We start from the raw sequence: 144,179 nt of genomic DNA on the forward strand, positions 1-144,179 counted from the left end.
ATGCTGTGAAAGGCACAGGAGGCGTGAGGAGCCGAGTTGCATGCTGGGTGGTGCTGACAGTGTGTGTGCAGCACGAGAGGATGCTGAGAGGAGGGCACAGCCAACACAGCTGCTGAGCGTCACACGCTGCCCTGCTTCACTGGCCCCAGGCAGAGGCCATGGCCTCCCGCCCACCGTGAGCACCTCCCGCCCTGCCAATGCACCACGGGCCCGGGTTCCAGCCCCTCCGCAGTGCTCTGCGACGTTCTTCTCTGTACCCTAAGAGCTTAATAGTGATGTCAGATGTTCACGCACAGTCATGTCTGTAGCTTCGTGTATTGAGCAAACATCAAGCATCCTGGGGTCCCAAATGCTGCTGATTAGAACAGAGAATACGCCAGTGAGTACCGTTAAAATCGGCTCGTTGGAACATGGGTAATGACACTGCTGTCTAGGCAGTTCTGCACATGTGGGGATGCAGGGACTGCACCGTCCACCTGTGCCCACCGAGCCCATCCACCGCACAATGGCAGCGGCACGGCCGGCTCGCTGCAGGGCCGGTGCTCAGAGAGCCAGAACCGCGGCCTGGCTGGGTCAGATCTCCCAGAGCAAGGTCAGCCGCGGGGCACACTGCCACCTCAGCAGCCTCCTGCTGCCGTTGCTGTCATGTTCTCTGAAACACCTGACTTTCCTCAAAAACATTTTGAGGAGGATCCACAAGGCCTCCCCGCTTCACTCTGCTGCTGAATCATTTCCTCTGAACTGTTTCAGATCTTTTATTTAATTGCTTGACGTTGCTCATCTGTCCCAGAACTGCCTCTCGCATAGACTCGGCTCCCTGACCTGTTAAAGGAGCCCCACGGGCTGCTGCTGATTGGCCTGCGGTGGGCGAGACTCAAGTCCAGCCCCTGATCCGCTCGGGGGCGCACAGCAATGCGTCTCTGATGCGGCCTCTGGGGTTGTCCAGGATCAAAGACGTTTCTGGGGCTGATGATTCCCCCTGACCCCGTCACCCTCCTTCGCAGAGTCCTGTGCCGGTGGAGAGAGGAGGGTGATCCTGCAGCCAGAGGTGAGAGACAGGAGCACGTCTGCCCCGTGGCCTGGTTTGGAAGTCCCCGAGTCTGTGCCCTGGTTAGTGCTGGATTTGGTAGACAGAGCCCAGTGAGCTGTCCATGCCCCCCGGGGCAGCAGAGGCTGGGAAGCTAAGACGACTTTGCCCAAACTCCCCTGCAGCTGTATTCTGGGTGTGATCTTATCTCCATCCCATTAGGTGTAGATGCTCATGATTTCAGGGCAGGGAGAAGTGGGCCCTGCTCTGCTCTGTCTGCTCTTCCCACTGGGGCACCCCAGCAGGTGGGGAGGCTTCTGATTTTCTGCTGCAGCTTCAGCAGAGGTCCCGACATCCAGGCAGGGGCTGCACGAGTGTCAAGAGCAGGCCTTGGGGCACCCATTTCCCGGGTAGCAGCTAGCGGGAGCCTGGGCCCTCTTCCGACCCCCAGCTGAGACAAGCTACTCCTGAAGCACGTGGCTGGGGCTGGTGGCTTCCTGGTCTCGGAATTTTAGCTAAGGTGGGCGGTCTAGAGGCAGAGGCGGCCCAGCACCATCCCCGGGGCATCCAACTTCCGGCTGCGGCAGAGGAAACAGACCCCTTGCTAGGCCGTCGGTTCTGTGCCCAGGAGCCCCTCGCAGAGGCCAGGCCAGGGCCTGCCCCTTAGTCCACTCCACCAGTTCGCCAGCGTCTGGTTTCTTCTGTCAACTCCGGTTTGGCTTATCAGCACCTGCACTTGTGTTAACAGCAGACGTCCCGACTGTGCTGTCCATCTGCTGCTCTGCCTCGACGTGTTATAAACCGAGTTACATACCCCAGGTTTGAACAAGTTGAGTTTAAACTTGCGCTGAAAATAGAGAATGGCTACAAATCTTTCCTTCATGCGGCTCTGTGAGCTTGGCACGGAAGGTGAGCGTCTGGCTCTCAGACAACAAGCTCTCCTCCGCTTGCTCAGCACCAGCTCCTCTGGCTCTGGAGGCGTGGGTGCAGGTTCTGTCCACTGCTTGGCCAGCTGGTCCTCATTTCTGTAACAACCGTCCTCCTCGAGAGCATGTCTGCCGGGCGCGGGAGGAACCCTGAAGACACGGGGAAGAGAAGCCCACGGTGAATGCTGGAAAGTTCTCTCCCTGTGGGAGCAGGGAGCTGGGGCGGGCAGCCTGTGCCGCGTGGGAAGGGCAGGGGCTTGCAAACGTGCGCTTGGCCCCCTGCCTCCCGCTTTCCCCTCATTTATTTTGTCTCTTTATCAAGCTCAAATCTTGTGCACAGAAGCAGTTACGTCTGAGCGATCGACTTGCCTCCATAGTCAGGAGAAACAGTCTTGTGTGCCTTGGGCGGGTCTTCCCATCCTGATGGGTCCCTGCGTGGACATCACGTCAGAGAAGGGGTTTCTGTCCCTTCCTCCCCAGTAATGCGTTGGAGGATTCAAGGCATTGAGACTTGAATGTTGTTCTTGGATTCCTCTCACCTGCTGGGTGGTTCTGCCCCATGCTCCGTCCTCCGGTAGCTGCGAGCCCACCTGCTGTTTCAGTCGGTGCTGGGGGTCTTCAGCTCATCAGGGTTAGGAGGAGGGAGCCTCTCCAACCTTCTGTAGCACCACCACCTCTCCTTCCATGTCTGTATTGGCTTGGAAATCAGAAAAAAATAATCAAAACACTTTTTTGAAAAATCAGAAAACGTTCTACCCTCTGTTGCTCATTCGATCCTCCCCCTTGGAGTCAATAGAGAACAGAGACAGGGCTGCAGCCACAGGCACACGGGAGGTCGTGGACAACAAGAGGAGGTTCAGCCGAGGCAGGCACTGGCCGGAGGACATCCAGTAGCCTGCAAGCCCTGGAGCCCCCACCCCAGGGTGAGGCCTGCCTGGGGGCAAGGCTGCCCAGCAGGGTCAGGACTCAGGAGAGCGCCATACCACGGGAGACGCGGGATGCTGCTGTTGGCCCCAGGGTGAGCCATGCCACCAAACAGCTCCAAGAGGAGAGCCGGCCTCCTGCGTGAGAATGGGCACATGCCTGGGCCCTGGAACAGGCGGGACCTGACAGTGGACCTGAGACTATAAGGCAGCTGTCTCAGGGTGGGGTGGGGGAGTGAACTGCATCTCAAAACGCAACCAGATTTCTAGCTGGAATCCAGGTGAATCCAGGAATCATAAACTCCTCTATCATTAAGCAGATTCGTTTACTTTTGTGTTCATTGAATGAATTTACAAATTAGTGCTTTCTTGGGGGAACAAATGCCTGGGAGCCTGCAAATAGCAGATAATACCATGGAGTTAACATGCACTCAACAGAAACAGTAACATCAGGTTATATCAGCACCAGCCAAAGAATACGAACATCCAGACTTTTGAATTCTCCAGTGTCAAAGGCCTCTGTGATTTACTTCCTTTTAGGGCTTCATCTGGGTGGGGAAATTTGATTTCTAGCCAGAAGTTTCTGTGCAGCCCGTCCCTGGACTTCCTTGAATGGCGTGGCGTCTTCTGAGGTTTCTGGCATCCATCCCTGGTTGACTCCAGCCTCCTTGAGTCCAAGGGAACTGTCTGGAGGAGAGCACCAGCGACCTACTCCCATTTTCTTGCTGGCAGGACAAGTCAGAGTGGCCCAACGTGCTTTTCCGACCCTCTAGATTGGAGACCCATCTGTGGAGTCAAGCATGTAGGTTTTTCTGAAAAATGTTCCCTGTGAATGGGGTCATCGCTCCTCCTTGCTCCCCGCTCCTGCCCGCTCGTCCTTCCTTTTCTGGTGAGATCTCTTGGCAGATTGAGTGTTGGGATCGTGAGCAGCTTCCAAGGATCTCCAGCTGCCTCTGTTTCCAGGTCTTCATAAGCTCAGTCAACACTTCCCACCCCAGAGAAAGGGAACGGGCAGCAACCAGGGGATCCAGAAGAGGCTTTTATTCACCCCTCATGCACTCATTGAGTGGGGCAAGGTTTGGGTTGTTTCTTAAATTCTTTAGACAATAGCAGCCATTTCAACCTGAGCATATCCTTGAAAACTCTGGCCCCCATCCCCACACACAAGTGCCCATCAGCAGAGGAATGAACAAATACGCCGAGGTGCATTCCTGCCATGGGGTGGACGCTGGTGTGACAAGGACACGGTGATCCACAAGTGCACGAGATAACACAGATGAGAATCTTGCAAATGCAGTTGGAGCCAGAGAAGTGGGACAGAAAAGTACAAACTGTACGATTCCATGTGTACGAAGGACAGAATGGAGATCAAGCTACACTATTGGAAGTTGGGATAGTGATGACCCGGGGCCCAGCTGTGACCAGGTGGTGACCTTCTGGGTGCCGCTGACTGGGTGCCGCTGAGGCTGGAAACGTGGGATGAGCAGTGCGTGAGACTTCAACAATCCATGCACTGAGGAAATGTGTACATCGTGTTTGTGTCCTAGATTTGAAAATAAACAAGAGCGCGGGCCAGCTCTGTTGTGGGTGAACAGACGGGAAGATCCACACGGGCCTTTGGGAAGGAGAGGCCCTTCTTCAGACCCCACCCAGGGGCACTTCTCTCTGCTCAGTGCTCTGGTCTCTATTTCTTCTCCCTGGGCTGTAAGTGACAAGCTTTGGGACAAGAGGGGACAGCCCGTGCAGGCTGTGGTGGGATCCTGACTGGGAATGTGGCTTTGAGGTCGCTGACAAAAGGGAAAACAAAAATATGTCGTGTGGATGTTTTCAACACCAACTCTCGGGATTATCCAGAACGATGGGAACCCCCAAGAACCTTTCAGCATTTGAAGGAGAGGTTCCAGGGTTCTTCCAGAACGTGTGCTAAAGGACAAGGAGATCAGAGTTCAAGATGAAGCAGAGGCGTGAGGGGCAGCCCTTCGTCCCAGGGTGCAAGGAGGAGAGACCCTGGGGAGGCCGATGAGCCGGACACCTCCAGAGCCGAGGGAAGACCAGTCTCCAGCTGCAGACTTTCTCGAGGTTCTGAACAGGATTTATTATTATTATTATTAATATTGTTGTTGTTACTAGTTTGATTCATGTAAAACTGACCTCTTAAGAGAAATAAATTCAATTTTCCTCCCAGAAACACTTACAAAAAAGAACCATCCTCCCCAAGATGATAAAAGAGGACAAACCAATTCAAAGCTTTCACTTCCTCATTTTTGTGTTGAATCTCAAGTGCCCTTAAGGAAAAACAAAAAACACTGAGCCACATAGACCTATTTTAAGAACAGCAGGTATTTCCACACTGGTGCTTTGACTTGTTTCTAGATCAGAAACTAGACAGCAGGTCCACGGAGCCCCGTCCCACCTGGCGTCTGCTCCGCACGGGCTGAGGAAGAGCAGCCGTGGGGTCTCGCAGCAAAGGCCGTTTTGTCTCGTTTATGATAGACTGCCATGAATTTACTAATTTATAGCATCTACTTTGATATTATCCACAGAGGCCAAGACTGGAGCCCGGCCCAGTCTTTTTTGGAAATGATCCCTTTGAAATCAGGAGGTCCACTTAAAGAAAAGAATGTAATTGTGAGTTTTACAGAACTGACGTCACCACTGTTCTGTGTGGCTTTCTTTGTCGAGACTTTATCTGGAAGCCACTGATGGGAGTTCTGTTCCCATCCAGAGGGTGGTATTGAGCAAGTCGTTGGGAGTCTGTCTGCCAGGGGACCCTTCCATCTCTAGAACCATGCCAAAATGGACATGCAGGGAGGCATTTCACAGAAGTTCCAATCTATGTGCTCCCCACAAGGAATCCCATAATATTGAGCCTGAAATGACCATCTGGATGACCTGGTCCATTAGCTGCTGGGTCAGGCTGTGTGGAAGGGCCCAGGAGCCCCAGGGCCAGGCCTGTCTTGAGTGGGGTCGCAGGAGGGACCTCCAAGGTCACCTGCCGTGATGATTGCTGTACCCCCTCCACTTACACACTGTGCTTTCACAAATAAGTTCTCATTTGACATTTCCCAAAGCTAAAAAGAGTGGAAAGCCGCTGATCTGCTTGAGGCCCTTATTTTACAAATGAGAAAACGGAGCCCAGACAACCATGCTGGCCGAGGATTCCCAAACAGAAAGGAAAGTAGATAGCCAAGCAAGATGAACGGATAGTTGGAGCAAAATGGACGCTATGGGAAAGTGGCAATCAAACTCAACAACTGGAAGAGCCAATGCAGACTAAGATGAAAGTCTTCAAGGTAATTATCATTAATATAGTCCAGGAGATTAGAGAATATAAACCATCCACAAAACAAGATGAGGCTGTTAGAAAAAGAACTATAAAACTTCAAAATTTAAAAAATGATTGAACAGACACATTGAAGGATGAAGTATTGAACTGAAAGATCAAGGGTTTCTTGAAGAATGTTCATAAGGACAAAGAGATCACGATCAGAGGGAGAAGTGGGCACATGAAGGGGAGGGCCAGAAGTCTCGTCATGTATTTACCAGGAGTCCCAGGGAACAGGCAGAATCCAGGGAAGAAGGTACTCAGCTAACCAACAGAAGAGCGCGTATCAGGACTTTCTCAGTTCTGTGCGGGGCCGGCCTCACAGCTGTGTGGCCTTCACCGTCACACGGGCTCTACACTCAAAAGGGCTTCCACCTGACATCATGCTCTGTGGACACCATCTTGGAATTGTTAATAATTTGATTTGGGATTTGTTTTGTCAGTGAAGTCCTATGAGACAATGGAGGGTGTGTGTTAGCAGAGAAGAAGCCACGTGGAGCTGCTGTCTGCCGGTTCTTGCTGTCCCATTTGTGTTCACAATGCCCCATAAACACAGAGTGTGGACCAAAGATGCATGCAGTTTGGCAAGACTGCAAGCGAGTACAGGTAAGCGCGTCCCCTTTACAGCTGAGTAAGTGGGGCACTGACAGCTCTGAGAAGCCAGACGCGCCACTTGAAGCTGAACTCGCTTCAAATGCAAAAGAAGGCAGTGACCTTCTCAGAAACACGAATGGCCCAGGCACTTGTCCTATTCTTTCTCCCCATTGAACGTCCCTGGTCAGACAGCCACTTGTCTGAAAGTGATGACGCAGGATGGAAGGGAAGAGGGGGCCCATAGCGCCTATCCTTCAGTCCTGCCCTTCTCCTCACTAAGCCACGGTGTCAAGACGTGAACTAAAGATGATGGGATGGGTTTTGTGCAGCATTTCCCCTGTTCTGGTAAAAATGAAATACTCATGTGTGTACAAGCTACAAAATACAAACTACGTAATTTCAATGGTTCCTCGTGCGAGTTAAATGCACTCGAATTTGCATTTAAAACTGGCATTGCACAATATAAAGGTGAATGCTAAGACATGCTAATAATTTAAAATTTTCACTTTTCTTTACTTGCAACGACATTAAGTAACAAAAACACCACGGCAAGTCAAGAAAAAATGGAGGAAAGGAGAGCTTTATATTTTGGTATCATTAAGTGCTGTTTTCCTGCCTTTTGAACAAGGGTCCCACATTTTAAAATGCACTGAGTCCTGCAAATGAGGTAGCCGGCCCTATTTACAAGGCAAATTCACAGCAGAATACATTTTAAAAATATTCATTTGGGAACTTCAAATGTAAAGAGGAATGTTTGAGGTCTCCAGGGAAAGAAAGAAGAGATCATCATCATTTGCAAGAAATGAAAGTCGCCACGCCAAGGGATGGCCGAGCAGGTAAAGCTTCCATCGTGGACCGATGTGGTGTGGGCACTGAGGGCCACCCCTCCAGGGCTCCCCACTCGGTGAATTGGTGCGGGCAAGGCCCAGAGCCTCTGAAGAGCTGAGTGGCCCAGGCCCACGTCTGGTCATCATTTGGTCTAGAAAGCAAAGGAGGTGGAGAAGCCAGTGACATGCTGGTTGTGACATTTCTAGAGGCATCTCCCCACAGAACTGGCAGGGCTGGCTCTGGAGCCAGGCCGGGTTCCTGGGACATGCAGAGATGCAACTCGGCTGGGCTGTCCCCTCCAGGCTGCAAGCGGTGGGCTGCAGTTGGAGGACATGTTGAAACTCAGTGTCCTACTGCTCCAGGGTCTGGACACCGTGGTGCAGTGGAAAACCCAGGGGACAGAGGCCGGGAGGATGGGGAAGCTGCGACGACATGGCCATCACTGAGGACACTCAGGATGCCTGCAAGACTCAGGTGTCCTGTGTCAGAGAGTAGGCTGGACCAACTGTGGGTGCCCTGGGTTCACATGAGTGTAGACACCACATCCATGCACACACACATCTACAAACACACACACATATACAGACACACAAAGAAGCCTAGAGACATATACAACATGCATCCATAAACATACATACACAGAGTCATTCAGAGACACACAGACACAGACAGAGACACACATACACAGACATAACAGACACACACAAATATCCAGAGACACACATGGACATGTGCAGACATACGTACACACTTACATAGACATGTACGCAGACACGTATACAGACATAACATAGACATACATACATCTGTAGATATACAGACAGAGACACACATATACACAGACACAGACAGACACACAGACACACACTGGAGAGGAAATTTCTCCTTCGGCTCTTCAAATACAGAAATATACAAACAATTCCCTTTGGCCAAGCAAACCCCTGCACCATGTTAGGAGTTGGCTAATGACACAGGGCGCCAGCTCTGCCTTTCATCCCCCGCCCTTCATCCCTGGTAGAGGCACTAATGAGCAAACCCAGCCAAGCCATCCAGGAGGAGGGACGCCGAGCGACTAAGCATTGGGAAAAGGTCCAGCAGCTGAGGAGTGCTGGCCGGTCTGTGCCTGCTCCGTGCTGGTCCAGGCACAGGGAAGGAACAGAACGTGACTCCCACTTTCAAAGGACTCTTGGCCCAACGTCCATAAAACATGCATCTCAGATCGGATGGTACATCGTGTTACAGGGACCTTGAGAGCTGAGGGAATGTGAGGGAGTGCACGGTCGGCAGTGAAAGGAGGGGAAGATTTATGGGGAAAGAGGCGTGGGCTGACTTTTCAGGCTGGAAGAGCAGGGCCAGAGAGGGAGGCGCGGTGGGCAGAGAGGCACCCTCTTGGGGCAGACGGGCAAGATGGCTCCAGTCCAAAGACCCCCAGGACGTGTGGGGTGACACGAATGTGAACGGGCTTCCGTGCGGCGGGAGTTCTGTGCATTTTGAGTACGCTTTCTGGATCTCTTACAGGGGACTATAATCTCCAGAGGCTTCCATAAGTATTCAACCACGGGACACTCCTTTCTGTGGAGCAGAACACAGTCTGTAAACACTGATGTGAGCAGATCGGGGAGGCCGTGCAGGTCATGGGGCAGGTGACAGGTTACAGCTGGGAGACAGGATTCCACCGCACAGTGCAGTTGACCCACCCTGCGAGCCCAACCGTGGATGGAGCAGGAAAGCCATCGTGGGCTTGAAGGATGGAACCCTGGGGGTGGAGGGAGCCAGTCCCTCAGCGGATTTGCTCACAGCTCTTGGGTGAACCTGCTGCCCACTCTCAGTGAAAAGCAGAGTATAGGGCGTGTCCATGGAGCCCGCCTTCTGGATGGAGGGCAGCGGGACCTCAGGGAGGAGATGGCACGCCGTCCTAACACAACCAAACTTCTGAAGGGTCAACATCCATGCGGAAAGGGGGAAATCGTGGCAGCAGAGTGGTCATTGATCCTGACTTTTCAAATGCCTTTGTATCATCCACATGTGAAGACTGTTGCAAAAAGTGGCTTCCTGAGGTGGCGCTTGGTTGGTTTGCTGTGGACAAGGACTTGCCTTAGATGACCAAAGGCTGACTCCGGGGCTAATGGGCAAGGGAAGGAGTCTTATTCATTCACGGTCGGGATCCATGTGGCTGGAAAGAGAACAGGCACGATAACATCTCCATGGCCAGGCATCCAAGGGCAGAGACAAATGTGTGTTGAGCGCTCACTCCGTGAGGGCTGCTTTGCTCTTGCGCAAGGGGGTGAATGAAGTCTGGTAGCATCTACACTCCAGGCACATCCCCTGCCACCCCCCCACCCCCACCCCGAGCCTCGGGGTCCACCTGGATGGAGAGCCCGGTGACCGCCATCCTGGGAGGCCTGGGCAGCCCGGGCAGAAGAGGACCCACAAGGCAGCAGCCCTGGTTCTTACGTGTCCAGAGCTCATAGAGGCGTCCCCTGGGTGCTGAGGACCACCCGGACTCCTAGAGCAGGGCCTGGTCCAGGGGGAGCACGGGAGATGCCTGGGAGGCAGAGTTTGCGGAGGCTCCACCCTCTGCCTTGAACGTCCACCCCTCCTCCTCCAGCACATTCCTCCGCCCCATACGTGGTGCTGTCTCACCTCGCTCTCTCCTGCTGCAGAAACGCATGGTGAGGCGGGACCCGCGATGCGGACTATAAATACCACGTCCCGTGCCGGGTCCCCACACAGGGACAGGCCAGCTGCCATGAGAGGGCTGGAATGCGGCTCTTGAGTGGGTCGCTTGACACTCCACAGGGATGTGCCCAAGTGCAGGCGAGCTGGAGGAGAGAACACGCTCATTCAGTCCCGACCTCCGTGTGGTCCAAACCTTAGAGTGTCACCAGCTCACTGGAATGAGGGAGAGACTAGGTACAAATATGTATCTTTTCACTGACCTAGAAGGGTCACCATCACTCCTGTTGACATTTCTCAAATATTTCCTTGGGTGTGTCAAGGGGGTGGCTCACCCTAGTCTTTGCGTGCTCTTTGGGAATCTATTAAAGACTCAGCCAGTGGGGTCTCCTCCGCTGGCCGAGGCTCCAAGTCCCGGGGGCAGGGGAGGGGGTGCGGGGCGGGGGTGTGGGGGGGTTGGGGGAGTGGGGGTGTGCGGGGTGGGGGATGGAAGGCTGGGTAGGATGGACTAGGCCCTGAGCAGGTGAGGGTGAAGTCCACGGGCTCCCTCCACACCCGTCCAGTCCCCCTGGGGTTTGGGGACCCAGTAAAACAGGGAGGACCAGACCGAGGTCCTTTATTACCTCTTGAGAACCTACGCTAAGAAAGGGCCAGTCCTCCAGACCACGGTGAGCACGCAGTGAATCCACTGTTTCCCTCCCCTTAATCAACGGCCTGGACTATTCAAGCCCTAGTTAAGGAAACGGGTATTTCTGTGTCCAGGTGACCTTCTCCAGGAACGTGGGACTTGTTCCTCAGTTCCTGAGGACTCTGGGCTGGTGATGAACCGGCCTGGGTGAGGGGCCCTTCCAGCCCAGACCTTGAGCATCCCACCTCAAAACGAGCCACTGCAAGCTCAGCTAGCAGGAAAGATCACGTGCCAGGCACGTCTTTAACAAGAGGACATAAAGAAACCTTTCAAGTCCCTTTTACTGGCCATTTCCTAATGGCACAGATTAGAAATTGCTTCCCCGAATAGCGTAGCCAGCTGCCAACCACTCACTTTGAAAATAAATCACGGACTCCATCTTTTTACACCTGTCAAAATGTGATTTCCAATAGCGCATCCAGTTGGTGGCTTTCCTGCTATTGGGAGAACAGGCAGAGCCCAGGTCCCTGTTGCCAGCACGGGAGAGCCCTTGCCCAGGTGTCAGGCTGCCATCTAGTGGGCACTGGGGAGGGGCTGTGGCTCTGCTGTTCAGGGGCTTGGGGCCCACCAGGCCACACTGGCGGCGGCTGCTGTGCCCGTGAAAGAGGCACAGCCAGCCCCCTGACTTCCTGCCGTCGTCCGGCCAGCCCGCCCTCTATTAGAGACTCGACATTATGACCATGCACCCATCTCCTCCTTCCTTCCTCCCCTCCCACCTCCTAAAAGAGGCTCAAGCCAAGGAAGTGGAGCCCCATGGGAGGCCGTTCCCGCAGCAGAAGGCAAGGATTTGATGGAGAGGATGGCTGCCCACTCTGGGAAATCACCCTGGGGACAGCCCCGGCGCACACAGGCAGACAGCCTCAGACCATCCAGATTCCCGCAGGCAGGCCCCGCCCCTGCGGGTTTCAGGAATAAGGCTCACCTGGGGATGGCGCTTCTGCCCGCCCCTAGTTCCTTAGGCGTGACAACAAGGTGCCTAGGGGCTCAGCACATGGCCTGACCAAGTGCTCAATTGGAGGCTACAGAGGGGCCCACAGCCCGGGCTGGCGGGTGCCTCCCTAAGCGTGGCAATGCAGAGCGCGGCCCCGTGCCCGGACCGCCCAGCGCATGCCTGTGGGCCTTGCTGGGCAGCTTGAGAAGCAGGCTGACACACAGGCTCGTGGGCCCCAGAGTCGGGCGGGCTCTGGGGGCAGGAGCCGAGGGTCCCATGCCTGGTTCCCCGCCTGCTTCGTGCCCTGACCAGTCTTCCAGACAGCGTCTCTTCCCTCCCCCACCAGAGCCCCCACGAGCCCCCCAGGAGCCCCCGGGTGCAATGATGGTTACTGATTTAACAGGAGAGCAGGGCCAGGGAGGGGGCGTTCTTCCGGGGCCCACAGGACGGGCGGTGGGACCTGGTCCACCTCCACAAGCCCCGTGCAGGCTGGGGGAAAGTCACCCCAGCTCTGGGCCCCTGCACCACCTCCGCCCTTCCCTAGGGGGCCGGAATTCACCTTCACTGGAAACAAATGCCACCTGGATGCTTCTTCAGCTGTTAGTTCTGGGCCTTCTCTGGGCAGCAGGAAACTCCCTGCTGGCTTTTTCTTCTCTCTTTTCTAGTTCTTTCTCTCTCTCTCACACACACACACACATACACACTTGGCTCAGTCCCAGAATTTGAAGATCCCCACGCATAACCCTGCCCTCCGAGGGCTGCCCTGTCCCACTGAGTGAGGATGAGGATGGCGGGCAGTGTGACCTTTGCCTGTGGCCTCCAAAGCCCTCCGCTGGTTCACTTGGGAGGGGCGGGACTGGAGAGCAGAGGGGGCTCCATCCATCCCCGGGGCCTGCGTCGTGGGATTAGAACTGAGGACCTCGGGATTTCTGGGGCCCTGCGGGGTCAGAGGACAACGAGAACATGCCAGCTGGACCAAGCATAATTCCCCACAGATCTGGCTGGACACATCCACGTGGAGAGACCCTGATGACAACCAGGGAGCCGCAGCTTCTGGGGACACAGTCCTGGTGGAACTGTCCATCCATCCTGCCATTGTTCTGTTTGTCCAGGTGGGCAGGGACCTCGGGAAACACCTGCCAGTGCCTTTATCTGTCCACTCCCCACTTGGACGGCCTGGCTGGTATGGCAGCTAGACATCCATGCTGGGCGCCTTCTCTGGTTGGGCCCAGCCTCTTGCTCATGCTCTCAGTGGCTCCGTGTGGATGATGCCAGGCCTGCAGTGGGTCTTGTCCCTGAAAAGCCCGTGGGCCAGACCCCGGGGGAGCAGGGGGAGGACTCCTGGATTCTAGCAGAGACCCCTCCCCGTCCAGGTGACACCAGCACCTGCCTCCACTCCGCCCACCATGCCCAGTGTCCCAGCTGGCCAGAGGGAGGTGTCCACCGGGACCAGAAAAAGGGCCATAGCTGTGAAGGGATAATCTAGGTTGTTAGATACAGACGTTGAGAGCTCAAAGCTGGTGCCTTAGACAGCCCCCAACTCTCTGGCTGATAGGGAGCACCTGGGGCCTGCTTAGACTTGGAAGCAGGGGGCCCGGGGGTGTCCTGGAGGGCAGACTGTTTGAGTTGAAAGTCAGCAACCGCCCACAGTAAAAAGCATTTGTTTACACAAATGTAGTCATGTCTGAGGTTGGCTGAATCACAGATTCTCTGAATTCAAGTATTCCTCAAAGATCAGGATTTCTGAGCCCATGGGCCACCGTGGAGGGTGAAAGACACAGAGGGACAGTACACACTGCCACACGGTGCTGGCCCTTTGACTTCTCCGGAGGATGCCACAGTGATGGTCCATGCACACTGTACTCCTGCATGGCTCACAGTGGCCAGGACCCAGGGGGCACGGTGGTCCCCTTCCACCCGTGACCCTGACCCTGAGCCCTGTGGGCTCGTGGGCTCTGTGGGGACAGAGTGACTTCTTCTCCTTCCTCAGGCCTCGAGAAGCACCAGAGTGCAGGAGGGAGCTGGGGTGGGGGCAGGAAGGGCCAGGTGCCCTCAGGGACCAACGGTGGAGTCCTGGGGACTGCTGGGCAGCACCCATCCGTATGCAACTGCACGTGTCCTCGACCCCACCATAGTGGACACTCACCACAACACACGACACACACGAGTGAAGTCTTGTGTGCGCTGGGTCTTTGGAAAGAAGCTCAGGCAGGAGAGGCAGTGTGGGGGCAGGTGTTCATCAGCAAGGCCGAGGGTCCATGTCTGTCGGGCGTGGACAGAAGACGGTGCAAGGTAGCCTCAGGTGGCCCCGGGGGACTCTGGGCTAGCTTGTCTCAGCAGAGCTGTCCCAGGGGCCCAAATGGCCACAACTGCACAGACCAACCCCATCTCGATAGGGCCCCCTCCCAGCGTCCATCAGAAGACCCGTTGTATGCCATAAAGCTGCCAGGCGCTTAAACTCCTCACTGGACGAATTCAGGGTCCTGAAAAGGCTTTGCAAGCTGTAAAATATTCTGCAAATGCAAGTTGTATTCCAGAGTGCCCATGAACACCACTGCACGCATCTAGCCCACCGAAGTAAACTAAACCGTTTGTGTGCGTGAGTGACGCCCTGTGCATTCACATACTGTTCCGGGATTTGTTATAAAGCCCTTTGCTGGCTGGTCTGCCCAGCGGGCAGAGGTGCAGCCAGCAGGCTGCTAGGGGCATCATTTCTCCCCTGGCTAGTTTCCAAAGGCTGAGAATGGGGACAGAGGAAGACTGTGACACCCACGGATTCTGAAGTCATTCTTGGTGATGTGGATAAGTGGTCTACCTTTGCTTTCTCTCCTGTGGAGCCTCCAAGAATCACGGGTGGCCTGAGGCATTGGTTGAGACCCACGAAGCGTCCCACCCTGTGGAGTCTCAGGGACGATCTGGGCTGTGGCTGGCGCCCCTCCTCCAGGCCACTCACCCCTCAGGGGACCACGTGAAAGAGGTAAAGCCTGCTCCGCCGGTTAGGCTGGCTGCTCAGGGGGCAGGAGGACAGGTCCTCACGGCCAAAGTCCAAGTCCCACTGAGAAAGCACCTGCGGGGCTGCAGAGGCGGCCCTCTGCGCTGGCTCGGGAACCTGCCTCCCCCATCCCTGTCCCTGTCCCTGTCCTTGTCTGTCCTGGCATCCACCCACCCTGGCCGCTCCCAGAGGGGCCAGCAGGGGTCAGGCTCTGAGCAGCGCAGGCAAAGAGACCTCTCCCTGTGAACTGGATCGCTCGGCTCTTACAAAGACCTGAGTGGAAGCGGGTCAGGGCCAGGGTCCAGACCCACGGGATGGGGGCCCCGGGGGAGGTCGGAGGCTGGAAAGAGGGGGGACGCCGCTTCTGCACACTGTGGACTGACCAGGGAGATTCCGAGATCAACTCGGTTCATAAGGGAAAGTCATGTTTGTGGCAAGAGGAGTATCAGAAGTACAAGAAGATCTGAGAGAAAAGGCCAATGACACCTGTTTCACAGAGTCTCGCACACACACGCACTCACACGTGGGCACACACACACAGAGTCCTGGGGCAACGTGACAAAAGAACCCAGGCACCCCCCCCAGCCGCTGCCTGTGGACCACGTGCTTGTGGATGATGATGTCCAGAAGCAGGGACTCCAAACAGAAAGCACTCTGGCCGCGCAGCCCAGCCCTAGCCAGTGGGAAAGCCTGTGGGAGACATGCCTTCGTGCACAGGAACAAAGCTCTGGAGGGACACTGAGGAAAACCTCACGGCAGGACATTCTGGAATGGGGATCTTACTGACTCGAAGAACAGAGCGTCCTAGCGTGAGCAAGCGGCTGAATGTTTTGATTGCAGAAAAAGTCGATTAAAATGGCTCTTTGAGCCCTGCTCTGCTTTGACCCCACAATGCTTTTCTGTGAAGTAATCTCCTCTGTCCGTCCTGGGAGGTCAGCCTCACCCCTGAGTCGGGCGGGGCCTGCTCAGATCCTTGGATCCTTGTGTGCTTAGCTCTCTTCCTTCTGGCTGGATTTTCCTGCTGTTGACATGATCGCATGAGGATCAAAGAAGCAAGAAGAGGGAGGGGGGAGGTAGTGGGGAGGGGCTTTACCGGGCAGCTCATGTCCCTAAATTGGGACAGATGCCCGGTGGGACAGCACACTGGCTGCTGTGTCAGTTTGCCCACCTGGGCGCCCTTGATGGGCAGAAATCTCACTGGCATCCCAGGGATGTGTCCAGAAGTCATGCTGCACCAGGTGCCATCAGGACGAGAGGAGACGCAGCTCTTGAGGGTCCCCAAGAATCTCTAGGTGCACGAAATGTGACCACCGCTCCCTGCGCCGTGGGTGCAGGTGATACGCCTCGTCCCATGGAAGTCACTTTCCTGCTGGCACAACCCACTGGGCCAGGACTCAAACTCAGCAGACGCTTTCTCGGTATCTGCTGGCTCCTGTGTTTTCCTTCCTGTTCACTCCCTGAAAGCCTGAGGCCTCTGCTCTGCCTGAGTTGGGGAGGCAGGGACGCAGCCCGGCTACTCACAAGCACTGAGCGCTCACAGCACTGGATTCCAAAGGGCTGTGTCACCCTCGAGGTTTAGAGAAATTCATGATGTCATTTGATTTGCGCTGTGCAGAAAAAAATAGTGCCGAACACTGGCTCTTTATTTTTATGAATGAGGAAGAGTTGTTTATGCACAAGATACATTTTTCACTCATTGTTCCACTGTTTAATGACAGTCATGGAAAACTGAGTCATTCAGGGACCTGAAAGGCTGCACGGGCGTCAAGTCTTGTGACTCATGGCTTTGGTAAAGAACGCTTAGCTAAAAAAATAGCTCCTGGAAACGTCCCCAGCTGGGTGGCACGTGGGCTGAGAGCAGCACTTGGTCAGCCAGTGCACCCCGGGGGGCAGTGGCCGCGGCCCCCAGCCGTGGGACGGTGAATTCAGACATGTGCAGGACGTGCTGAGCCTGAGGTCGGGATGCGCGGGGCCTCCAGCTGGATGCCGCCCGGGGTCTGTGGCCACAGCCCTGGAAAAGCGTTCTTTCTTCTTCTGGGTTAATTTTGTAAAACTACAAAATAATAAGCAAGTGGCCTTCAAAAGAGCGCTTTGTAATGAAACATCAAGTATGAGCCCTGGGCCCTCCTGCTGTATCCAAATGCCATCATTTTTTTTTTCTTTGAAGGGAAGATTGATTATATGCATCCTGGGGTGTGTGGGCGGATGAGAGGGAGAGAGCACATCATGTGTAAACAGCCAACAATTGAGAACACGGCAGGGCTGACTTCAGCTAATGAGAGCACGGGGAGCTGCTTCCTTGGCAGAGTTCCCTTCCCACCAGCGCCCAGTTTCCCCGTGTGCATGAGGAACACCAACACCAGTTCCATCTTGCTAAAGGCGTCCAGCACAAGAGTGCTTCTGTGGTCAAAGAAGTTGGGAAAATGTTGAGTTAGAAAAAATGGGTTCAAAGGTCTTTGTTGCAATACCCCTCGAACTCCGAGCGGGCCAATGCGCGCTGGGATCCTTCAGTGGGACACGCTCAGCCGTGTTTTCCAGAGTTGTTTCATCAGGGAAGCTGCTGGCTGCCCGGCGTAGCTCTGTCTCCCAGGCCTGTGTCGCTGGAAGACGCTGTCTCAGGCTTCTCTCTAGTGGACGGCAGGGTCACGAGGACTTGGCTGGGCTCACGACACCTGAGGAAACACAGTGGTTCACGGGCACCTGCTTTCTCTGGAGCAGGGACGATGTCCATCCCAAGGCCGCAAGCCAGTTTCCAGGAGAAGGAAACTGCTCCTAACTGGGAAAGGGAAACACCAGCATTGCTTATCCCAAACGAACAGAGAATTTGGAAAAGCAGAATCTCACTCTGGCTCTCTTAAAATGCTTCCTTCCTTCCCAGAAAGAAGAACGTCATATCGACCGGTTTGAAGTCCCCTTCTGACCTTGGAAAGACGAGCGCGGGTCTGAGAATCTCGCTCTGCCCCCGCCTGCTTCAGTGATAACGCCATTGTACATCACTGCGTCCAAGGACCACCACATACCCATCACCCTGGTTTCTGCCCCCTCCTCCCGGTGGAAGGTTTGGGCCGAAGGTTGGCTCTCCTCCAAGCCATCGCACAGTGCCATCTGCTGGCCCACAGTATCCCCACCACAAGGTAACCCTCAGCCGTCGTGGCACAGACCGTGGTTCCCACTGACATTTTTAGAATGCGGCCCCAGGCCTCTGCGCGTCTGCATAGGTCGGAGGGTAACCCTCATCCACAATTGTGCAAGTGGGGAGGTTCTATGACTCGCTCACCCAAGGTCAGAGCTGGAGACCCAGCTGTCTGGAGTGTTCTCCATTTCGACTTCATGCTCTCTCACTGCTTCCAGAACAAAACGCCAAGGGGCTCTTTGCCATCCTGTGTCGTTCCCATCTCGGAATGCCCCATCTCAGGGCTCACCAACGGAGTGTGGGGCTTCCTGACCCAGGAGCCCTCCAAGCCTCTGCATGCCATGAGAGGACCTCCAGGGAGCTGGGAGGGAGCTGGTGGCCAGCTGGACCCCAGGCCTGAGCGGGCAGAAGAAAAACGCATACAGGTACCAGCAGGCGTCCCTGGGCAGGACAACTGGCCCACACTGGCATGCAAGTGGTCATTTGGAACAGGGCTCAGTGTGTGGTATGTATATGTGTTCATGTGTGTGGTGTGTTTGGTGGATGTACGTATGTGACATATGTGTGTGATGTGTACATATGTATGTGGTGTGCGTGTGTAACCCCCTTTAAAACAGGAGGAATGAGGGGCTCTGGAATTCTTTCCTCGGCCCCCAATGCTGTGTAAGCTGTCTTCACAGAGAAAGGCAGAGCTCACAACCCACGACCCTGCTCTGGCCCCTTTCGGGATTTCTGGGTCTGGTCAGCTCGCCTGCCATTAGGGGAGGCCGTGGGCTGCCAGGCTCTCGGTGGGCACACCCCTGCCTGTGAACAGAGGCCCGGGGCCAGCCGGGCCCTCACTGACAGCCTTTCTCTTCCGCCTACAGCAGGAGCTCACGGCCCTGCGCCAAGGGCCTGCACACATCAGCCTTTTTAGGGCATAGCTAGGGACTCAACATTTCTTTTAAAAACACATTGTGCATTTGACAGTGCTGTTGAATACCGTTTATTTGACAGTGCAACTTATCAAATTCTAATAACACCCATGAAAATCATCACAAAGCTAATTTTAAAATTTTATTAAAAATCACAGTTTTAAAAAAAAAGTACAGTGACCAAAGGTAGCTCCTCAGAGATGGATGGAGAACACTGCTTCACTGGTCCAGAGTGCTCTTTGTGGGGCTGGGGTCCTGAAAAACTGGCGTCACCCCTGCCTCTGAAGATCCAGGTGGGGTGCAGTCATTGGGCTGCTGTGAAGAAGAATTCACCGTCCAACAAATGAAAACAAGGCTGGTGACAGCAAGTGCGGAGGAAGGACATGCTCAAAGGAAAAACACACCTAATTATTTTACGACTAAGGGATTACGACTCTGCTACAGAAACCTTCAGGATCGCTGGGGGACACAGTGTTTGCGGCATCGGCCATCAGTTGGTGCTGGCCAGGGCTGTCTGTTTGTCCATGATGCCCTTTTGTTCCCGCTAAACAAGGAAAGAGGTGATGCCCATGGGGTGAGCCCAGGCCCAGGTGAAGACATGGGTAGAGCCATCAGAAGGGCTCATTATACTGACTTCCAAGGGCCACAGCAAAACTGGTATCCATGGGCCGATGGCTGCACAAGGTCAAACTTTACTCAGGGATTAACTCACGCTAGGGGTCTAGAAGAGAACCCTTGGGGCTTATGTCTTCAACCCAATGTCACACTCAGGGAGGCCCACTGGTGGCGAGAGTCAGGGTCTGTGGTTTTATTATGAATTCATACTTTCTTTAGAAACTCATCTTTAGATGGCCTTGGCCACCAGGTTGCCCCCCCTACTACAAATACAGAAAAAGTCGGGGAATTCTGGTCGCACTCTCCCTCTGGGGGAGACGCCACAGAGACGACAGCCCACAGCACCCTGCCTCTGTCCCCATCAGCCCTGAGAGGACGGACGTCCTCCCCCGCTGGGTCTCCATTCAGGTGGTATCTTCAGCGAGCCTGGGACAGAAGCTCCCAGTGGGAAAGTAAGCCCAACAACTCATCCCAGCAGGGCCCACTTTTCACGGGACGTGAGTCTTCAGTCTCAGAACACAGAGCAAAAGCAGAATCCAGCCCTTTTCCCCCTTACTGGCTACTACTTAGAAACCGCACTGGTCCAGCTTGATCTTTTCAAGCCTCGAGGCACTTGTACGGTCAGGAAAGCTTCTCAGCGGCAGGGCGCAGTGTAAGTACGGCCTGTTGGAGCCTCTTCTGGGGCCGCCAAGCGCCTCCTCCTCTCCCAGCCTTCCCTCCACTGCAGGCTCCCACGCCAACTGCGCCCGCTGGCCGCTGAAGACCCCTGGAGGGACGAGAGCCCTGACACCACAGGGCACTGCCGCCAGGCTGCTGTGTATTCGAATGTAGCCCAAGAGCCAGAGGACCGGGAAGAAAGGGAACTTGGACACATCCTGAAAATAACCTGCCATGAAAACCACACAGACAAAAACACAAGGGAATGCACAGGTCCTTTGACCTTGCCGGCCGTCTGTCTGTCTTCCAAGGCTCTCCTGGGACCGTGTGCTCCGGGTGGAGCGCGTGTTCCCGGATGGGCTTTGGGGAACAACAGTCAGGGCACGTCCCACAGGAGGCTGGCCCTCCCGGCAGGCAGAGGGTGAGGGAGCCTCAGAGTCAACGCACTGGAGTGCGCTTCCCTGTGGCTGCTCCTCCGCTCCGAGGCAGCCTCCGACGGCGCGGGAGCCTCAGTTCACCACGTCATAGTAGTAATTGCGCAGCCGCAGCTCCACCGCCACGAATCCCGGCCTGTTCTCCACCCTGAAAAGGGAAGATATGCATGACTGTTTGTCATCGGCCTCTGAAAAAGCGTGGCTCACACCGCGGCCTTTGCAGGTCGAGCGTGCAGGCTGCGCCCCCTGATGGCCCCCTCCAGAGTTGGGGCTCACAGCACGTCCCCAAGCCCTGCACCGGGTGACCAGAGGCCTGGGTGAGAACAGTGGCCGGCCTGCCCCAGACCTCCAGAACCCAGTCTACACTCAACAGGCTCGCCAGGTGACTCAAGTCCCCCCTAAAGATGGAGACATCGTGCGCTCCACATCGGGATGCATCATCCCCAGGTTCAGAGACCGTCTCCTCGTGATTCAGCAAAACAGAACGTGTCCGAAAACACTTAGCTGGGCAACGTGCTGCAGACATATACTTAACGTTTGACTCATAACCTCAAGAAAAACAATACGGGCACAATTTAAACTTTCCCCTCCCACCCCCTCATCGGATGGCTCTGGATTTCCTGAACTCGTGCCATTGATACGGGTTCCTATGAAAACTCAGAACTTGCCAGGGCAGAAACAAGGATGCAGGCACTGTCTCCTACAAATCTTAACACGGCCTCACTCCTGTGTCACTGTTGGCGGGTGAGGCAATGATGTAAGTAAATGATAGGTGCAGGTTTTCAACAATTTGCAATCTCTACACAAACTTTTACAGACATCTCTGCCTTCTCTAACACGGCATCCTGAATAGGATCAGATGGAAACAAGTATTTCTTAAAAACCCGAGAATCTGTCCTCACTTAGAAGTTATTTTTCCTATTTTGCAAGATTTGGGGCTCTAGTGCAAGTGGATAAAATTGCCCAATAAGTGAAATAGAACCTGAGGTTAAACTGGGTGAGCTGCCCACATTCGCTTGGACCGACAGCAGCTGCAGTTTCTCGGATGGAGCAGCCAGGGAGCATGCTCGAGGACCGATCGCTCACCATTATAAGGGCAGAGAGGTTTCTACGGAACCAAAATGGACTGTTTTGTCGAGTGGCATCAGCATAATGGGGTACCTACAGCTTTCAAGAGCAAGCAAAACCATGATAAAACTGCTTGAAAATATGAGCCATCTGAGGTCACAGCTGGGGGTCCAGGCCTCCTTGGGCCTCACTGTAGAGGCCGTGTCTCTGGCCACCAGAGGGGCAGCCTCATGCTGCTCCTAAACTTCTACAGCCAAAGAGAACACAACCTCATCATATTTGCCAAACAGGGCGTTCTGCTCCAAGGGTGGCATCCAAATGCACCAAGAGCCCCTTTGAGTCTTGCTGTGAGGGCTTCATCCACCCTGCAGCCAAGCACCAAACAAACTAACAGAAAGAAACAGGAACACGGACGGGCCTCGGCAAAGTCCCCTGGTCAGGCTTCCCAGGGAACCCTCCACACTATGGGTGAGGTTGCCTCCAGGAAGCCAGGACGATGCTGAGCGTCGGCGGAGGAGCGTGCCCAAGCATCTAGGGCACGCGCTGGCTTCCGGTCCACCCCTGGCCTTCCTGTGCTGCCTCTCCAGCCCGGGGTGCTTTTCCGGCTCTTGCCCTCATGCCCAGAGGCCCCCTTCCTCTCCTCTCGTTTCCCGCACCCCGGCTCCTCATCGTGCAGTTCTCAGGTAGAACGCTGCTTCCTAAAGAGGCTGGGATGAACCCCCTAACGGAAGTATGACCCCCCCAAAATCTCTACTCTTGTTCAAAACTCCCCACAGTTTGCTTTGTAGCACCCATCACAATAGGTACTCAGCTGTTTACATGGGGGTTAATTTGTCTCATGTCTTTGAGCAACACCCAGCCCCCAGCCCAGACCAGAACTGGAACTTCCATGAGGAAAGTGTCAACTAGTGCTATCACCATGCTCCGTACGTGGAGGGCAGTCAACAGAGTGTCAGTGATAAATCTAAGTGTGTATGGTATGTCTGTCTGTCTAAATATCTATCCATCCATCAATCCATCCATCATGTATTGATTGTTCAATCTATGACCTATCAATCCAGCATCTATCTAGCCATTTATATATCCCTATCTATCTATCACCTTGCTGAAGGCGGCTGACTGTTGACAATGGAGAAAACGATGGGAAAAAAACTAGCCTCAAAACGGATGGAAAATATACAGGGATCATTTATAATCACTTCATTGAATCCGCCAGATTCTGGAGGCTCCATCTGCTCCCACGCCCCAGGCAAATGTTTCATTTCCTTCTGCGGAGAAACTACCCCAGCACGAGAGGTCTTCATGCACACGTGCGCCCTCCCCGCCTGGGCCCTCCTCGGCTCTCAGTGGCTGCTGGACTCGTCACTTCTGAGGACACGCTATGGAACACACTTATTTTCTTAGCTTGTTGTTTACTGCCTGCCCGCCCTCCCCTGGCCTGCAGGCTCTCACAGGGCAGGGCTGGGCCTTCCGTGAGCTTTGTGAACCCCCACCCCAGGCACTGGGGACAGTGGCCTGACACAGCAGGCTTGGGTGGTGAGTGCAGCCACGTGAAGGTCCTTAGAGGGTGGGGAAAGGACCAGGTGCTGGGGCCGGTGGGGAGCCTGGGCCTTGCAATACCCTGCTGGGCCTTGGGCTTACTGATCTTCAAATAGCATTTGAGCTCCGTCCAGATCATTCCTGACCCAGAGAATCCCGAATGGCCCAGATTTTCCTCGGTTAGGCAGAAGCCTCGTTTTTCAGGAGGAAGAGTCCCAACTTTTCCCAATTTGCATGGGGTTTTCCCAGAGGCTTCTCTAATTATTGGGACAGGATGTGAATTGACTCTGGAACACACTTATGAATGAAGTCCCCTCCCGCCCCCGCTGCTGGTACCTGTTTTTCTCGGGGCCAGTGTTTCCTTCCTGTCTTTGGCGATGCACCCCCACCCCATTCAACCTCTACAGGTACTGCTCTGGGTGTCTTGTGTCCTCTTCAAAAAACGAGAGGGCCAGGGGTGACATCCGCCTCCTCAGGGTTCCGTCATGGGCACCGAAAGTCCCCCCAGGACATGTCTGGAGCTGATGAAAGGCGAGGTACGTGGAGACCCCGGCTGCCCTGGATGGGCGTCTTCCCTTCAGTCTCGGGCAGGTGGCTCGTGCCGACCAGCTCCTGGCGCCCGTGAGTCCTCCTGGTTGGCTCGCCCGGGGAAACGCTGCTGAGGCCGTTTTCACTCAGCGGCACATCATGTGACTACTGATGTTCAGACAAAGTCTCTGCACACCTCCCACCCCAATCCCCACTGCAGGTCACTACTAGGAAAACTTGAACCTTCAGAAATACAGCTGTGTTGGAAAAAAATCAAAGTTTGATAAAGGGTCACCATTTCTAATTTTAGGCATGGGCTGCCGTCACTATTTCTACTCGACTGACACTTGAAGCCTGTGGCTGATTCCTACATATTGACTTGGAACTCACCAGAAAGCATTCCTGGGGTTGGAAGCGATGGGAAAGACATCCCAGCCCATCCTCACTCGGATCGTGACTTAAATCTCCAGATGGGAGAATACCTCGGAAACAACGTTCTCTTACGGAAGAGTGCTCTCCTTAGCTACGACTCCAGTGAGTACCGAAAACTGTCTTCCCTTCACATCCTCCTCCCCTCGGGGACCATGCCGGCAACAACAGCACAGAGAGCTGTGCGTGTCCTCAAGGATGGAGGCGGCAGCAGACCTGGTCCTGGTTTCCTAAGGCACGAGGGCATTCAGCACGCCCACTGCGCCCCCCCGCCCAGCAGGGGTGTGCCCTGGCTGCATCACCCCGTCCACCACCGTTACCCCGCCAGGCACATCCCTTGAGCACCCATCCCCACCCAAAGCCCCTCCCCTGCCCACCCTCCCAGTCCTCACTGGTAAACACCCCCACAAAGAACAACCGACAGAAATAAATATGTCAGTATCAATGTTAAATGCAAACACACTAACTTTACCTCCCTGAGAGTTCACTGGAATTCCAGGTGTTTTCATTTGTTTCAGAATGATTTAAAGTTCTTTTTTCCCTGAGAAAGTGAAATCTTCCAAAGGAAGCTGCAGGCAGGATGGGAGGACATGTCTAGCAAATGCTCACAGACCCACCCCCCAGGGCTGCCCTGCTGTGGCTTCGCACTGCCACTAGGGTCACCTGACCCAGCGTCCCTCTAAAGAAGGAGAGGTCAGTTAGATGGGAGGCTGGCAATGAAGGGCACTGAGGAAGACGCCGTGAGCTCAGGCCTGGGGGCCTGTTCTGCCCCCCGTGACTCCCCACAGCCCACCAGTCTCCAAAACTGGCGGGGTGCAGGTGCACGGTGCCTACGAAAAGCCAGGAGAAGCCTGTGATGTTCCCAGCGGCTTTCTAGGTCGCTTGTGCTGCTTGGAAAAGCCCGCCGGGCTGTGCTCATTCACGGGATTCTTGGAAAGTGTCAGCAGGAGCTCCCTGCATCCCTCTCCGTCCTCTGGGCGCCACGAAGTGAGGCAGCTGGGACTAGACTCAGCACAGGTGCGCGGAGACCCAATAGTGAGGTCTGTAACATCGCCCCGGGGGGGATTCGTCTTCTGTTTCCTGTCTATTCCGTGTCCCCCTTAATTTCTAGCCTAGACTTTCAATTCCAATTTCAAAAATGGCTGGTTACCTGTCAAAGGTTCTAACGATTCTAGTTTGGGCATGGGGAGAATTCAGTCAAGACTTCAAAGAATGGACAAAGATTGGCCCCCCAATCTATTCCTAGCATTCCTCTGTTGTGGACACTCTGACGTCCCTTTAGCACTAACGACCAGGGTTACAGAAGCTCCCCTACAGGGCTTTTCCCTGCTCAGTGTCAGCAGCAGCAGACAGGGAACCACCTGCCCTCTCCCTTTGGGGCTGACCGCTGGGTCACTTCTAGATAACAATGAGATTCTTTACTTCCACTCGCATTGTGGAGGTGGGGAACACTCCCGGGACGCTGGAGAATCCCAGGTGGCATCTGAAAGCACTTGGAACATCCCCCATCCTTCAGATGCTCCTGCAACCTCAGCCGTCGTATCTGAGAGTAAACTGAGTCCTCAAAGTAGAAAATCTGTGGCAAGTATAGGAGCTCCTCCCCGTCCCAGGCCCGCCTGGTCGCTGAGCTGCCAGGGCTCCATGAGCACGCTTCTGTGCCAGCGGTACAGGCACTGGGGCTTAGGGTTTCCCCTTGAAGCCCTTACAGGCTGCTGAGCCCGGGCAAGGTCAGAGGCCACTTCATGAAATCTCAGGTGCGATGCTTCCCCAAGTCTCAGATGTGACGCATTTCCCTTGCCAGCTGAGCTGCCCTGAACATCCCCCGACTACAACATCACGTGTGCTCCGCCAGGCAGGACATGCGATGGCACTCAGGGCCGACTCCGAGGGCCACTGTTCCAAGGTCCGAGTCGCCTCTCGGGAAGTGCTACCTTAGCCAATCCATCTGTGAGCTGGCCAATTTGGTGGCCACACTCACTATGAAAGGGGATCCAAAATTCGAAAAGCATAACATTCCTGTGCTGGGTACCGCGGCCATCCTCTATCGCCAAAAATGGCACACAGCACCAGACCAGACTCTTATCAACATCTTTTCACTGTGACCACCCCTCCACCCCCAAGCTGGTATTATCCACACTTAAATTTTGATATACTGGATTAGAGTAACTGTCTAAACTTCTTCTTCTTCTTTTTTTGGTGAGGAAGACTGGCCCTGAGCTAACATGCATGCCCATTTTCCTCTATTTTGCACGTGGGATGCCACCACAGCATGGCTTGACAAGCGTTGTGTAGGTCCACATCCAGGATCTGAACCTGTGAACCCCAGGCTACCAAAGTGGAGCGAGCAGACTTAACCACCACGCCACTGGGCCAGCCCCTAAACTTATTCTTTAGACTAAAGAATACAGGCACACGGTCCAGGAGGCACGATATCTCCCCCATTATTTGCTTAGAACGGAACACATCCCTGATTCATGAAAAGACAGAATTTATGCCTCTTCTTAGTGCCCAGCCACTCCATCTGCCTCCAGAGCGTTTGGATAAACCGCAGGAAGTGTTGGGTACTCACTCATAGGTCCAGCACAGCTTCATCAGCTCATACATCTCTCTGGGACACCCCGCGGGGCAGCCCATCCTCTCTCCTTTCTCCAGCATTGCGGAAACTTCACTCCCTTTCATTCCCTAAAACATGCAAAATACGCCCGAACCTTTAAACAGAGCGTTCAGCAAAACAACAAATAAATCTCCCCCCCAAAAAACGAGAGTGCACACTGTATGATTTCAGTTATATAAAGTACAAAAACAGGGGCACCTAATAGGATGCTAGAAGTCAGACGGGGTCACCCCTGGGGAAAGGCTGGTGCTTGCAGGGAGATGGGGGCTTCTGGGCTCCTGAAATTTCTTCCTGTGGGGGCTGGGTCTGTGGGTCCGTCCTGTTTGTGAAAATCCATCAAGCTGTACCCTAGGGTTTGTGCACTTTTTCATATGTATATTTTGATTAAAAAAATGTAACTGAGCTGCAAATTTGATACCGGAAACAGTCATTATTTCTATTTCAACTCTAATTAATATGATTGATTTGGGTATATATTTTATGCATATTTATATGTGTAACACACAATGAAAAAATACACATTGTTCGATTAGCATCAAACATTTCTTTTCCAGTTTAGAATAAACTGAGGTCACGTTAACTGCCTCAGAAAGACTCGGTGAGGGTGTCCGGATTTTATGATTTTCAGGGTCCTGTAAAGATCATCTGATGCTTATCTGTTCTGATGGCCACGTTAGGAAAAGAAACAGTAGCCGCTCACCCGGTACGGCTTCTGCCCATAGGAAAAGGCTTCCCACATCAACACGCCGAAGCTCCAGACGTCACTCTTGCTGGAGAACTTGTAGTAGTTGATGCATTCTGGAGCATACCACTTCACGGGCCACTTCCCGTGGGTCTGGGCCTGAAAACAAAGAGAATGGAGATGTTCCATTAAGAGTAAGACTGTGCACACCCATGCTCATAGCAGCACTATTCACAACAGCAGAAGGTGGAAGCAGCCCAAGTGCCCAGGGGTGGATGAACGGAGACACAAAATGAGGTCTACACACACAGTGGAATGCAGCCTGAAGGAGGAAAGGAATCCTGGCACTCGCTATCACACAGATGAACCAGGAGGTGACCTTTCATTATGCTGAATGAAACAAGCCAGCCAAGTCACTAAAGGACCAACAGTGTATGATTCCACGCATCTGAGACCCAATTCACAGAGGCAGAAAGGAGATGGCGGTTGCCAGGGGCCGCAGGGGGAACGCAGAATGGGGAGCAGTTGCTTAATGCTGATAGAGTTTCAGTTTGGGAGAGTCAAAGAATTCTGGAGATCAACTGGAAACAAGGTGAAGGTACTTAACATTACTGAACTGCGCACTCACAAATGGTTAAGGTGGTAAAACTGATGTTACGTGTGTTTTACCACAATTTTAAAAAACAGAATAAAATCACGACTCACAAAATGCCGTGTGTGTGTGCATGTATGTATTCGGTCTGAATCTTTAAAATATGTATTTAAATCTTAAGATTTTAAGATTTAATTGTATTTTAAAGATTCAGACCGAATTTCTTGTGTTTTTTAGTCTGTCTCTCTCACCTCTTCCTTTGGCTGCTCGAAGCTGCACGGAGCTTGTCGCGACGAAGCAAGAGTCAAGCCTGGCTATTACTTCATGGTTACGCTCCAAGAAACACTGAGCTGTCCTAAGTATATTTAACCATTTCTGTGTATTTGTCTACACTTTCAAGCCAATGCTAATTGTTTTGACATACACTGTTTGCTAGTATCATTTGAAAAAGTGTTAAAACTTTGTAATTTAAAATAGCAGTGGTAGTATAGTGATCAAACGGTGCCTAGCAAAACCTCTTCCTTTGGGCTTGGGGTTCGGCGCGGTGTGGGTATGTCTTGCCGCCTCCGGTGACTGTCACTCTAACCTAGGCGCAGGGAGCTGAGCGGTCCTAGGCTGGGCAAGTGGGGGACAGCAATCTGAGACCAGACATGCATGACACGTCCCTAAATGACACACTGATTATACCTAATTATCCTTCTGTCTCAGTCATGTGACACATTGTTTTTAGATTTTTATTTCAAAAGTTGTGAACAACACAATCATGTGTGCTATTTCAAATTTAATCTGAACTTTGAACTGATGAGACATAAACCTTTGACAAATCCTAAATACAATAAAAGGGTAGTCTTTCTCCAAACCCTCATCCACAGAGACAGCCACATTTGATATTTTTTCTTGACTCTCTCCAGAAAAATCTATATATCAGTATAAATAAGTAACGTATAATTTTGGGGGGGATAATAAAGTTAGGGACATATGTTTTTTGCACTTTATGTTTTATTTTTCCTACTTACCCATGTGTTGTAGATATATTTCTGAGTCAGCCCACAAAAACAAAGTCACTTTTGGAAGAGTTCATAGCACGCTCTTCTACTATGACTCACTTAACCAGCTGCCTGCTGAGAGGACACAGAGTAGCGCCCTGGGTTTTGCTATTACACATCACGGTAGAATGAACCTTCCTGCCGGTGCGTGTTTGCCCCGTGTCCAGGGGACTCATAAGGAGGTGCTGGGTCAAAGGGCATTTGCGTGTACAGTCCTGGTGCTGCACAGATCCAGCTGCCGTGCACGGCTCTCCGAGAGCCCAGCTCATTTGCTTTCATCGCGATCATTTCTCTATAATCTTATTTAACATTTTATTCTTTTCCATTTCACTTTATTTTCTTAAAGAAATTCTCCATGGCCCCATCTCGTCGGTAGTGTTCAGTCTCTTTTTGCTGCTCCTAACCTGGCTTTTATTGTTTGTACAATATGATGATTTGATACACATATATATTGCAAAGTGTCTATAGTGATAAGGTTCATCAACACATCCTCCACCTGCCATAATTACCACTTTGTTGTTGTTGTTGTTATGGTGAGAACATTTAATATCTATTCTTTCAGCAACTTCCAAGTACACAATACAGTATCGTTAGCTAGACTCACCACGCTGTACATTAGGGTCCCAGAGCTGGTTCATCTTATAACTGGAAGTTTGCACCCTGTGAGCACCTGCACCCATCTCTCCCACCAGTCTCTCCCACTCTCTGTTGTGATGAATTCTGTTTTTCTGGACTGCACATATAAGTGAGATCATAGAGTGTCATTTTCTGTCTGACTGATTTCACTTAGCACAATGCCCTTAAGCTTCACATAGCTTATGCCCTCACAGCTTCATCCACATTGTTGCAAATGGCAGGATATCCTTCTTTTTTAATGGCTAAATTATATATATCATATTATATGCATATACCACATTTTCTCTATCCATTCATCCATCAGTGGACACTTAGGTTGTTTCACACATCTATTATTCAGATTATTTCACACATCTATTATTCAGATTATTCACACATCTTGGTGTGAATAATGCTGCAATGAACATGGGGGTGCAGACATCTCTACTAGATAGTGACTTCCTTTCCTTCAGACAAATACCCAGAAGTGGATTGCTGGAGCATATTTTTCACTTTTTGAAGAATCTCCATACTGTTTTTCATAGTAGTTGCTCCGAATTACATTCCCACCAACAGGGCATGAGCTTCCCTTTTCTCCACACCCTCTCAAAAACTTGTTATCTCTTGTCTTTTTGTCAGCAGCCATTCTAGTGTGAGGTGATATCTCATTGTGGCTGTCATTTGCATTTCCCTGATAATCAGTGATGTCGAGTACTTTTACATGTACCTCTTGGCCATTTATGTGTCTTCTTTGGAAAAATGTCTATTCAGGTCCCTTAGCCATTTTTTAATCAGATTATTATTTTTTTTAATATTGAGTTGTATGAGTTCCCTATATATTTTGGATATTTACTCCTTATCAGGTATGTGACATGTAAATATCTTCTCCCATTCCACAGGCTGCTTTTTCATTGTGTTGATTGTTGCTTTTACCATGCAGATACTTATTAGTTGGATGTCATCCCACTTGTTGGTTTCTGCTTCATTGCTTGTGTTTTTGGTGTTATACAAAAACTCATTGCCAAGACCCATGTCAAGGAGCTTTCTCCATATGTTTTGTTCTAAGAGTTTCATGGTTTCAGGTCTTACATTTAGTCTTTAAACCATTTTTAGTTAATTTTTGTGTATTGTAAGAAAGGTGTCCAATTTCATTCTTTTGCATGTGGATGTCCAGTTTTTCCAACACCATTTATTGAAGACTATCCTTTCCACATTGAGTATTGTTGGCTCCCTTTTCAAATATTAGTTGACCGTATTTGCACAAGTTTACTTCTGGACCCTTGATTCCGTTTCATTGGTCTATGTGTCTATTTTTTATGCCAGTACCATACTGTTTTGATTACTATAGTTTTATAATATAGCTTGAAACAGAAAGGATGATGCCTCCAGCTTTGTTCTTTCTCAAGATTGCTTTGGCTATTCTGGGTCTTTTGTGGTTCCATATGAATTTTAGGATTGCTTTTTCTATTTTGTAAAAACTGCCCTTGGAATTCTGATGCAGATTTGCATTAAATCTATAGATGGCTTTGCGTAGTACGGACATTTTAACAATATTAACTCTTCCAATCCATGAACACTGGTTATCTTTCCATTTATTTGTGTCTTCCTCAATTTCTTTCATCAATGGCTTATAGTTTTTCAGTGTATAGATCTTTCACTTCCTTGGTTAGAGTTATTACTAAATATTTTACTGTTTTGATGCTATTGTAAATGGGATTGTTTTCTTTATTTCTTTTCAGATAATTCATTGTTACTGTATAGAAATACAACCGATATTTGTATGTTGATTTTGTACCTTGCTACTTTACTGAATTCGTTGATTAATTCTAACAGTTTTTTGATGGAGTCTTTAGGGTTTTCTATGTGTAAGATCATGCCATCTGCAAATAGAGACAATTTTGCGTCTACATTTTAGGTACGGATGCCTTTTATTTCTTTTTCTTGCCTAACCGCTCTGGCTAGGACTTCCAGTACTTACATCGAATAGGAGTAGTATCAGTCAGTCACCCTTTTCTTATTCCTGATCTTAGAGGAAAAGCTTTCAACCTTTCTCCACTGAGTTTAATGTTAGCTGTGGTCTTGTCATTGTGGCCTTTATTGTGTTGAGGCATAGTCCTTCTATGCTTATTTTGTTAAGACTATCATGGAAGGACGTTGAATTTTGTCAAGTGCTTTTTCTGCATCTATTGAGATGATCATATGATTTTTATCTTTCATTCTATTAATGTGGTGTATCACATTTATTGATTTGTGTATGTTCAACCATCCTTGCACTTGATCATGGAGCATGATCCTTTTGACGTGTTGTTGAATTTGGTTTGCTAGTATTTTATTGAGGATTTTTGCATCAATGTTCATCAGGGATATTGGCCTGTAGTTTTTTTTTTTTTTCCTGTATTATCCTTATCGTGCTTTGGTATCAGGGTAATACTTGCATTGTAAAATGAGTTTGAGAGTGTTCCCTCCTCTTCAATTTTTTGGAAGAGTTTGAAGAGGGTTGGTGTTGATTCTCTCTATGTTTGGTAGAATTCCCCTGTGAATTCTGTTGTGTCTGTCCAGTCTAAAGTATACTTCAAGACCAATGTTTCCGTATTGATTTTCTGTCTGGATGACCTATCCATTGTTAAAAGTGGGGTATGAAGAGCCCTGCTATTATGGTCTAATTTCTCCCTTCAGATCTGTTAGTATTTGCTTAATACATTTAGGCTCTCCAATGTTGAGTGCATACAAATTTATAATTGTTCTAGCCTCTTCATGAATTGACCTCTTTGTCATCATATGATGATGTTCTTTGTCTTTTGTTACAGTTTTTGACTGAAAGTCTGTTTTGTTTGATATAAATACACCTACTTCTGCTACCTTTTGGCTTCCATTATCATGGAATATCTTCTTCCATCCCTTCTTTGAGTTTATGTGTGTCCTTAAAGCTGAAGTGAGCCTCTTGTAGACAGCATATATAGTTGGGTCTTGTTTTTAAAACCCATTCAGCCACTCTATGCTTTTTGATGGACAACTTAATATATTTACAATCATAGCAATCATTGACGGTAAGTTCTTACTAATGCCATCTTATTGTTTCCTGTCTGTTTTGTAGTTCCTTTGTTCCTCCTTCCTCTCTTGCTGTCTTCCTTTGTGATTTGATGATTTTCCATAGTGGGATACTTTCATTCTCTTCTCTTTGTCTTGTGTGTATCTGCTGGAGGCTTTTGCTCTGTGGTTACTCTGAGACTCACATACAACATTTTACGAATATAAGGCTCTATATTAAGGTGATAACAACTTAACTTCAATTGTATACAAACACTCTACCCTCTTACTCCTCTCCTAACATTTTATGTTTTTGACATCACAATTTACATCTTTTTATATTGTGTGTCCATTAACAAATTATTGTAGCTATAGGTATTTTTAGTACTTCTGTCCTTTAACCTTTAAGTGATTCACATACCACCATATGACAGTATTGGGGTGTTCCGAATTTGACTATAAACTTATCTTTGCCAATGTGTGGTATATTTTCATATCTTTTTATGTTACTCCTTAGTGTCCTTTCATTTCAGCTTGAAGAACTCCTTCCAGAATTTCTTGTAAGGAAGGTCTAGTGGTGATGAATTCCACCAGCTTTTGTTTATCTGGGAAAGTCTTTATGTCATCTCACTTCTGAAGGACAGCCCTGCCACATAAAGTATTCTTGGTTGGCAATTTTTTCCTTTCAGCACTTTGAATATTTCATCCTACCATCTCCTGATCTGTGAGGTTTCTGCTGAGAAATCTGCTGATGGCCTTATGGGCCTTCCCTTGTAAGTGACAAGCTTCTTTTCTGTTGCTGCTTTTAAGATTGTCTCTTGGTCTGATTTTTGACAGTTTTATTATAACGTGTCTTGGAGAAGATCCACGGGAATTGAGTTTATTTGGGGACCTACGAGCTTCGTGAACTTGGATGTCCGAATCTCTCCCCAGATTTGAAAAGCCTCAGCCATTATTTCTTTAAAGAACCTTCTGCCAATTTCTCCATCTCTTCTTCTGGGACTCAAATAATTTGTAGATGGTTTCTATTATTGGTGTCCCAAAAGCCCTGTAAGTTTTCTTCATTCTTTTTCTTTTGGCTCCTCTGACTGGATAAATTTCAAATGATCTGTCTTCAAGTCCACTAATGCTTCCTTACGCTTGGTCCACTCTGCTGTTGAAGCTCTCTCGAATTCTTCCGTGCAATCATTGTATTCTCCAGCTCCAAAATTTCTGTTTGCTCCGTTCTTATGTTATCTATCCCTTCACTGAACTTCTCATTTTGTTCTGGTATTACTTTCCTGATTTTGTTAAATTGTTTATCTGTATTCATTGGTAACTCTGAGCATTTTTGAAACAATTATTTTGAATTTTTTGTGAGACAATTTGTGTACCTCCATTTCTTTGTGCACAGTTACTGGAAGTTTACTGCATTCCTTTGATGGTGTCATGCTTCCACGATTTTTTGTGATTCCTTGTAGCCTTACATGGTCACCTGCACATTTGAAGAAGCAGTCACCTCTTCCAAGCTTGACGGATTGACTTTGGTAAAGAAAGACTTTCGCTGGTAGGTATGGACATGCTGGAGCATGCTCTGACCCTGGGTCTAGTGGTGCAGGGTGCCAAGTGTGGGGCTACGTGATGGCTCCAGGTCCAGGGGGGTGCATGATGTCTCATTGGCTTAGGTCTCTGGGGTCCAGAACAATGACAATTGCATGATCCTTGGTGATAGCTGTGGGGGGTCTGCAGTGGCTTCAATGGTTGTTGGAATCCTCAGCAGTGCCACCAGGGCCAGTAGTTAGGGACCAGGCAGGTGGTAGTTGTGGCCAGAGCCAGTGGTAGCTGTAGGGCCTGACTGCAGGTGTGCATGTAGTGACAGGGCCCAGCTGCAGACACACATGTAGTGGCAAGCGCCACGCCCAGCAGTAGGGGCTGGGGCCATCTGTGGTCACCCTAGCAGCTGCAGGGTCCCTGGCTGTTGACATCCACTCCCACTGCAGTGGAGGCTGGTGATGAGAGTCAGGTCAGCAGAATGTAGGTGCACAGCTGCTAGTGAGCCCAGTGGTGCAGACCAGTGACAAGGGACAAGGTCAGATACAAGCCCATATGAGCCATAGGGGACTTGGCTGTCAGCGTGAACTCCTGCGGCTGTAGGGGCTCCTCCCAGGTACATGCACAGCAGTGGGGGCCAGAGGTGGGAGTTGGGCTGGAGGTATACAGGTGCACAGCTGCAGGAGACAGCCACAGGTGTGTGCACATAGTGGTGGGGGTCATCCATGGGGGTATGGACTGTCGTCTTGCATGCATGCATGCAGCCACAGTGGCAGAGGCTGGCTGCTGGTGTAGATCCTGCACTCTGGCGGGTGAGTGGGTGGAAGGGAGCAAAGAAGGACTTAGGCAGCTGGCATCTGTCAATGTGAAAACCTGAGGAGAGAAAACCTCAGCAGTGAAATCTGTGGGATTCTGCAGAGGCCGTGCTGGCATTGGTTTCTTCAGCAGGTCAAGCTGCTGGGGGCCTCTGCAGAGCAGTCTGCTGGGGTCCACAATGAAATCCTCAGTGATGAGAGCTGGGGGCTCTGCGGCACCTGCAAGGGCTGTTGAAGTCCTTAGCAGTGAAGGCTGCTGGGGTGGTCTGCAGAGCAGCTCACCGGGGACCACGGTCGTTCCCGCTATGTGGCTGATGGTGGCAGCCCCGTGCCCTTCTTCCTTGTTCCTAGCTGTCTCCAGACATCTCAGCTTTGCTGGTCTCTGGATAGGGTAAAACTGAAGTGGGTCCTTCATGCAGTGCCCTGAAAGGCTGGGGCAGCTGGTTGCTCACCACTCTCCCTTTCCTGGCACGGGGAGCTTTTTCTAGCTGGGTGGTTCTTGCCTGGTGCTGAGTAATGCTGGCCTGGGGATGGGATGATGCAGGCAAAATGAAGCCATTTTCCTACCCTTTTTGTGCAGTTATTCTCCGTTTTTTTTGTCCCACTGTGTTGCTGAAGCTTCTTAAGTGGACTCCAGAGCTCTCCCCGAGCTGTTTCCCTCATGGCTAGCTGTCTAATTGTTGATTTTTGTTGGGGGATGGAGGCTTGGGTCTCCTACCCGGACACCTTGGTCCAGATTCTATGGCTTTTATTTCTATAGTGTCTTCTATATTTTCTTCCTCTTCTTCACTGATTTTTAGAAATTCACTGGTTTACTTTTCAATGGCATGTTGTTTAACATCTGCGGCAGTTTTAAAAACTGGCCCTCGCATTCTTTGACACTTCTCTTCGCAAGGGTGGGGTCTGTCCTCCTCCTCTCTTGAATCTGGGTGGGCTGTGGCTGCTCTGACCAATAGACTGAGGTCGACGGGACTCTGAGCCAGTTTCTGGGCCCAGGTCTTAGAAGCCTGGCAGCCTCCACTTCCTGCCTCTTGGGTAACTTGCTGTCAGGACCCAGCTGCCAAGCTGTGAGGAAGCCCAGCGGCACATGCAGAGACCACAAGCAGGTGTGTTATTGTTTAATGGGTCAGCCCAGTGGAGGTTCCAGATGAAGCCCATGTCAAATCAGTCACTAGTTCTGTGAGTGAGCAGAGTGGAAATGGATCCTCCCACCTCCTTGGACCACCCCCAAGACATTGTGTGGAGCAGCAATGCACCATCCCCCTGAGCCCCACCCACAGTGCAGAACTGTGCGTAAATAAACGTGTTGTGTTGTTTTAACCCACTAAGTTTTGGGACAATTTGTTATTTCAAGCTCTCCATCTTCTCTCTGAGTGCTTGTTTTAGATAGTCTATATTTTCTGCTCTCTTCAGTTATCATGATAAAGTGCATCTTCCAAAGCATCTCTAACTTTAAAACCTACTTCTTTTTCTGGTGTCTACCTGTGGTTCATTCTAGGCTATTGTCTCCTTTGCTCCACTTCCCAGCGTCTCTGTAAAGGGCTCACCTGATGCTCTTCTAATGATGGCTCATCTCTGAAGGGGCTCTACTCCCAGGCCAGCTTCTCCATGAGGAATGGAGTGAAAAGGAGCTATGATGGAAGCTCTGCTCCTGTCATTTGTCCTTCATGCTGACCCTTAACTGACCAAGATCCACTGTCCCCTACCACCTGCCATATCCATGCCTGCCTCTCAGAGAAAGGGTGAGTGGGTGGGTGTGGTCACTTAGGTGTGCGTCTCCAGCCACTCCAGGGGGTGGAACTCAGGGCAATCCCACAGCCCCCACCTGCCATTCACAGGAGATCTTCAACGTATGTCATCTATTTCTGAGAACGCTGGATGTTCCCAGAGAACTGAAGAGTTCTTGGCACCCTGTTCTTGGCACCCTCTTCCGCTATCTGGGTCCCACTCTCATTACATTTTCCAACTGACCAACATAGACCCTACATACACACTGTGACTGAGTTCCCCTGAGGATGGGGCTTTCTTATTGTTTTGCCTTTTTTAGTTGCTGTGAGTTCATTTGAGGGTTCAGAGAAGGGTTCTGAGACATCCTGCAAGAGTCAAGCTGTTGAATCCATATTTTCCAAAGCAGTTTAACGAAGGAACTCCTTTCTTTTATTGAAATAAATCATCAACGAATGCCTTGATTCCCTATTGTTCCAAGGAACATAGCTTGAAAGGTACTATTCTGAGTAAATCCCAAGTTGAGATATATTAGAGTATTTCCATTTTTTTTAACAACAGAGTCAAAGTTTAACAAGAACATTTTTACATAGTTATTTTTAAATAGGGAAATTCCTTCTTAAAACTCTACCATAATAAAATAAAGCAAACACACATTTGCATTTCAGGTTTTTACTACCTGCTGCTCTGGTATTGGTTAAAGTGTTCCTACCTTGTAGTAGCTTTCATCAGCACGAAGTGCTTTGGAAAGTCCAAAATCACTGATCTTGGCATAATGTTGAGTAACCAGCAATACATTTCTTGCAGCCAGATCTCTGTGCACAAAATTGGACTCCTCCAAATATTTCATTCCCATAGAAACCTGATGAACCAGCTCGATGATGTTCTTATCCTTGACATGCCTGAAAGTCGCAAATGTGTCATTAGTGACAGCGGACAACAGTCCATTTCAGAACAACCAAATGTTCTCCTCACACAGTCAGAAGATGATCCCTCTCATTTCTTATTCTTCTTAAGAAAGAGTCATGAGTGGTGACAAATAACCTCATTAACCAAAGTTGTTCAAAACTGAACACCATTCTCCTGGTGTTCAGCTGGTTTGATTTTCAAGGTGTGCTTTGAATTGCATAAAAGGCATTCTAACGGGGTGGTCAGACCCAGCTCATGGAGAGCCAGGCTTCAGCTGGAATCCTTGTTCCAATATGGACAGGCAAGAAAGCCACCTCCAAGTCTCAGTTTCTCACCTGTGAAGTGGGTCTACCAACAGCTCCCTTCTATGAAGGCTAAAGACACAACCTAAGTAAAGTACAAATGTAATGTAGAAAATGGGATGAGCCATCAGTGGCTACTGTGATGACTTAGTCTACATGACTTCCCCCCTCTCGGCAATGGCTATCAACGAGCACAGCATGATTACTCCATCGGTGGTTGCAATCAGTCAATAGCAATGGACATTTTCAGAATTAATCATGGGAATGTAGATATCAGCCAGACGTGGAAGACAGCACTGCTACCCCTTATAAAATGTTTATTTAAATATTTCTTTAAAAAGAGTGTGTGCTGCCTAGTGAGGGGAGATTACTTGCCAAGACATTCTAAGACTGATTCTCTCATCAAGCCAACACAGAGTGAGCGAAGGAGAACAAAGACCAAATTGTTAGATTACAGTTTTTCTTTGCACAATAAGAGCTAAACGAACACTTGATCTGAAGACTAACTACAGCTCCCTTCCCGCGTCTCTCAAGGTCCCTGAGTGTGAACAAACACTGCAAAGGCGTGGGAGGAGAGAAGGCTTCCCGGAGAAACCAGGTGGGCCCTGCCTCTCACAGCATAAGCTTCTGGGGCACCTAAAGATACCTGTTCTGCTGTAAATATTTATTGAGTGGACCCAGTTCCGCCATCTCCATGACCAGCATCCAGGACTCGGCTTCACAGATCCCGATCATACGCACGATGTAAGGATTGTCGAGTTGCTGCATGACATTGGCTTCTGCTAATAACTCATCTTTAAGAGCAGGGTCATTGGCCTCATTTTTCAGGATTTTCACAGCCACTGTTTTCACGACCCTGCAAAAGAAATCATAACACATAAGAAACTTTTCAAAGTGGCTCATTCTACATAATCACCTTCGTTGAAGCAGAAGTTCTATGCTAGAAGCGGTGTTATGGAAATACCAGCAACAGAATGGAAACGCATCTGAAGAAGCCATGTTACAAATGACTAGTTTTCCAACCACATTCTTTCATTTTATAGGCAAAGAGAGTAACACCTTACTAGTTAAAAATAGTGGGGGAGTGCTAAATAATGTCCCCTCTAAACCGAAAGCCCACATATTGTAGAATATTTAAATAATTTCCAAATAAACCCTTAAAAACTATGACATACATGGATTCCTGTAACATCTTGAGATTTACCATCTTAGATTATGTGTAGTGTATATGAATATAAAAATTGCTTTAATATATGTTAAAAATGAATTTCTGGATGCAGAATTAAAAAGCAGACACTGTTAAAGCTCATAGTTTACAAAATACTTTTTAAAATTGAGCTTTGTTAATTTTAAGCAAGCCTCACAAGTTTACAAAAAATTAATTATTTTTCACTTTCTAATAAAAACATCCCACAGGTCATGCTTGAACTCTTGAAAATCTTCTAATATAGTGGGGCTTAAATAAATGAATGGAACTCAGCTCTACATGATTTGAAAAGCTGCATCTCTCTGTGATACAGGTCCCACGAATGCAGGAAGTCTGCCTCTTTTGTTGAACTCCAAAACAGGAGAATAAAAACAGAACTATCCAATAAAATAGGTAAAATAAGAGAATAACAGAGTAAGTCTACCATACATTCAGAAAAGCACAGACAACTTCAGTGTTGAACTCAACGAGTATTTACACGTTGGACGCACGTTGCAGTTCCTACACAGATGGAGGCACGGAACATCACCAGCACCCAAGGAGCCCCCTCATCCTCCTCCCAAGATCATGGAAAGTATCCTCCTGTGCTATCCATAGACAGTTCACTGTTTTCACACTTCAGTCTACCATCCATCTGAAACTGGTTTTGTGTATGGTAGGAGGTAGGGGTCAAAATTAACAAGCAAAAACCTCTTGATTCTTCCCAGTGTTCAAGGAAGAAATAATACCCACAAACTCTTCCAGAAAGGAAACTAGGAAGGAAAGTTCCCAACTGATTTTATGAGGCCAGCATTACCCTGATGCCACAACCAGACAAAGAAATCACAAGAAAATAATTTACTGATATCCCTCGGGAACACAGATGCAAACATTCTAAGAGAAGTACAAGCAAGTTAAATTCAGTGATTTATGAAAAAGATATAAAGATTATACAATTCAAGAATGAGATGGATTTATTCCGGGAATTCAAGATGGGTTTAACCTTTGGAAATCAATCAGTGTCATTCACCACATAAACAGAACAAAGGAGAAAAACCACACAGTCATCTGAGCAAAGACAAAACGTATTCAATAAAATGTGATACACTTTCATGATTAAACACAAATCTCTCAGAAAAATAAGAATAGAAGGAAACTTCCTTAATCTGATAACGAGAAGCCACAAACCCGATGGTGAAGTATTGCAAGTTTCCCCTGAAATCAAGAATGAGGGGCGAGGCTGCTGGCACTTTTATTCAACATCGAATGACTTTCCAGCTAACACAGTAAGGTCCAGAAGAAGCATTAAAAGTATAAGGATTAGATAGGATGAAATAAAACATTATGTAAATGTGTTACTCACAATTGACACAGTTCCAGGTCAAGGAACACATAGATAAACTACTGGAAACAATCAGTGAGAAATAACAGGTGCATTCAGCAAGCTTGCTCGGATCAGATCAACAGACAAAGCCAGTTATATTTCTGCATTCAAGCCACACCAGGGATTAGCAAATAAAATTTAAAAATTATACCATATATATCAACATCAAAAGTACCAAATACCTACGAATGAATCTAACAAAAAGCGTTGTGCAAGACCTCTCGCCGAAAACTAAACAACTCTGCTGGGAGAAAATAAAGGCGACCCAAGTAAATGGAGGATGGGTCGTGTTTACTGATTGGAAGACTCAGTATTGCAAAGACATCATTCTGCCCCAAACTGACCTATAGGACCTCTCCTCTCCCCAAATCCTCTAGATGAAATTATGCATCTAGAGTCATGCCTGTATTACCTTACATATTTAATTAAGCAAGGAATTTAAGTATCAAACTAGTTGAGAAAATTTATGCCTTAATACAGGATAATTTATATAGATTTTACAAAATGACTATGATATACATGCATATATTTTAAAATAAGCATATCAGTCAATTATATACATATACATATATACACACACCCACCCACATATACACACCCACACATATGGAAGAGGCAGGATTGGAAGCAAGAGTTTCTGTGCATTTTTGTCTATACTCTTGACCTTTGAATCAGGTAAATTGGCAATTCAAGGAAAAAAAATGTACAGAAATTCCTCAAATTTAAAATAACATCAAACAACTAAACCTAACTAACTACATTCACATCAGCAACATACTAATTCAAACATATATTCAAAGAAAGGGTTTGTTTCAAAGGACTTTCAAAACCAGCATTTTTACTAAACATTCTCTGTGAGATGCCTTCTAAAGACCAAATGAAGTACAAAGAGATTTTAGTAACTTAGCTATTCTAATTGTTGTATAATATGTATTGTTAGTCGAAATTATAGGATAAAGCAAATAAATAATTACACTTATTATATACAATGATATTTGTAATCAGGAATTTTCTGGGTAAGAGAAATAAGACACAAAAAAATCAAACAAAGTAAGTGAAAACATTGTGTTGTTATCATTGAATACTTGCATTTTAATTAAATAATTCATACGTGTATGTGTGTGCATATAAAGACCCAAAAATATATACACTCAGGTTAGTAACCGTAGTGGTATTTGAGTGGTACAAATATGAGGTTTTTATTTTCTTACATTTTGCTTGTTTCTATTTTTTAATTCTCTGTAAGGCACACATACTACATCTAAACTTATATAATTATTATATACATAGTTAATATATATAATGGATGCTTTCATTGGAATTGTACCAGAAATGAAAAAAACTATACTGTTAATAAAAAAAGAGTGAGTCACGCAAAGTTACATTTTATGTTTGAGATTAAATGAACACAGCATATGTACCACAGATCCCCCACGACTTACGATGGGGCGCATCCCGATAAACTCATCATAAGTTGAAAATATCCTAAGTTGAAAATGCATGTAATACACCTCACCTACCCAACATCCTAGCTTAGCCTCACCTACCTTAAACATGCTCAGAACACTTACATGAGCCTAGAGTTTGGCAAAAATCATCTCGCACAAAGCCTGTTTTATAATAAAGTGTTGGATGTCTCACGCAATGTATTGAACACCGTGCGGAAAGTGAACAACAGGACGGTGCCCAGTGTATGGGTTGTTCTCCCTACTGATCGCGTGGCTGATGGACAGCGGCACCCGCTGCCCTGCCCAGCATCACGAGAGAGGATCACACTGCATATCAGCAGCCCCGGAAAAGACAAAAATTCAAAATTCGAAGGATGGTATCTACTGAATGTGTATAACTTTTGCACCATCATAAAGTCAATAAACTGTAAGTTGAACCATCATGAGTTGGGGACCATCTCTACACACAGTAGTTTCTAGAATGTGAGCTCACATGAGAGCAGTGTGGTGTGACGGTGCAAAGCCTTGACTTACTTTTTCATCTGGTAGTAACCCTTCTTCACGGTCCCAAAGTTACCAGAGCCCAGCTCGTTGTCCTCCAGGGTCAGCAGGTTTCGATCCAGGTAGACCTCCTTGGGCCTGATCTCCTCCGGGTCCGCATAGGGGCTTTCGTACACTTCGGTGTCCATGGGCATGGCTTCTCTCTGGGCATCTGCAGTGCAGTCAAGGAACACACAACCCTGGGTTGGATCTCTTGTGAACATCCCATCATCTCCAGCTCCGACCTCCCGTGGTCATACCTCCCCTTTCAAGGCCGTGGCAGTTATGGTGCCAGCGAGTTCTCTGGGCACGGTCTGTCCCAGCTCGCAGGGGACAGCAAAAAGCCTCTCATCCCCGTTGTACTGGACCTGTTCTTGTGCTGATCTGCATTGAGGAAGGGTCTTTCACGCCAGAGGCGAAGGCGGATGGGGCCCTCCTAAGGGCTGTGATGGCTTTAAACTATGAAAATTCTGACACTCCTTCCATTGAGAGACAGTCTATGTCACCTCCTCTCCGTGGCCTTTGTAACCATGTCAACTAATAGAGTATATCAGAAGCGACTTTGGGACATCCTCAGGCGAGGTTATAAAAGGCCAGGCACCTCCTGCCTCGTTGGCAGGAACCCCAGCTCTTGAAGCTCCAGACACCATGCAAGGTGTCCGACCGCCCTGACACCTGCCATGCTGTGAGAAAGCCCCAGCCAGCCTCCACAGACGCGAAGAGGCCAGAGGACCCGGAGACTAAGTGGAGACAGGAGCAGCTGGCCAGCCCCCGGTGCCCAGCCTCACCACGGCCTCCACCCCAGCTGGCCCAGCTCCAGCCCCAATCTGTTTACGAGAAGCCCCCAGCCACAACCACCCAGCAGAGCCTGGCTCAAACTCCTGACTTGCCAAGATAATTAAACGAGACAATTAAATGATTGTTACTGGTGAAAGCCAATAAGTTTTGAAGTGGTTTTTGTAGCAACAAACAGACCAAGTTCACCAATGAAAAAATAACCTGGGGCCACAGAGAGAACCCGAGGTCATCCTGAGGCCCCATTTCTGAGAACCTTGAGGGGGCATCTTCCCATAGGAAATCCTCTCATGGCCTCGCAGAATCAGTACAATTCCCTAGACACGTCTAGATTCCAGCAACTCAGGCCTTCCTTCAGTTTTTACCAGCCATCCATGACTGCGCCTTCTGCTAAACTTATTAGTGGACACATTTTTCCAAGAACACGATCTTCCTAGAAATGGAAACCTTGAGTGGCATCAGCATGGTAAGAGCTGAGAAATCCTGCAGCAGCACTGGAGAGCATTCTCAGTGCAGCCAAACTACGCTGAGAGGGGCTGCACAGACCGCTTCACCCAACAGAACACCACTGTTCATGAACCTGTGACCCTGCCGCCCGCCACCAGACAATAGTGTCACGTATCGCCAGCATCGCTATGCCGCAGCAGCCGACGTGGGTGACCTGGCAAGCCAACTCTACAGTTCCTGAGCACTGCGGGAAGCGTTTCCGCGCCACAAACTTCCAGTGACGAGAAGAGCATCTCTCACCTCTTTCGGTGGCCGAGGTCCCTCGGTCTAGCTCATAAGGGTTGGACGTCGCAGAACTCTCGGGGTGGTTCCCTTGGGAAGAGGAGCTCTGAAGCATACAAATGATAACAGGTCACTTTTCCTGTTGTGGAATTGATCTGTGCAATTATTTTTATTCTCAAGTAATCACATTTAAACTTATGCATGGAAGACGAAGGAAAGAATTAGGAAGAGAGACAGGAAAAAAACACATGGCTTATCTCATTCTTCGGGCAACTGCTTGGTTCCTGTGAGGGCTAAAGAAGGCTCAAGCTCTGACAACTGGAGGGGCCTGCCAGGGTCTCGGAGGGGCTGCGAGAGAACGCACAGCATGTGTTCAGGTAGAATTACCTCCCTATCTACAGGGCCTTGCAAAGCATACCTCCACCCACCAAAGGATGCTCAGGATTTTCATTATCCCCTTAGGTTCAAGTTCCTCCCTTAACTCTTTCTCTTCCATTTTATCTTATATAAAAGCTATTTTAAAAGAAACATTAACTATCCACCAGCTGCCTCCACCTATCCCCCAATGCCAAAGCGTCTATGCTTTCCTGGTCTCTGCCTGTGTCTTTCTCTTCGCTGGACGTCCAGCAACATGTGAGCAGATGCCAGAGGGCAGCACTGGCCAGGGAGTGAGAGGTCCCTGGAGGAAGGCAGCTGCCACCAGCCCAGGCCCAGTGCTGCTGCCGCTGCTAATAACGACAATAACTGTCATCATTGTCATGGGCCCCATGAGTTGGGGAGGACCTGTTTGCTAACTTTAAGGAAGATTATTCTGCCTTGTATCCAGAGCAGGTAAGTGAAGTATGTCGAAACAAAGCTTCACCGGCCATCATTAACGGCTACCTTCCCTGTTAACTATTTGATATACATCAATTTGCATCATAAAATAATGGGGAGAATTCTACTCCTTATATTCTTAAAACCTTTCCTTTTTGAAAGTCGCTATCTTGAATCTTCCTGACCCACCCTCACTCCCAACTTAAAACAGTCATTGCTACTAAATTTGGATCCTGGGAAAACCACAATTCAAACCATTCTTTCAGTGTGAGTTGAGTAGAAACGTTATATATCCATTTGCCTTCTCAGTGCCCAAACACTGGCCACGAAGAAATGAGATGCTGCCAGATTTTGGAGAAATATAGAGGAACAGAGACATTAAGCTTAATTTTACACAGCCACTCATCTTCCAGCCCACACTGAATCCTCGGCTGCCTTCCTGACCTCACAAGCCCGGGGACCACAAGCACAATCATGTAGTCACAGTGCGCCGCTTGACCACTCGTCTCCAAAACCTCAACTTCCTGCTTCAGGCTGTCTCCTGAGGCTGGAGAGCCACTGCACCCACTGGCAAAGGCCCATCGGACCAGGCCAAAGGACATCCTGCTTATGTGTCAATGGGATGTCGTCGGACCCATCCTCTCATGACAATCTCAGCATCCTTAGCGAACTGTTTAACAGAAGGAGCTATGGCACATCAAGCATGGAAACAGAATATACGTTCCAGGGCACAGTCCTTAATTCACCGCATTAGAGCTTTGCCAGGCCCACTGTTGGCACTCAATGAAAATGTGTCGAACAAACACATGATGAATGAAGGAAGGAAGGAAGGAAGGAATGGAGAACCTTCTTAAAACTGGGAGATGTGAAGTGTAAACTAGTGTGATTTAAAAATGAGTTCTCTCTCAAGTCTTTATACTAACAGAAGGAAACAGGTGTGGGCGATTCCCAGTGACACTGTACCTGTCTGAGCACCTTACGTCTGATGACAGGACTCCTGCCTGTGTGGTGAGTTCACTTCTCATTTGTCACGTAAGTACCCTGTCTCGACAGAAGTGTCCGAGGGGAAACTAGGCAACTCCCAGGGCTTTCCACCCTCCCCCTCTGCTCAGCACCCTTCTGCAATCGAACTCCAAGATGGAAAGAGTTTTTAAATTTAAAAAAAAGTCTCTCTTTTAGGTTCACATTTACTATCATTTCAACTTCTCTGACTTTTCCTGCAGGCAGGAAAGTCCCGCAATCCAAGGACAAAACTTGAAGACACGAGGACCAGCCATCCCAGACAAGGAGAGGGCACCAGCATGCCTCCTCTTGACCTCAAGACCTCCAGCCCTCTGCCCACTTCGGACCGTACCCCGGGGGCTGCAGCCTCTCCATGCTCTTGACTGTTCTCCAGAGCAGAGAGCTTCATAAAGGCTGTTATGGTGAAGCCTGAACGCAATGCTCACATACGAATCCTGTGGGGAGGAATTTTAAAACAGGGGTGGGGTAAAAATTCTGGAAAGGACATTCGGGCATCAGGAGCAAGAATTAGTGGTGATGGACAGAGGGAAACTAAAGCCCCAGACAGATTAATGCCCACTCTGATTGGCAGGTGCTGTGCACCCCTAGTCAGTCTTGTGGATAAAGAAAGGGGTCAGGGGTCTTCTTTGAAAGGTTCGGGCCCCAAGTTTTTGGCCGTGTCAGCTCAGGGCTTCATTTCAATGCAGCCCATGCAGCCCACCATGCAGTGACGGCCAAGCCCCATGTTTCAATAACCACGTCAGCTCCCCACCCAGACACCTTGGCCCTCCGCCCTCACTGGGATGGAGGATGTCACTACATTCGGGAGAATGTTCTTTGGAAGAAATCAGAGGTTTTCTGTTGTGTCACTTAAAGCACAGTGCAAATTTATGATGAGGATGAAGACACAAAACACAACTTTCATCCTTCCCAAAGCACTTGGTGGATATGCTGTTTAGTAGAACAACAAAGGCAACAGAACCTTCTAGAATCAAGTGCTCAGTTGAAAAGAAGAATGTTAGCGCTTGTAAAGAATATGCTCTGAGGCATAACGATAAATTATGAAATAGTGATTAGCATTTAACATGTCATGAAATTTCAATTTAATGAAAAACATGCTGCTGGTCCACCACATCGTTTGTCAATATTTCTTCTGCTTTGTAGGTGAGGACGCATTCTGCCCTACCCTCAGGATCGCCTTTTCTGCACAGAGAACAGGTGTAGTGAAAGGTGTGAATGAAAATGTGGACAGTTCTTTTTTCCCATTTTTGCTGACATTCAAAACAGAAGTCGTCAGACTGGCAGGCCACCACTAGATGGCACTAGCGACCTTAGCGTCCTGCCTTCCGAGGAGCAATTTGTGATTTTTCCTTAAGCTTTTTCAATTCAGGTAAAAACAGACCACTCCACAATAATGAAAAACAAACTACGTTGGGTTATAAATTATGATCCCTGATCTCTTATTGGCCAGGCTTAACTGCAAGTAGACAATGTATTTGACAAAGATTGTTTGAGTGCCTCTGTTTAAGAAGTGTAAAAGAATATGTATTGTCCTTGTGGGGCTGACGGGAAAGTTCCAGAGTTTCCTGACTTGGGAGTATTGCTGTGTGTCCTCGTGTCCATTTCTAGACCTTAAGTTTTAGACTTCTTGAAAGACATTTTCAAATCACGTAACAGCAGTATTAAAGATGACAACATACTTGTCACAATTGCAGTAACAAAAAGAGCCAGGAGGCTCCAGAACTATGGGCCGCCATAAACAGACAGCGTTCTGGTCTCTGGCGGAGTGACGGTGGTCTGATGGGGAACAAGGCTCCACGGCTGAGGGCAGACCCTCCTTGGCCAGGACGTGGGGTAATATCAGGTTTGCTTCAGATCCATGAAAATAGACACTCGACCTTCCCAATTGATCTTCCCTCACCTTAGAAGCAGAGATCTAAACTCTGGCCCTTTATAATGGCGTGGAAACACTTTCACAAGGGTCTGGCCCACTGCTTTGTCATTACCAAGTAAATGGGTAGGACTTGAGAACTTGTTCTTAGTTCTCTCTCCCAGCTGAACCCTAGTGAATTGTGTAGTTAAATATAAGTCTTGTAATATCCCAATCACCAAGGTATGTGTTGGAATAAAACATGGAAAATGGGTTTTGATTTGAAATTTTGGAACACATTTCCACAACTAAGCTAAACTTATGATGTGATGCTGTGTCTCATCTCAGACAATGTGCCTTTATTGATTTATTTACTTGTTTATTCATTTTTTGAGGAAGATTGGCCCTGAGCTAATATCCACTGCCAATCCTCCTCTTTTTTTCCTGAGGAAGACTGGCCCTGAGCTAAAGTCTGTGCCCATCTTCCTCTACTTGATACGTGGGACGCCTACCTGCAGCACGGCTTGCTAAGTGGTGCCATGTCTGCACCTGGGATCCCAACTGGTGAACCCTGGGGCAAAGCGGAACATGAGAACTTAATCGCTGTGCCACCAGGTAGGCCCAGACAACGTGCCTTTAAAATGTGAAAAGGAAATGCTGCCTTTGAGGACGCTGTTGTTCAAACTCTGCCAATTTTCCTTAACAGAAGGACAGGTTTATGTACTTAAAGCAGCACAGAAAACTATTCTAGTACTGTTAATAGGAGGTATTTTAGTCATTTAAGGAACAACCAGTCCTTAAGGTAAGTATATGGCAGGGGGCAGGGAGAGAGTGAACCACATCTGTATTCTTTAGTTAAATTCATTTATATTTTTAATTATTAAATGTTTCCAATCCCTAAAGAAAAGTTTAAAATACGCCAGCCCTTAAGTTATCATGAAATTTCAAATTATCTGATTAATAATCTCCAAATCAAAACATACTTTTTATTAACTACCTACATGTTAGAGTTAATTCAAGTTCTAACGTGTACTTTTTGTGACCCAATTATTAAAAACAACTATTTACATTGATCAAATTAACAAATTCAAGAAAGTTATTTACACCTTAGCTAAACAGATGGAATATGTGACCTAATTCCCACAAGCCTTTTCTCATGACAGGTTAAATAATGGAAGATTCCACTTCAATTTGTGAAAACATGAAGATGAGTTCTCCTAGAATATTTCTGATGAGCAATTAAAATATATTTGATCCATAACTTAAATTACCCTATCCTTCTCTTTTATCAATTTACTATTGATATTTTGGCATCTATGAAAATTCAATGCACGCTTCACAGTTGTTATAAATTTAAACTGACAGTAGCTTTTTTTTGGCCAGAAAAGTACTTTCACAGTATTAATCAGATTAATTACTTTCTAATACATAATTCTCTTTTAAAAATTGATTAAATAATTTTAATGGGTGTAAATAGAAAAAGGCACAACAGGGTTTACAACGAAAAGTGGGTCTTCCTTGAACCCCTGTTTCTGACCCCCAAGGCAGCTAGTGTTATGGTACTTTCTGTCTTCTTCAAGAATATTCTATACTATATGAGCACATATATATGTGCGTGACTGCTGTTTGCAATTAACATTGTATTTTGGAAACAATTCTAGACCTCAGCTGCCTGCCATGGTATGAATTTTATTGTACCTGATTTCATTTATTTCCCATTGATGAACTTTTAAATTATTTCCAGACTTTGTCAATTACACAATGTTGGAATAAACACTTTCATGTATACATGATTACACATAAATGCAAAAATATCTGTATGATAAATATCTAGAAATAAAACTGCAGTTAAGAAGTCATATGCACTTTTAATTTTGCTGGATGTTGTGAAATTGCCCTTCTTAGGGATGGTGTCATGTCACACTTCTCCAACAAGGTGTGAAAGTGTTTATTGCCTGCACCCTTGCTGCACACTGTGTCACTGAGATTTTTTATTTGGATCAATTTCACAGGTGCATGGAACAGAGCACCATAGTTTTAACTTGCATTCCTCTTATTATAAAATGGAACAGTTTCTCCAATGTTTAAGAGCTATTTATATTTGCTTTACAATAAACTAACTACTGACATCCTCTACCCATTAGCCTGTTAGATAGTTAAAACTTTTCTTATTGATTTACAGAATCTCTTTATATATTAAAGACATTAACCTTATACGTGTATCACCCTTACTAATGCTTATTCCCAGTTTATTATTTCTCTTTTGATGATGTTTTGGTTCTTATTTATGCATATTTTTCTTTATCTTTAGGTAGTCTTCCTGATATTTTCTTCAACTTCTTTTAGACATGTTCTCTTTTAGTCTAAAGATCTACTAAACATATTTTCTGGATATTTCTTTAGTCACTGGGAGTGACCTGAGCTGGCTTTGGCCTGTGTGGGCCAATGATGGGGTGGGAATGGGGCTTGATGCTCACAATGCTGGGTTACTTTTCACTGGGCTGATGGCAAGTTGGTGTATCAACCTGGCTAACCTGAACTCCAGTCCTCCAGGATTGACTCAAACCATGACCCTCAGATCTGCTGTGACGGGATTTTGCAGATGTAATTAAAATCCCTAATTAGTTGATTTAAGTTAGGGAGATGATCCTGGGTGGGCCTGGCTTAATCAGTCAAGAGTCCTTACAGGAGCGTTGAGACTTTCCCAAGAGAGAAGAAAGGGGGGTCGGTGGGCACGACTGACCCCTGGCTGTGGATGACAGCTTCAGCCCGCCCGAAAGGTTCCATCCTGCTCCCGATTGTCCCTTCCTGATGGCCTGCCCTGCAGACATCGGACTTGTTTAGCCAGCCCCTGCAACTGTGGGCGGCAAGTCCTTGTGATAGATCCATATATGAACGTGTGTACAGACGTGTGTATGTATGAACATGTCTCTGCATGTGTGTGACAGATGTACCTATGTGCATGTTTTATATACAAATATATGTGTGTCTGTTTTATATACAAATCTCCGACTGCTCGCGCCCACCTGGTTGGGCCCTGAGTGATGCACTGGGAAACCACAGAATTAAGATAAACGTGGAACTCCGTGTCTCCTCTGTTTACAGTGAAACCGCTCATCTCTGGGAGTGCTCATGGGCTGGGAGCTATGTGTTGGCACACAGGCCTTGGGCCATCATAAATAGAATGATGAACGCACAAGCCGTGGGCACCGGGCATGTGGCCTTCATCCACAGGGGCTCCCCAATGGCTGCGAGGAGACCCTGTGAGTGGAGGGGCCAAGGAAGCCGGGCGTGTGAGGGGTCTTGGGCCTGCTGAAGGGGCACGTGCATGCTGTGTGGGCTGCCCTGAGTTGCTGTATGAAGCTTCGGCAGCACAGCATTGGGTTAAGGACTTCTGCTTCCCGTGTTCGACTGCCAAAGCATGGTGGTGAAGTCAGTGATGTGAACTGAATTTGTAACATAACCTTGAAAAGATGATGATTGAAAAGCTCCCTGAATCAGGATACTTTTTGAATCAGCTCAGTGGATGGAGCCCCGTCTGTCCTACTTCCCACTGGACTACAGTCCTGTGAGACGCCATGCTGGCAACCGAGCAGAGCCCTCGCCAAGGAGAAGGGCCAAATGCCCACAGGGTCCAGGGCCAGGTGGGCCAGAAGGTGGCAGCTGTGGAGAGCTTTGCCTTGGATCATGGGGAACGTTGACCTCTGCAAGGCCAACGCCGCAATCACCTACTGGCCCTGGTGGCTGGAAACAAACACCAAGTCGTGGGACAGGAGGGATACCGACACAAAGAATGTATCACCTGGACAACAGGGCCCCCCTCAACATGCCACCCCCGGGCACAGGCAGCCCTCCCTGTCACCCCCTAAAAGGGATGCCTGACATTTCCCAAGAGCCGATCCATGCTGACTGGACAAGTGACGTGAAAACATAGTCACTCCTTCCAGGTTTTTCATGTAACTGCCCTTCAAACATCATGTTAAACTCACTTCTCTGCTCCGTGGCCAACGAGACTGAGAGTGTCCGGAGCACAGCTTGACCACTTGGAAAATTTTTAATAAATAAAATCTCAGGGCTTTTAGGCTTTTTTATTTCTGCTGTTTCTAAGAGGGACATCAGGCAACCTGCTTCAAGAGTTGATGCCCAATTATTGCTGAAATGCTTGGAAAAATACCAACTGACACGAAAATGGAGAGAATTAATAACAAAAGAATCAATTTTATACCACCAATAATAAGAGTAGCAAGGAAAAAGGCAATCCATACACATGTTATATATATATTTTGCTATATATATATATGTGCATAGTAAAATGTAAAAGTGTGTCATATGTCAACCTGACTGCCTCAGAAAGAAAAAAAGGCGTTTCTAAGCCTCAAAGTCCACCTCATCTTTATACAAGTTCTATTTCAGGTTCTGTGCTGGAAATCTACAGCCACGAGGCAGTGACTGCGGCACTTGAGAGCTATAAACTAAGCAGCCTCAGGCACTCACTGTGCGGTGCCACAAACTCTGGCGTTCCTTTCATCCACACATAAATGAAATAGTCAGTGACCATGACACTGCCACCTGTGATCCCGGCAACTCAAAAGTACCTTGGCTCCCCTAGAAAAGATTTTCTGATATGACCATTGGCTCCCACCTGTCATGCTGACCGAAATGACTTTGAAGCGCACATTTTAGCAGAGCGAGCCGGCTCACGGTGATGGACTTTGCAGCAAAGTGACTGGGACCCACATGGAAAGCACAGTGAGTACCGGCGTGGGCTGCCCGTGAGGGCCACCCCGCGGCCAGGAGGCACGAGACCAGAGCAGGGCACACGCAGGGCAGCCGGGCGGAGCGTGGTGCTGAGCGCGCGTCAGTCCTACCACTCAGTCAGGGACAGCAAGCAGGGGACGCGTTAGCACCTTTCTGTGGCCAGGCTTTGGGAAGGAGTATGATTTGATTCTTGAGATTATTCCACCCGCTGACCAAGTCTAGAAACCATAATGGCAAAGAGGAACAGTAAATGTTTCAGAAAACAAACACGGGCTCGCTTACGCAACACGCGATTGTGACTTGCCTTACAATCACATTGCCACCCTCCAGATGCTGCCCAGGCCCTTCACTACGGGCAGCATGAGATCATTAGGGATGCTTCAGAAAAGCCCGCCACCTGAGCAGAAGGATCTGGAGAAATATTTTACAATATTTTCCACGGAAGGCTATACAATTAGTGCTGTTATGTTAAATAGCCCACGTTTCATATAGAATGACTAGGTCACAGACTCAAGACAATAACTGGTCTAAAGAAACTAAAAGGAAATCTGATGCTCGATTTTCTTACTTCTTTGGCTGTTTGTGGGAATTCACTGAATTGGACACTTAGGGTATGTGCATTTTTTTCTGCGTGTTATCTCACCAGTTGATAAGTTTTTCCAAAATATTTAAGTTCTTGAAGCCACTGGGCGATGCATGGCTAAATACAGGGCCTGATGTCCTTCTGAGCAGTCTTGGCCCCATACCCTCTCTGTCTCTGGGGAAAATGGACCTGTCTCTCAGAGTGCATGACCTTCAAGGAGACTGGTCAGGCCCGTGAGCCACGTAAAAGGTAAAGTAAAATGATGGCTTCAAAAAGGTTCTATATTTTAAACGTTGATCCCAAAGTCCACTGGTATTTTAGCAAATTCCAGTTCCCCCAATCCAGTGACAAGTGCTGCCTGGGAGAGCATCGCTGTTTCAACGTAGGCGTGACTTCTGAGCATCAACAGTCCCTGCTAGGGGCAGCATGGACATTCCACTTTCTGTGGATTTTGTTTTTAAGGGTTAACAGGCAAAAAGTGAGGCGTAGAGCGCACCACTCCTGATGGGGGAATTTCTACGCCGCACAGAGGGCGCTGAAGGGCGTCAGAGGTCCATAGCAAGGTCCCCAAAAGGGAGCCGGAAACCCGCTCCTGCTTTGAGTTTGAATGCGTGCATCAGCTCCTAACAGTCTGGAGTGGAAGGGAGGCGGATTTTCTGTCTTCAGGGCCATCAGGTATGTCGGGCAAACTCATGTGGAGAGGTGTGGACAGGTCACGTTCTCATCTCATGTTGACGTGAAGGGGGAGGTGGCACCTGGCCAAACCCGCAACTCCAAACTTCTCCAGAGGCTTCTCCGCTCAGCTGTTGTCAAACCAGCTCTCCCAGAGAGGTCGAGTCTTCTGAGAACAAGGTCTTGGTTGACTGAACCAAAAGAGTCGGGTGGACCACCTCAGGGAGATATCTGATAGACCAGGCTGGTGACACCAGGTCATGGTCACGTGGATCGTGGGCACAGGTCCACACAGGTGGTTCCAGACAGAGCCTGAACAACACATCACCATCTCCCAAATCTGCCAGGAGGCATACTTCTGATTTAACTCTGGGTTTCATGGTCACTTTGGATACTTTTAGAAAATGGGGTGAAGTTAAGCTACCAAAGAAATTAGCTTGGCTGGCTTGGAACTGAAAGTAGGCTGATTCTGGCTGACACTCACCAGCAATCCCAGTTTATCAAGAGTGATAAAAACAGTCACCACTACTCCTCTTAGCTAAAGCCTGCTCCTCACTGTGCTAACACACGACCGCTTCCCCTTTAGTGCTGTGTCTAACGACACTTACCGCAGGATGGGAACTGGGGAGTTGTGGACGACCTCCAAAATTAATATTTCCTGGTTGGAAAGGGCATGGACAGTTACTGCCGAATCAGCGAAAACCACCTATTTACCCCTCCCCCACGCAGATCCATCATTGTGATTACAAAACATTATGACTTAAGAAACAGATAACGCATACATTGCTTTTTATCCTCTTTCACTCAACTGTCTCACATATGCAATTATAACTAGTTTTTTAAAGTTAAAATTGTCAGCCCTTTCTTGAGTAACAATATAAACAAAATTGGAGCGATCTGACATCATTTTTAATCAGTCAGTAAAAACAAGGCCTCACCCCACTTGAATTTGCAACAAACCAAATCTAAACTGAGGCCGATTATTATCAATATCTGAAAGACCAAGACGCGTAGGTCTTAGTGACTCACCTGTCTGTCCGCCAATTTTTTGACATGGAACTGTAAGAACTCTTAACAAACCATCTGCTTTATAGGAATAATGCTCTACGAGCTGGAAGAGAAGAATGTAAGAAAGTGTGATAAATAACGGAGGCAGGAAATGGAGAAATCTACCTGGAGCAGCTGACTCCTCTCTCAGCTCAAAAGTGATCCCAGGATAACTCTTAACAACAAACGCTCCCTCCCTGGATATTCCTCCTGATCCTCCCCACAGCTCTCTCCTTCCGCCTCAGGCTCTGGACAGAAGTCCATATGCCCCTTCCAGATCCTACTCCACTCTCGGCCCATCCCCTCCCTTCCTCCTTTCTTTTCCTCTCTCTGTTTCTTTCTTTTCTTCTTTTTGTAGCAAGTTGCATTTATTTGTTTATATTTTCCTACATCCACATGACGTTATAAAAGCAAATTCAGCACGCTAACATTCATTCATTCAGTCATTTAAGAACCATTCTGGGGGCCGGCCCTGCGGCCGAGGGATTAAGTTCGCGCTCCGCTTCGCCAGCCCAGGGTTTCATCAGTTTGGATCCTGGGCGCGGACACGGCACCGCTCGTCAGGCCATGTTTAGGCGGCATCCCACATGCCACAACTCGAAGGACCCACAACTAAAATATACAACTATGTACTGGGGGGATTTGGGGAGAAAAAGCAGAAAGAAAAAAAGAAAAGGTTGGCAACAGTTATTAGCTCAGGTGCCAATCTTTACAAAAAAAAAAAAGAACCATTCTGCTGTGTGCTAGGCCCTGAGACAGGACAAAGGAGAGCTAAAGTGAATGAGACACACTCCTACGCTTGAGAGGTTTACGTTCTTGGTGGAGAGACAGACAAATGAATCACGATGTAGAGAGATCAAGGCTGTCATAGTGCTGTGGACAGAGCCTTTGGAGGGACCCCGTAATTCAGCCCAAAAGTTTCAGAGAGAAGATTCCACAGCACAGGTGACATAGGAGCTGGGACGTGGGGAAAGGTGATCTTTTGGAGAATAGCCTCATGTTGACAGAACATGGGCATCCTTGGCTAATGGCTCCAAGAAAACTGAATCATGACATCCAGTTTCCACATTAAAAAAATAAGTTAATGGCTAGTAGATTTATTTATATCTAATCAAAATTATGCAATAGGAAGGTGGTCTTGGTATTTCTCATTTTCTTTTCTCACTTCCTCTTCAGACAACCTAAAATCTTCCTATCTGTATCTCTTCCTTATCTGTTTCTCAGTACGTTTTCCCAGTCAAGGACTCTTTGCTCCTGAGTCTTTCCTCTCAAAACTTACCTGCTTGGGTGAATGTCTGTTGAATGAATATATTTAACCCTTCCAGGTAGCACTCTTTTTTGGTTTTAATTTTATTTTACTGTGGTAAGAAGACTGAACCTGGGATCTACCCTCCTAACAAAGGTCTCAATCTGATTAGCCCTGACCCGCTACTGAAACGGACACTAAGTGCTCCCTGTTCCGTTAAACTCAACAGTGTGTTCTCAGGCCGACAGTAGTGATGGCCTACAGCAGTTGACACATCCTGTCCCCTTCTCCAACTGTCATTCAAATATCTCCTTAAATGCTTCCGCTTTCATACAATGTACCCCATGAGGGTGGCTGGGGAGGCGGGCAGACACACCCGGAAGGATTTCCCCTTTGGCAGGAGTCTGCAAACTTTCTGTAAAGGGCCAGATGGTGACATTTTAGGCTTTTTCAGGCCACATACCATTTCTGTCACATAATATTTTATTTTTTTAAACAACCTTGTATAGTGTAAAAACCGTTTTCTTCAAGGACTACACAAAAACAGGCCGGGGGCCAGATTTTGCCCATGGGTTTGCCGACCCCAGCTCTTCAGTAAGGAATCCGGAGTAGTCTAGTAATCACCAACTCTCAGAAAAAGAGCACCAGACTCCTGGTGGGGGTGGGCACAGAGCTACCCTACATCGCTGTCAAGAAAGACCAGTGAAAATGAAAGGCACTACTGGTATTTTTGATACTCTTTTTAAAGACAGTAGATAGAAAATAGACAATGGGAAAGATGTAAGGAGGGCTGAACGCTGTGAGATGCGGGAGGCATTGATGGCCACGGGAAAGAGCCGTGGGAAGGAACTTCCAACAGTTGGAGATGCTCGGCACTACAGAGAACGCACAGACTGACACTGTGATGGACTCACAGGAGGAAAGCGGTCACTGGGAGAAGCCCAGTGCCTGTGTACCAGTGATGGAGCTGGGCCTTCCAGCGTGGGACCACCACATGGATCTGGTGTCCTTAATCGTGCACTGTCAACGAGTCTTGTAGGAGATGAGAGACTTTGACGGGAAATGAATACAGGAAGGCAGCATTCCCGACTCATCTTTCTGATTTGCATTGGGCTCTAGTCCCCAATAGGCTAAATACTCTTTCAAAGCGATACTATTAAAATAAAGCAAAGCCTGTGGCTGATAATGAGTCATATGCTAATGAGCCACAAACCAAAAGGCGATGTTAGTGTTATGACTGACAAATAGAAATGACAAGCAATAGGATATATTGGAGTATATGAGGAAGATATTTGGTGTAAACCTAATTTGGCCTGACTTTGTTTTTTCCAAAAGGGGCTGACATGGCCATTGAGCATGCATTGCATATCTGCTGTAAACATTTCCTATGGCAAGAACAAATGCCCTTAAGATAAAGGTGCAACTTCCCCCCACATTGGCATTTCCTTAAGGATAAGCATCTTTCCTTAGGCTAGGAACTGATTGCTGTGCTCACCTGTGACCACCCAGCTCACCTGTGACCACCCAGCTGGAGACAACAGACCTGCCACCCTGCTGCGTCCACCGAGACTGCAGACCTACCTGCTGCATCCATCAATCGCTGTGCCGACAGAGCAGTCTCGCGACTACTGTAAAAGGGACATTTCAATCCTATGTGAAACATCTTCTTTGGGGGTATATAACCACTCTGTGCACCCCACTTCTTCGGTGCCCGTTCTTCCTTTGGGAAGAAAGGCCCCGGGCCACAGTCCTCACATTTTAGCTCAGAATAAAGTCACCCAAATTTCCATTTATAGATTGGTTATGGATTATTTTCGTTGACATGACTAATCTAGATAAATGCTCTAATACCCTGCGTTCAGACAAAAGTACTATTTTTTTCAACTACAGCACTAGGAACCAACATACCTTAGGGGGTGGCTACCCCAAGTGCTTGAAAGGTAACACGGATCCCTGGTCTCAACTTTTAAAGAGACAGGATTTTGAGGTGGTCCTTTCCCTCGATTCCCACATGTGGGGTTGCTGGCTGGCCGGATGCGGACACTGGAACACATCCCTGCTCTGGGTTCCAGGTAGAAGGTCTTAGAAAGAAAAGTTTTCTAGTCCCCCAGGCAGGGCCTCCCACTAAACTCTGGGCACAGCCCTGAGTGGCCACTGCCTCGTGGTACCCAGAGCCAAGTGGCCCTGGACAAGCTACAGAAGCTTCCGGAGCCCCGTTCACCTAACTTGATGACCCCTGGCCTGGCGATTCTCACACTTGGACACATGTAGAGCACCCAGAGGCTGAAAAGCAGGCTGAGATTGGGTGGGTCCGAGGCAGGGACCCGGGTGGGCATTTCTAACAAGCCCCAGGGCCCAGTTCCTCTGGTTTCTGAGGACTACGTGTACCTGCCAGAGCGTGTCGAACTTCTTTCCGTCCGGGATGGACAGCTTCCCCGTTTTGTCCTTATCGATTCGGTAGTGCAGCACTTTCCCCTCGTGCAGCAGGCACAGGGCGTAAGACCCGTTGTTGTCCCTGGCCCTGATCCTGGAAGACAGGAAACGGTGCATCACCCCAGGCCCACTGTTCCCGTGGGAAGACGCGCCCTGGGCGGGCACCTGCAGCAGTATCCACACCTCGGGGTCAAGGGCTCTGCCCCCCATGCCCAGGGAGGCCCGGCTCACGGCTCAGTGACGATGGCACATGTGCCACAGGAAATGCTGCAGGCTGGGCATGGGCTGCAGTCAAGGGCGAACAGGCCGGGGAGTCCTGAGTGGGCAGCAGGAGAGGCCTGGGCTCCACGGGTGAGTCTCAGTTCACCTGGAGCAGCAACACCATTCAGGGCACCAGCACATGGGACCCACAGGCCCCCGCAGCTGGGGGGCGTCTGTGGAGCCTCTGTACTCACCTCCTCTCTTCACCGAGCTCTGCTTTGGGTCAGATTCCAACCAGTGTAGCTCCCCGGCCTGGCCCAGGGTACTGTTTTGGGGGGTGTTTGGTGGGCATTTTAATTAGGACCTTCTGGACCACAGATGGAGCAGGGTGAAAGTTCCCACTCCCCAGGGTCCTCTTGCCCCCTCACACTCTCCCCTTTGCAGAGAGGGGAGGGCAGAACCAGGATTTAAATTGTGGTCCCATCAGGTACCATCAGATGATGTCACCGGGAGAAGAGAATGTCATCCACAGTGGGGTGAGTAACAGCAAGCAGAATTAGGGCTGTGCTCGGCTGTGCTGACGCCAAGGCTCTGCCTGCATGGTCCTTGGGGGTTCTCTGGGGTGTGGCCCCCTTTCCTTCATCCTGGGGAATGAGACTTGCCAGTCCCATAACAAGCAGAGAACACATCTTGTAGCTTCTGCCTAGGAGGAGAGAGGCTGCTGGGGAGGCCACCGTCCAGGCCGGGGCTGCAAAGGCATGAAGTGGACGCGAACCCCATCTCTCAGTTGAGCTTCTTAGTCACCCCATGCTCTGCCCATTTTCCCCTCTCAGACACTCAAGCCCTTTGGATCACAAGATCTGAGAGAGCGTGAGTCACAGCACTCCCAGAGACCTCACCAGGCCGGGCATTTTCTAAAATGAGGAAATGGAGGCCCTAAACTGTTAAGCAATGTGCCCAAATGCACCATACTTCGGGAAAAGTTCAACTGTGCCAAGTGGCTGGGGGACTTTGGTGTTTGGGGGAAATTTCTGATGTCTCCTCCCGGTTGCAGGAGGTCACCTCCAGGAGACCGGCTTTGGAAACGGATGTGGTCACACGTTCCTTGACCTTGCAAATTGGTCTCAAACAGCTAACCCAAGACCTGAGTGCTGAGCTGCGTTGTGTAGGGTGAGAAGCTTGTTTTAAAAATACATTTCTTTTCAAGTCGTGCTTGGCTGTGCGCGATGGACGGGTTCCCTCCACGCCCCACAGCTCAGGGCAGCTGGTGTGGTGGCGTGACACACCCAGACCCTCCTGGCCTCGGCAGGGGCAGCTTCTGAAACCCGCACCCTGAAAACAGCTCCTCCCTCCCAACTCAACCGAGTTGTCCGCACCGAAGTGAGCACACATCTCATTAAGGCCAGTTCGTTGCTGTCAAACTAAAAAATAACCACACAGAAAAGGTGAAATATATTTTTGTATGGGGCAGAACTGAGTCTATTTTAGAGGAAGCTGTTTTATCACGCGGAATGCGGAACTAGTTATATTTTATTTATTTTATAAGCATTAGTGACAAGCAAATAAGATAGTATGGAGGAATAAAGAACTATACAAATTCTTAACTCCAAGCATTAAGAATCTACACGTATGCATATAAAAAGTGGCCTTGGAGAACGACTCCGTAGGCCATCCAAAAATACCATTCTCTTTGACTTAGAGTCCTTACATCTCTGACCCCTGGGTCTTGGAAACAATAAACAGAGTCTGAACTCTGGTTTTCTGAACTCACATCCAGTCCCCAGCACTCCATCTTGCCTTATGACTTGATTGACTTTTTCTTGTTAAAGCCGAGACAGTGGATCGCGACTGCCCTGGGAGGTGGTGCAATCACCTCATTAGAAATCTGGGAGATGCAAATTAAGACCACACTGGAAATACCATGACACACCCTTCAGACTGGCAAAAATGAAAATGTCTGATAATGATAAGTGTTGCTGAGAATGGGGGCAGCAGGCACCCTCATATCCTGCTGGTGGGAGTGTGCATCCAAACATTTTGGAAAACAATATGGAATTCTCTTCTGAAATTGAACCTGTCCATCCTTTGTAAGTCAGCAATCGACTCCCCTTCCAGGTGTACAAAATTTGTGATCTCAGCGCTCAGAAAGTATGCCGGGATGTTTATAGCAGCGTTATCTGTTTACCAGAAACTGTGAACAACCTAAATGTCCACTGACGGCCGAGTGAGTAAATAAATCATGGGGTATTCACACCATGGAATATCCTGGAACAATAAAATGAACGAATGGCAGTGATAGAAAGCAGACGACTATCGTGAGCATAAAACACACAACGTGTGCACAAAGTTCTGAAACAGGCAAAGCAAACAGTTTTGTTTAGAGATGTGCACTTAGGTCCGAGGTAGTCAAACTGAAAAAAAAAAAAAAAAGATGAAGAAGAAAGCAAGGACATGGTAGACACAGAGTCCAGGAAATGGTGTCCTCAGTTGGGGGGGGGGGGGCGCTGAGTGGGGGACCTTCTGCCATGCTAGTGTTGTATTTCTTGACTCTGGTGGCATTTGCTCTGCAATTATTCACTGAGCTGGACATATAGAGTGATGTGCTTTTTTGTATATTTTATTGTTCATGATAAAAATAGTATAAAAAGAGCTGGTGCAAGGAGGAAATGGCATGTCTCTTGCTTTTGGACAAGCGATTTCTGCAAAGGCACACACTTCCTCGAGGCTTCCCCAGGCCCTGGAGGAGAGTCCCTCCCTCCCGGAGCTCCAGCCAGGCAGCCTGTGCCACCTCCTGGGACACCAGCAGCAAGAGCTACCTGGTGAGCACACACGAGGACCAGCAAGCCCAGGGACGGGCTGTGGACATGCAGCCTGAGCAGTCCCCCAGGCAGCTGGCAGGAAACAAGGGCAGAGAAGGGAAACCCACAGGCCCAGCATCTGTAGGTAGCAAAGACCAGAGGCTTGGTGACATTAACGGCCAGAAACTGAGAGGTGTCTGCTGACAGCAGGCAGGTCCTGGGCTGTGCTATTTTTATCTAATGTACTGGAAATCCAGGCTTGGAAGCTGCAAAAGCTCCTCCTCTTGCCCCCTCCTGTTCCTCAGAGAGCCCCCCTCTGTCAGGGAACACCCACCAGGTTTGTGGCACAGACGCCCAAGAGGGGAAGAGCAAAGGCTGGTCTCCGGCTCCTCTCGGGTCGCTGCCTTCCGCCCTGGGGTCAGCTGGCCTCAGGCACGTTCACGGAAGCCCTAGAATATTTCTTCCCAATGAGTCTCTTGGAGAATTCAGCACACAACAGATTTGTGTTTTGCTACGAAAGAGCATAGGATATCAGCGCTTTGAACCGCCATTCGAGTGCGAAGTTGCTCTAACTGGCCTTAGACTGTCTTGATGTCCAACGGCAGGCGACCTTCCTTGGCGAGAGGGCAGGAAAGCCACCATCCTCGGAGGGCGAACAGCCTTAGGCTCTGTGACCCAGGCCTCGCACCTTGTGGACACCAAAGCACCTGGCAGAGGGGAAGTGGGGAGTGTTGGTTCTGCTAGGCACAGCCTGGAGGGCTCAACCCCTCTGCCCTCTTGGATCAGAGAGAATGTGAGGGGGTGATGCCCAGACACTGGAGGGGAAGTGAGGACCTGGGAGGTTGGGGGACCCTAAGGAGCTCCCCCATAAGGTCCCGGGATGTTGCATTATGTCTGCCACAGACAGAACGGAGCAGCCAGGGCACAGCCTAGCCCACCAGGCACTCTCACTCTCCTGCGTGCTTTTGTCCAGGGCAGATGAGAGCATGGCTGGCTGGAGGGGAAGGAGGGCAACCTGGGGTGGGCTGTGTGCATATGATGGTCCCTCACCGTGGCCGGGGTGGGCCATACAGATAGACAGGGAGGGGCTCCCAGAGCCAGCATTCACCCTCCTGTCCAGGGCTGACGCTGTATGGGGTGGTCAGATACTGTCATACGGGGCCTCAGTCTAGGCCTTACTCAGAAGGTCTACCCGACAGTGGCTTCTCAAGAGGGAGAGCTGGGGAACCGGGAAGGAGAAGTTGTGGGAGTGACATGCTGAAGAGTGTGCATGCCAACATAAGGCCCAGAGTCCCCCTACAGAGGAGAGGTGCCAGCCCTAACAATCCACAAAAGACAAAAGAAAATGCAACTCTACGTGCTTTGTCTCGCCTCACGGCAAAACTGAGGCACATGTGCGTTCCATACAAACAATGAAATCAGGACCAGTACAGAGCACAGGCTCAAATCTGGGGCCAAAGCAAGCTGCTCTTCCACACATCTGCCTTTCAGAAATTTTTATCACCAGTTCCCCACTCTCTCCCTCTGCTCTAGTTCAAGAGATGGAACCAAGTCACGCTTCTTCTCTTCTAGCTTCACGGGGACCTTGATCGGAACAACGAACTGATACAGACATCAGTCTACAACCCCCTTTGAACTTTTACTTCAGACAAGCAGTGACCCTCTGTTGACCTGAGGTCACAGAACCACGCAAGTCAAATAAAAGAGCGCACTTTGATCAATGATGGCAGCACACGAGAGCTGGCAGGGCTTAGCTTTTATTGTGGCATCTGAAGCTCGTGACGGCCAAATGCAGTCTCCCTCATTAGTGAACACGGGTAAGGTTTTTTCTAAACCCACAATTTGCTTTTGATATTTAAGTATACAGCAAAAAGCGAGTTGAAATCTGAGCAGGGAAAAGTGAGCGGTAAATAAGAGCACAACAATATGAGTTTGTCCTCAGGGAAAATAGTAACATGAGTACTGTAGTGGATGGGGGGACACCCAGGGTCACCAGCAAGATGGGTGCGGGAACCTGAGACTCCCACATGAAAGCCCAGGCCATGGAGAAGAAATGCTGGAGGACGGCGTAGTGTCCCAACAGAGGACACTCAGGATTCCCACAGATGAATATCAATCAAATACAAGCTCAAGAAGATCACCCAAACATAAGAAAACAAGAGTTATGAGAAAGAGGGCAGGAAGGGAAAGAGAGCAGACAGACAGAGATTACACCCCAAGTACTTTCTGTACTGGAGTCATCAGACACAGACTATAGCCTAAATGTGGACGAACTGTTCAAAGAAACAAAAGATGGAATCACAAAAATTAGCAAGCAAGAAGGCACTCTCAAATAAATGCTCAGGAATATTTGAAAAATAATAACAAATAGAACTGCTAGAAATAATGAAAAATGCAGTTGGTGAGGAAAAAAAGCAGTGAATGAGTTTAACAGCAGATTAGACACGGATGAAGTGAAAATTAGTGAACTGAAAGACAAAGATAAAGATATTCCCACAATGCAACACACAGAGAAAGGTAATAGAAAATAAGAAAGAATATAGAGGATGAGTTGAGAAGGCCTAACATATGTTTAACAGGAGCCTCCAAAGGAAGAAATAGTAAGAAAGAAGGAGAGTGATATACGAAGAAAAATAGCTGAGTATCTTCCAGAACTGAAGAAAAAAAAGAACCCATGGTTGTACGAAGAACAGATACAGGATAACTACTCTTAGCTTTATACACATTACCTTGTTCATCTCCACAGCAACTCAGGTAAAACGTTAGTTTCCCCATTTTATCATTGAGTAAACTGAGGCTCAGAGAGATGATGAATTATGTTGTCTGATCACAGAGCTATTAAATAGCTGGGTGTGTCTGACTTGCTGGCCTGAGTTTCTGTACTATCTCACTTAAGTTCCTATACATAGAAGCCGTTTTAAGGTTAACTCTATCTCAACCAGTCAAATTACACACTACTTGAGATGTACTTCACAAACACTCCCTACTGCATGTGTGGTTACAGACCCTCCAAAGAATTCAAGAGATCACTGTTCTTAATGCAGCCTAGGTGGGTATCTGGCATCTGGAACACGTTCAGATGTGGTCCCCAGACCAGCAGCCTCAGTATCACTTGGGAACTTCTTAGAAATGCAAATTCTTGAGCCATAACCCAGACCTAGTGAGTTTAAAAACTCAAAGGAGGGTACCCAGCAATCTGTGCCTTAACCAGCCTCCAGGTGGTGAGCACATGCCCAGAAGTTTGAGAACCACTGCTTACATCCTCTCCTCTGGACTTTGTATTGTCCTGTGGAACCCAACTGAAGGTACATTCATTCTTTATCCTTTCTCCTCATTTCATTCTTTATCCTTTCTCCTCATTTACATTTGTTCCTGGCTCATAGGGAATGCAAGTGTGTACTCTTACAAGCCGTTTCAAAGTCTCTGAGAAGTCTACCATATTGTGAACACTGTTTTTTAAGCCACCTTACACTGAGTTGCATTTGCACTGAAAACCATTACTAATACCTATTTCCAAAGCAAGGCATCTGCCATCCAGTCCACCTGGAGAGGGAGGGTGTAGGGCGCTGGCAGAAGGTACTGTTATAATATTCAACGGTGACAGGTATGCCATCTGGCGTCCCCAAACCAGGTCCACCTAGGCCTACTCCTGGACAGGGACCACATGGCTCCAATGTGCATACCCTGATTCTGAGTGGACACAACTCTTTTCCCTAGAGAGCTGGAGTCATTAAATCTTCTAGCCCCCAGTTGTGTACAGGATGGTGTGCACCCTCCAGGGACCACCTCTGCATGTTGCTCATTGCTTCACCTGCAATAAGAGGCATGAATGAGTGAGTGAAAGTGTGTGTGTGTGTGTGTGTGTGTGTGTGGGAGGGAGAGAGAGGGAGGGGTGTAGGGATATGATACGAAAGGATATAGTGTGAGAGAGGGGAAGGAGGAAATAATGAGAGCGTCATGCTCCACCTGGAAATGGCTAAGAAAGAAGGGTGACTCAAAGATTAAAGTGTTTGTTTCTCCTTCAAGGGCCAGGGGAAGGAAGGGGTGGGGGGGACGACTTGAATTTCAGGTGTAGAGCTCGTAAGAGCCTGCCACACAGGGAAATCGATGCTTCCACGGAGGCTGGGAAGCTGCTTGATTGCTGAGGGCCTGCCAGGCAAGCCACACTCCTCCCTGGGACCTGCTCGGGGGCCTCTGCAGTCTTGTCTCTGCATGTGGGGAGCAGGGGGTCCCTGGGGATGACTTTAACCGACATATTAAAGAGTTGTCATGGGAAAGGAGCATGTCTAGGGGTCCCACTCATCATGTGTGACAACCACAGGCCAGTGCAATGTGCTACAAGGGATAGAACGCTCTTGTGACCTCAGGACCAGCGAGGCCCACAGGCCACAGCTCCCTCCCATCCTCCTCCCTCGCTCCCCAACACGTGTGCCTTTCAGATCATTGAACTTCAGACCTCCTGGGCTTCCCCTCTGCCTCGGTTTCTCACCTTCCCTGCCCTGCCCACATGACTCAGCTCTTGCATGGGCAACACTGTCTCTAGACTTCTGCAAACTGCTATGCCTGACCTAAGGCCTGCCCCAGCCGCCTCTCCCCCTGCAGAACCTTCAGCATGGCCGCTCTTCCCCACATTCTCCACACTCTGGGGGGCCAGCCAAGAGGTCAGGGTCTTCCTCAGGACCTAACATATCTCACAGATGTGACTGCCCACTGGTTTGGCCCAAGATGCTGGGCGTGGAAGCACCTCCTTCCCATCCCGACAGTCTGCCACCACCCAGGAATCCCTGCTCTCCCGTGATCTCCTCCTTCAACTCCGTCACCTCCTATCCCTATGGCAACACTGGCCTGGCACTCACCAGGCATTCCCAAAATAATACATAACACCTGCTGTCAGCACCATGTGACCACCACCTCTTCCACCACTCTCACCTCAGGGCTCCAGCACACCTGCCTCCCGCCTGCATCCCGCTCTGGCGTTCCCTCCCTCCTGAGGAGTCCAGGCCTGCCCTTCACCACCTCTTGCCACCTCCTCCATTCCCCTGCTCCACTCTTCTGTCCCAGCTGCCTGGAAAGACCTCAACTTCAGCTAAATCTAATTGGCCAGTTTACTCTAAGGAACATTTGGCAAATCCTACAACGGGCGCATAAATAGGATGACCGGCCGGCCTGAGACAGTCCTGTTGCCCCTTGCTGTTCCTCCTGCCATCCCACCAGCGGCCCCCTTTCACTCTCACAGTGTCCCTGCTGGACAATCCATGACATGGTCCACCGCTTAGGATTAGGAGGGACTTCCTGTCTGATCTGACTGCCTCCCCATCGCACAGCTTGTCACTCCAGCCCCCACTCCTGACCAGGCCATGCTCAGTTCATGGGGTTGGTCCCTAAGACTCTGCACCAACTTCCTGCTGCCCAGGAGACTTTCTGTCCCTTCTCTGCTCTCTTCCTCTCACTGCTCAGAGCACAGCTTAAATGTCCCTTTCCCAGAACGATCTCTCCCACTGAGACACTGTTCTGAGCACTGGGGTCCCACCAGTCAAGATGGCGGCTGATCCCTGCACACATGGCACTCAGAACAAATGGGGACTGACGGCTCATAAACAAAGGAACAGAAATAAAATAAAGATAACACTGGATAGTCAACAGGGTCATTAAGTTAGACGGCTGCCCGTGATGGATGGAATGAGACCCATCATCGTATGTTACACACTGTGCAGTATGTCTTTCTGACCTGGACGTCTTCCTCCCAGACTGCAAACACCGTGCGGGGGGGACTAAGGCCTATGTTGTCACAGTCTCCATGGCTCCTCTCACAATGCCCGGCATATATCTGGTTGAAGGCACTAATATTTTGTGGGATGAATGACTACTTTTATAGCTTCTTTTTTTAAACAGCATACTTCTGAAGTCAGAAAGCAGAAACTGGGGTGAACACGGCATTGGTGACCTATCGGTTTGCTGACTCCGACAACTCTGAAATACCACCTTTTCTTTGCAACATTAATTCAACTTTTTTTGGAGAGCCACCATCTGTGTATTTGAAAGGTCACCTTGAACTCGCTCTTGGCTCTGTAAGATTTGCAAGGACTTGCTAGCCAAAAATGATAAAATATTTACCTGGGTACTAACACAAAGCAAGAAACAATTCCACTTCCACTTCTTTTCTTTAACAGGACTTACAACTCTTGGGCTATTTTCATTCTAAGATGCTTTATACGTTGAAATGAAGGGCCCAGGCCCTTGCACCTCAGCCGACCTGACGTGCACTTGGGGAGGCATCGTGCACGTGGCTTGAAGCCGCCCGCATGAACCACGGTGGGAGGTGTTCCAGCACGGGAGGCCTACAGCTTGTTGACCACAGCCTGTCCCCATGGCCTTGTCTGGCCCAAGCAGGGCCCAGCAACATGGCCACACGGGCTTAGAACGTTTTGCATGACTGGTAAGAGATATTTAATTGCAATCAGAGAAGACTGCTCTTTCTTCCACTCCCACCCCCTTTCCCAAAGTTGACAATGCTCCTAAGACCGCGGGCATTACCAAAAACGAGTTGTGAACCTAGAGGAAGGACTGAGTTTTCATTTTTTTATATATAGAAAATAATATCACCAAATTACTGTCAAGTGAAGAGGTGATCAAACAACGTGCAGTCCAAAAATATAGCAAATAAGAGCTGCAATCGTCACGTGTCAGGCAGTTAAGTAAAACCTTATGTTATTCTAAAAAAATTGCCACATTTTTGGTATTTACCAGCTTTAAAAAATTGTAATTTATTGTGATTTTTCTTCTTATTCTAAAAAAAATATATTTTGTACCTAATTTTGTATTTTTTTTAAAAGAGATGCTCCAAATTGTATCTGTCTTGGACCCCTCCAATCTTGGATCCTTCCTTTGGGGGAGGGGGTACATCATTTTTGGAAAATCAGCTTTGTTTCTCTTTTCTAACAGATTCATTTTCAGTCACACCTGAGCTATGACATTTCTCAGGATGGCAAATGGTGCTGTCACATGAGGCCTCAAATTGCTGATGGGATGTGCCCCCCACCGAAGCCCATGCACTCTGCCTTGGTCCCTGGTGTTGCTCATGAGGCAGACCTCTGAGCCCTACTCCCAGGACCCGGGCGGGCGGCTCCCTGTCCACCCAGTGTTCCCATCTGTCCGGCCAGACCCCAGACACAGACAGGGGGGCCTCAACAACAGGCATTTCTTTCTGGCAGCCCTGGAGGCTGGGAGCCTGAGATCCAGATGCTGGCAGATTCAGTGTCTGGTGAGAGCCCGCTTCCATCTGGCTGTGTGCTCACACGCCTGGCCTCGGGCTGAGCACTCAGAGAGCTCTGGGCTCCTCCTCTTCTTATAAGGCCATAATCCCACCATGGGCCCCACCCTCATCAGCTCATCTAACCCTAGTCACCTACCAAAGACCCCACCTCCAAATACCGTTACACTGGGGGCTGGGGCTTCAACATATGAATCTGGTCAGGGGGGGGACGACACACAAACATCCAGCCAATAACACCAGGTGATGAACAGCCATCTCTAGAAACACCACAGATGACTGTGAGAGGGCAGACCCACACTGTCCGTGTCTTCCGTAAAGAGCCTTGGCGCCCACACGCTTTATTCTCCAAGCACAGTCCAGTCCCCGACGGCTGCCTCCACACAGCCACGCCCTGAACCGTCCTGGCTGAGCCGTGCGGACTGGAGACAGGAGGGGGGAGCTGACGTCTCGCACGGAGGCACCTGGCATCACACTTTGCATGGGGAGTGCGGTGGCGCTGGTGGTGGTGGAGTCCCTGGGTCCCTGGATGTGGCCTAAGCCACCGCCTCCCCTCAGCCCAGACATGGCAGGGACCCTGGGCTGCATCCCTCATCTCCCACTTGCCTGACAGCCTTGGCCAAGCTCCCCTGTGGCTAAGTCCTTGTCTGAAAACAAAGCGATTTAGACCCACTAGCAGAAAGGCCCCTTCTGGTTCAGATGTTCTGGATTTCACACCATGCTTCATGAGGAGAGAAAACTGGAATCTGAGCTGGCCAGCGTCCCACAGACACAACCCGTCCTGGTGGCTAGGAGTCTCTGGGGTGTATTTTCTGCACTTTAAACTGCATTAGTAAGGATGCATCACCTCGTCTGGGTCTCAAACTTGTTGAAATACGCTGCCTTTTCATCAGTGTGTTCTGTGGGCAGCAAGAGAGTGTTTTCCCAAGACAGCAGCCTTCTACCCCGAACCAGAATGTAGACCAGACGTTCCAGAAGGAGCTCTGGTGTTTCCACACTTGACCTGCCCGCTGTTCCCTAGATGGGAGCCGCAGGCAGTCAACATCCCCTGTGGCCACCCTTGGCCTTCACTCCTGTGTTCGCTAACGACTCAAAATGAGCTTATATTTACTAAGCTTCTGCAAAGTGCTTGGCGTTGCGCACGGCAGGTGCACAGCCATTAACTGATTTTACATCAAGTTAATGAAGCCCGCTCGGCAGTGGGAATCACGGAGATTCCGTTCTGCTTCTGCCTCGGCCAGCATCTCAGCCTTTCCCGCGCCGGGGAGCTCCCGGCTCAGGCGGGAGACACAGGCCCAGGGGAGCACCGGGCGTGGGGCATGCGGTGGGCGCCACACGCAGCCCAACCCCATCCAGGAAGGCTGAGAATGGCCTAGTCGGAAGCCGTGAGCAGCCAAGAGTGGGGCTGTCAGCACTGATGGGCGGAGTCAAGCAGTAAGATGAGGAACGGGAAACACAGGGACAAAAGGGGGTCAGTGAGGCTGTTCCCCAAGTGCACACCATGTGCCTGAATTCTGCTTTCCTCCTCGCTGCAGCGAGGGCTGGGGACAGCAAAGGACGCAGGTGGACCACCGCCACAACGATAGGGGATGTCCGCGAAAGAGAGACACCGAGCCAGCCTCCAGGTCAGGGGCGGAGGCTGCAGGGAGCAGGGCCGCAAGCCAGCACCCCCACCCTCCCTCCAGCAAGCAGACCTGCAGTCCAGTGTCCGGCAGAGACAGGACCCCGAGGTCACCATAGCAGAATGGACACCACACGTCAGCTTACATACACGGAAGCGCACAGTGTGGCCTCCGCACTGGCGCACTGTTGAACCCCTGTCTCTTTCCTACACCCAGCCACCTGAACGTCACCCGACGGTGGATGGACCCACTCACCCAAAGCGAAGTGCCCCCAATGCCAGACCCTCCGAGCACGGCACCCACACATGCAGTTCCCTCGCCTGGATGGCTTCCTACTGCCTCAGGGCTGTGATGCACCCATTCCTTCCTCATCCCCCCCACAAAACAGAAGCCTGGCCCCAGCCACACAGGCTTGTTCCTGCCTTACTCGCACCGACCTGCCGTGAGCTCTGCTCACTCGGGGGGTCTGCTGTCCACCCAGAGGTGGGCTTGGAGGGAGGTGCTGGGTGGCTCGGGCCTCCATCTCCAACGCCCAGAACAGTGTCAGCATTTGGTGCCTCGCACAACCATGGACATCAGGAAATGCTGGTCCGTGGATGGACAAGCCATTTCAATGACAGGGAAGCAGGCAGGGGACACACTCTTCTGGGAAACCTGCACGAAGCCTGAGAAGAGCAGTGGGGAAGGAACCCCAGCTCGCGGGCTCGGCTGCCCAGGCTGGCGTTCCCTGCCACAGCCCGGTCTGTCTCCACAGGGAGCCGGCGGCTGTGCCCGGAGCAGGAGGCCGAACCAGGGGACAGTGGGGCCTTGCTGCTGGGATCATCAATTTGGGGCTGACAACACAACAAGATGCCACATGCACCATCCCACAACCTCTGCATTGGAAACTATTCCTAAGAAGATGGTAAAAGTCCAAACCTCAGGGGAAAATGAGCTGACAGGTGCCACACGGAGGAAAAAACGCACGCCCCTCCCACCCACAAGGATTTCTATGGGCAGCTGCGACTGCCTGCTACGCTGTTGCTCCAGTCACTGCTGTGCCAGCCCGGGCGGCTCTGTACTTGATTTCAGGATCACTTTGTAAAAAAGGGTATTGTGTTTAAGATTATTTCTTAAGTAACAAGTATTACGGTAAAGTCAGAGGAAAATTCTTTAAACAGACGGATACTCAGCGAGCACACTTCTACTTCTAAGAAGTTTGCAAAGTGAGCTGCATATGACTCTGCGTCCCTGAGGATGGGGCTGCATCGCTGTTCGTAGGCGTCCAAGGCAAGAATGGAGCGGTTGTCCTCTGAGGCACCCTGTCAGCATCTCTGGAGGGTCACTGAGCAGTGACGACAGGTGAGTGTGCCCCTCCTGAGCACCACTGCGGCCCCTTGGCTGCGGCACCTCAGCGGGGTAAGGCTGACACCTGCCCACAACGGCGCCTTACCTTCTCCTGACCGCTGACCCCGCCTGAGGTGGCCTGCATCTCTGGGACCTCTAGTCCTGGGGCCCAGTGACCACTAAGGATAACGATGAACAGTGCTCGGGACACAGACCTCATTTCTGAGACAGTGGGGCTGAAGTCTGCAAACCTGCTCATGCTCAAACGCCTGCCTGACCTTTCCGGTGAGCTCGCCTCAGCAAGTTTTCTCTAACATCCACTCCAACGGCACTTAGTTCCAAATGAAGACAGAAGTCAGGTCTGAGACCTCAGGGCAACCGGGAGCGAGCATGCAGTGATGTCCTCAGTCCAGATGGATAGACACAGACACTGCCACACTTCCTGTATTTGCCATTAAAAGCAGAATATGTGGCTGAACAACATTTCCTTTAAATTACGTCCCTCAGTGCCCAAGAGGAGTGTTCACCTTGGGGTCAGACTGGGTAAAACAAAGGCTGAATTATAAGTAACAGCTTCAATTAGAAATGTCTTTACGGCAGGCCAACACGCGTGTCAGATGACAGTGTGTGACCCCTTCCCGGGGTCTTGGAAGTCCAGTAATGGAAAGGCTCCATTACTCCAAATGGTCCAGCAGGAAGTAGGAGGTGAAGGGAAAGACACAATACTTACAGAAATTTCCCATTTATCTTGGATCCTATCAGGACGACTTGCTCAGATTCATCCCGAGAGATTTTTCCATGGAACCAGGGCATCTTTTCGTGGGCCGTGGTGGCGATCAGCTTCTCCAGCTGAGGTTTCTGGCTGATAATGGCCTGCTCCAGAGCTTCACCCTGCCAGCAGGAGAGCAGAGTGATACTCAGTAAAAATGAAAAAAAAGACGCAGAAATCATTTCCAATCTGTGCTAAGTCCTGACATGGTAAAATACAATCTAATTTATATGTTGGTTGGTTGGTTGGTTGGTTGGTTCATTCATTCATTCATCTTTCATTCAATAAATAAAGCCAATGAGATCTTATACATTATTTAAATACCTTCAAGTGTATAAATAACAAAATCGAATTTAGAATACAGAGATTGGCCTTAAAGCCAGACAGGGCTTTAGAAACCATCTGGCATAATCCATGAGATCTAGAGAGTCGGCCTCCTGCTCTTCAGATCAGCTGTCTGCTAGAACTGATTGGCCTGTATTTGAGCCCGATCATTTAACAACAATTAAGAAGCCTTAAGATGTGTGCAACCCAGGAGACACACGTTTTCCGGCTGCCCCTACAAGGCTTCACACCAAGCGCTTGCACACGCTGCTGCCTGGAACTGCAGATGCGACCACAGAAGGTGGAGGAGGTGAACCCTGACAATGCAGAAATGACAATGTAGAAAACAAAATGGTGAGAGGGCTGGACAGCTGGGTGAATTCACATGCTCCTTGTTCTCAGTGGGAGAGAAATCAGTGTTTTCAACAGTAGTAAATGAAGACCCAGTGTCTGGTTATTTGAAGCTATAAAAAGAATCAGAAGAAGTAAAACTAAAGCTATAAGCAACCTAAAGCAGGCGGTGGGAGGGAGGAGGGCAGACAGGAGGGAAGGTGAGTATGGGAATGCTGTCATCTTCACAGATGGCGTGAAAAACAAACGCAGTGACAGGTCACACACCAGAGAGGCATCCGACATGAACTGAGCAGAGGTCAAAAGTGAACCAGTGTAGAATACTACTTGGTCATAACAAAGAATGGACCAGGGACAGTGCGGTGACACAGCTGAGTCAGAAACGCACAATGCCAAGTAAAGAAGCCAGTCCAGAAAGGCTACTGCTGTGTGAGTCTATTTGTCCACAACATTCTGGAAAATGCAAAACTACAGGGACAGCAGTCAGATGAGGGGCTGGCAGCGGCTGGGGGGTGGGTGTGCGGGTGCTTAAAGGGTGATGGGACACTGCATGTCTTGATTGGGGTGGGGGCCACATGATGCCACGTGCTCGTCAAAAATCACAGCACTGTACACCCAAGAAGGATGAATTTTATGGTGTGTAAATTCTGCCTCCATAAATCTGATTTATCTGACTTAGAGTAAAAGAATAGTCTAAGACATATCCAATAAATGCTAATGAAAAACGCTCAACACCAAGTATTAATATCTGTCTGCAAGGTTGAATTTAGTGCAGAACGTGTTAAAGGAGTAAAAGAAGTCGCCGTATGCAATCCTCAGAAAGCCCGTACTGCCTTACACCTGTACGTGTCAGAGAAGGCAGAAAAACGCATGAAGCAAACATCCAGGAGACGCAGGAGAAATGGCTGAACACATAACTCCAAGCAGGAGACTGTCCACCAGCCTGTTGGCTCCTGACATCAAAAGCTGTTGAGAGTGTGGCAGGAATGTAAGTTGTCACAACCTCTGGGACCTTTCTGGATGACAACTTCTCGATGCATCCAAATTAAACACACACTTCCTTCACTGGGGCACACCCAACCTTTGAGGGTTATCCTACAGATATTGCATAAAAGCTTAGAAGGATCGGTAGAGAAGTATGTACTAGCAGCGTTATTTGTAAACAATGGAAGTGCCCCTCACTAGGTGCTTGTTAAATAAATTATGGTGCGTAGGAGGGAGTATCAGGTAACCAATAACAGGCTGGTGACGCTATGTGTGTGCTGACACGGAGAGTTCTGCAAGAGACGTTACGAAGCTATGAAACCCAGTGCCACTCAGTATACATTGCCTGACTCCCTAGGTAAATATAAAACAGGGGATGGCTGGATGCCACTCTGAAAGGGCCCAGCAAGACTGGGGACAGTGGTTTCCTGGGGTGGAGAAACCCACATCACTGGCACAAAGCACCCCACCCTCTTAAGTGTGGCCACAGAGGAGGCAAGGCTGACTTCTTGGAGTGAGGCAGGTTTTAGGTAAGTTAGTGACTAGGGAGATGGCTGCTTATCCGAGGCACCACCTCGTGGCTGTGCATGGAACTGGGGTGCCTGTGGAATTCCAGGGCCCCAGAGCACACAAGACCATGCATGGCAGTGGGACCAGCTGCAGCCCACCTGCAGGTTCCATGTCTGTTTCACGTATTCCCTAATGAGGTTCTCCTTCAGGTCCTCAAAGGGTCCCGTCTTGGGCTGCACCCCGGGCGGCCGGTTGAAGGGCTTCGTGAGGAGGCAGACGAGGCCATCCGACTCCTGGGAGTGGTAGTGGCAGAGCTCGGCGGGGCTGCTGTGCGTCCTGCCGCCCGCAATGGCGTACGTCCCATTCAGCTCCCGCTCGATGGTGTAGTGGTGCGCCTTCCTCCCGTGCGCCACCGACAGGGCGAAGCCACCCAGGTAATTGCGGCTCTGGCGCAGCAGGTAGAGCCCATCGCTCATGCCCCCCTGGACCAGGTAGTCTTCTGCCTCCTCCCGGGTGATGTTGCCAAAGAAGAAGGGCAGGTTGTTGGCGCCGTCGGCCGTGCCTCCAGCCATGTCTGCGCCTTCCCCTCACAGGCGAGGGCACACGGTGTCCGCCTGGGCAAGACAAAGACGGGACATGGGTCAGGATCTGAGCAGCAAGAACAGGTGTCCAACCACCAACCCCCCAGAAGTGGAGACAAGTCCTCCCATCAGGGGGACGCTCTTCCCTCTTGGGACCTGGGTATAGATCCCTAACGTGCTGTCTTCCTTTCTAATCACACAATCATTAGATTTCCAAACACATCCTCTCAATATTGCACCCAAAAATGGAGTATCGGGTCAACATGACCAAATGAACCAATTTTTTTTTGGTGGGGACAGAGAATTCCAAGAGACACACTAAAAAGAGAATCCCACTGCACACAGGGCTGAGGAGCCGGCCCCGATGGTCAGCAGGCACCCAGGGCAGGACCTAGACAAGCTGACGCGCAGCGTGCTCTCCCGGTGGAGACAGTTGTGAAGGATGCCTGCTGTAGTCAGAAGTACTTGCAGTGAAGACATTACTGAACGCTCTTCTGCCTGACGTTGGGTGTCTGCTGTGCCTAGTCCTACGCTGCAGTTAGAGCCAGAGAACCAATGGGGTAGCCACGCGTACACACCACGTAAAACCGTGATGATGGTCCCCATGGCCTCTCCACCCCTGGTTGGCAGACAGGACTGACAAGCCACTGCCCTGAGGCATGAAGAGTGACATCCTCCCAGAGCCCCTGGTCGGCCCACTGTCCCCTCCCTGCTTCCTCCAGACCACTTCCTGACACCCGCCAGGCAGCATCCACGTGGCTGATGTTAAAGAAATACTGCAGGTTCCACATTTGGTGAGGATACTTCTAGCACTAAACACACACACACACTCAGAAGGGGAGAGTGAAGGCAGTGGACGCACTTTTAATAGGGAGAATGTTTTCCCTCTGTCGTGGCTGTAGATGAGAAGGATGTATACTGCCAGTCCAAAAGTATCTAAAGAGGTGTGCATTTTGACCAAAAGGGGCTTGTCATCGATGGAAAATTATCTATATGACTCCATCTGTGCACCTTGGGAGAAAAGTGCATGTCCCGTTGTGTTACACACACACACAGTCACACACGGAAACACACAGAGATACACACCACACACACAGAGACACAGATGTACATAGAAACACACAGAGACAGAGACAAAGACACACAGAGACACAGACACACAGAAACAAACACAGAGACACGGACACACACATAAACGCACAAACACAGACACACTTATAGTCACACGCAGACACACACACAACCGTGTGAAACAGCCTCTTCTCAATATGAATTATCCTACAAGTGGCTGTAAAACATATGAATACATGTCTGACAGAGGCAACAGACTTTTCTCTCAGCAACACTGCCTAATAAGTTCTCCCAAGTGAGCCCCTAATAAGACGAGTTCTTTTATAATTTGATGGTGCAAACAATTTTCTTGTTTACCCTAGTTACCATCGACTACCAATGACTAATTTATCTTTGCTCAAATTTCTATAAATTCATATGTCAGCAAGGTGCTTTTTTCCTTTTTTAAGTGCAATCTCCACATTTGCTCTTAAGTCTAAGAATGCTACTGACAAAAAGACATCTCTGGAAAGACAGTGGGCTGACGTGTCTTTGGGAAAGGATATTTCTCCTCTTTTTTCCTCTCAGGCTGACCCTTCCATGATGCTTGTGTTGCAGCTTCGGCCCCAGCCCCGCCCCCCCGACCCCCATACAGCCAGGGCGCTAACGCCCCTTCTCACACTCTGCTCTGTTCCTGCAACGGGCCTTCGAGGGCCTCAGTCATCAGCTGTGAGCCCCACCTGCGTCTCCAGCTTGTCTCCCCTGCAGCCTAGTGCTTGTCAAACCGCCCTGTGCATGCACATCACCCCGGGCGCGGTTAAAACGCAGGGACCTGCAGCCTGCAGAGCCGACAATCTCGGTGATGCTGATGGTACACCCCTGCATCGCACCAGAGGCGAAGATGTCCACGTGCTGCCTGATTGCCTTCCCCAGCCAGGAACCCGGGAGTCCTTCTGGGGCCCCTTCTCTCAGGCTTGTTTTCCTTTCTGTCCGTCTCCATTACCAGTCTGCTGTAACGCATCGCCCCCCGGCTGCAGGGCTGTAAGCACCGCTGGCCTGCTGCCTGCATCACCTCCCTCCTAGTCCTCCTCCGCCCACCCTGTCCCGTGGCCCCACAGTTCCCTGCAGCACGGCCCTGTCCCTCCCTGCCTGTCAGCCTCATTCATGGCAGGCCCGCTGGACCACACCCAGGGGTGCCCAGCTCTCCCTCTCCAGTGTTCTTGTTCACACGCTTTCTGCTTTGGGGTGCACTGTCTTGCAGGCCTGCCTCAGACGCACTTCACTGTCAGCTGTTCCTACACTCAGGACCCCTTACCTGGCTGCTGCCCACCTTTGGCCTCAATTAAAACCATAAGTCTTCAAGGACAATATTTTAAACGTTGAATATTTTTTAATATATAAATCTTAACAACACAACTATCATTTTTAAAAGTCATCAGTTTGCCACTAATATCTACATCGGTGCTGCCCCTCTGCTGTGAATCCCATATCGAAGGGGACGTGACACCAGACAGGGCGTGAGGAGGCAGGCTGTGAGGCCTGGTCCCCAGACACAGGCCAGGATGCTCCCGTACGGCTCTGACGGTCCATTCTGGCTCATCCACAAGCAGGTGGCACCTTTCGGCTTCCCCAGGAGGGCAAGGGCCTGGCTGTGCTCCATGTCAGCAGCGCCACGGCCATGGCCCTTTTCTGAGGGTGTGATTTCCTGCGCTGAGGTGACACTGGGTGCGGGCCGGGGGAAGATGCTTTTGGCTGGTGGTGGCGGCGGTGGTTCTAACAGTAGAAATGGTTTATTGCAAGGACAGCTTAGGGCACATTCTCAGGCTATTTAACTTGGGGATCAACTACGTCTGTGATGCCCTGTTGGTGCCTTCTCAGGACTGGCTCCCACTGGCACCCACCTAGGGCCTTCTCCAACTTCCTCGACACAACACAGGCCATGGTGACGGACGGTCACCTCTGTTCCAGCTGCCGTCCACAGAGCCTTGTCACCACAGCGCTGCTCTCAGCCTTGTTTTTCAGATGCTAGCTGTCACTCACTAGGGCAAATCCTGAGTTCCGCCCTTGCACTCGGCCTTAGTCTGGGCCACAGCTGCCATCTCAAAACTCCTATCACCATTGAGACAGGTGCAGACAGCGGCTCCCCGACTGTGCACTTTCCTCCACACCCATCAACTTGCCACCTACCCCCAGCCCCCGGCCCTCGCTTACAGGTGCTGCTTACATCTGCCTTTCCCTCGGAACCCAGGGGAAGTCTGCAGCTCAGACTCTTGTTTAACACCCACCGGGATAATTTTCTCCTCCACAGTGCCTAGAACTCGCTATCTTTTTTTTTCCATTTCAACATTCCCAGTTATTTTTCTCCATGTGTGAAACCACCTTATTCAAAAGCTCAAAACTGAGAAACAAAAGAGGGCTTTGGTCACCACAGACCAGGCCCCCCAGCTCCGCCCAAGCTCCACCAGCCCCTCAGCTTTGCACATCTGCACAGGTAGCTTTCCAGTGAGGTGAGGCCAGATGAGTTCCTCAAAACCCTGCACATCACTTGCTCTTGGGGGCCTTTGTACGACACAGATTAAATGTGCACCTCGTAATACGGGAGCGTTTTATGACATGAAGTAATGTCGTGTGATGCCGGGGGCAGGAGACCCCTGTTCCCGGTTAATTTTTCTGCACAGCTTATCTCCGTAGACAACGATCCCTTAACACACCGTAACTTACTGCTGAATTTGATTCTCATCCCGGTCCTCCCACCAGAGAGCCAGCTCTGGGAGGCGAGAATCGGTGCCTTTGTTCACTGCCCTATCTCGGCACCCGGGACAGTTCCTGGCGCACGGCAGAAGGTCAAAAATATTTGTTGATTAATAGGTATTATTAAGTGAAAGCAGACTTCCAAATAATGCATACAGAGCAATCCAGTTTTGTTCACAAAGGTTATATGAATGTACATACGTAATAATATACACACGAGAGCGACAAAGAAGGAGGGAAAGTCTGAAGGAATGGCGGGTAGAACAGAAGGGCCTGGGGCGGTTTTACTGACTTCTTGTTTTTACTGTTGAAGCCTCTGCACTGCTCCTCTGCTCGTCCACCTACCGTCGTCCGCTCAGCCTTCACTCCTGCACTCCACATACCTGCTCTTGCCAATGTCACCAACCTTTGGCCCTCTTTTGCTTGACCTCCTGGCAGTCCCAGACGCAGCCCACGTCGGTTGGTCCATCTCCGCTCCTTGTTGACCCCCTCTCCCCTCCCTGGCTCCTGCCTTCATTTAATCTCCAACCCAGCGCTGGGTCTTTCGCTGCATCTTCTGCCTCCACATGGACCCCCGCTACCAACGACCTGCCTGCCCACAGACCCCGGGTTCTCCTCTTTCCACTGAGTTCCTGATCCTATCGCTGCTTTCCTGATGTTTCCACCTGAGAGTCTAACAGGGAGCTCAACCTTCACATGCCCACAACTGGGCTTCCGGAAGATTGTTCATGCCCACGCCTCCCGCAGCCCCTCCTAACCGAGCAAACGACATCGGCTCCAACCAGTGGCTCCAGACAAGACCTTAGAAACTTTCAGGATTCCTCCCTGTGACTCATCTGGCACATCTAATCCACTGGGTCAGAAAAGAAGGTGTTTCCTATCAGATGCGTCCATCCCACGATGGAACGAGTTCCCTTAGGAAGCAGTGAGCTCCATGCAGGGACCAGCTCCATTGGGGGCTCCGGAATCTAGAAGGAGGTTGGGCCAGCTGGTCTCCAGGGATCTCGCATCAGTTTTCCTCTAAACATATGCCAAAGCCATGACTTCTCACAGTCTCCCCTGATGGCATCCTGGTGGAAGGCCCACCACCTCTCAGATGGGAGTCTTCCTCCTGTCCACCTGGCCCTCCTGTGGTCCACTGCCTACACAGCAGGCAGGCAGACATTGGTAAGCCATCTCCCCTTCCCTGTCACATCCCAAACTCTGTACCCCAGCCTCCGAGGTCTGCTTGGTTTGGCTGGAGCCCTCTGACCTCACCTTGCCCACTGACGCCAGCGCTCACCATCCCCAGCCACTCGGCCCTTCTTCCTGTCCTGATGTGTGAGGACTTTTCCTATCCTGGCCATGGCACTTTCCCCTGGCTGGTTTCCTCCTTCTCAGGCCTGTGGTCTCAGCTCATGTCACCTCCTCAGACGGGTGTAGGCTGATGGCCGAGTCCAGGGTGACTTCAGGTCCCCCTTTATCTCACAAAAGGGGCTCATTTCCTTTACCGTGTTCACCACAAGCTGCCTCTCTGGCCCTAAATTGGAAGCTCTAAGGTCTGGAAGTGTTGACCTGCATCCCCGACACTTAGGGGCCTCCCAGGGGCTCGCAGAATCTCTGTTAAATAGCAACATGCTGATCGGTCCCTTCTGGAGTTTCCATAGTGAACACACATGGCTTTCGTAACAAACTCTCAATGCACAGCTGCTGTTCCGCCCGGGTGGAGAGCACAGTGCCGGAGGCAAAGAACCCAGGAGATCCCAACCTCCTTCTGGATTCCCCAGCCCCCCATAGAGCACAGTATCTGCATGGAGCTCACGGCTGCCTAAGAGGACCTGTTCCAGAGTGAGATGGATGCACCTGGGAGCAAAGGCCTTCTCGGTTGACTCCCTGCCTCTCCTCCCTCTGCCCACAGGACACAGAATACTTGCAGTTCTGCTGCCCCAGAACAGTGAGCAAACACACACAGCTCTGCTCCAAGTTCGTGCATCCCCCCTCACCGGACATTATTTCTAGAGTGTACATTATCCTGGTCACTGGGCCCCACACAATTCCATTCTGCCCAGGACCCTCCTAAAGTGCAGCTGGCTTTGAGGCCGCCACTCCCGGGATCCAAACACCCTCATACACGGGCCCCTCCTGGGTGTGTGCTTGGTTGTTCATAAATGCCGCCATGGGTGGCCTCAGCTCTCCAGCATCCACGCTGGGCTTCTGGCTAATGAAAGACTTCCCTTTTCACCTGCAGTCAAATCCCCCACCCTTGATTTACATACCAAGACGGCTGCACTACCCCTCACACTGTTGCTGTTGGCTTCACCCATTTCCATCTGTCACCTCTCATTATGTTAGCTCCGGGTTTCTCAACCTCAGCACCCCTGACATTTGGGCTTGATCCTTCTCTGTGGCGGGGGCTGTCTTGTCCATTATAGGCTGGTTAATAGCATCCCTGGCCTCCGCATAAATGCCAGTAGCACCTCCCATCCCCAGTTGTGACAAGCCCAAACCATCTCCAGACACTGCCAAATGTTCCCTGGGAGCAGTGTCCCCAGATGTGCCCTGATTGGAAACCAGTGTGTTAGCTGTCTTGGCCTGTCCATAAATCTGATGCATTCCTGCCCTTGCTCTAGCATCTTTGCCAACAAATTAGACGTTCGAATATCTCTTATCTAATTTATTACAGTCATCACTCTGAGCAACAGACAGGAAGTGTGGAAGGGCATGGAGCCCAGCGGAGGCAAGCAGGCACCAGCCCTGGAGGCAAGAGCTGGGGGTGCAGAGCAGAGACCGAGAGTCAGGAGGGCTGGCATCCTATCCCAGCTCGTGTGACCCACACGAGTGCTGCAGTTCTACACCTGTGAAAGGCGGGACAGCACTACCAAAGTTGCTGTAACTTGTCACAGCTATAATGGAGAGTGTGGAGGGATGCCCATGGCAACTGGTACCTCGAGTGTGGGGGCTCTGAATCGAAAAGAGAAGGACTGGGTCATGGTGGGATGCTGAAGAGAGGCACTGGCAGCCTGCACTTGGAAGGAGAGAGCAAGCGCACGCATGCATGTGTGTGCAAACCGCCCCCCCACCCCAGCCCCAGATAGGTACACTCCCACGAGGATAATGGAGAACCAGAGACATGTTTTCTTACCTCAAAATCCTGCCTTGTGCCAGTCTGGCTTCATCCTGCATTCAGCGCACTCTGAGGGGTCACCTCTAGAAAAGAGCCTATTTCTTCTCTGGGTCTGATTCTCCCTGGTCCTCCCCCAGGAGCCCCTCCAGTGGCCCTCCCGGAGCCGGCAGAAATGATTCTTGTGACTGACGACGGGCCCCATCCTAGCTTTTTCTTAAGCTGTACTGGGTCCTTTTGCACTTCCTAACGTGGTGCTATCCCCCTTCCAACTAGACTCACATGGTCCACATCCTACGTCCCAGACCTAAGGTTGCCTGCACAACCTTTGCCCTTTAAAATGCATTCAGCCTGGAAAATATCACTTATGTGGTTCTATCTTATCAAGTGGCAATTTCAAAGATTAAGAGGGATAGCTCATGCTTGCCATCATAAACACAAGGTTTTAAGATAACATTTGGCTAATTGAAAAAGCAGTCGTGTTACTGGGGGCAGGCTAAGGGGAAAATTAGGTACAGATGCTCACACCAGACTAGTGGCTGAGAAAGCTGTCAGGACCCCACGCTCTGGGAGGAGGAAATTCGGTCCCCTGCAGAGGAACAGCCGGAGTGAAGTCAGCATGACGAAGGGAGCTGAGCTCTGCATGCCCACCTGGCGCCTGCCCACCCCACTCTTTGAGCCGCCTCAGCTTTATAACCTTCTAGTTTTTCCTTTGCTCTGTCCCCAAAGCCATTAGTATAGACACCGCATTAGCGTAAGAATATTTGCCATTTTGTTCCCTGCTGTCTAGAGCACAGGCCACCCTAAGAACAGGTCTCACCCAGCAAAGTTTGGTGGAGGGTTAGCATGTTCATGTGACATGGCCCTTCTGATCTCACTTCCTGGTACCCACACCCTGTGCAGCCCCTCCCACCCTGATGGAGGCCCGGCTGCCTGCGACAGCGTGGGATGCCCGAGCCCAGCCCACAGAGGCCCTTACAGCTTCCCCAACCTCTGGTTTCTGGATAGCTCTCTCTGTGGGGAGCCAGATGCCATGTCACGAGGATGCTCAAGCATCTCTTTGGGAAGATGAGGCCTCTAGCCAACAGCCAGCATCAACTCGCCAGCCCAGAGGGAGCCACCGTGGAAGAGGGTCCTCCAGCCATCATGGAGCCTTCCAATGATGCAGCCCATCTGACCGAAGCCTCGTGGGAGACCCTGAGCCAAACTGAGCCACTTCAAATTCCTGACCCACAGACATGATGGGAGATAAGACATGATCATCGTTGTTTAAAGCCACTAAGTTCAGGTTAATCTGTTACATAGGAACAGATAACTACACAGCCTGCGGAACAGGGTCAAGGGAGAGACGCAGAGGTGATGAAAAAACATTTGAGTGGCTAGCTGACAAACAAGGCCCCAAAATCTGGGGAGAGAGAAGGTAAGCAGAGGCTGTCCTCTGGCAGCATCAGAATCAAACTTTCTGGTACGAGGAAGGACGTGGAGGTCAACCTCGAGGGTCAGGAAGGAGGGAGCTGGGTTACACGTGCCCAGGGTGCGCCTGGACACTGCTGCCTCACCGTCTTCCTTTATCTCCTCTTCCACCTGGGGAGATGCCCAGAGGCATGGCCCCCACGCCCAGCAAGGCTCACAACACCCGAGCCCGGGAAGCAGGATCAGGGACAGATCCCCAAGTTCAGACTAACTTACTGTCACTGACAACATTGCAGCTCAGCAGCCTTCACAGTCATTTCTTTCTCCTCCCTCCATTTCAGCAATACTACCACTCTTGGTTCTGTCCTCTTCACCTTATGCATGAGAAAAGGAGAATCAATTCTCATTATTCGCGGTAGTTATGTTCCATCAGGTTGCCATGAACCATGACTTTTCCAGTACTGAACCGCGGCTCCTGGGGAAAGACAGTTAGCTTCCGGTGAGCCTCTGGTCATGACATTTTTGTCAACTGATCAATATATAACCTTGTTGTATGTGTGTTTCTATTCACAGACACCTTATTTAACACGTATTGTTGATTCACGCACACTGAGCTCATGGCCAACAGCGCTATAACTCATCCTGGACGAAGCTCATCTAACACACATACTCTCTCCATGAGCCCAGCACAGCCTTCTCGCCTTTGGGAACAGTAGGCAGTGCTGGGCACTATGCTTGGGGCCATTCAGACAGCAAAATCACCCAAAAAACCCACAAAAAATGCAAAGAACATGGCACTGAATAGACAACGGGATGGACCCTTCTTTGCAGTATGAGCTGAGACACGGGCAGAGCATGGTCTGTTTGACGTGGGCTGAGAATGGACATGTTGGGTGACTCACAATTCTCACCACTTTGCCCACGTCCACAAACGAGTGCACAAGTGCACTGAGTATGGACGTGGGGGGCTGCAAAAACATTTTATCCAGAAGGGAGATTCACAAATGCGGAATCCGTGAACAATGAGGATTGACTGTATGTGATTTTCATCTACTCTCCACCGACCTCATTGATAAAGATACACAATTTTGCTCAGTATAAGACTACTCTTAAATGTATTATCCTTGTTCTCTAAATCTGTGTGCATTTCAGTGTTTTTAAAAGCTTTCTGTTTTTTAAAGATTGGCACCTGAGCTAACAACTGTTGCCAATCTTCCTTTTTTTCTCTCTCTCTGCTTTTTCTCCCCAAATCCCCCCAGTACATAGTTGTATATTTTCTTTTAGCTGTGGGTCCTTCTAGTTGTGGCGTGTGGGACGACCTAATGAGCGGTGCCATGTCTGCGCCCAGAACTCGAACCAGTGAAACCCCAGGCTGCCAAAGTGGAGTGCATGAACTTAACCACTCGGCCATGGGGCCGGCCCCCATTTCAGTGTTTTTAAACTTGGCGTGGAACCAGAAGAGGTAGCTTACGCCTTTGTACCTCTTTTTTTAAACTCTATCTGTCTTGGTTACTGGAGGCCCAGACATGTGATTCAAGGCTTCTGCTTTTCTTCAGACCCATTGACCCATGGCTCCTGCAGGTGCAGCCCGTTCAACCTTCTGTAGCGACCGTGCTTCCAACAGTGCGCGGCACGTTACGGTGGCTGATTTCGCATCACTGGGCCCCGGAGACCCCCATATAACACGGACTGAGGTGGCGGTGGCAGAAGTAAAGAGCACTCTGGGGAAACAACATGTGGGGACAACTTCTGCCATAGCCCTACCATGTAGGGGAACAAAATCAGGAAGATGCACAAAGGTATCCCGGCGTATCACGCTCAAAGCCGCACGGCCACGCAAGCACCTCAATGCAAAGCAGCCCTGTTAAAATTGCCTGGGTATTTCCTCTGCAGCTTGAAGCTGAGAAAATTAAGTGTCAGAACTTGAGTAAAAGGAAAAAGTTCATCTGTGGGTTCAGTTAATTTTCATAAGAAAGCGGAAAGAGCCTGGCTTCGAGGGAGAATGGATCTTCATGGGCCGATCAGGGACTGGCTGAGTAGTTACAGAGAAGTGACCAGGCAGAGGGACACACAGCGAGACCACCCCTAACAGCACCAGCCCGCCCTTGACGGGTCTGCAAAGGGCCATGGGGGCTGCCTTCTGTGGCAGGATGCCCTCGAGCCAAAGAAGACTCATGATCACAGACCTGTGGCCGAAACATGGAGAAACAGAGCGCATGGCGCCCGGCCGGGGTTGGCATTAGTGGGAAAGCACAGGGAGTCTCTTAGGATATAGAGACACACATTCCAGAACAAAAAGTAAATCTGAGGCTGGAGAACATGACTTTACTGACTCTGAGGCATAGAGGGGATGTTCGAATACTTGGAAACATCATTCAAACCTTCCCAACTGAGTTCTCGTGCTGCAGCTTCAGAACTCGAGTCTTGAAGATACATCCAGTAAAGACTGACGTGTCTCAGCCAACGCCAGGGCATTTTCAGGCTCCACAAGAAAGATTCAAGAATCTCTTTTCTATGTCCATCAAATAATTCTCCTTCAACAGAATTAGCACAATTCACGGACATTATGCCTTGATGTCAACATAAATGGTGACTCAATATATTTGGTTATGAATAATCAACCAACCCAACAAACGAATTTAACTTTGAAATACAAATTGTTTATTCATTCAGTACGTGTACTGAGCATCTACTATGAGCAAGTCGTTTTGTCGGGTGCCGTGTGGGACAGAAGGTGAACCCTGCCTCCCGACAGCACGCAGGCAGGAGTGGCTCGTGGGAGGAGGGGTCTGCCTCAGGGGCGCCCCTCTCATCCCCAGCACTGTCAGAATCCTGGGTCCCTCTGTCTACACCTCTCCTTGCCGCTCAGTGTGAATGGCCAAAGCCACTTGTAGTTCAGCTTGTTGGTGGGAGCTCTTGCTCACCAATGCCCGTTGCTTCCTGAGTGTGGCCCTCAGAGCCCCACCCCAGACTCAGCTCTGGAAATGGGGGTCCCATCCCAGCTCAGGGTTACAGCACAGAGATTCGAAATCTAGATTTTAAACAGCTTCCCTGGCGATTTTCAAGCACACTAACATTTGAGAACCTCTGCCCCAATCCAATATTTCACTCCCCAAGTGACACTGGCAGAGAATAAAGCAAGTTGACCACATCCACTTCTAGGATCTAGGGGGGAAAGGAGTCAGGGGGTGGGTCGAAACCGGGCCCACAGGGGAGATGGCTACTCCTGTACCATTTCTCCACCCAGGCCCTGCATCCCTCACAAAGTGTGCTCACGATGAGCAAGAGGGATGCATGCACGAGGGCACATGAGGGACTGGCTATTAAAAAGAGAACTAGCTGCAGTGAAGAACCAGTGAACAGGGGGTCACACCCACGGTGTCACTGCATGATGTCCCTCTCGCTCTCCTGAGCAGAAGAGGAAGGGTGGGGTTGCAGCCAGTGGGCTGAGGCCTGGGATGACCCTGAGTGGGTCCCAGGACGTGGCTCCAGTGAATCTCACCCACTGTGTCCCAAAAGCCACCTCATCACTCACTCTCCTCTGGACAAGGTAACAGGCAGGAGAGCTCAGACTGAAAGCGGCTGATAGCTCTCACTGGCCTTCTCTTCACAGGGGCAGACCACACAGGGAGACGGACAGGTGGCAAAGTCACCGAGCTCCCCTGGTCCTGCTCCAGATGACCCTCCAAGGCCCTTTGCTCTCAGAGAACAGAGGCTCCAGGAAGGCCCGGGTCACCTCACAGAGACTTGCTTCTCCTTCTGCTCCGTGGGTGCCTTGTTAGGGTTTGCAGCTTCCAGGCACTGCTGTATGGCCCCATCCCTCCACCACAGCCACACAGCCTTTCCAGGGACCCTGCAGCTGCTGGAGGAACCAAAACACCTGATCTAAACAAAAAGAGAGTACTGAAGGGGGATTAAGAAATCTACAGAAAGTTATACTGAATACATATAAGAAAATCACCATCATTTTTTTCAAGTCAGTTAAAGAATAATCATGGGTGACTCATGACTGCAAAATACTACAGAAGCTTATGATAGCGTCCTTAGATTTCACAGACCTGTGACACAAATATACCCAATGCGTGAAGTAGATGGCAGAAGGGGAAAGTTGGTTTGGCCACATGGTAATTGTGGGAAGAACCAGGACGGCAAAAGGCTGACTCCCCAGCTCTTATCAGCCTGTGTTCAGCGGGATAGTGCCAGCTGCAGAGGAGAGAAGACACACAAGCAGACACGAACTCACCCAAACTGAGTAGAGTGTCCTTTCTCTGGACACCCACAGCAGGTAGAGAGTTCTGAGGTCACGGTTTCTGAATGTACTTGATTCCTACACATTCACCTACCCTCCTTTCCTGGATTCAAACACTGGTCTGGGATCAGAAGCCCAGGACAACATGGAGTGTGGGAAGGAAAAAAGCCCACAAAAATGGAGAGAAGTATTTTGAAAAGAGAATAGCGGAAATGGAGAGAAAGCAGCAGGCAAGCCCCTGCGAGCTGGAGCACTTCCTCTGCCGCGTCTGTAATTAGGCAAGTGGCCTCTCCTCCAGTGCGAACATGCAAAACCAGCAGAAAGCAGAAGCGCAGCTCCCCGAGGAAGCGGCATCTTCTAACTGCACATTCAAATGAAGCAAAACCCCAAGGACACCGGTCCCACCAAAACAGGCTCGCGTCTAAGAGCGCCAGCCAGGAAACACACTTTCCCAGGAGATCTCCCTAAACAAACTGGGTCTTGAATCGCCAGGTAGGGCATACGAGAATTTTCTTCGTTATTTTACATTAAGGAAAAATCAACCCTAGGACACTATAAGCATCCAATTCTACCAGAAGATGGACTGAATAGGAAAGGAATCCTAGAAAAGGCTTCACCAGAGACCTCAAGATGCAAACTCAGGGCCAGGGGCTGGCGAGGCTGAGCAGCCATGGTCTTGACGGCACAAAGGCTGAGGTGCAGGGTCAGAGCAGGTGGGCCCCCTCTCCCTGACCCTGATCCCACATCTCCTGGCAAACAGCCACTTGTGGTCCCAGCAGGAGACACAACTTAGGGACGGGCTCTGGTGAGGTCCCTCCAGTTGAGATTGGAGATGCCCCTTAAGCATCTACCATTACTCATCTAGCATCTACCACTACTCTATGAAGTAAGCAGACTTTTGAATTCCTCATTCCAGGCTGACATCTCCCACATTTGGAAAAGGAGCAGGGGGAACCCCAGCCGGGCTTCACTCAGAGACACCACTGGAGATTCAAGATGGAGAGACACGATCTCCAGTACCTGAAGGTGGAATGAGCCTGGTGGATAAGTTTACTGGGGTGAGGCTAGGAGACTCACAAGGATGTGTTCAGAAAAGTAACAACAGCCAATCTACACCAAAAACCTGCAAAAATGACAGCTCTATGCAAAAAGCATGACCATTTTACAGATGATAAACTTGAGTCACAAACAGTTTAGGTACACATCGTTATTGCAGGCCAGGATGTCCCTGAGAACGATGATGACAAAGATGACAAGGATGGAAGCAAGCAGCAGCTACTCCAGGAGCACTCGCTCACAGGGCATCAGCTGACCTGCACAGCATCCCCACAGGTAGTGGCTGCCGTTACCCACAGTTCACAGAGCTGGACATCGGGCTCAGGAAGGTCAGTTACTTCCAGAAGAACACACAAGGAGTAGGTGGTGGAGCCATCTACTTAATTTTAATTCACCTTTGTTTAGATGTGTGTGATAATTTGATGCATGGCTGGTTCCCCAACGAGGGTAGAGATTGTGTCTACTTCTCTCTTTTACTTTTTACTTTTTAAACAACTTTTAATTTAGAATGTGTTTAGATTTACAGAAAAATTGCAAAGCTAGTGGAGAGTTTCCATATACCCCACACCCAGTTTCCCCTGTTCTTAACATCTTACATGACTATGGTATATTTCTCACCATTAGTGAGCTGAGAGTGACCCATTATTATTAACTAAAGCCCCTACTTTATTACTTTCTTTGGATTTCCTTAGTTTTTAGCTAATGTCTTTGTTTCTCTTCCAGGACCCCCATCCCCCAAGATACCACATTGTATTTGGCACCTGTTGGTTCTTACAGGTTCTCAGACTTTCCTTGTTTTCGATGACCTTGACGGCTTTGAGGAATACCGGTCAGAAATGTTATAGAATGTTCCTCAACTGGGGTTTGTCTGATGTTTTTCTCACAGTTATTAGACTGGGGTTATGTGTTTTTTAGGGAGGAAGCGCACGGGGTGAAGTGCCATTCTCTTCACATTTGACCAAGGGTGCATGCTAGCGACACGACCTGTTGCTGTTGATGTGAATTTTGACACCCGCCCAAGGTGGTGTTTCTGAGGTCAGGTTTCTCCACTGCCAAGTTGCTCCCCTGCCCCATCTGCTTTCCACCCCATCCTCAACGGAAGGCAGAAACCCCGCGTGGCCCGCACTTCAAGAGAGGGGGTATGTTCCACCTCCGGGAGGGTGGGGTCGCTACAGCAACTGTTTGGAATTCTTCTGCAGAGTAGACGTGTCTCCCCTCCCCGTTATTTATATGTTCAACCATTTATTTATGTAAGAAGGATTCGAGGACATTTGTTTTATACATTGGGTTATAAATCCAATACGACTTAATTTTGTTGCTCAAATTGTCCCAGCTTGGCCATTGTGACCACTTTCAGCTGGCTTCTGTGTCCCTTTGACACACCTCTATCATTGTGTTTGTTTTTGTTTTTTGTGCACTTCCTTACTTCTGGCACCACGAGATACTCCAGACTTATCCTATATATTTCTTGCTCCGGTCCTGGAATCCATCACACCTCTATTCTTTTTATTGGAAAATGGTCATAGAAACCAAGATCTGAGACAAGGTATGCTCATTGCTACTATGGTGTCATTGTTTCCAGTCCTTTTCCAATGACAGAGCAAGGAGATATACGTGTACACTTAACCTGTGTATGTGCACACAGCTAAGGTACTTCTATACGTATCCATCTGTAGCTATATTAATGTAAACATGAGCTCACACTGATGTCTCCATGCCTCTGCTTCTATTTTCCAGAAGAGAAAATTGTTGAAAATTGGTATAATTTCTTCCTTAACTGTATGGCATAATTCACCAATGAAACCATCTGAGCATGGTGCTATTTAGGGGGAAGGCTATTAATTACCAAATTAAGTTGAAAAGACATAGAGCTATTCAGGTATTTTTCCTTCTGTGAGTTTCCGTAGTTTGTGTCTTTCAAGTATTTGTCTATTTCACCTAAGTTATCACATTTCTGAGTATAGAGTTGTTCACAGGGTTCCATTATCGTCCTTTGATGTCCACAGCCTCAGTAGTGATGACCTCTCTTCTATTTCTATCATTGGTAATTTGTGTTTTCTCTTTTTTTCCTATTTACCTTGGCTAAACGTTTATTGATTTTATTGATCTTTTCAAAGCACAAGCTTTGGGTTTTGTTGATCTTCTCTATGGTTTCCTGTTTTCAGTTTCAAGGATTTCTGCTCTAATCTTACTTATTTATTTTCTTCTTCCTGCTTTAGGCTTAATTTGCTCTTCTTTCTGCAGTTTTCTAAGATGGAAGCCCAGGCTATTGATTTTATATCTTCCTGTATCTAAGATACGCACTTAATGCTGTAAATATCCTTTTAAGCACTGCTTTTGCTGCATCCCACAAATTGGTAAGTTGTATTTTCATTTTTATTCAGTTCAAAATATTTTAAAATTTCAGACTTTTTTGATCAGAGGTTATTTAGAAGTCTGTTTAATTTCCAAATATTTGGGGATGTTACAGCTTTCTTTCTGTTACTGATTTCTAGTTCAGTTCCACTGTGCTCAGAGAACATAATTTGTACGATCTTTTATTGTTTTAAGTTTGTTAACATATATTTTCCAAGAATGCACTCCGTCTTGGTGAATATTCCGTCTGGGCTTGAGAAGAATATGTGTTTTTCTGTTGTTGGATTGAATACTTTATGAAGGTCAACAGATCAAGTTATTGACAGTGCTGCTCAGGTTATTTATAACCTTATTGATCTTCTATCTCCTTACTCTAACAAATACTGACAGAGGGTGATGGCAATCTCCAATTTTAATAGTAGACATCTATTTTTCCTTTTGATTCTATCATGTTTGCCTTGTGTGTTTCGATGCTCTTTGCTATGCGCATACATGTTTAAGATGGTTATATCTCCTTGGAGAGTTGATCTCTTTATCATTGTGTAACATCCCTCTATATCCCTGGTAATCTTCTATTCTCTTAGTCTGCTTTGTCTAAAATTAATATAGCTACTCTAGCTTTCTTTTAATTAATGTTAGCATCTTTCTCCATCCCGTTACTTTTAATCTACGTGTCTTTATATTTCAAGTAAGTTTCTTGTAGACAACATATAGTTGGGCCTTATTTTTTTATCTACTTTGACAAACTCTGTGTTTTAATTGATGTATTTTGACGATTTACATTTAAAGTGATTATTTGGTTAGATTAATACCTACCATGTTTTTAACTGTTTTTTTAATTCATTTCATTTGTTCTTTAGGTTTTTTCCTCCTCTTTTTTGGCTTTCTCTGGTTTTAATCAAGCATTTTATATGATTCCATTTTATATCCCCCCAGCATATTTTTAAAAACGTTTTAGAGATTGCCCTGGAGTTTAGAATATACATTTTAAAATCTAAATTCCATTTTCAAATAACACCATCATGATTCACATATAACACAGGTACCTGCTAACAGAGTATTCCCAGTTCCTCCCTCTCACCCTTTATGACAATGCTGCCATTCATTTCACTTATTGATGCACTCTAATCATCCAATATACTGTTATTCCTATTGTTTTAAACAAATAGCTACCTTTTAGATCAACTAAGAATAAGAAACACTTTAGCTTGTCCTTTTCCTTCTCCAATGCTCTCCCTTTCTTCAGAAAATCCAAGTTTCAGATGTATATCATTTCTTTCTGCCTGAAGAACTTCATTTAGTGTTTTTGTAGGGCCAGTCAGCTAGTGGTGAATTTTCTGTTTTTGTTTATCTAAGAAAGTTGTCTTTCTTTCACTTGTATTTTTTCTGGTGAAGAAGATTGGCCCTGAGCTAACATCTGTGCCAATCTTCCTCTATTTTCTATGTGGGACGCTGCCACAGTGTGGCTTGATGAGCAATGCACAGGTGTGCATGCAGGACCCAAACCCGTGAACCCTGGGCCACCAAAGCTGAGTGGGTGAACTTAACCACAAAGCCACCAGGCAGCCCCCTCCGTCACTTTTGAGGGATGATTTTGCTGGATATAAGATTCTAAGTTGGTGCTTTTTTCCCCTTTCTTCAACACTTTCAACATTTCACGACTGCAATTCTGGTTTGCACTGTTTGTGGTGAGAAGGCTGCTATAATCCCTCTCCTTCTTCCTCTGTACATAAGGGGTTTCTATTTTTGCATCTGGCTCTTCTCAAGATTTTCTCTTTGTCTCTGGTTTTTTTTTCTGTGAGCTTCTTGGATCTGTGTTGTGTGACTGTAATTTTTCTTCCCTTCTGGACCGATCCTGCACTTTTTTGGTTGACAGTTGGACAGGTTGCATCAGGTAACACGCACTGGGGTAAGGAGGCCTCCAGTGGGAGGATTTACCTCAATCTGTGTAGGGGTTCGCAGCTTCTGCAGCTGCAGGTGCCAGACTTCACATTCCTGTGACTTGTTTTGTCTCCTCTGTTGACTTTGGTCTTCCCCCAAATACTCTTTCTCAGAAAGTGTGTACGTCCTGCAGCTCTTTCAACCATAATTCCCTGTTAGTGGTGGGAAGGTATGTGGGAAGGGGAGCCTTCCATAACATTCTGGGTAATTCTCCATCTTTTCAGGAGCCTGGGCTATGGGGCTATGACCTTCACAAGTGCATCTGCAGTGGTATAACTTTGTTTTCTCCAAGCCCCATCAACCCTTCCCCACCTGCCACGTTCCAATCAATTTACTTGAAGCCTAACCCCTGCTGATGATGGGTCTGTTGTGGGGGTTTTGTCCTTTAAGTGACACAGGATGTCAGGAGGGTACTGGAGCAGAGGACTTCCTTGCTCCAGCTGGGATATCATTGGGATATGGCTCCTTCCCTGGAGAGGAGCCTGTTGTTACGGAGAAGCCTCTGGGTGTGTTTCACAATAATTACTCTTCCCCTCGCCCTGCCAGTCACGGGGTCTCTTTCTCAGATTTTTACCATGAGAACCTGCTGAGGTTTCTACGATTCACGCCTTTTAATTTTCTGTATTTCTGACATTTTGACATCTGAGCCTTGCTGACCCTGGAGAGACTGCCCCTCCCAGGGCCAGCCAATTTCTGCAGAGAGTAAAGGACTCTCCTACCAGCGTGTCTTTCATATCCAAACCAACCCATCCCCCACCCACCCCTTCTATTGCTCTCACACTCCAGGCCACTATCTCCCTGCCCAAGACCCCCAGAGCCAGGTACCAGACAACCAAGGACAGTGCCTGTGCCCCAGAGCCGGCTGAAATCATTCCAACTAGCCAATCCCAAGCCTGTTCCCCCTGTCTTGCCTGTTCCTTCCTTTTTATTGTGGCAGAAGCCACAATAAAGGCTCTTGTCCACATTTCCTCCTCTCCGTCTGCCCCCTGACAGGCCCTGGTGCTGCCTCGTGTGGCCCTGCGGGGCCCGCCTCCTGCTTCTAGGGAGCTGTGAGTATAAAACTTCGTCCTTCATGGCAGTCATTTCTGTCTGCATGTCTTACCACACCTGATAGAACAGATCCCAGGTACCCTCAAAAGAAGGTTTCCAGGGTAAAGCCCAAGAAAGTGGAGACCCTCCTGGGACTGATCCATTGAAGCTTCTCTTTAAAACACTCAGCATCAGGGCCGGCTCCATGGCCAAGTGGTTAAGTTCGTGCACTCCGCTGTGGTGGCGCAGGGTTCGGATCCTGGGCGCGGACATGGCACCACTCATCAGGCCACGTTGAGGTGGCATCCCACATCCCACAACTAGAATGACCTGCAACTAAGATACACAACTGTGTACAGGGGGGGTTTGGGGAGATAAAGCAGAAAAAAAAAAAAAAGATTGGCAACAGTTGTTAGCCCAGGTGCCAATCTTTAAAAAAAACAAAAATTAAAAAAAAACACCACTCAGCCTCCAGAACTTCACCAACCTGACCCTTGAAGAGTGCCCATTGGTTTCTGGAGCCAGCAGCTTCTGCTCACCTAAGCAGGTTTTGGTGTCTCTGGATGTGCCGATCTCTCCAGATTTCCAGGTGGCAATCTGCCTTGAGCCCTCGGTTCTCTGATGGTCTAGGAAAGTCACTGAGTCTCCATTAGCCCAGCTTTTTCTTTTTCATTCTTATAAGAATGGAAGTGACAACTTCTAAGCTCTTCACCTGTCGGAGCTGAAACTGGAAGGCTGTGTCTCTCTTCACTCACCCTCACCTGGTGCTTATTCTATAACAGATGGTCCATAAACATTTGTCAGATGAATGAGCAAGTAATTAGACATGTTTACTCTATAATAGATGGTCCATAACCATGTCAAATGAATGAATGAAGGAAGGAAGGAATGATTCAGATGTCATTATCTGGTCCATAAACACTTGTCAAATGAATAATAAATGAGTGAGTCAGTGGCTGAGATGTGACGGCAGTTTGATCCAGACAGGAGCCCCAGTTGCTCGACTCAACCCCACAGTAAAGACCCCCCGAAGGAAGATGCCTGCTTCATCCTGCTGGGCAGGAGGGCCTTCTGGCTGACAGCCTGCTCAGTCAGACTGCGCTCGACACGGCCCGTGATGACCTGGGGTCTGAACACCATGAGCCATGGGGACCTCTCAGGGGGTGGGCGTTACACCACATCATCGCCAGTCTCCAGCTTGTGCAGCTGGAAGGAAACCTGCCATAAAATCAGTCTCTGGTTATGAGAGAGACATTTATTTAGAAGTATTAGCTATAAAAATTATTCTTTCATAAGAAAAACCCTTGTGTGAGTGGTAGAAAATTTGTGTTTTGAGAACTCACGGGGCTTGCTGCCAAGTTTAAACAGAAATATCAAGTTGACGATGCTGGTGTTAATCCTGACGGTTGTGGTCTGCCCTCTGGACCTGCTCACTGAGGTCCTCCCGGGACCCAAACAGTGCCAGGCCCACAGGAAGAGCTCGAGACAAATCGGCCGATTTAACTAACACGAAATGCAAAGCTGAGAGCTGTCTACTGTATTATAAAATAGTGCATCTGTTTCAAAATCATGTCTCTTATAAAAACAATCAACTTTAACTTGGTTTTAAAAATTATTTCTCTGCTTTGTACAAGAAAGAAACAAAATACAGTCAACTCTTGTTATTTGTGGTAATCATGTTCTATAAAGTTGCCCTGAACACTGAACTAGTGAATTCTGAGCCATCACTCCTGGGGAAGGACAGCTTAGATTCCTGAGAGGCTGTGCTCACAGCATTTTCATCAGACGATCCGCGCATGACCTTGTTTCACGTGTTTCTGTTCACAGACACCTTATTTAACGTGCACTGTTGATTCACACACATTGAGCTCACGGCCAACAGCGCTGTGACTCACCCTGGACGAAGCCCATCTAACACACGTGTTCTCTCCATCAGGCACCTCGCAGCCTTCTTGCCCTCAGGAACACCAGACAGCCCTTCGGACTATACTTGATGGCCATTTTAAACAGCAAAATCACCAAGAAAAAGCACAAAAATTCAAAAAACGTGGCACTCAGGTGACCCACAAAGGACGCTTTGGCAGAGTACACCTGTCCACCCTCCGCTGGGAACATCTCGCCAGGTCACTCAGATGCTTGGCTGCTGTGTGTGTGTCCACAAAGGACCACGAAAGCACCACGAGCTTTGATTTTGTGGTCTCTACTAAGTTCTAGGGAGTAGGTGAATTCATAAACACAGAACCTGGGAGTCAGGAGGATCAACAGGACAGTATCTTACACGAGAATGCTAAGTGTAAGTCTCAGATTCACTCTTTATCCATTTTGAGTGACTTCTGGAATATTCACAAGGGGCCTTGATGGTCACCAACGAGATGGGAAAGTACAGGTTATTGGAAACAATCAATACAAGGGTGAATAGATACTAATATTGGGAAAACTCATATCTCAGTTAGCCTCAGCCCCTGATCACCGCATCCCCCTGTTTGTCTTTCTAACAAACGCGTCCTGGCACCCTCAAAAAGGTACATGTTATTTACATACACCAAAAGTCAGCTCATGGTATGAGAAGATCTGTCTGGTTTCCTGATACAGGTCTTGCATTTGCTGTAGACCAGCCACGCAGCTACCACACATAATCACTGAGTGCACACAGAGCAACACAGCAAAGGGAGTGAGAGAAGAAACAGCCTTCGCACCCAGAGGAGCCTGAGCTCGAACCTCAGCCCTGCCGCTCACCAGCTCTGTGGCCCCGGGCAAATCACTCTGCACCAAAAGGGTACAGCTTCCACCTTATTTGGAATGTCCCTCCTTTAGGAGTAATAAAAGCAAAAACAGTAAAATTGCAATCTTTGTTAATTATAAGTGCTGTTGCACTTTTCTGTATTTTTAAATGTCCCCCCTAAAAAAGTGGTTGCTGTGAAGAATAAGTGAGGTTACATCTGATCAAGGCCTGGTGCTGGGCTCCACTCTTTCTTTCAATCTGATCACAAACAACTCGAGTGCTACTGCAATGGCCCCAGCAGCCAGCAGTGTTACTAGCTGTTAGGAGGTGGCCAATAAATCAACATAATAGATCAAAGAACCAGCTAACACAACAGCCCTGGTTGGGCACCTGGATCAGAGAGGCTGGCAGAAGTGCAGAGTGCCACATGAACTTTCCTGGTCATTCTGAAGTTGTTTTCTGTTTATTTGTTTGTTCTTAACTGTTCCTGCAGAAACTGAGTTGTTCAATGAAAATGCCAAATGCTAACTTGTTCTGTAAGATAAATATCAAAATATCAGATAGCTTGGGTGTTGACAGAGTAAAGATGTCACGACCCCATTCTCTCTGAAATCACCCCAACAACAAGAACGAGAAACGCCACGGAGCTAGTAGACACTGTCACCCTGAACAAGCTGAGGGCAGCAGAGCCAGAGGCAGCGAAGGCTCACTCTGGCAGCAGGAAGCCCCTTAGAGAAGTGGTCAAGGACGAGGGCAGTGGCAGACCTCAGACGGCCTGCAGAGCTCAGGGTTCTGCCATTGCTTGGTAGAACCAAGTGGGGAAGCCAACCACTTCTTGAGGGTGGAGCGGAGACTCTGAACGGCTAGCAGCCTCCCCAGGAAGAAAAAATTTTAAACCAACTCTTTCTCTCTACCCCTCATAAACACATACACATGCACGCAGCATTGCTGAAGACGTGACAAATGCTCTGTTAGGCTGGAACACGTCCTGGGCCACTCCCGAAAATGATTCATTTTCAAGAGGAGGAACCCACTCCAGGTCCACACAACTACACTAAAATAATAAGACAGAAGCAATAGAAGAAACAAATGGCACATAAAGAGCAGTCACCAGAAAGCTGTCCCAAGGAGCAGATGAAATCAGGGCCACGCGTACAGCCATGGAAGCAAAGAACTTACAGACTAGTCACTTCATTCAACAGTAGCTCACACCAGAGATAGGCAAGTTAGCCTAGGAGATGGGGAGGCAAGAAGAGTCATCAGAAAAAAGCAGGAGATCAGGGGAAAAGCGGGAGAGAAATCATGGCTGCTGTTTCAAACAGCAAAAAGAGAACAGGCATTAACGTTGTAAGGAACATGATGGACGGGCTGGGGAAGCTTGAGAAGAATGAAAAGGAAATTAACAAAGAGTGAAAGAAGTCAACAGAAAGGTACTAGAAGGGCAAAAGAGATCCAAAACATGCAAGACCGGCGTCCTAAAGAAGAATTTAAATAAAGGAATAGAAGAGAGATTTAGAGTTATAATTAAACTAATTTCCAGAAATAAACGAGGACTTTCTCTTGGATCCTTTCATCCAGGGGCCTATAAAGGAAAGGAAATTACTGGACCTCAGACTTATCCTCGGCCACACTCCAAGCCAGCAGACAGGAAGCACCGTCCCCAGAGGGGGCAAGCGTGTGCAACCCGGAGACAAATGGTCCAGCTGGGCTACGGGCTGGTGGCGAGCAGTGCAATTTCGCGGGCTGGTGGCGAGCAGTGCAATTTCAGCATGTGGACTGAAATGACTGTGTGTGGGGAGGTTCAGATGCCTCGACCAGGAATCAGAAGGCCAGAGCAGGGCCAGCTCACCTTCTAGACACCTGCTTCCAAATCACTCAGGATGCCTCTTAAACATGCAGACGCCTGCCCACCCCAGCCTGCGAGTCAGAGCCTCGGGGCCTGCACGGTGCCCCAGGTGTTTCTCACGCACGTTAAACCCAAGAGGACTGCTCTCATTAGCCAGCTCAGTGAACAGCAAAACAACGGAAAGTTCTAGACCAGAGCAGTGGTTCTCCACCACCGCTGCAGGTGAGAGTGACCTGGGGACGTTTTGTTTTTAAAGTACAGTCCGGTGCTGGCGTCCTACCCCAAACTCACTCAGCGCCCTGGGGTGGGCCCGGACATCAGCACTTTCACCACCTCTCCCAGGGATTCTCCCGCGTAGCCAGGACAGAGCTCACGGCTCTAGAATCACTGCCTCCATGGAAGGTTCCGGGGCTCTAACCCAAACAGAGCTGACGACTGAAATGACGGCCACACGGGCTGCGGAACTGAGGGCAAAATGCAGAGTGGAGTGAAGAATTCGAAGTTTTACCTAGGATTCCAGAGAAGTATTACTGAAGGCATCACTCAGGACACACTCGTAGTTAAATAAATCCCCCCACACAGACTGTATTTTCAGGCCTATGGATTGTGCTAACTCAGTAATTCAGGTGACAGAATCTTGCCCGTGTCCCTTCTTGTCAATCGCGAGGCCATGCTGCTGGGGTGCGAGGGCGCCTTTAGGAAGAGTGCGTGTTGCTACACTTCCTGATGTCGGGCTGAATCATGAAAGGAAGTTCTATAATTCGCAAACCCTTCCAAACGGCTTCTCCTGTGGTATTTTATCTCTAGTCAAATTAGGCAGCACAGGAATTCCAGAGACAGCACGCTGCACAGCCCTCACCCACCGCCCAGAACAGGGATGAGGCAGAGCTGGGGCCTAGGGGACAGCGCAGGCGCCCGGCTGGGGCGGGCCCACCCTCGTGCCCTCCACCCGTCACAGGCCCCGGGGGCTGCCTCCACAGGATGCACCTGCCTCTCAGCCAGGCCCGGGGTTCTTCCACTGCTCTCAGAGTCCCCAGATGAGCCCAGGGTGCACATTCCCAGAAATAAAACTCTTGCTTTCTTGTATTTGAAAAGACAGAGCAAGGGCATGCGATCAGCATTACACTGCCTTCATTTTGCCTTAATAAGGACCATATTCCCTCTTCAAATGGACAGAACCTTGGGTTCCAAATATTCTGAGAAAACGATACTGTTTTTTTTAACTGCAGAGAAACGGACAAGTACTAATGTTTTCTGCTTTACCTCAAAGTCCTCTTGAACAAAAAAACTAGTTTATTCTTACAGAAACTATACCGCAGCAAGTGTGCTTAATCCAAGGACACATCAATCAGTAACTTTCTCCAAGGCTGGGTTCCCATTAGACAGCTCCAAGGCCACAAATGGGAACCATTCCAGTCCCTATGTGACTCATTACTAACCTGTCACGAAGCTAGACGGTCGTGGAGCGTGTGCAAGTGTGTGTGTTCTGTGTGTGCATGCTTTGTGCATGTGGATGGTATGTGTGCATGCATGCATGTGTGCTTGTGCGTGTGTGGTATGCGCACATGTGGGTGCATGCCTGTGTGTATGCACATATGTGTGGTGTGTACATCTGTGTGTGTGTGTGTCTATGTGTTGGGGGAGGCTGCTGTGTTGAGTAGGAGACTGTCAGTGTGTTGGGGATGAAAGGGCCAGGTCAGATCTGTGAACAAGACTCGAGGTCTCATCTGAAGGGTGAGGGGGTCCTAGTGCCACCATCATTTGCCGAGGTCAGATCCCCTTAAAGAACCAGGAGGCACCTGGGGTCCACATATGGACAAGTGGTGAATGTTACCATGCACTCTCCTCACACAGCAGCGTCAGAGATAGGAGAGGTGGGAGGGGGCGGAAGCTGGTGCCACCTCTGCCTCCTAGGAAGGATGGCTTGGGGCTCAGGAATAACACGACATTCTAGACCTGCCCCACAGATGGTGCTGTGATGATAGAGATGCTTGTTTTGCTCTGCCCCACACAGAACCACGAGCCATGTGTGGCTACTCCCCTTGAAATGTGGCTACTGAGATGTGAATTTTAAATTTTACTTAATTTTAGGTATTTGAAATGTAACTGGCCACATGCAGCTGGTGACGACCTATGCAACAGCTCAGTTCTAGATCCTTGGTGGGAAGCTGGGGAGAGGCCTTGTGTCCTCACGTGGGCCAGGTGTCAGAGGTGGAGCAGCACGCAGCAACCCCCTGGGACCGACATAATGGGGCTGCAGGTCGACAAAGGGAATCTTATAAATTCACCCCAAGGAGCAGGCTGTGTGGTCCAGATACATCTCCCTTCCAGATGTCTCCCTTACCTGGCCCAAACATAGGGCTCTAGTTTTCTTTTTAGTTAGGGGAGACACATTTTCCTCCCAATATCCAGTTGACTGTACCCAAGTCATATCTGATAGGCTGAAATGTAAGGAAGGAACTTTAAGAGTGCCTACAAACGCAGAAAGGGCGCCACGCTGGGAGCACAGAGCACGCGGCATGGTCTCCAGCCAGACACTTTATTTTTATTTTATTATTTTTTGAGGAAGATCAGCCCTGAGCTAATTACTGCCAATCCTCCTTTTTTTGCTGAGAAAGACTGGCCCTGAGCTCACATCCGTGCCCATCCTCCTCTACTTTATATGTGGGGTGACTGCCACAGCACGTCTTGCCAAGCGGTGCCATATCCTCACCCAGGATCCGAACCAGAGAACCCCGGGCCGCCGAAGCGGAACGTGCGCACTTAACCACTGAGCCACCGGGCCGGCCCCTAGCACAGCCTAGACACTTTAAAAGAGTATGACAAGGACCAAAATAACATCACAAAGTGTTTTAGCACTTCAGGGTAAGAGTGATGCCGTGATCCCCTGAGAGGGTGTCCTTGTCCAGTGACAGGGGACAGCAGACGGCTGAGGAAAACACTCTCCCTAAGTGTTGCTTGTTAAAACCCAGCAGGGCTCCCAAACGCATCATCAGGAAACAGACAGTTTGCTTCCATCAAGCGACACTGTTGTTTCTGTCACTCTCCCATAAAGTCTTCTAAAACCGTCTTGCCCCTAAAAGACCCCTTTTTCAATGCCCAGGTGCACCCACCCACCTTCACTTTGCAGGGGCCTCATCTGTGCAAGCCAGTCTGCCTGGAGCTCTGCATGGAGAATCTCGGAGCCCCACAACCACCCCGGGGCGGGGCTGGTCAGCCTCCTGCTGTGGATGAGGTAGCGAGAACCTAAGCAGTTTCAAGGAGCGACAGCAGCCAGACCTGGTGCCTGGTCTGCTTCCGCCAACCATGCCGCCCCTCTGCCGCCCCAGACAGGGGCTCTGGAGCCACTTCTTGGAACTGGACCATTAGAGATCAATGCCATGTCCTAGAAGTTTGATGACAAATATACACACGGATGCACAGAATGAGCCCTTGGGGCTCCCCTGTGAGTGTGGCACAGCGCTCCCACGTGTGTGCATGGACGGACAGTCAGGCAGGGGCAGGCACAGCTGCAGACCGTCCCCAAATGGCCCACAGAGAGCGCAGCCCCCCTGTTCCCATCTGCTGTGGCCTGTGAGGCCCAGAAGCCAAGCCACAGACACCAAGAAACTGTGGGCCCAGTGGTCAAGCCAGAGCGAAACTATTCACATCCTTCTCACGAGAAAAACCATCTCACTGAAACAGGCAGACGGCAAGTTGTCCGACAGAAAATAAGTCAGTGGAACAATGTTGGACATGGATCTGAAAGATGGAAACCATCCCAACTTCCGCATCTGCGTAGGAAACGTTACGGTGGGTTTTCTATCACACCAGCGTACACGTTCTTTCTCTGAGGACCATTTCACGTGCATTCTTCTCCCCCAAGTCTCACAGTGTGTGCACACCTTGAGCTTTCTCACTCGACGCCTCCTCCTAAACTCCCACAGACCTCAGACCTTAGGAACCAGGCTCCCGAGGATCGGGGTGTTTGCAACTCAAAGGCACGTGAGTTCTCCCTCTCTCTCTCTCTCTCTCTCACACACACAAACACACACACACACACACACACAAGTGGGGATGCACCATTCTAACATCTAACATGCTCAGAGTCTCTATAATCAAAGGCACACAGCTGCCACCACACCCAGCAAACCAATAAATTCAAATTTGGTGGAAGCTTTGTCAGGCTGCAAAGATGTGCTCGTGTGCTATAAACTCCTACAAACTTGTTCTAACCCAGTGGTTCTCAGCCTGGCCGCTGCCCGTGGTGGGGGAAGGGTGGGAGGCCTGAATAACCAATGTCCAAAGGCAGGCCACATGCCAGACACATCAGAATCTTTCCAGGCGGTCCGAGCATCAGTGGGTGAGCCAAGCCTCAGGGGACGGCCGTGTGCAGGCCCATTTGAGAACCTCGGCTGCACAGCTTCTGGCAAGCCACGCGACTTCTCAAGGCCCAGCTCCTCATAGGAGACAGAATGGGCCCAACAGCCATGGATGCTTTGTTTCTGAATTAGTTCTCTTCCTGGTCTCATCCTACTTACTCCCCTGCTCAAGCAAAGCTTTTTATTGTGTTAGGATCACTGCAAGCTTCTGTATGCAGAGTGAAAATGCACATTTCACTTTTTTCTCCAAATGGATTCTACTGCCCTCCCCAGATAAATGTTGTTCAGTCTGCAACTTTGCTTCCAGACCGCTCTGCATATTTACACATATGCGCGCACACACAAACATGTGTACAGGCCGACCTGCTTCTATACGTAGTAAATAATGCAAGTAGCCCAGATCATTATGTGTACGTACCTGTTTCTAAAAAATACAGAGTAATGTATGTTGCTTTTTCACTGAATATAACTTGGACATCTTTATATCTTGGTCCACAAAGATTCCACATGTTTAAAAAGACCACACGGGATTCCACTGCCCAGATACACCGTAGTTTATTTGACCAGTCCCTCTCCTGATACGCATTTCTCTTTTCCTTTCTTCTTTTTGCTATTACAAAATAAAATGTTGCAACGAATTACTGTATGCATACATATTTCCCCATGTTTGTCAATTTATGTGTGTAATAATTTCCCATAAGTGAAATTGTTGAGTCAAAGCACATCCGTGTTTAAATGTCAGCAGCTCTTGCCCTACAGCCCTGCCAGGGCCCACCTGGGGGAGTGTCCCGCTTCCCCACCCTCATCCCACAGCAAACCCTTAAATCAACGCTCAATTACAGAGAGGCAGAGCCTATTCCTGCCCTTTGGGTTCACTGGCATTTTTAGCTGCCTGTTTGTGTCTTTGACTGATTTCTCTATTGGACTGTGTTTATTTTTCTCATTGATTTCAAAGAACTCACTGCATATTAAGGCTATTGGTCCTTTTCCACAGGCATTGAAAATAATATATCTTACGGGTTTTTTCCTCACTTATTTACATATATTTTTTATTTGCATAGGGATTTAAAATTTTAGGAAATCATACTCATCAGGCTTTTTCTATTACAGTTTCATATTTTCTATCATATTTAGCAAGGTCTTCTTCACCCCTCAATTATTTAAAAACTCGCCTGAGTTCTCTTTCAGTACTTATAGAATTTCACTGTTATATTTTTATTCTTTGTTCGACCTGGAACTTGTTTTTGTATAAAGAGGAAAGTTTTATTTTTTCCAAATTATCAGCCAGTTTTACCAAGACCATTAATTAAGAACCCACGTTCCCTCCCCTGACTGTGGGGAGATGCCGTCCTTGCCTTGCACTAATTTTCCACGTGAAATTTGGGAAAGACTTGCTCTGCTATCCATTGTAGCTTTGCCTAAAGATCCTGTGGAATTTGTCTTTGCTTATCACCTTTATTTTTCATTTGTTCTCTGGCCCTTCTCATAAGTTTCCTTTAAAATTTTTTTGCCATCTAAGGTAGAAGAAAAATTGCATCTTAAAAAATTGCTGAGTTTGGTTTGGTGCTTATGCACACAAAGTTCCATAAGTATCTGTGCACAGTGCTCCCTTCAGCTTAGACATCTCTCCATCATGATGTCCAGAGAGCTCCCTCATGCTCCTGCTGGCAGCACAGCACAGCCACTGTGAGGAGAGGTCAGACTTCACTTAACCACCTGTTATGGGCTGAGTCTTCACATTCCCCAAATTCATACATTGGAGTCCTGACCCCCAGGACTACAGAATGGGACTTTGTTTGGAAATAGAGTCTTTACAGAGGTGACTAAGTTAAAATGAGGTCATTAGGGTGGGTCCTAATCCCATATAACTGATGTCCTTATAAAAAGGGGAAATTAGGACACAGAAACACACAGAAGGAAGACGATATGGGAACACAGGGAGAAGATGCCAGCACAAGCCAAAGAGAGAGTCCTCAGGAAAAAAAGAACCCTGCCAAAACTTGATCTTGAATTTCCAGCCTCCAGAACTGTGAGATGATATAAATGTCTGCTGTTTAAGCCCCTCAGTCTGTGGTACTTTGTTCCAGAGACCCTTACAAACTACTGTAGCATTCCTCTATTAATGGATACTGACACAGTTTCCAGAGTTTTCTTAGAGGAGATAAGCTAGAAGAAATATCTCGCAGACATTGGTAGCTCCTTTGGGGAAATCATACATGACTTTTCTGTTTTCTTTCTAGAATGCCTCCTTTCTCCACACTTGTCAAGCTGCCTTTCTTCGACCGAACCACTGAAATCCCACCTGCGTCACAACTGGTTCCTCAAAGGAATGGAACTGAGTTTGAAATTCTCCTTCTCCGCCTGCTCTATCCCAACCCTTCAGGACACCCTGCACCTTCCCTCCCAGCCCTCGGACAGTAACGCATGCAGAGAGCAGCAATTCTGCCCCGCGTGGGGACAGTCTCTGAGATGAAGGCCTGATGTAAGAACAACGGCCTGGAGCATCCTCCCATCCAAACAGGACTCTAGTTCACTTTGGGTGGTGAATTTGGACGCGAGCTCCATCTGGGCTGAAAGGAGACATACGCAACATCAGATGTTCTCTTGTTAACCTCCCAGTGATGAAGGATTTTTCATCCAATCCCTACGGAATCAGCTTAATTTCTCAACACAAAGCTATTAAAGATAGTAAGTTTTCTCTAACAACTGATAAAAGAGGGAAACTGACAAGTCAAATTCAGATCATGCCTCCGCCTTCTCTGGCGTCCTGGTGCCCACTGATAGGACTCGAAACCCTCTCGTCAGTAGGACGACAGCAGAGCCTTTTCACACTCCTCATCAGAGTCGCGGGTGAGAATTCTGTTCTGGACTAGAAACACCTATGTCTGAGGCTTTGAATCCCAGCACCACCCCTTCGTGGCTGGACAAGTCACTTCAGCTTTCTGGGCGTCACTGCCTCTCAGCAGGCTGAATCAGGTGGTCCTATGACCCCTTCCGCCTCTCACACCCTACGTGTCCTTAAAATGCTTCCAAGAATTTCATGCTTTTGGACTGGCCATTTCCTAACAATCAGTATGAACTTGACACTGCAGCCCTCTCCTTAGACACACTTCCTTCCTGAGCTACAGGATGGCCAGCCCAGCACCCAGGGCCCCAGCAAAGACCAAAGAAGCCCCAAGCCTGTGACCCAGCCCAGCTCTAGCGAGCTCCCCTCCCTCCTTCTCACTGTCACTTGCTTCACAGCTATGACCATCAGCTGATTGGTGTTGCTCAAAAAAAAAAAGAAAGGAAGTGGTGGACTTCCGCTCCAAGCATATGCGGCTGCTATAAATGCAGAGAAAGGAAAGAAAGAGCATTAAAAACAATAACACACAATATACATCCATGAGCACGCTGGAAGCAAAAGAAGCATACCGCCAGCGGACTGGGGACCATCGCTCTCCCTGAAAGCCGCAAAGCGGGATGGGCTCAAACTGAAGAGGGAAACCGCAGCCCGAGTGCAGGCGGCAGGGGCCGGCTGGGAAGGGGGGAGAAGTCCCAAGGGTGTGATGCCTTGGAAGCGACAGAGCCTGGGTGGCGTGGTGGAGGAGCAGCCAGGCAGCCAAGCCTCTCCAACTCCACAGCTGCCTGAACCACTAAGAGAACAGAAAGCCTCTGCAGAGAAGACACACATTCAGAGAGGCAGGGCAGGCCGCATGTGCACCCCACATGCTGGGCCCCGGCTCATCCTGCCCCATGCCTCTCACCTTCCTCCTAGCTCCTGGGGGACAGGACCACACAACAAATGCAGCCCTGAAAGACTAACTCCCAGGGCACTTAAAAAAAAAAAGACCAGCACTCCTCCTGGAAATATCAGCACATCAGGAAAGTCACCCCATGAAGGAAGGTACCAGATGAGCAACAGATGGGCCAATGCAAGGGAGACAGAGGTCACAGAGCAAGAAGAGAATGTCTGCAGGGGTCCAGCAACCAAAATGCAGGAGCCTAATGTAGAATTAAAAAACAAAGAATTAACCACATTCCTTGGAAATCAACCATGTGCTTGCTAAAATATCAAAGACTCAAGAGATGGACTGACTGACAGGACAGAGAGGATCAAAGATCTTTCCTGAGATAAAGATTAACCTGATGGCTGCATGAAACACAATGCAAAGGGCAAAAGAGGGAAGAAGGACAGGAAAAGTGCATTCACTGCAGCTGTGTTTATAATATCAAAGATGGGGGAAATCCCAAACGTCTATCAATAAACGATCATATTTTCTACTCTGTGGAGTAAAATGCAATGATCACTGACAAGAAGAGCTCCCCCATCACCGGCATGCTGTCAATTAAACAAAGAAAGTTGCAGAATGTTATTAGTATTAAGAAGACACCCATCCCCCAACATTGTACCTTCTGAAACACACACATACACATGTGTGCATGCAGAGGATGAAAAATACACCAAACTGCCCTCCCATGGCGGGGAGTGAGGGGGGTGGTTAAGGAGGGTTTCAGTGTTGCCTGTCCCATCTGAATTCTTCACTAATGGATCTCTACTTGTGCATCAGTTATGCACTTGAACACTTTCTTTTTGTTTTTTTTTTTTTGAGGAAGATTAGCCCTGAGCTAATTACTGCCAATCCTCCTCTTTTTGCTGAGGAAGACTGGCCCTGAGCTAACATCCATGCCCATCTTCCTCTACTTTATATGTGGGACGCCTACCACAGCATGGCTTTTGCCAAGTGGTGCCATGTCCACACCCAGGATCTGAACCGGTGAACCCCAGGCCACCAAGAATCAAAATGTGTGAACTTAACTGCTGCGCCACCGGGCCCGCCCCTACACTTGAACACTTTCAAAAAGAAAATGAGAGGAGGTGAGAGAAACTCACTTTAGAAATGGTATTTACTTATCCCTGACCCCTTTGGGAATGCTGTCATGAGCCCCCACTCAAGACTGCGGTGGCAGATTCCCAGGGCCACCCACCTGGGAGAGGCCGTGGCAGTGACGTCAGTTCTTCCCACAGGCCAGGTATGGCACTGCACGCATGGTCTCCAGTGTGCGTCACAGTGAACCCCCTGCGATCGCTCCAGTGACAAAGACTCAAAGAGTAGCTTAAAAACACAGAGTGGGATTCGAGCCCGAGGGCACCTCAGCCCCTGCTCTCAACCACTGTCAATAAAAATATTCAGTAAATGCAGCTTTGAGGCATTATAGCAATCAAATGCTTCAAACATTCTTAGCATTTAAGATGAAAACAACTGGGGCCTGCGCCCTGGCCGAGAGGCTGGGTTCGTGCGCTCCGTCCGATTCAGCAGCCCAGGGTTTCGCTAGTTCACGGGTTTAGATCCTGAGTGTGGACCTAGCGCTGCGCAGCAAGCCATGCTGAGGCGGCGTCCCACACAGCACAACTAGAAGGACATACAACCACAATGCACAACTGTGCACTGGGGGGCTTTGGGGAGAAGAGGAAAATAAAAAAAGGTTGGCAACAGATGTTAGCTCAGGGCCATTTTTAAATAAATTAATAAATAAATAAAAATAATAAAATATATGTTAAAAAGAAAAAGACGAAAATAACCGCAGCATTCTGCCTCCACCCAAGCAAAGCCTGAAGATCTTGTAAGGGGGCAGCAGGAGGTCACCCAGCAGACTTCAAAAGCTCTGGTCCCCAAGGTGCTCCAAGAACAAACTCATCCTGTGGCATCACGAAGGTGTGAGAGGGCGCTGACACGCCCTCCCTGTGAACATCACCTGCACAGCGGCCCTGGAGAGGCCCGCGACAGCCATCCCGCTTACTCACTTTATCCCGTCTGTCCAGCATTTCTCAAGTCCTTGAGCAAGGAAGGCTTCCCTGGGAATACCATTAAAAATCGCACAGTGCCTGCTTCGGGAATCCAGGCCAGCTGTCCAATGAAAGGCCTGTGGACTCCTCATCCCCGGGAAAATACACATTCCCATCAATCAGATAACAAAACCTGAGTGTCCAGCACATACAGAGGTGACACTGAGGCTGATTTGAAATGTAGATGCCCACTGCTAAATGGGAGTTAAAAATAGTCTCTCACTAAGCATGATATAGAATGGGTCCCGATGGAAGAAATTATAAAAGTCCTATGCTACGAAAATGATAAATGTATAAATAAATAAATAATGTAGAAATATAGAGCTTGGGGGGGAATATTTCAACAATCATGATGACGGATTCACAATGGAAGGTATCTGAGTGCTGAGAAGAGGTACGTTAAGACCCCAGAAGATGCATTTAGTCAACTAATTCCCCAAAGCACACTTCAGCTGTTAACACGTGTGTAGCGAGACTGAAGAGAAACTGCCAGACCGCAGCAAGAAGATGGAGGGTTCCAGAAAAAAAAGAGAGAAGAATGAAACTGATAGATGGCTTGGTATCTTGACTCAGTGGGGTTTGAGTCAAGGGGGGTTTCAGCTTAATATCAGACGGTCAGTAGACAATCATAGCAATAGGTACAAGGCCAAGTGAGCAAACACAGCATCAAGAGTTTACTCTGGGAAAAAACAACGGGGTACGAGGAAGAAGGTGGAACTGGAGTACGCGCCTTGCTTCCACAGCAAACATGATCACAGTAGACACCAAATGGCGTCTTAACCCCCATTATAGAAGGGTCATCCCGGGTGTGGGAGTGCTCCTCTCTCGGAGTAGGAAGTCAGCAGACACTGTCTAAAACTGATACATAAAAAAAAAAAAGCAAAGGAGCATATTTTCAGAAAATAAGGAGGAGAATTCTAGAAGAAATAGCTAAAAAAAATTTTAAACATTACTTTTGGGGAGCAGTACTAGAGGATGGGAAGGTATTGTTATAAATTCAAAGTAAATAAAAAGAAAAATTAACTTTGGTTGCACCAAAACATTTCCGTGACAACTTAACCACAATGGATAGATTTAATAAATTGTCAGAATGACCAGGACAGAATGCAGATTTATCGACGAAGACAAACAGATGGAGAGAAAAAGGACAAGGTCACATGTTGGACATTCCAATGCTCTTTGTAGCCATGTGGAATATAACTAACCAACCAATATTTAAATGCGGCTTTTCCTACAATGCCGCGCTAGGTCCTCCTCCACCCTGCTACACTCCCCCATTGATGCATCAGCCTCCGCTCAGATCAAGGCATCTTGCACTCAGCGTGCCAATCTGGAAGTCCAGAACCCTCCCACGTCCGTGCTCCCCTCCAGTGCTCCAGCACAGCGCTGAGGGGTGTTGCCACCAGCTTCAGGAGCCAGGACCCCAGTGTCAGAGCTAGGTACCTCCAGGACAGAGGATGCTGCCTACCAAGTACTAGCCATCATAAGAGCTTTCAGTACACCCTCCTCAGGAATCAAGGTATCACCAATATTCTAAGTCATCCTCACCCTCCTCCTGCCACCATCAGCCTTTGGAAGGTTCCGAGAATAAACACTTGGTTTCCCAGAAATAAAAGAACCAAGAGATAGTCATTTTTGAGTCATTAAACCAACTGTCACGTAAACTAAATATTCTTCTTTCTGCTGGCATCTTTGGCCTTGGCCAAATTCAACTGCGCTCAAGATTCCAATTCAACCACCTTTCAAGACTCATAGGGCAAGCCTTCCGTACTTCTTAAAGGCTAAAAGAAATTTCAAATTGATGCAAGCTAACATTTTGTCAGACCCAATTATAAGCTAATAGAAAACTTCCCTTCTAACATAATATCAAAATGAAGGAATGAACTTTTCCTTTAAAATCCAATCAGCCTAGTTTTTTCTTATCTTCCCACAATTCCTCGGTTAAAACAGAAAACAACAACAAAAAAACACCTCTTTTTCCAAGTGAAAAAGAAGCAACTTGTTTAAATCGAAGGCAGAAGAGGAAGACGACAAGACGTAAATAAGTCAGGCCATTCAACTACAATCTCTCTTTAAGACTCTACCTTTTGGTTTCAATTGCTTTAAAAGAAAAAAAAAGTTCAGTAGGTGGACATTTTTAAAAAATTCTCCCCCAAAGGCCTAAATTCCTAATTTTTTCTCCATTCATTTACAGCTAATCTAATCCAGAAGTGGAAGAAAATGTTAAAACTTACAAACCGGCAGAGAAGAGGTGAGTTTAGAGATAACTGAAAAAAATCTCTACAGTGAAAGCAGAGAACGTCAAACGAGCTCAGACTGTGAAGGAGCCCGCCAAGCCGTGGGCACAGATGACGGACAGGACAGAGCCACACAACGGGAACAGGAACTATTTCTCCCAGGACACACTGCCGCTGCGGGCGGGGACAAGACCCCTTCTGTGAGCAACTTTGTGGTTTGAAAGAATCTCAGGAAGGACGGGACGAAACATCCTCTTCCCGCTCAGAGGGTCTGCATTGGGGTCATTATCACTGAAAAGTCAGCGAGGTCCTGCCATTTCAGGGCCCCTGAGAAGGGGCAAGTGCCCGTCTAGTCTGCGGACACCGTGAGTTACTGGCAAGAGAAACGCAATTTGGTTTCAAAAGCAAATGGTAGCTCAACGGGATCTAACACAGGCTGAGTCCCTAAGTCCCAACTCTGAAAGGCTCTGAAAAACAAGCCTTTTTGCTAAGTTTTAGGGAACTTCATTTAGTGACAACATCTGCCCGAAGCTGACACACAGCTATTTATAGTCTCTCTCTACTCCACTTAGCGAGACTATTCACACTGTCAGTGCAGAAGCAGTAACGGGTGAGATCACAGGATGCTGCTGAGATCGTCCTGAAGGGCTATGGCACAAGTCGTGTCAGCATGCATGCACACCCCTCCACACGCAATGCTGAAATTCAGATTCTAAATTTGAATTCCAAATCTGAAAAATCCTGAATTCCAAAACATATCTTGGCACAGGGTTTTGGATAATGATCATGGACATGCTATGTGCTCCATACGTGATATCCTACTAAGAGGTCTTTGCTTTAAAAACAGAGAAATCAGACCTGAGCTTAGATTATTAAACATGAGCCTGAAAAAGGCTATGGCGAGTTACTTCTGAAATGGAAATCTAGCAAAATGATCTTTCTGCCAATTTCACCCCTCAGGAACGGTAAAGACCTAAAGTATCCACCTCATTTTTATCCTAGCTTAAAACATTAAAAATATTCCAGTTATTAAGACTATTTACAAAATCCTACATATGGAAGCACTCCAAATACAGAGGATAATACAAATCAATTTCTATTTTACTGCCAAATTTCTCTAAATACATCAAATGTATGATGTAGATAGAATAAAGTGATTTGATAAGATAATTCAGCAGACAAGATTTCTCACTTAAAACATCTAATACTTTACAAGTATTAAAACCTTGTTTTGGGCGGGGTAGGGGGGTGTAGGGGACCGGAGGGACACACATCAATGAATTTAATTACATTTAATGAAAATGCCGCCTTCGTAAGAACAATAAATTTGTTGTTTCTAAAACAAAGAAGTCAGATACTAGAATAAATTTCATTTCTTCCAGAAATTCTCAGGCACCATGTGATTTTTTTTTTTTTTTTAACATGAAAAGTCAGATGTGAGACATCTCCGACTGTTTAAATACAGGCTGAAATTCTTCAGGGTTTAAGAAAAAGAGCAACTCCCCCAGTCAACAGTTTTACTTGGGTACAATGCAATCTAGGGGAGTCAAGCAAACATTAAAATAACCTGCGACACTGTTTCCAGCATAAAAAGATTCAAACTCTAACTTCTCCAACGCTCATCTTTCTCGTTCTTGAACATTCAAACAAACAGAAAAATGAAAAGCATTTGTACAGTTATGTAAGTGGGTCTGAGGTTTTGGAGCACATTCCTAAAAAAATATTTAACTCAAATTTACATTTTACTACACGAAACTTCCCTGCTCTCCAAGTCACTCACCGGCTAATCGAGTTACTTTACTGTAAAAATGTGTCAAACAAAGAGGAATCATGCTAAATTTTAGCAGTGGTTCAGAGAGTTTCGTGTTTTTACGTAACTGCTTGCTTTCTGTAGGAAAAGAAATGTATACAAAAACCTTTGCAGGCATGCAACACTTCTCCATCGAGTCACTTCGCTGAACACAGTGGAATTTTCCAATGGATTTATGTAAGACTCAGCCAAACGAAAACGCCTTCTTTCCGAGATCGAGCTTCCTGTGCCCGAGGACGCCCCTCGCGTTTCCCGGGACCCGCCGCTTCCGCACTTGGCGCGCTCGGGGGCCCCTGGAGTGCCCGGCGGGCCCGGCCCTCGCGCCCCGTCCGGGAGCCGAACCCTGGGGGCACTAGGCTTAGGAGGAAAGCTGGCACAACCCATCTTTTTATCCGAATGAGCTCATCACATTTTCCCTCTGACTTCAGAGGCCCAAGGCCCTGGGGTCCCTGCTCCGGGGTGCTGGGCGCACACAAACGGGCCACGCAGGAGCACGGCCGCCTCCTCCCCTGGCCGCCAGCCCACAGGTCCTGCGTCCCCGCGGCCCGCCGGCCAGGCGGAGGCAGCGCGCGGCCACTCCTACCTGTGCCAGGTGAGGCGAGGGCGGGGCGCTGGGCTCCGGGGCCGCCGGGCGGCCGGGCGGGCGTCCGCGGGCGGCTCCGGGCGCAGCTCGGGGCCGCGGGCTCCTCCTCGCTCTTCCCGCCGCCGGAGTCGCCTCAGCCGCCCAGCGCGCGGCGCTTCCTCATTTTGGGCAACTTCCTTAACGCGCCCGGGCAGGCCCCGCACTTCCTCCCGGCCGCCGCGCCCCGCCGCCCCGGGCCCGCCCCGCCGCCGTGCGCCCCAGCGCCCCAGCGCCCCGTGCGCCCCCAGCGGCCCCAGCCCCGTGCACCCCCAGCACCCCGATGGCCCCAGCGGCCCAAGCGCCGCGTGCGCCCCGGGCGGAGCAGCGGTGGCCGGAGCGCGCGGGGACCAGGCCGGTGTGGGTTGCCTGGGAAGCGGGAGGCGTGAGGGCAGAGGGGAGTGCAGTTGGGGTCGCTCTGATCTCCTCGCAGGCGCAGAAGGGCTGCCATATGCAAGGAGGGGGCACTGCCAACAGCAGGAACCTCTCGCCGCCTCGCCTGCAGCCGGATCCTTCTAAGGCCCGACAGGCGCCCAGAGGCGCGCGCCCGTTTCGCTGTGCATTTGCTCAGGAAGAGGTTCGTGTTCACTGTGCAGTGTATTCCCAGCCGCCACCCCAAGACGCCCCTGTTGACCGGTGACCAGGAGGCCCTAGGAATCCGCCAGGTGGCCTCTGCCTTAGGTGGATGGCAGACTTCTTGGCGCACCTCTGGGTGGGCCCAGCCTGTCCCAGGCGGCCGTGTTCTGAGGGCTTTCATCATTACGAGGCTCTTGACAGCGAGTTTAACTCGCTTCCTTGTACCTGCAACCAGTTCTGACGTCTGGATCTGAATAGAAGAAGTTTACTCCTTATCTGTAGTCCTTAAAATGGTTTAAAAATACCTACCTGGTTCCCCTCCCGCCTTTTTTTCTTGAAAGGTTCTCTTTAAAAATGTTCCTGTAGGGGCCGGCAGGGTGGCCCAGTGGTCAAGTTCCCACGTCTGCTTCAGCCCTGGGTGCCCGGTTCGGATCCCGGTGCGGACCTGAGCACGGCTTTTCGGGCCATGCTGTGGCAGGCGTCCTACATATAATGTAGAGGAAGATGGGCACGGATGTTAGCTCAGGGCCAGTCTTCCTCAGCAAAAAGAGGGGGATTGGCGGCAGATGTTAGCTCAGGGCTAATCTTCCTCAAAAAAAAAAATGTTCCTGTAAAACAGCTTCTGGACCCTCACATTCTCAGAACACTGGCTGGCAGTGCCTGTTTTAAAAACCTGTACTGCGAGCCAAAATACAAGAACCAAAATAAAATATAAGTGTGTTAGACTATAATTGTCAGAGAGACAAATACAGTCATCGGGATTGTTGACCCTCTGCCAGGCCCCTCCGTGTTTCCCACTTGGACATTCTCTTCCATTCATTTTTGCCATCAAATTTTTTAGCCTAGTGAAGGATTTTTATTATGGTTATATTTGTTAACCACTGGACTTAACTTTGCTTCAAACAGCCAACGAAATCGCCATTGTTCTCTTTAGGAGGCTGCAGGTGTCTGTACACACGGGGCTTTCTGAGCTGGCCGGGTTGAGGGCAGCGGGCACCTGTGGACCTGTCCTGTGTTTGCTAGGGTGACACGTTTCCTCAGCTGAGGCTAATGGAGAGGAGGGGAAGTTCTAGATCCCTCTCCAAGCCCCCCCAGCACTGCTGTGGTCCTTCCCACCTTAGAGTCATCAATAGTGAATTAGGATGCTTGCAATGATTTTTCTTTAATGTTAAAAAATCATAACACAAACACAAATACCTAGAAACAAATCTTCCTAAAAGTCGACCCGTTTCTCCCAGTCTTTCTTCGTGGGCCCGTGTGCCGCTTCCCTTTGCCGTGGGGTTTTTTGTTTCTCATTGTGATGAATCTCAGCCGTAACCCTGCCGAGTCCTGGAAGGCCTCCCAGCACGCTGCACCCGGAGCGTCTCGGGGACGCTCGATGGTCCCTGAGAGTCTCCTGTTCTCCGTAGATTTGCTATTTTTTTATTTCTTAAAAAATAGTAAATATATTTATATTCTGGGTTCGCTGTCTTAATCGCACCCTACGAAGTCTCCGGTGTCTGCTTATGTTGTCGAGGGTTCCGCTGGTGCTCGTTCCTGGTGCTGGTTCCTGAGGTTCTTGGTCACATTTGACTGTGCGTCACTCATCATCCTTGAAAAATTATTTGTGGAGATTTGTTGAGGCCTAGGAAGAGGGTATTTTCTTTCAGAGCAGATTTGCCTTTGCTTCTAGCAGAAGCCTAAGGTGCAACTAGTGGTTGGACAATTTAAGTTAAGTTCTCAGTTTATGGTTTTTTTGGACCCCCAAGGTGATATGAATTTGAGCTGGAAATTTGGGCACAATTTTGGTCAACCTGTGATTACAGTTTCTTGAGGATTCATTTCTTCTGCTTCTGCTCTGGGATTTCTTTCACTTTTCTTGTATCTTGGAGTCTGTGTTTCTTGTATTCTATGCTTTTCTCTTCCTCAGTCTGCTCTATCATTTTGGTGGAACACAATCTTCAGGAGTTTCCTGAGAAATGCAAGTAGCTCTTTTAAAGACCTTCCATATTCCTGGCCGGCCCCGTGGCCGAGTGGTTAAGTTCTCGCGCTCCACTTCGGTGGCCCGAGTTTTCTCCAGTTCCGATCCTAGGCACGGACATGGCACCACTCCTCAGGCCACACTGAGGCGGCATCCCACATAGCAAAGCCAGAGGCACTCACAAGTAGGATATACAAGTATGTACTGGGGAGTTTTGGGAAGAAGAAGCAGGAAAAAAATAAAAAGAAAGAAAGAAAAAAGAAAAACGACCTTCCATATCCCAAAAGAGTGTAACCTCCAGTTTGATTGATGGTTTGGGTTGTATAGAATTCTAGCTCAGAAATTCCTTTTCTTCACAATTTTTAAGTCATTATTCTATTGTTTCCTTGCTGCGAGTGTTGCTATTGAGAAATCCAAACCCTTCTGAATCCTTATCCCCTATCTTTGTGTCCTGACACCTCATCCCTTTCAGCATAGCTCCAGGTCCTTGTTTGACCTTGCCCACGCTTGGGCAGCTCTCTCCACACCTTTTGCTCTGCTCCTCTGTGGGAGACAGCTCCTGGATCCTTATATCAGAGCCGTTTTCTTTCCCTCTTTGGGTTACAGTTTAGGCTCAGGACTCGCTTTAGCCTGATTTTCTGCAGGCGGGGCCCAGCGGAGTGGTGCTGTGCTCACTGGCCTCCTGCCTCCACAGGACGCTGGGCTGAAGCTGGGAGGGCTCACTCCTCCTGGCAGAGGGAGAGGGGAGAGCCTACCACACTCTGTGGGGGGCCCCTTTGCTCATCAGCTCAGTCCCCCAGTTACTGTGGGTCCCTCGAGTCCTCATGCTCCCAACAGTATCGCCAGGTTGCGGCCATTCTTTTCTTTCCTCATCTCCACCGCAGCCATTTTTATGACCCCATCAGCAAAAACGGGAAAAGCTAAGGATTAACAATTACTCCTTTCTCTTCTCTTGAGATTTGAGTGAGAATTGTCAGGAATTTGTAGACTCATAAGATATGGTTTCTGGGAGGTGGGAGCGTGACCCCCATCAGGATGCTCTCAAGCTTCCGTTTTTTATATGAGCCAGCACTTCTCAAAGCTTACCTCATTAAAGTGCTTCTCCTTTTGGTTGCAATTGGTAACTTGGACATTTTTGTTTTCTCGCCCTTCCCTTTTTTCTTGGGGAGGCGGGGAGGGAGGGTTCTTTTTTTGTAGATAGTCCTTGAATATTTCACCACTTTATCCAGAATTTAATGCCTCACCAATTTTTTCCTATAGAATGTACATTGTACATTTTAGTATGTGGAATGCAAGCTCCTCATTTTTCATCTCTTTCAAATTAAAGATACCCAAGTTTCACATGATATATGATAGGATGCTTCAGGCTGCAAGTAAAAGAATATTCGACTGCAGCTACTGAGATCGTAATTTCATTGGCACACGAAGGAGAAAGCCCCAGAGCTGGGACAGCATCAGGGGTACTTTTGTACAAATTATTCTGAGATAAAAGTCACACAACACAAAGTCCATCATTTTAAAGCACAGATGTACCTTTTACAAAATGTGACAACTCAACCATATCTTGTCTTATGAAGGCAAGTTGATCTTGATAGAGCAGCATCGCTGACAGAATCGTGAGAGGAATTGCTTTATCTTAGTGGTTCCCACTGCCTGGTCACATCTATCTATCTGCCAAAAGGCCACAGAATGTGGCAGGACGAACAGCCTCCTTGGGCTGCTGGGTTCCCTCGCCTGTGCAACTGGGATTTGAAAGTGACTTTTTACCTACTTCCGTCTTTTTCTGCTGTCAGCGAGGTTTTGAGCAGTAAAAGAGAAAAGTTACTTAAGGACAAAGGATAGCATTTGAACTTACACCACATGCATCTAAAGCCAGTGGTTAAGAACATGGGCCAGGGGTCGGAAAGCGTGGGCTCTTGTCCCAATGCTGCTCCTTTCCTGGGTGCGTGGCTCCGAGCAAGTCAGGTCTCCTGTCTGCTCCTCTGATTTCTTATTTTTCATGAAATTCAAGTCAGCAAATTGTTATTGTGTATTTTATTGCCAGACATGATCCTGAGCACTGGAGATTGATTAAAAAGGATGGGAAAATCTATGCTCAAAAATGTCTCCCCCTTCTTATCTTTCAACGGGGGACCATGCATTTGCCCAGCTGACCCTTCTTTAAAAATATAATTACTTAATTGGAAGATAGTTCAAGCTGTTATTTTTGTCTTAATGAAAATCACTCCAAGAAAATGGCTTTTCTCATACCAAGATCTTTTAATTCTTTTTTTTGAAGTGCATTTTAATTTTTAACATCTTTTTTGATATGATTTGCATATTATACAATTTATCTGTTTAAAGTGTGCCATTCAATTATTTTAAGAATGTTCACAAAGTCATGCAACCATCACCACAATCAATACTAGAACTTTTTTTTACTACGAAAAGAAACCCTGTACCCATTAGTAGTCACTCCTCATTCTCCCTCTTTCCAAGAGTTCCCCCAACATACACATTTCCCTCAGAAATCACTCATCCACTTTCTGTCTTGATAGATAGGCCTGTTCTGGACATTTCATATAAATAGAATCATAGAATATTTGCCCTTTGTGACCGACTTCTTTCATTTATTATGTTTTCAAGTTTCATTCGTGTGGTATATATCAGTATTTCATTTCCTTTTCTTGTGAAATAAAGACCGTTTCTAGGGACATACTCCCTTTTATTTATCCACTCATCGATGTCTACTCTTAGCTATTATGAATAATCCTGCCGTGAACATTTGTGTACAAGTTTTTATGTGGATGTATGTTTCATTATTCTTGGATATAGAAGTAGGAGTGGAAGTGCTCAGTTCTGTGATAGCTCTATATTTAACATTTTGAGGAATTGCTGGATTGTTTTCCTCCGTGGCTGCATCAATTTCAGATTCCCACTGGCAGTGTGGGTGGATTCCAATTCTCTACATCCTTGCCAACTCATGCTATTGTCACTTTGAGTATAGCTATTCTCATGCGTGTGAACTGCTATCTCATTGTGATTTTGATTGGCGTTTCCTTTATGACATAATGCTGAGAATCTTTTGATGTCTTATTAGCTAATTGTATATCTTTTTTAGAGAAATGTCTATTCAGATCCTTCGCCTACTTTTCAGTAGACTCACTTATCTTTTTATTATTGAGTCGTGAGAGTTCTTTATCTTTACATATTTTGGATACAAGTCCCTTATTAGATATAGGTTTTGCAGATTTTCTCCCATTTCAAGGGCTATCTTTTCACTTTTTTTTTTGGCTGAGGAAGGTTAGCCCTGAGATAACATCTTTTGCCAATCTTCCTTTATTTTTTCTCTTGAGGAAGATTAGCCCTGAGCTAACATCTGTGTTAGTCTTCCTCCACTTTATATGTGGGTCACCACCACAGCATGGCTGACAAGCGGTGTAAGTCTGTGCCCAAGATCTGAACCTGCAAACCCAGGGTGCCGAAGCAGAGCATGCCGAACTCAGCCACAGGGCCAGCCCCCTGTCTTTTTGCTTTCTTGATGGTCTCATTTGCAGAACAAAAGTTTTTAATTTTGATGAAGTTCAATTCGTCCAGTCTTTCTTCTGTTGCTTGTGCTCTTGGTGTTCTAAGAAACCACTGCCTCACCCAAGTCATGAATACGTACTACTACGTCTCTCTCTAGGAGTTTTAGAGTTTTAGCCCTTACGTTTATCTTTCAGACCTGTTTTGGGTTAATTTTTGTCTATAGTTTGGGGCGGAGGTCCAACTTCAGTTTTTTGCATGCACATATCCAGTTGTCCCAGCACAGCAATAGTTGTTGACACAACTATTCTGTCCACACTTGGTTATCTTGACACCTTTGTTGAACATCAATATAAAGGCTTATTTCTGGACTCTCAATTCCATCTCACTGATCCGTGTATCTATTCTTACACAGGAACTATTGAGTCTTGATTACTGTAGGTTTGTAGTAACCTTGGAAATTGGGAAGTTTGAGTCTTCCAACTTTATTATTTTTTTTCAAGATTGTTTTGGCTGTTATAGTTCCCTTGCATTGTTATAAGAATTTGGGGATCAGCTTGCCAATTTATGCAAAAACAGAAGTTGGGATTTTCATAGGGATTGTGTTGACTCTGGAGATCGGTTTCAGAGTATTGACATCTTAATATTAAATCTTCTCACCCATGAACATGGTCCATCCTTTTTAGATCTTTAATTTCTTTAGCGTGGTTCCTTTACTTCTTTGAACATATTTACAGTAACCCCTGTGAAGTCTTTGTCCACTAGATCCACCATCTGGGTCTCTCCAAAGACCGTTTCTATTGCCTGCTTTCTATTCCTGTGCACACTGACACTTGCCCTTTTTGGTTGAAAACTGGACATTTTAGGTAACATATAGCAAGTTTGGAGACTGAGCCCCTCCCCAAGGGCTTTCTGATGCTCACTTGTTTGCTTGTGCATCTTTCTAGTGTTTTGGCTGGACCATTTCCCTGCTCTGGTCAGCCTCTGATGTTTCCCCTCCAAGGATGCAACTTTGGGTGAGGGACAGTATCTCTGATGCCGGGAATGACTGAGGTCTGAGTGGGGCTCTCTTTGACACTCTCTCTCTCTCTCTCTCTCTCTCTCTCTGATCTCCCTGGGGAGCTTCTCTGTTTGCTCTTGGTATTGCACTAAGTTTTTAGCCTCTTTTGATTTCCTGCTGACTTCTCTGTTGTTTTCAACAATGCCTGGGGTATAAGTTGCTCCACTGTCTGATCCAATCAAAGTTGGTCTTCTGCAGGACAGGTGTTGCTGGTCTTTGAGGCTGTTTCCTACCCAGGAGTGCACCTCTTAGCCAGCACTTGTCCTGGCTCTCTCTGTTAATCTTATAACTGGCCTATGTTTTGCTTGTTGCCACTAGTACTATCAAGTTGCCAGCCTCATTGCAGTTGCTCACCTCCAGGACCTCCATTTTTAACAGCATTCTGAAGTGCGAACATCCTTATGTTCTATTCTGATACACTAACATAAGCCCCTTAGGGAGAGCTGGGGAGCTCCCTGTTCTTACAACCTACCTGTCCTGGGAGGAACCTGTGTTCCTGCACTGTGGCTGGGGTTGGGGACTGTGGCCTGCTTCTCCGAGAGTGACACTTTGTCTCAGCAGAGCATTGGGTGGGGACGGTAGCCTTGGTCTTCTCCATGAGGAACTTGTGCCCTACACGTGGGGCTGGGTCGGGGAGAAGCCCTAGTTCTCTTGAATGCACTTTCCTGGAGGGGAACTTCTGCAATAGGGATCCGGCAGTGGGAGGGGTGAGATGCCAGTGGCCGTCCCTTCTGGGTGAAACCATAGGTGTAGACTGGGAGCTGGCCAGAGGGATTCCCCCTTCTTGGCTGCAACCACACAGAGTAGGGCTTCTGTCCTGCTGAGCTTTGGGGCTGAGATGGAAGCGGGTCGTGGCTCAGACGACACACACTCTCCTGTTCTTACGGAGATTTCACGGTTTTCTTGATAAATATTTTTCTATTTGCTGTTATGTCTTTAGAACAAATTCCAGAGATTTGAAATTGTTAGGTTTTGTGTATATATATATTAATTCTCATCACTTAAACAATAGTTTCACCGGAGAAAGTTTCTACCGATCTCCTCCTCCTCCTCATTCTAGAATCTGACTCTTCTTTTTCGTCCCGAGGCACCTAAGGCAGACGGTTTTATTGGAGGGGGTAGGGGTGCAGGGAGCAGCATGTGCCTCTCTGTGGAAGGGCGGACAGGCAGGAGGGTGTGGGGGAAGAGGGCCTTGGCTAGTCAGATTTCAAGGACTCCAGGGAAAAGGGAGCCAGGCGGGAAGAGGGCCAAGGACACAGGCCGCCTGGCTTTGATATTCTTGGGGCTGAAGTCTCAGTAGCAGTTTGCTCATTCCCAACCAGACAGGTAGTCTTTGCGCCTCCTCGGCACATGCACTAGAGATTGTAAATGCCCATCCTCGACGGTGGAAATCAGACTTACAGGGTTGATGACGTCTGACAAAGCACCTGTACTTTTCTTTTAACTGTACCCACGTGGATTTTGCTTCTTTAAGTCTATTTGTAGTCTTAGGGGGATAGTGAATGATTCATGGGGGAAATTAAGTTAAATAGAAAGTAACTAACGATGAGCAATATGACATTATTTTAGGAGAATCTTCTAATGTGTAACATTAAGTGTGTTGGTGTGAAATCCTATTACATATTACTACCCTGGGAATCATAATCTATTTTAAGTGCACCTAGAAAAGAATATGCCTAGAAACAAAGAACAGAAATTATATTTTCTGACTCAAAATGTGTTTCAGTTCCATTAATGGACACTTCCTGCTTACCTATACATCTGTTCCACTGATAAATGTTTGAAACCTTGACTGACTTGAATTTTCAGATTTGATCTGGGGCTGGTGTCACCACCTTGAAACTCAGTTAAGAATCAAAAATTTTCATTCATACAGATGACCACCAGGTACACGAGACATACAGATGGCCAACAAGCATATGAAAAGGTGTTCTACATCACTAATCATCAGGGAAATGCAAGTCAAAACTACAAAGAGATATCACCTCACATCTGTTAGAATGGGTATTATCAAAAAGACTAGAAATAACAAGTGTTGGTGAGAATATGGAGGAAAGGGAACCCCTGTGCACCACTGCATCCCCACTGTGGTGGGAATGTAGATTGATGCAGCAACTATGGAAAACAGTATGGAAGATACTCAAAAAATCAAAATGGGACTACCATATGATCTAGCAATTCCACTTCTGGGTATTTATCCAAAGAAAACAAAAGCACTAACTTGAAAAGACATCTGCACACCCATGTTCCCAACAGCATTATGCACAATATCCAAGACATGGAAGCAACCTAAGTGTCCATCTATGGATGAATAGATAAGGAACTTCTGGTATACAATATAGTGGAATATTATTCAGCCATAAAAAAGAATGAAATCTTGCCATTTGCAAAAACATAGATGGACCTCAAGGGCATTATGCTAAGTGAAATAAGACAGACAGAGAAAGACAAATACCATATGAACTCCCTTATATTTGGGATCTAAAATATATATATACCAATCTCATAGATAACAGAGAACAGGTTGGTGGTTGCCAGATGTGGGGAGTAGGAGGTGGGAATGGGTGAACTGTTTTTGTGGTTTTTTTACTTTAAATAAATTGTATTTATTTTTAAAATTAAATCAAATTAATGCATTTTTTGTGCATCAAATTAATGTATCTTCAAATTAATGTATCTTTTGTCATTATTAATGCAGCTTGCTGTAAAATTTGATGCCAAGTAGAAATTGAAGAAAGGAGTAATTAACCAAAGCGATTTACACACTTTGACCTTGGAGCTTGTGGGCCCTCAAGGCTCCTCTCTGAACGGGGGCTCTTTAATTTGAGTCAAAACAGTCAAAGAGAAAATAGATTGCAAGGAAAGTCTGGGGCCCCTAGACGGATGGGGATAATGAGGACAGAATTTATAAGTAGAACTGGCTCAGTGAAGAACTCCGGTTTTCCAAAGATGATGCATATCCAATAGAAACTTTAATAAAGAGGGTAAAATATAGAAGTCCCCCCAAATCGCACCCCTAGAGCCAATTACTCTTAAACTTCTCTTCCTGTGGTTTTAGTCACCTGTCTGCACACAGAGACATAGAAACACAAGTGTTGTTATATTTGTTGTTGTGTCACCTAATTATTGGGTTAAATAGCAAGCAGTGGAAATACTTTTATACCATCTTCTTATCGGCTGCATAGTATTTTCTTGAATGCGAACCATGGGTTATAACCAATCCCTGACTGATACACAGTTGTTTCCAGGGTTTTGCTCTTATGGACAACCTAGCTACAAACACCCCTATTTATACATTTTTGATGCTTGATGGATCTTTCTGGGCTGAGTTCCTAGAAGGTGATAGAGGATAAGAGAGGATGCAGCTTAATCTGTGGTGCTTGTGGCTGAATTGCGCCCTGGAAAGATGGGGCTCAGATTCATCCTTGCACCTTGCCCGGGTGGCGCCCGGCATGGGTCAGGTGGCACAGAAGTTAGACCACACTCTGCAGTGTGTGGAGCTGCATCTGCCCAGAGGAAGGGCGCCCGAGCCTTCCTGGTACACAGGTGCCACATGGGCAAGCAAGGGCCTGGTGCCAGCCAGCAGTCTGCGAAGGTGTCCTGTCCTGCTCCCGAGAGAGAGTAATTAACTCCAAGTACTGTCGATGCTCGTATCCCATGTAATCCAAGAGGAGAAAGAAATCTCCTTTTTGTTTCTAATTTGTATCATTTTATCCAGGGTTATTGAATGTCATTTTACATGCTTGTTGACTATTCATATTTACTTCTTTTGTGAAACGCCTTTCATTACATTTCTCAATATTGTCACCAGATTCTGATTTTTCTTTGTTGATTTATAAAAAGTTTTAGTGGATCATAAACTTTATTCCTGTCTATGTTTAATTATGTTGTAAACCTTTTGTCCAGTTCTTTGTCTCTCAAGTTTCTATATTTCATTTGCTTATTTATGCCAAAAATATTTCACTTTTTTATATAGAAAAATCACTTAGGACATCTAGCTTTAATGACTTTGTTATCTTCAAATCTATAAAAATGTTCCCACCTTTCTACATTTAAATCTGTATAATCCATTCGGAATTTATTTGGTCCTGAGGAGTGAGATAGACAGTCAGTCTCTTTTCCAAATGGTTAGTCAGTTTATTCAACAATCTGTCGTCTTCCTGGTCTGTAATTAAACTTCATCAAATGCTGAGTTGCATGAGCACGTGGGTCTGTTCCTGGCCTTTCTCTTTTGTCTCACTCATCGGTCTAATTTGCTGGGACATTACTACTTTAATTGCTATAGCTTTGTAACTTTGCTTCATTGTATTTCTTTTTCAAGATTTGAAAAACTCTTCTTTGGTGGGAAAGGCCCCTCCCCAACATCATAGGATTTTTACTGTTATTATCAGCAGACTGAGAAAACACTTGTGTATGACCACAGATTCTCTGATTCTGTTTTGAGGGGATAAAGGAGGAAAGCGGAGGGACATGGTCCTCCAGGTCATGGCCGCTGAGTAGAGAAGTGAGTCTGCTATGGTCACACACCACAATTCTCTGACAGTGACCCATTTTTAAAAAATTTTATTTCTTCCCTTTTTCTCCCCAAAGCCCCCAGGTACATAGTTGCATATTCTTAGTTGTGGGTCCTTCTAGTTGTGGCATGTGGGATGCCACCTCAGCGTGACTTGATGAGTGGTACCATGTCCGTACCGACGAAACACTGGGCCGCCTGCAGCGGAGCGCGGGAACTTAACCACTCGGCCACGGGGCCGGCCCCAACAGTGACCCATTTTGAGTGTTAAATTTTCCTGATGTTCCTGGTGACCCGTAGCAGGGTTAGAAGCTGAAAAGCAATCACAGATCAGTCTACACCCTGTTGTCTTTTCCCAGATGCCGCTGGACACATATATATTCATGATGAATTCTTTAAACTATGGTGTCGAATGTGTTTATGTTAGCTCACGTTCTAATTCAGAGGCTGATCTGTCGTCCACATCTTTTTGAGTAACCGATTTAACTCGCGTTCCCCCCTTTCGTTTGACAACATGAAGACACTTCTTAATAGCAAGTATACATCAGAGTGACACTTCTGTTAAATAAAACAGATACACAGACTACATGACACCTAAGTACTTGCTGGCTCCTGCTATTTGTTTTTCCCACAGTTAAGAGGACTATAGCTTGTAAGGCGGTGTGTAGACACATTCCCTCCTCTACCTTTCTGTGTTAGAGAAGGTTAATTTTAGGATGTGGCTGGGACCCTTGAGCTGCAATGTCTGTGGTCACCATCAGAGGATGGGCAGCCTGAAGCAGCAGGAGCAGGGGATGTGTCCGTGTCCTAAGTTCTTGCCGGGTGACTAGGAGCTGCCCAGAGCTCTCAGTGGTGAAGGGCATGAACCTCAGTAACCTGGAAGGTGTGTTTGGGGCGTTCCAAAACACGTCCCTCATTCTGTATCCTTCCCCTTGTCAGAGGCTGCACTGGGTGCTGAAAGCATCCCGAGCCTGAGCGAGCAAAGCATTCAGGGAACTCATGATCGCTGAGAAGCCGATGGTGGTCCGTCAGGACTGGACAGCCCTCCACAGTCTGCCTGGTCTCAGGTCCTCATGGTCCAGGTGGTCTCAGAGGAGAAGCAGGGATTAGAGCTGGAAGGCCCTTCCTGATGTGCTGTCCAAGCAGATTGGTGAGGGGAGGGGCATAAAGGCAGGGGAGGGGACACTGGGGAGGTGGCTGGCCACTGAGCTCAGGGGAGCAAGCGTCAGGCGACCACCTCCAGATTCAGTCGTGCCTGAGATAGAGGGCCACCAGTCTTCCAGGCTCCGGGTACTGGAGCCTCAGAGCCTGGCGAGCTCTCGGACCCTCTGTGCCCGTGACGAAGATCCTCTGCTGGCGTTCTGTGGCCCTCTGGCTCTCTGCACAGACCCCCGCAAACCCACAGCCCTCCGGCCAGGACCCCACAGAGGTCCGCTGTCTGACCGAGCACCGGCCCGTGAAATAGCCCTGCAAATCTGCAAACATTTTGTCATCTCGGGGAAAGGTTTTGAACAGGGACTTTCAATTCTTTTCTTCCTTGGAGATATTTTTATAAAAAATAAAAATTAAGATATTGTCAAAGAGATCAGGTATGGGCGAACCACAGCCGCTGGCCAAGTCTGGCCAGTGGCCTCTTTTACATGCCCTCCCACACCAAGAAGGGTGTTTACATTTTTAAAGGGTTGCTAAAACACACATACAGATTAAACAAAGTAGACTCTGCCCCAGAGAGTGGTCTGTATGGTCTGTAAAACCTAACGCTTTTACTGTCTGGCTCCCTACAGAACAAGTGTGCCAACCTCTGACATAGATAATCTAAATTATTCAAGGAGCTTATTGAGCAAGAGAATTATGATCCTTCTGTACAGTGCATGTACCCCTTACCCGAAGTCAGAGCCCCAAAGTCAGGACTGAGCTCGGTTACCCCGGACACCGTCAGGAAAAAAGCCTCACAGGCGTCTTCGCCCTCAGAGCCCACCGAGGCTGCCTCTGGTCACAAGCCTGCCATCTCCAGCCTTCTGCTATGTGACCCTTGCAGGAACCCCGTCCCCCTGCCTGCCACCCCCCAGAAGCCAGAGGTTATTTCTTGGGTTACACTAAATCTTATACTAAATACAAAATATTTGTTGCAGGCTTGCCAACTCTTGCTCCTTCACATACAATAAGGAAAGGAAGGAAACACACAAGTATCAAAGGCAAGCAGACAGTTCTGTTTCCTTTTCATTGGAGGTTTTGCTACTACGTAAACTTTTGAAAAGCATGCTGCTGTTCAAAAAATTATGGCGCGTGCTTCTTAAGGAGTGTCAGGTTCAAACGTCATTTTTTATATGGATGTGTCATGCTCTCTTTACATCCTTTTAAACTTATATAAAGGTTCTAATTGCTTTAAAATATTTCACTTTATGTAATGGATGACAACGAGAAAGACGTTTGCTGATTTGTTTAGTCTTTGGAAATCTTGAATGGAGATCCTGACTTAAACACATATTAAAGGATCACAAATGTATTATTATTCAATATAGAAAACACATTTGACTCAGAGAAATATATTAATACGTTGAAATCAGTCCTTTATTTTTTAATAAACTTCTAATTTTGGAGTAATTTTAGATTTACAGGAAAGTTGCAAAGATGGCACAAATAGCGCCATGTATCCTTCTCCCAGCTTCCCCGATGTTAAGATCTTAGATAACCACGGGACGTCCAACAAAACCAAACAGTCATCACCGGTATATACTGTTGCCTAAATCGCAGACTCCGTTCAGACGTCACTAGCTTTTCCTCTGGTGTCCTTTTTCTGTCTCCGGATCCGGTGCAGGATCCCACACCGCCACCCTCAGTGTCCTTTCACGTTTAACCCTCACTGCCGACAACACGGCATCCACACTCAGCCTTCCACAGGGAGAAGACTGGACCTCCTGCTTCTGAAGCTTCCTCTCGGATCTAATGTTCTTTGATTCTGTAACATAGAAACCACACGAGAGAAGGAGATGAAAAAATTCCCTGGCTTATGTTTAAGCGGTTTTAGATAACCAAGGGTCTTTGGCTAGACACCCAGCCCCAACTGGCAGAAGGAAACTCTTAATAATTTTTCTCAGAGACTCAAAACTCTCATAATTAGAAAGTTCTTTTTAAATTCCAGATTAACTCCCTTCTGTGGCAGTCTAATTCAGCAGGAAAAACAAAGAGTCTATCATTGTAATGGTTTAAAATATAATCACTGGTGGCTTGGTTTAACTTGTCCTGAGAACCAGGGACCTGGCGGGGGCTTGGTGGCCATCGGAGAAGAGAGACAAAGTCAAGAGCCGTGAGCAGGCTGTGGTGGGAGAGACAGGTGAGCACCCATGGGTGGGGCTGCTGGCTTTGCCAGGACATCCCCTCCTTTCACCTTGGGAGCATCAGTGACTCTGGAGGCCGCTGGCCCCACTGCTTTGCTGACCCCGTTGTCATAGCTGGTGGTGTTTCCCCTTCAGAACAGTCTCAGGAGGGCCAGTAAATCTTCAGCATTTGTTTAATTGCAGAAGCCTGGAAATTGAAGTCAGGAGCCAAAAATCTAAACACTTGCCCCAAATCCCCCCGAAAACCTCTCAGAAGAAGTGGCAGTTACACCACAGGGAGCGTCTCAGCTTCCTCGCGCCAGCTGAGCCTTCACATCGAGCGTATGCTTTTGCATTTAAAGTCGTTTCCCGTTTTAAGACAGTGGGGGAAACCGGGTTTCAAGAAACCACATGTTCTAATGTTTCCAGACGACATCATTCTGTCAATGACCGTGGGGAGAGACAGTTGAATCCACTCACGCTCCCTCAGGACAATGGTTCTGCTTAGGACGATGGTTCTGCTTCCAGGAAACGTGGTGTGCGGGTCAGGGGAGCAAAACGCAGCCTTCGCTCTGCCTCCAAACCACTCCCCTTGGCCAGCCCGGGCTTCATGGGAGGCACCACCTCCCCGGGGAACTCCTGCAGCCCAGCCTCCCAGGAGCTGGCTCCTGTTGGAATTTGTGCTTCTCTTAGAGAGCAGAGCAGGGTCGCCTCCGAGCTCTGTGAGGCAGCAGGCACTCTGCGTGCAGTGTTTGTGCCCACATGGTGCATGTGGGGTCCCCTTGGAAACCCAGCTCTGCTCTGGGCCTGTTTGCTCCATCCACGGAGCCAGAGGTGCATCTGGTGATTTTGTTCCTAGGCAGCTACACGTAAGATCTGAGGAGTCCTAGAATCTCCGTTCCATCTTTTGAGAACTCCAATTTTTATAAAGTTCTTTCTCATAATGATTAACAATTTCACTTCCCAAGACCTTTCTCCTGGAGGTTAAGGCTGCCTTCTGGAGCTAAGTCTTAACCCTCTATTGTCACAACAGTCTAGTTTAGAGACTGATGTCACCAGCGTAGTGGCATAGTCAAGGGCATAGACTCTGGATTTCCGGCTGGGACTTCCAGTATTTGTGGAATAGAAGTGGGGAGAGTGGGCACCCTTGTCTTGTTCCTGATTTTGGAGGAAAAGCTTTCAGTTTTTCACTGTTGACTGAGTATGATGTTAGCTGTAGGCTTTGCATATAAGGACTTTATTAAGTTGAGATCATTTCCTTCCATTTCAACTTGGTTGAGTGGTTTTATCATGAAAGGAAGTTAAATTTTGTCAGTGCTTTTTCTGCATTTGTTAAGATGATCATGTGACTTTTGTTCTCATTTTGCTCATGTGGTGTATCCCATTGATTGATTTGTGTATGTTGAACCCTCCTTGCATCCCAGGGATAAACCCCATTTGATCACAGTGTCTGATCCTTTTAATGCGCTGTTGAATTCAGCCTGCTAGTATTTTGTTGAGGATTTTTGCATCTATAGTCATCAGGGATATCGGTCTGTAGTTTTCTTTTCTTGTAGTGTCCTTATCTGGCTTTGGTATCAGAGGCCATGCTTATGTTGTCAGAGATGGAGAGTATTCCCTCCTCTTCAATTTTTTGGAAGCGTTTGAGAAAGATTGTCATTAGTCCTTCTTTAGATGTTTGCTAGAATTCACCACTGAAGCCATCTGATCCTGGGCTTTTCTTTTTAGAGAGGCTTTTGATTACTGATCCAACCACTCTACTCATTATTGGTCTGTTCAGATTTCCTCTCTCTTTATGATTCAATCTTGGTAGGTTGTATTTTTCTAGGAATTTATCCATTTCTCCTAGGTTATCTAATTTGTTGGCATGTAATTCTTTATAGTAATTTCTTACAATCCTTTTTTTTTTTTCCTGTGGCGTCAGTTGTAATGTCTCCTCTTTCATTTATGATTTTATCTATTTGAGTTTTCTCTCTTTTTCCTTATTCTAGCTAAAGGTTTGTCAATTTTGTTGATTTTTTCAAAAAATCAGCCCTTAGTTTTGTTGATTTTTTTCTATTCTTTATTTTGTTTGTTTCTGCTCTAGTTTTTATTATTTCCTCCCTTCTGCTAACTTTGGGTTTGGCTCGTTCTTCTTTTTCTAGTGCCAATAGGGCACCCCATGCCCTTGAGCCCAATGACTGGGCAAATGTTGGGTATGGGACTCAATTAGGGTCACTTAGATGCTTCCTTGAGATTTGACATAGGAATCATGGAAAGGGAAGTTCTCTCCTCCTGTTGGATTCTGAGCTGTGAGGATATAGCCCTGGGGCTTCCAGAGCCATATTTCTTGGTTTACAGAGAAAGCCTGTCTGAAGTAGGAGGGAATGAGACCAACAAATAAGGAAGAGAGGAGAATGTATCTGGGAGAATAAAGCAGGGAAGAGAGAGAAAACCATCACCTAGCCTGTGGGTCTTCTGGCTGCGTCTAACCCCCACCTCCACCTTGTGTTCCCGTTGTGGAAGCCAACACATCCTTTCCCTCTGCCTGTCTCTGTCTCTCACTTTCCCGCTCCGTTCCTCAGCCTCTCTCCTTTTTGTTTCGAGCCATTCTGAATTAGGTTTACTTCCCCAGTAGTTGAGAGTGTCCTGAACAATATGCCACTATATTTTGCTGTTGTGAAAACTAAGAGGGGTAACTTGTGTGACATCCCTGATGTCAATGAGTATTACTTTATTCTATTTATACCTCCCTAGATGCCACTTCCCTTTTTTTATAGCCTACATAGCAACTTCTACAGCTTTTTTTACTCAAGACAGGGAACTTCCTTCTTTTCATTGTTCTTGGAGCACCTAACGTAGCCCTGTGCTTATAAGAGATATTAAATAAATATTTACAGAAGCTCTGGACACTTTGCTAAATCCTTTATATGTATTATCTAATTTTTCTCCAACATAGCCTGTACAGTGGGTACCATTATTGTGTCCATTTTATAGATGAAGACACTGAGGGAGAAGAGGTGAAGCAACGTGCCCAAGGTCACACAGGCAGGAAGTCGTAGAACTGAGATTTGAACCCGGGTCTCCCAATTTTGTTCTTAAATGTTCCGGGGACCCGAGAGTGTGTACGTGACAACCCAGAGAAGAGTTTCCAGGAGTAAGCGTACAACTGCTTCAGAACATCTGTCATGTATTTTCACAGTTCAAAGCACAGACTAATCACTTTGGATTAGTTCAACAAATAATAAGGATGTTATTGTGGAGATGTGTCACCGTGGTGCTCATCACCCTCGTGGGCTGCGGCTCTCACCGGGGGAGACCCCTGGGCCCAAGCACACCACACACCAGGAGTCTACTTCCTCCATCGGGATGCAGGAGCCAGAAAGGGTTCTTGAGGTCCGGGGTGCGTGTTGGGGGCTATAAGAGGAGCTGGGGGAAGAGAGCTCATTATCATTCTTCTTGTGGGATCAGAGAAACACCCAGATCAGAATGATGACCACCTTTGTAGCTCACCTTCCACAGCTATTTTCCCATCTCTCTGGAAATGTGCCTGGAAACTAGATTTTCTTATATTCCTATCAAGCCTTGGGAGTGTTATTTCAAAGTATGCTGTTTCTTTGTGAAATCCAATAACTTTGGCCTTGGAAAATATCCTGGGTATTGCTGACAAGGGACATTATTACTAACGTAGGGTTGATAAGATTTGCTGGTTGAACTCTGGATCAGCTAGTCAGCAGGCCAGTTACCATGACCTGCAGCTTCTTTACAACTTACCACCTAACTTTCCTAGATGAATGCCTTTTTTTCTTCTTCTTCCTCTCCCCAAAGCCCCCCAGTGCATAGTTGTATATTCCAGTTGTGAGTGCCTCTGGTTGTGCTCTGTGGAACTCCACCTCAGCATGGCTTGGTGGACAGTGCTGGGTCCATGCCCAGGATCCGAACCAGTGAAACCCTGGGCTGCCAAGGCAGAGCGCACAAACTCAACCGCTCGGCAACAGGGTCGGCCTCTCCTAGATGAATTCTTACAAATTAAACCATCCTTTTTTCCCTTTTATTTACTTATTTATTTTTCAGATGAGATATAATTGAAACAATCTTTTTATTTTTCAAGAAAAATGACCCAAGTCAGATACTTCTTAGCCAACAAATGTTTTTATTCCCAGTCGAGGTTAAGAGCAGCTGAACTTTGATATGAACTTGGCACATTTCTTTATCTTCAAAACACCGTGTAATCTAGTCTGTAGTACGTTTCTGTGACATGAAAAGTGGAAGCCCCTTATGGAGAAACAGAGAACAGAGGTGCGCCTGCGGGGACGTATACATACGTATTTGTACAACATCTCAGCTTTCCAGTAGAAAACATAAGTACTTTACATTAACAAACCAATGGGGAGTTATCATTACATCACTCTGCCATGCTCCTTATTTGACGTGTGTGTATGTATGCCATGTCTACCCTGTACCAGGCGCGTCTAGCCCTGGGGTTACGAGACAAGCAAGGTCTCTGTCTCCAGAAGCTAACAGTTGAGCAGGCAGCTAGACCATCAACAAGTAAGCTGATAAATATGCAGTTTAATTTCAGGTAGAATTAGTTGTTATGAGGCATTATGTACAGTGGAAGAGAAGAGAGAGTGTCGGGGAAGGCATCTGTGAAGCACAGACAACTGGGGTGGGAATGAACATAGAGACTCATGAACTAATCATCCACGGGAAGATGGGGAGCAAGAGTGTCCTAAACAGAGGGAAAGGGAAGTGCCAAGGACGGGGAATGTCCAAGCCAGGGTGCGTGGGATGGAGCCAGCTTGAGGGGGAGTAATGGAGATGAGCGTGGAGAGAAGGAGAGAGACCTGACTAGGCCCACCTTGTAAACCACAGTAAATACTTTGATTTTATTACAAAGCCAAAGAGAAGCCAAAGTAAGATTTTGATGAAGGGAGGGACTTCATCTGATTACTAGTTTCCAAATTATTAGGCATAGAAAACTATGGCATTGTAAAATTTTAATTTCACTGGGTTGACCCTGATCTATTTATAAAATTAAAGCATCATGCAGATACAGTAAATGCACCAACCTCATGTGCGTGTTTTCATTAGCTTTGACAAGAGTATACCAACGTATGTACTTGGTTAACCACCACCACTATGGAGATATAGAGAATTTCCACCACCAAGAAATTGCCCCATTGCAGCAAATCTCCACCCACCCGGAGTCAATTGCAGTGTTGATTTCTATCACCTTAAATTAGTTTTTTCTGTTCTTGAACTTTATTTAAATGAAACCATCCACTCATGTACTCTTGTGTGTCAGGCTTTATTTCCTCAACCTCATGCTCTTAAGATTCATCCATGTTTTTTATTTATTTTTATCGGATGTGTATTCATTTGTCCATTTTCCTATTGATGGAAATTGGAGCTGCTTCGAGTTTCTGGCTGTTCTGAATAGAGCAGCTATGAACATTCTTATGAATCTCCTCTGTGTATTTATGTTTTTATTCATCTTTAGTAAATTCCTGGGATCTAGAGTAGAATTGCCAAATTATGGATTCTGTTTAACTTTAAGGGAAACTGCCAAAAAAGTTCAAAGTGGTCGGGCCATTTTACGTACAACGTTGTGCAGAGTCCAGTTGGTTCACGTCCCTGCCGTCACGTGATGTTTCCCGACTATCTTTCGACTATTCTGTAGGGATGTAGTGATATCTCACTGTGATTTTAGTGGCTCTGATAGCCAATGATTTTTGAACATATTTTTATGTGCTTATTGACTCTTCCATTATTTTTTTTTATAAAGTGCTTGTCCAATATTTTTTCCATTAAAAAATATTAGACTGTTCATCTTTTGATTCTTGACTTGCAGGACTTTTAAAAATACATTCTGGATTCAAGTCCTTTGTAAGATATACATGTGGCAAATCTTTTCTCCCTTTTCATTTTCTTACTGTTGTCTCTTAATAAGCAGAAGTTGTTAATTTCTTTTTAAAGATCAGCACCTGCGCTAACAACTGTTGCCAATCTTCTTTTTTTCCTTCTTCTTTTTCTCCCCAAAGGTCTCCAGTACATAGTTGTGTATTCTAGTTGTGAGTGCCTCTGGTTGTGGCATGTGGGACACCGCCTCAGCATGGCCTGATGAGCAGTTCCGTGTCTACACCCAGGATCCGAACCAGCGAAACCCTGGGCCACTGAAGTGGAGCGCAGGAACTTAACCACTCGGCCGCAGGGCCGGCCCCCAGAAGTTGTTAATTTTGACTGAGTCACATTGATGAATTTTCTTATTCTAAGATGAGTGCTATTTTTCACCAGTCTAAGAACTTTTTGCCTCCCCATGAGATATTCTTTTATATTTTTAAGAAACTTTATAACTTTTAGCTTTAATAAAACTCCGACTTGTCTTGAATTAACTTTTGTCTATGTTGTAAGATAGGAGTTGAAGTGTTCTTTGTTTCTGTACAAATATCCAGTTGTTTCAGCATCATTTCTTGAAAGGATTTTCTTTTGCTTTTTTGAATTGCTTCGAGGACTTTGTCAAAAATTGCTTAACTGTATATATCTGGGCTTTCTATTCATTTTTAATGATCTACTTATCTTTACACAAATATCATGCTGCATGCTCAGTGTACTATAGTAAGACAAATCACGCATTGTAATTCCTTCATTTTGTTTTTCTTTTTTTGAGACTGTTGGGCTGTTCTAAGTCCTTTTCATGTCCATAAAAGAATTTAGCTTATTATTTCCTACAAAAAATCCCCTTTGGATTTTGCCTAGTATTGAACTGATGCAGTAGATCAAATTGGACAGAAATGACACCTTCACAATATTAACTCTCCCAATCCATGAACATAGTCTATCCCCAGTAATTTAGGTCCTCTTTAATTTCTCTCAGCAGTGTTTTGTAGTTTTCAATGTACAGGTCTTGCACAACTTTCTTTATATATTTCTAAGCATTCTATACTATTGTAAAATGGTGTACATTTTTGTAAATTTTGTTTCCCAATTTTTGTTGATAGTGCCTAGGTACACAGTTGAAATCTGTAGATTTACTTTGTGTCCTGAGACCCTACTGCATTCACTTGGGTGTTATAGTAGTTTCTTGGTAGATGCCTTAGGATTTTTGATGTAAACAATTATGTCAAGTACAAATAAAGGCAGTTTTCCTTTTTGCCCAATGGCAGCCCAATTTTTGCCTGATCTATTCCTTTCCTACCTTTATAGGTTTTTTTAAAAATTTTTTTCTTGCCTTCTTGCAGTGCTTAGGACTCTCATGCAGCGGTGAATAGAATTTGTGAGAGTGGACTCTCCTGTCTCCTTCCCAGGATTAGGGAAAAGCATTTACTATTTCACCATCAAATAGGACACTAGCTATAGGTTTTCCATAGACGCTCTTGATTGGGAAAGTTTCCTTATCATTGTCGAGTAAGACTTCTCCAAGAGGCCTTGGGGTCTGTTTTGAGTTGAAGGGCCTTTAAAATACCAATAAAGTCAAAAGCGTTACTTCAGCAGCAGTGCTAACTACGCGCTATTCTCTAAGTATTAACTGCTTTAATCCTGAAATAAGGTTGAGGTGCTATTATCTCCATTTTACAGGACAGGGAACCGAGGCACAGGTTGGTGGAGAACTTTCCCAGGGTCAGACAGCTAGGGAGTGGTAGAACCTTACAGTCTGGCTCCTGAGATGGTAGGCTGGATTCCCTGGTAACCTCACACCTGGGATTGCTGTCATTCTAACTCCCATCTGCCTTCACTCCCCATCTGAAAGTCGCAGATGCTACTGAATGATACCTCCATTTGGGGGTGTGGAGGCCATGGCTGCTAAGTGTGTTAGTAGCAGTGTTTCTCTACAGCATGGTTCTCACTTCCCGCATTGAAGAAGTGTAAGCAAGTCGAGCTAAAATACATACTCACAGATGTGATTTCTCTCTTATTTCCTCAGAATACTTAAGAAAACAATTGAGGAGAAACACTGATTTCATCCCTCAGAACAAGTTTAAATCTTATTTTTATTTAATGCCTATCTTCACAGCTTTCCACAAAATATATTTCTCTTGTCTCAAGAGATGAGACAGCAGCTGTCTTCATGACCCAAAGGAGTATCTTTTTTATTTTTCATTTGGCTAAGTAAACTTATTTACCCCTTGCAATCCCATTCTTTCCCCTCCTCTAGTATTAGACTAAATATTTTACACCTCAGAAACAGAAATCGGCATGCACATATTTCTAGGCATGAATGTGTGTATGTAGACTCATATATACGCAGCCCATATGTGTATTTTGTTGAGCTGTGAAATAATGACACTGGCTGTCACTTACTTACTGCCCTTTCTATGTAGGCAACCAAGGGCTTGACACTTACTGTTTCTAATTCTTACAACAATCTTCAAGATAAATATCATCATTCCCATAATCCATGAGCAGTTGGAGACAGGAAAGATTAAACAGTCTACTGAAGGTGGCCCAGCTGGAGATATTTCTGGAATTCCAACCCAAACCCATTGGTGGTGGTGATTTAGATCCGTACTTGTACAATGACCCCCAGGTGCTGTGAGGGCCCAGTGCTCGGTGGTGGCTACGCCTGTGGGATCTATTGAAAGGATGGCCATGATGTTGAGACAATGCCTGGGTGGCCCCTGCTAGCTCATGTGTTATTTTGGTGGCATAAAGTTTTAAGTCAAGATGAACCCTCACCTGCTCAACCTTGTTTACTGGTCATGAGGAGGATCTTATGGGAATGCCCTAGTAGGGGTTTCAGTCACAGTCCTGGGGGAGCAACAAACCACACAAAAGGGGAACCGGTCCACCCACCAGGTGTTCGAGGGCGTTGCAGGGCCCATCTGGAGCCTCGTGGTCACACTCTGTTCTTTTCTTCAATGAGAGTGCCGAGAAGACTTACTTTGCAAGTGGTGTTCGTAAATACTTGTGAATAAATGAATACGAAATGAACGAATGAACTTTCCTATGGTTCAGTAAGTTCAGGAAGTTGATGGTCCCTGCTCTCGGACCCCACTGCCTCAACCCCATTGCTCATGACATACGGAATTTTCTCCCCACTTGGAGAAGTGCACTAGGCTCACATTGCCCTCTGCAGAACAGGCCCTGTAGGACCTCCTGGTGAACTGCCCTGCTGGGGAGGAGGCAACATCCCCTTGTGTGGGGCAACGGGGCTAGTCAGGCAAGAGGTCAAGACCAGGTGTCCACTGAGCCAGCAACAAGGTGGGGGGCGGGGGGTGCAAGCTCACTGGAGCCCAGGACGCTTGGGGGAAGGGGGCGGCTCTGGCCTGGGATTACCCCCTCCTCCATCCCTAAGCAGACATATGACATTGGGACCCTCGATCAAGTTTTTGGAATTTCTGCTTCTTTAAGGAGGAGGTTGAGGTAAGAATGATAACCAATGATAATTGATACATGAAGCGTCACACTCTGCCAAGAACGACTTTGGATATATTTTCTTCTGTAACCTTTGGGTAGCCTTATGGATTATCCTATTTCACAGATGAGAATACTGAGGCTTAGAGCACTGGCCAACTTGCCTCAGATGGCACAGCCGGGACGCCGTGCTGGGACCCAGCGGTCCTTGCCACCCCTATGGTCCCTCCAGCTCCAAATGTACCACTGGCCTCCTATATTCACCTCTGAAGAGCGAGCGACTGTGCAGCTGTATCAGCCTCACTTCGCTTGCCGTGCAGCTCTCCGGTCTACTTTTCACAAACTTTATTAAAAATCAAGACTAGATCTTGGGAGCATTTCCCTGCCTGACTTGGCCTCCGGCGTCCAGCAGAGGGCAGTGTGGGCTCAGGCCGGGGCCCTTCCCTCCCGGGCCGAAATCTAACACTTCTAGTGAAAACCAGTCTCAGCCGGAAACGGCCGAATCAACCTGGAGAGGACTCTGAAGAGTGCACAGCCACAGATTCAGATCAAATCCCATGTCGTTAGGAGGCACAGTTTGAACATTGTTCCTTGGAAGGTGTTAGAAAGACGTTAAAAAAATAGAGTTCTCGTTTTATTCCATGCATGAGAAAACGTGATAAAAGCTTTGTGCTTTTTCTCACCTCTTTTTATGGAAGTTATTACCATGCCTGGAATAGAAGCCAGTTCAGCTTTGCTGGAACTGACGGTGATGCTAATGACAGAGCACAGGGATGCCCTACTGATGTGGGGTCGGTGAGCCAAGGAGTCGAAAGAAAGATTTCTTAGACTCTTAAGATCTGGCAGTAGTGCTCTTTTATTTAGAGAATAGTGTGGAATAGCATGGGGACAGGACCCATGGGCAGTCAGAGCTTCTGCTGCCGCCGCTTCTGCTGCCCCCGCTGGCATGGGGACAGGGCCCATGGTCAGGCAGAGCAGCTGCTGCTGCCCCCACTGGCATGGGGACAGGACCCATGGGCAGGCAGAGCTCCTGCTGCTGCCCCGAGTTGAGGGTTAGGGCTAAATTTAAGGCATAGGTATGTGAGTCATCTCTTTACAAAGACAAAGGAAAGAACATGAAAAAAAAGTTAAAATGGTACCAGTGCAGGTGGGGTCTGGTCGTTGGGTGATCCCATGACTTTTAGACAAGAATCAAATCGGATTAAGTAAAGGTTAGAAAGGTCAGAAGCCACCACCCTAAATCAGTTACATGAGATTGCCAGACAGCAACCAACTTAAGTTCTTGCCTTCCCCATTAAGAGTTTCTAGGGACAAGGTCATCTGTCTTCTTCTTCTTCCTGGTACAGAGAGGGAGGCACCTTTTACAGATAGAGATTTACCTTACAAATGTAAATGTGTCCCAACAAGGGCAAGTTCCATTCCCCAGAGCCTCCTTCCCTGTCCCAGTTTATCAAAAGCTATCAGCCCAAAACAATCCCGATGCCAAAGAGTCATATCTTGGGGTGGCCAATTTCAGGTCCCTACAAGGTCATCCCCCTTTCCTTCACAAATGCAAATATCTCTCAAAAGGGCAAGCAAAATTCCAGTCCTCGGAGCCTGCTTCTCATCTGCAGTTTTAAAAGTAAGCAGCCTAAAATCCTCCTCACTATTGCCAGCATGCATATGGTCAACTGTGTGGAAAACTACGTATTTAAAGACTTCGCACGCGTTGTTTTTAAAACCTTATTTTTTCTAGATTATTTTCTTTTATATCTACAAGCTAGCAAACTGAATATCAGATTCCCATAATAAGCTCGTCGCAGGCTCTTTGGGTGACAAATCTACTCTACAGGTGACCTCCCCGGACTGCTCATGGGCCACACGCCTTCCCCGGGTTCTCTGGAGACCAGCTCACGATACCATGGGCGCCTCGTTTTCATTTTCACAGCAACGCCTCCACCAATTCTGGGTTAGTTATAGTGAGGAAATTATTGTTAAAACCTTTGAGCACCCACCATATCAGAGTGTTTATAAACAAAGGCAATTCACAAAAGATATGGAGTAAAAAATGTCTGAGCGCTTATTATGGCGTGAACTTTTTAAGAGCTTTATCTGTATGAATACATTAAATCCTCCCAACCACCCTCCCAGAGAAGTCTCGTCATCGCCTCCCCTTTGCAGAGGGGAAAATGAGGCGCAGAGAGGCTAAGAGACGCTCAAGGTCACGGAACTGGCAGGTGGGCGGCAGAGCAGGATTCAGCCTCAGACAGTCGCCTGCAGAGCTCTGCTCCTCATCCTACTCCTCCCGCCCTGGAGGTGAGCACCAGCATGGCTTGTGAGGCTGATATCCAAGCCCCCTTCTGGAAGGGGTGGTCTTTACCTGGATCTGTCTGTGGTGGGTTCCGGAATGTTCTCTCTAGACGTAAGTGTTGCAGAAGCAGTTGGTGGGTCACCAACACTCTGGCCTGTGGGCTCCACCCCAGTTCTAGCTGCATCTCCTCTTTGCCTGACAGCCGTCTGCTAGACCGCAGGAGGCCTCACTGTCCACATCCATGTGTGCCGGGACTTGATGGCCCCAGCAGTGTCTGCAGCGGGACTGAAGGCTGGTGTGGAACGCCCAGCCCCCTCGCCCCTCGAAGGTGCGGGTTCCAGTTTCCTGGAGGGCTGGAGCTCCAGCGTCCCGCAGTGATCTGGCCTCCTCACACCCCTCCACTGCCGCCTCCTAGTCCCCTCCTTTGCTGTCTCACGTCCCTGCTTCCCCTGGGGTGCCTTGCACTTGGCTGATAAACGCCTTCCTCTGGGGGCTCAGCTCTGCTTCTTGGAGAAAGAGGATGTCAGGGCTGTGAGTGTCCACATCCAACAGTAACTTGGGACTTTCTGAAGACATCAAAGGATTTGTTGGGGATGACTAAATTCACATTCTGGAATGAGAGCTGGCATCAGTTAAATAAACACTAATAAAAATGACAATCTGAAGAAGGTTATCAGGGTCTCTGCATCCTCTAGCAGGAAGCTTTCCCCTGTCCCAGTGGTTAGGGGGTGGGGTCCGGGTCACATCACTCCAGACCCTCTTCCTCATGTCCCAAGGGCCTTGGTGGTCATTTAGTGGCCTCACCTTCCTCCACCGTCCGCGCCTGATTCTGGATCCTGGAGCCACCTTCGTCTGTGCTGTTGGCCCAGGGAATGGCTGCTGGCTGTGGCAGCCGTGGCCCTGCTCCGCACACGTGGTCCCCGTTCTCGCCTGCGTGGCCCACCTTCTTGGACCGGGACGCAGTTGACGGACATCTCTGGAGGGAGGGAAGACTCTTCTGCTTGCATTCAGAACTCAAACGCCTGCTGCCTTTGATGACCACTTTGCTGCTGGGGCGGGGGGGGGGGGGGGGGGGGCACATTATTTATGGTCATAGTTACTCCACTGATTTTCTGGACCGTGTCTCTCTAACAGCATTGACTGATGGTTTACTCCATGCCAGACATCATCGTAAGTGTGTTGCTTCCATTAAGGATGGTGCAGGTGGTGCCCGATGGGCCTCAAACCCAGGCTGCCTGTGGCAGGTCCCAGGTCTGTAACCACTTTTATGCCACTTTGTTTCAGTTTCCAGTGGGAGAAATGTAACAAGAGGCAGAAGTTCCCTAGTTCCTCTTTTTCTTGTTCATGCTCAACCCCTTTCCAGTAATGCCCCCAATGATGTCTTTTACATAGTTCTTTCTCCAGTAAAACATCTGTGCTCGTAGTTTTTAAAAATCAAACCAGTGCATACAAATAGGAAAATTTTTTTAAAGTACAGCCTCAAGAACTGCTTCCCGTAGCTGGAGGTGTCCCCGCAGAGCACAGACACACAGCTGCTGTCTGCTGTCTGCAAGGGGCACGCCGGCACAGCTGCACGTCCAGAATGTCTGGTTCAGTGTGGTGGGCTGAGCAGGTGTGCTTAACTCTCTTCACCAAAGGGCCCACCAACGAGGACTTGAAAGGAGGGAGCCCAACGTGATGGCAGAGGCCCCTGGAAGAGCATCCCCAATAGACTTGTGCTCCTTCCATTTCCAGAAGATGCAATCTTGCTCTGGGAGAGCCAGAGGGGAAATGGCAATAAGCCGGAACCCCAGAAGACGCTTCCTCCCTCTGGAGGTTTGACTCCAGCAAAAGGGAAGTGCAAACAAGCAAACAAAAAAACGAGAGAGAGAGAGAGAGAGAAAGAGAGAGAGGTAGGGAGAGAGGGGATCTTGTGACACAAGGAGGGGTATGTGTAGTTTTGCCCTGTTTCTTGACTTCTTCCTTTTGTTCCCTGATACTTTGGCATTGATCTCACACTCTTAATGATGACGTGTTAGCTCACTTTTTTACCTGCTGTTTACCTGTCCTCGCCTCCTTCCAATTGTGGCATGAATTATTTCAGTTTTTCTATTGGTTTTCTAGCAACTTGTCCAGCCTCTATGTCTCATTTGGTCCATTTAAATGTACGTCCAGACACACTTTGCACACCCCCTCCCAGCTGAGTGGGGCCAGCACTCTTAGAATTCCCGCTCGGTTCCTTCCAACCATGTCTTTGCACCTACTTTATCCAGCCTCATCACATTCGCATTTTGTTTTCTTACCTGCTGTAGGCAGAATAATGGTCCCCAAAAAGATCGGCATCAATGCTCACAACTTGTGAGCACGTCACCCTCCATGGCAAGGGCACTTGGCAGACGCGGCTCTTGAGTCGGGGAGACTGTGCTGGGTTACCCCAGTAGCCCAGTGTCAGCTCAGGGGGGCTTTGGGGAGAAGGAAAAATAAAAGGAGGAAGATTGGCAACAGATGTTAACTTAGGGCCAATCTTTTAAAAGAAAACAGACCCTCTCTTGCTGACTGAGGCCTAAATTCTTTTCAGTTGACCCCAGGTCAGTTTCTCAGGAGAAACGGAAACCTGAGCAATGTCTATGTAACCATTGATCCCTAACTTGTGACATTTCATTTTACAACTGACCTTTTTACCAATGTTCCTGGCATGTTGATTAAAATAAAGCCGAAGATAGAGTGACACCAGTGGTCACACTGCCGGACCAGGCCTGCAGACCCCATTTTTCGTCAACGGTCACTATGGAATTTGAACCAATGCCGTGGTTTCAGAGTACGTAATCCATTCCCTCCCCATCCCCTTCAGAACTCGCACTCAGGACCCCCTGGGTGGGTGGGGTCCCCTTCCCCAGCCTACAGACTAACTGGACGAAATAAACTTCCACTGTCCTTGAAGCTCTGACAGTGTTTCCTTCCAGGTTAACACCTCCCAAAGGAGGGGCCCCTGGCCCTGCTCCCATCATGTCAAGGCTGTTCCTAGCATCTTTCAGTCCCCACCTCAATCTGGGCAGTGAAACAGCAGGACAGCAAACTTTGCTGGACAGGAGGCCGGGCTGGGAGACGGGGCCACCACCCTAGTCGGGGTCTGCAGCTTAGAGATGAGATGGCTGCCAGGCTCCTTGCTTCCTGCATCTCACCTTCTCCTCCTCTCTCTTTCCATTTCTTCCTCCTTTGCTCAGACTCAACATTGGCCTTTTCATCTCCTTACCCTTTCTCTCTGAGATTAAATGCCTCGGAAGATTTCCCTCTGAAATAACCCTCCCACAGCTCCCTCCTTCCCTAATTCTGCCTCTTTCCATGTCTCCTCTGAAATGATTCGGTGGAGCATGCTCTCATAAAGAAGCTCTGAGACTCTCCAGACTTTATGTCTCAACACTCTTTATGTTACCGGCTCTTAGTTAATATCAGCCCTGATATGGGTTCCCCTACATTGAACCCAGCATATATGGGATTAAAATCAAAAGCACTCATCCCCTTTCTCTGCTTCTTTAGTTACACTCATATGTAAATATTTGTCTCTTTAACTTTTGCCTCCCTGAGCTTTACAACCAAATAGAAGCTACAAATTGTTAAAACTCAGGTGATCTGGCACTGGGCTCACATTACAATTTTAGCTAATTATGCATCCTTGCAGTCTACCACAGGGAAAGTGTTGCCTAGAGAATGTCAGAAAGCTGAGGCTTCCCAGATCTCAACTCCTCGGCTCTCTGACGCCAGAATCCACCATCCATCATGAAGGCAAGATGGCCAAGGATGCCCACCTGCAATCCTCCTGTCTTACCATTCCCCTCTCCCTGCCGGCAGCCTCTTAAGGCCAAATGCAGGCTGGTGGGAAAACTCTGGCCAGCAAGGCTACAGCCTCTCTCCCTTACCTGAAACTCCAAATAAAAATCCCTACCTGTTTCTT

General features: G+C 48.2%; 1 protein-coding gene and 1 long non-coding RNA gene across 3 annotated transcripts; both read right to left on the reverse strand.

The window, feature by feature from the left end:
* Positions 1-7,361: 7,361 nt before the first annotated feature.
* Positions 7,362-14,625, reverse strand: LOC138920469 (uncharacterized). The gene is made up of 3 exons (XR_011431667.1): positions 14,065-14,625; positions 10,267-10,445; positions 7,362-9,796 (listed from the first exon to the last, which is right to left on the reverse strand). It is a non-coding gene; the product is annotated as an uncharacterized lncRNA (long non-coding RNA).
* Positions 14,626-19,012: 4,387 nt separating this feature from the next.
* Positions 19,013-113,874, reverse strand: SYK (spleen associated tyrosine kinase). Of its 2 annotated transcripts, XM_023627554.2 has the most exons (14): positions 113,660-113,863; positions 74,907-75,362; positions 72,541-72,701; positions 58,549-58,687; positions 54,897-54,978; positions 54,476-54,525; positions 52,762-52,830; positions 44,185-44,272; positions 42,637-42,814; positions 38,731-38,940; positions 37,586-37,775; positions 27,542-27,682; positions 26,797-26,909; positions 19,013-20,811 (listed from the first exon to the last, which is right to left on the reverse strand). In XM_023627554.2, exons 2-14 carry the CDS (start codon positions 75,318-75,320, stop codon positions 20,739-20,741), a joined length of 1,908 nt encoding a protein of 635 aa, XP_023483322.1. In that variant the 5' UTR covers positions 75,321-75,362; positions 113,660-113,863; the 3' UTR covers positions 19,013-20,738. The 2 variants fall into 2 exon arrangements, with proteins under 2 accessions (XP_023483322.1, XP_023483323.1); XM_023627555.2 differs by lacking the exon at positions 52,762-52,830 and having other exon boundaries at positions 113,660-113,874.
* Positions 113,875-144,179: the final 30,305 nt, after the last annotated feature.

The sequence above is a fragment of the Equus caballus genome, chromosome 23 (genome assembly GCF_041296265.1).
Source record: "Equus caballus isolate H_3958 breed thoroughbred chromosome 23, TB-T2T, whole genome shotgun sequence".
Lineage (NCBI taxonomy): Eukaryota > Metazoa > Chordata > Mammalia > Perissodactyla > Equidae > Equus > Equus caballus.

What these genes read in the sequence shown, in the direction of transcription:
- SYK (XM_023627554.2), bottom strand. Translation starts at nt 75,320, where the DNA reads ATGGCTGGAGGCACGGCCGACGGCGCCAACAACCTGCCCTTCTTCTTT. An exon ending in AAATATTTACAGCAGAACAG is followed by an intron (nt 37,776 to 38,730) that starts GTATCTTTAGGT and finishes TGCGACTTTCAG; the next exon opens with GCATGTCAAGGATAAGAACA. An exon ending in CTGATGAAAGCTACTACAAG is followed by an intron (nt 27,683 to 37,585) that starts GTAGGAACACTT and finishes CTTTGTTTTCAG; the next exon opens with GCCCAGACCCACGGGAAGTG.